The sequence below is a fragment of the Phyllobates terribilis genome, unplaced genomic scaffold (assembly GCF_046119375.1).
Source record: "Phyllobates terribilis strain yellow unplaced genomic scaffold, ASM4611937v1 Scaffold_1__5_contigs__length_1240528914, whole genome shotgun sequence".
Classification (NCBI taxonomy): Eukaryota; Metazoa; Chordata; class Amphibia; order Anura; family Dendrobatidae; genus Phyllobates; species Phyllobates terribilis.
This window is the reverse complement of record NW_027362761.1, coordinates 16,601,905-16,746,083: the sequence shown is the minus strand read 5'-3', so window position 1 is coordinate 16,746,083 and position 144,179 is coordinate 16,601,905. Positions and strand designations below refer to the sequence as shown.

General features: G+C 44.3%; 1 protein-coding gene across 5 annotated transcripts; it reads right to left on the bottom strand.

Annotated features, from left to right (window-relative positions):
- Nucleotides 1–23,047: 23,047 nt before the first annotated feature.
- CUNH19orf44 (chromosome unknown C19orf44 homolog) lies at nt 23,048–142,133 on the bottom strand. Of its 5 annotated transcripts, none has more exons than XR_012252327.1 (13): nt 141,763–142,133; nt 110,901–111,014; nt 109,908–110,221; nt 109,460–109,751; nt 105,619–105,970; nt 98,628–98,698; nt 95,488–95,971; nt 81,305–81,385; nt 62,571–62,737; nt 53,929–54,302; nt 32,026–32,136; nt 25,578–25,812; nt 23,048–25,094 (listed from the first exon to the last, which is right to left on the bottom strand). XR_012252327.1 is itself a non-coding variant. In XM_073655197.1 (10 exons), the coding sequence occupies exons 2-10, from the start codon at nt 111,003–111,005 to the stop codon at nt 54,261–54,263; spliced, it is 1,908 nt and encodes a 635-aa protein (XP_073511298.1). In that variant the 5' UTR covers nt 111,006–111,014; nt 141,763–142,133; the 3' UTR covers nt 53,284–54,260. The 5 variants fall into 5 exon arrangements, 1 of the variants encoding a protein (XP_073511298.1); XR_012252328.1 differs by lacking the exon at nt 32,026–32,136 and having other exon boundaries at nt 23,049–25,094; nt 53,929–54,073; nt 54,191–54,302; XR_012252329.1 differs by lacking the exon at nt 32,026–32,136 and having other exon boundaries at nt 110,901–111,011.
- Between the last annotated feature and the right edge of the window lie 2,046 nt (nt 142,134–144,179).

Sequence of the window (144,179 nt, the reverse complement as noted above, 5' to 3'; positions counted from 1 at the left end):
GAAGACGCCTCGGTCTCCTATGCGTCGTTCGACAGAGCAGTAATGTTAGTATGCGATGCGGGGCCCGGAGCGCTGCTCGCTAAATCCGACATAGAATCCGCCTTTCGCCTACTACCGGTGCACCCAGACTGCTACCACCAGCTGGGATGCCAAGTGGACAATAAATACTTCTACGACACTTGCCTCCCAATGGGTTGTTCAATATCTTGTTATTACCTCGAACTATTCAGTTACTTCCTAGAATGGGTGTTGAGGTACGAAACCGGCAGTAGGTCCATCACACATTACCTAGATGACTTCCTATTCGTCGGACCCAAAGACTCAAATCACTGCCAATCATTACTTAACGAATTCACAAACATCTCTCGACGGTTCGGAGTCCCATTATGCCCTACAAAAACCATAAGCCCCACAACAAAGCTATCGAAATCGACACCACAACAAGGTTGTTCCGCCTCCCAACGGAAAAAATACAAAAAACATTACACCTGATTGAATGATTTTGCGCGGTACGGAAAGTAACACTACAACAGATGCAAGTGTTACTAGGCCTTCTCGTGTTTGCGAGCCGGGTGATGCCAGTCGGAAGGGTTTTTTCTCGTCGTTTATCCCTTGCAACAAAACGTGCATTAAAACCGAGTCATAGAATCAGAATCAGCAGGCAGCTTCGGGCTAACTTAGAGATGTGGAAAAAGTTTTTACAATTATTCAACGGTCACACGTTATTTATGTCAGAGGCGCAGTCCAACATTGAACTAAGATTATTCACCAGGGCGGCAGAAGCGGGCGGATATGCAGCGATACTAGATAACCAGTGGTGCACAGGCTTATGGCCTCCGTATTGGTCTGAACAAGGGTTAACAAAAAAACAGACACTCCTGGAACTCTTCCCAATAGTGGTAGCCATAGAAATATGGGGCACGTACCTAGCGAACAAAAATATACGCTTCATAACAAAAAACACCAGCCTAGCGCACTGCATTAATAAGATGGCATCATTGTCTCTCCCAGTGCTAGGCCTACTACGCCGGCTAGCATTCCTGTGCCTAAAACACAATGTATGGGTCCGCGCTAGCCACAATGTGGAGGGGGGGTCTAACTCTGTTGTTAACGCTTTATCACAATTCAATTGGCAGGTTGTCAGAGAGCTCCTCCCCAACGCCCACCCGTCGGGCACCAGTTGCCCACCCTCCCTATGGGATCTACACTGTGTTCCAAATTATTATGCAAATAATATTTTCTCAGATTTTCCCAAATTACCTATATGAATTGCAGTCATTGTAATTTTCCAGTCAAATAACAATTAGAGTACAATTGAAAGGTTTTTGTACAAACTGCCTATGATAACAGTATATTTTTAAAAAAATAAAATACTCAAACTGCACTCAATGCATGTTCCAAATTATTATGCACAGCAGAGTTTTCAACCTTTTCATTTTAATAAAGAACACAAAAATGGTTATTTTTGAAATTATAAGCATTAGCAGGTTATTACAAACTGAAATCAAACAGTTTTCAACTCAAAACTTTATTCTAGGTGATGTTACATTTGCACATAGGACCGCTTGTTTGAAAGGAGCTTCTGAACTCTCTCGTCCATTGAATTTGTCAGGTTTTGGATGGTTTCTGCTTCAATTGTTTTGCATGAGGACAGAATACCCTCCCAGAGCTGTTACTTAGATGTGAACTGCCTCCCGCCATCATAGACACTCCTTTTGATGATGCTCCAGAGGTTCTCAATGGGGTTGAGGTCTGGGGAGCATGGGTGCCACACCATAAGTTTGTCCCCTTTTATGCCCATAGCAGCCAGAGATGCAGATGTGCTATGTGCAGCATGAGACGGGGCATTATCATGCATGAAAATGATCTTGCTGCGGAATGCACGGTTCTTCTTCTTGAACCATGGCAGGAAGTGCTGTTTGAGAAACTCAACATACATTATAGAGTTCATCTTTACCCCTTCAGGGATCCTAAAAGGGCCGACAATCTCTCTCCCCATGATTCCAGCCCAAAACATTACTCCACCTCCTCCTTGTTAGCGCCGTAGCCGTGTTTGCATGGGGTGTCCATCAACCAGCCATCCTCCACACCATCCATCTGGACCATCAAGATCATTTCATGCATGATAATGCCCCGTCTCATGCTGCACATAACACATCTGCATCTCTGGCTGCTATGGGCATAAAAGGGGACAAACTTATGGTGTGGCACCCATGCTCCCCTGACCTCAACCCCATTGAGAACCTCTGGAGCATCATCAAAAGGAGTGTCTATGATGGCGGGAAGCAGTTCACATCTAAGCAACAGCTCTGGGAGGGTATTCTGTCCTCATGCAAAACAATTAAAGCAGAAACCATCCAAAACCTGACAAATTCAATGGACGAGAGAGTTCAGAAGCTCCTTTCGAACAAGGGGTCCTATGTGCAAATGTAACATCATCTAGAATAAAGTTTTGAGTTGAAAACTGTTTGATTTCAGTTTGTAATAACCTGCTAATGCTTATAATTTCAAAAATGACCATTTTTTTGTTCTTTATTAAAACGAAAAGGTTGAAAACTCTGCTGTGCATAATAATTTGGAACATGCAGTTTGAGTTTTTTTTTGTTTTTTTTTAAATATACTGTTATCATAGGCAGTTTGTACAAAAACCTTTCAATTGTACTCTAATAGTTATTTGACTGGAAAATTACAATGACTGCAATTCATATAGGTAATTTGGGAAAATTTGAGAAAATATTATTTGCATAATAATTTGGAACACAGTGTAGTGGTGAACGGCTGATGCCATTAATCAGAGCGTCAGTCGCCCCGTCAACGTGGAAAGCATACGGTAAGGCATGGGAAGACTGGACCCGATTAGTGGCAGGTAGACAGGTTGACCAATGTGAACAAGCCAGACTAGATGTAACCATAGAATTTTTCCACCAGCTAATGATGAGGGGCATATCAAGGGCGTCAGCGTAGCGGTGGCTGACCGGAGTAGCATTTCATTTCCAACTACTGAATTGGGGAGATGTTTCAAAGAGATTCATCATCAGACAATCCATAAAAGGGTGGAAAAGAGGTCAGCCAAGTCAGGAGTGCAGACGTCCCGTGTCATTAAACCTGCTCTCAAAAATCATATCCCTAACACCATTAACATGCCACTCACAATTTGAAGCAACACTACTGTCTACTGCATTTGCTATCGCCTTTTTCGGGCGCTACGCATAAGCGAATTAGTCCCTCGATCCAAAATCACCACCAGTGGAGGTTTATTACACCAGGACGTAGTCATAGCCAATAATGTAATACGCCTACGCATACGCAAATCCAAAACGGACCCAGCGGGCAGGGGCACTTGGGTGCTTCTAAAACCCACAAACAGTACACTGTCCGGTAACAATAGTAAAAACATATACAGCCATCAGGCCACAAAGTAATTACTTCCTATCACACATTGACGGAACTCCATTATCAAGATACCAGTTCCAATCTATATTTAATAAATGCCTAACATCAGCAGGGAACCACCCCAAAGATTACGGGACACACGCAGTCACGGAAGCAGCTAGAGCAGGACTGTCAAACGGAAGTTCAGAGGATAGGGAGATGGCGATCCACGTGTTTTGCGAAATACATAAGACCGGACTTGTTATCCTAACGTGGTTTGTTTCTTTTACAGGTGACGATAAGCCAACAGTGTGGGTGATAGGCCACTCGTACATATACTGGGCAGAAAAAAGGGCGACAGTCCGCCCGGGCGGAAGGAATATGGGGTTTCATAACACATATTTCAACTGGAGAGGTATTAGAGGCCTGCGATGGCCACAGGTACTAATGGAGGTGATCGAGATAGGTAGAGAAGCGACCAGTCCGGTCATATTAGTGATACACGCTGGGGGAAACGACCTCGGTCATTACAAGAGGGCAGAACTAATGGCAATAATGAAGCTAGACACTGAGCGCTTCAGAGCATTTTTTAGTAAACTAACTATAGTATGGTCAGAGATTGTGCCGAGAGCGGTATGGAGAGGTGTGCGAGACAGCGCGGCCATCGAACGGACAAGGCGGCTAATAAATATTCGGATGGCAAAATTTGTAAAGGAAAGAGGTGGTGTAGTGATACAACACCGAGAACTGGAAGGAGATAAAACAGGCCTCATACGGCCCGATGGTGTTCATTTAACGGATATTGGACTGGACATATTCCTTTTAGGACTCCAGGACGGAGTGGAACAAGCGTTAATGATGATGATGGGTGGGGGTCGGAGTCCTGCCTACGAGTACGCAGGATCCTCCGTGGCCTGAAATAGAAAGGACATGTTGGAAAGTTACTCTTGTTGGCAAACTTGCCGGTGTGGAGACACAGGGCATGCTGCAACAAGCGGAATTATTTTTGGAAATAAAATACCTTTCTAATGGAATGAGTTAAAGAGTTAATAAAGCTGTGACCGATCCTCACCCATCCAGTTGTAAGAGTTACATTATTGTATTGTTAAGGAAGGGCTGGCGGTAGGGGGGCTGAGCGTCTGGGTTTGGTTGGGGGTCCCCACAGTCTGGTAGACTCCATACTAAATAAGGAAGGAGTCACTGACTGTGGTGGCCCCTCCCCGGGCCGTGGCGATTGGTGACCCCCCTTCGCTGCCCCTTACTGACCAGTAATCCTGAAGCCCCCGGAAGGGGCCAATGAAGCGAAAGGGACGGCTGCTACAAGCCGTCCCATGGATACATAAACACCGGGACATCCCACGTTACTTCCTTTCTTTGTTGGCTCCAGAGTCGAACGTCCCACCCACCCTCCCTGATGTGAACACTGCAAGAAGGACAATCATAAACTTTTCAAGTCACAGCGGCCTGAAATAGAAAGGACATGTTGGAAAGTTACTCTTGTTGGAAAACTTGCCGGGGTGGAGACACAGGGCATGCTGCAACAAGCGGAATTATTTTTGGAAATAAAATGCCTTTCTAATGGAATGAGTTAAAGAGTTAATAAAGCTGTGATCCTCACCCATCCAGTTGTAAGAGTTACATTATTGTATTGTTAAGGAAGGTGTGGCGGTAGGGAGGCTGAGCGTCTGGGTTTGGTTGGGGGTCCCCACAGTCATAATAGGATGTGAAGAGGATGAAATAATAGCCAATAAGAGGACTCTATACCAGATCAGAAAGCTTATAGCTGCACATTGGCTGGATCCCTCCCCTCTCAGGTTCCAGGAATTCTTGGATAGAATGCGTCTTTTATTAAGATTAGAAGAGGGAGTGTACAAAAAGCGGAAGGCTATACGGAAATTTGATAAAATCTGGGGTAGATGGAGCATGTTTCATGGTTACCATATTATGTCCATTTTAAATATCAACTGAGTTTGAAATGTTGTGGTCTCTCAGGTTCTACTTAACTAATCACTGTCTATTAGATATTTTGCTCTGCATCCATGGATCAAATTATCAATGCTTTAACAGTTAGATAAGCTATATGATAATATGCGGTCTGTAATTAAATTTGTCTTTGCCATATGGTTTTTGGGCGTGTAATGGGCGGGGGGAAGGGGAACGGGTGGGTTTTGAAGGGCATTGCCAGTTGGGTGATGCCTTAATGTTGTTATGTGTAATGTTAAAAAAGTCTTTTAATAAAAAGTATCTGATTTAAAAAAGAAAAAGGCAGACATGCCATGGTGTGGATGTTTGGATGTACAAAAGAGGCACAGTTTCAGGGACAGGAATAAATGATGTCGGGTGACTGAGGAAACACATCAGTATTGCTGTAAAGAGACTGCAGTGGGGTGTAAGGTGTATTCTGAATATTTTTATGGACAAAAATTGAAGACTATGACTGCTACAGCTCAACCCTTGTATGCCCAGAGACCCAGACAAGACTGATGGACTTGTAAACATTGTGGTCAGAAAAACCCAGACTGGAGAGATTCTTATGTGACATGTGCTACCACCCGACCTAAGCGAGTTGCACTGAATCCTGTTCAGACAAAATCACATGTAGTGACAGAAGACGCTGACACAGAAGTGAGGTCTTTGACTTTTGGGGAGAAAGCTGACAGTAACCCTGAGAGGGAGGAAGGTGTAAAACACCATGTCACCTCTACACAACATCCTGTCACCTCCACCACCAGACAAAAATCCATATCCGGACCGAGAAGGGTGACTAGAGTAAGACAGACGAGTATTATCCCTGGAGCACCTCTGACCACTTAGCTATGCTGAAACAGTTGCCTGATCCTAAGAACCAACCTTTCCCATTTTACAGACAAATACAGAGAATACAACGGACGTATAAGTGCACTTGTGCAGACCTAAAGAGTTTGGTGACTGCAAAGGCAAGTGACGTACTAGGACATATAATTAAGACTCATACAGACGTGACAAAGGATCAAACATGGAGCGTGAGTGATCAATCTGTATGGTCTGGGGAGATGTACTGTGAAGCACAGAGAATGGGCTGCACTGAAACAATCAGAACAGTCTGTACTCCTGACTGACGTGACACAGCAAAAAGGAGAAAGTATAGAGACATACTTTGGATGGTTACAGCTGAAGTGGGCAGACATGGGGTACATTGCCAGGAACACTCTTCATGTTAAAATACTGATATATGCATTAATTGACGGTGTGATGAAAGCCGGCCGGTGGGTGCAGCTCTCTGGCGCCCCCTTACCTCTCAGGTCAGTCAAGGTACTGCACCTAGAGAAAGTAGTGCCAGGAAGCTGCAACCAGCGCAGGGAACACGGTAGTGTGTTATCCCTTCAACGTCACTAAACCGTAACGTCACTACACAGCACAACTCGCTAGCGCCCTCTTAGCCTCAGGTCAGTCAAGGAACTGCACCTAGGATAAGCGGTCGCCAGGGAGACTGTCCTGTAACCTACTGGGTATCGGGGCCCTCTGTAGTGAGGGCGGTATATATATCTTCCTTGGCCGCGCCAGGAATATATATATCTGAACCTCCGACCGTCACTACCAGCCTTCCCCAATCCCCAGTTGGTATGCTGCCACCAGTCCCTATTTTAGATATACGCCCAGTCCGTGAATGGGCCTATATCGGGTCAGGAACCAACCCTGGGTAGCGTTTTTGGCTTGAGCCGAGCTCACACGGACGTGCGTTCGTTATGCAGAATAAAAGGCAGGCCCACAATTACTTGAGGTAATTGATTATAATAATACACTAGATACACGATATACAACTAAATATACACAGGTATAAGGTCAGGCTAAACTATACAACAATGGAATACAACACACAGAATCACCACAGCATATCAGTTACCGGTTTCTTGATTTTCTTGTGACGCAGGGAGAGGATTCTGCGGTCGCAGGCACGGTTCTTTGTTACAGGCTGAGGCCTACCACCGCATGGTCAAACTGCTCCTCCCCTTGGTGGCCTCAGCTGGTGCTCAGATGTTCAGCACACCACTCTTGGGTCAAGACTGACTTGTCTCTTGTCTGTCCTGCTATCTTACCTGCCCTGTCCCGCCCACTGCTGGTGAGGTCAGCTGACTCAGTCTCCACCCTCAGGTCTAACTTCGATCAGAAGCCCAAATTCTAAGGAACCCAATAACTTCTTCTGGGATGGTCTCAGGATACCCACAGGGGTTCCCACGGATTCGGGCCGCCGTAACCGACCTTTTGATATCAATTATGATACCATACGGTCCTCAGGAATGGCTCAGCGCTATATCTTGGCTTCCAGAGCACGTACAAACGTCTACCGCGGAGGCTTGTGTGCGCAATGGCTCCGGGACACCGTGATATTTTTTTATTGGCCCATCCCACGCAACATGCGTGTACTTTTCATGTTTCTATATCTTATGCCTCCATGCTTGTGACAGACAAAGAAACTAGTCCTATGGGACAAATGGTCAGTTACAGATGGACGAAGCACCCCCCCCTGCTGGCTGTGTTTCCTCTCGAAGTCTTTGAAGCTCCTAGCATTCAAGTGTTAAGTAGGCTTCTTATCTTACAGGAGCCTGGATGGGGGGAAACTATCTAGTTGACGTTTTAACAGAAGGTCCCAAGGGTGGGGGCTGCTGAAGTGTGGCCATCCCTGGATATGATTTATCATTACCAAGATGGCGGCTACAGGTTCATCACACCTCCCCCTATACGAGGGCGCGAGGGGGTAGCACATTCCTGTGTTCCCCCGTGCGTCCTTCTGCACCCTCCCCTTGCCGGGATAACCCGTCAGCGTTACCGTGGTCACGGCCTCTTCTGTGGCGAATGGAGAAGTGGTACTGCTGGAGAGCGAGGCTCCAGCGTAGCAACCTGCCATTCGACCCAGAGACCGTGTGTAACCAGCTGAGGGGGTTGTGGTCCGTCTCCACGGTGAAATGGCTCCCGTACAAGTAGGGCTGCAGACGCTGCAGGGCCCATACAATTGCCAGGCATTCTTTTTCCACCGTGGAGTAAGCCACCTCCCGGGGCAGTAGCTTCCTGCTCAGGTACAAGACAGGATGTTCCTGGCCTGTCGTGTTGACCTGACTTAGCACAGCACCGAGGCCAAAGTCACTGGCGTCGGTCTGTACCACAAACGGCCGGTCGAAGTCGGCAGCTTGCAGTACAGGGGAGCTACTTAGGGCGGCCTTGAGTGCCCCGAAAGCTGTCTCGCAGGCGACTGTCCAGTCGACTGCGACGGGCAGCTTCTTCTTGGTGAGGTCCGTCAGGGGCTTGGCCAGGGTGCTATAGTGTGGGACGAACCTCCTATAGTACCCGGCGGTCCCCAAGAAGGACATCACCTGCTTTTTGGTCCTAGGAGTGGGCCAGGATGCGATGGCATCCACTTTCCCCGGTTCTGGCTTCAGAACCCCCCCGCCTACCCGGTGACCCAGGTAGAGGACCTCACTCATGCCCAGCTGGCACTTTTCCGGCTTGATGGTCAAGCCTGCCCGGTGGATCCGACCGAGCACCTGCCGCAGGTGCTCTAGGTGATCCTCCCAAGTGGGACTGAAGACTGCAATATCGTCCAAGTACGCAGCCGCGTACCCTTCAAGTCCCTCAAGCAGCGTATTGACCATCCGCTGAAAAGTGGCAGGGGCATTCTTCATGCCGAATGGCATCACTGTGGACTCGTACAGTCCAAAAGGGGTGATAAAGGCAGAGCGTTCCCTTGCCGCGGGGGTCAGAGGAATCTGCCAGTACCCCCGGCTCAGATCCATGATGGTCAGGTACTTAGCCCCGGCCATCCGATCGAGCAGGTCATCGATGCGTGGTATGGGGAACGCATCGGTGGCCGTTACAGCGTTGAGCCCCCGGTAGTCCACGCAGAACCGTGTAGTTCGGTCCTTCTTTGGTACGAGGACTACAGGCGAGGCCCACGCGCTGCTGGATGCCTGGATCACCCCCAGCTTCAGCATCTCGTCTATCTCTTGGCGCATGTTTCCCTGCACCTCGAAAGAGACCCGATATGCTGAACGCCGGATCGGCGGGTGATCGCCAGTGTCCACGTCGTGGACAGCCATCTCAGTCCTTCCGGGCAGGCTGCTGAACAGCCCCCGGAAGGGGTGCAGGGTGGTCCCCAGCTGGGACCGTTGGTCCTCCGTGAGCTGGTGGCCAACCCCCACATCCTCGATGGACCCACCCGCCTTGGCTTGGGTGAGCAGATCCAGGAGGGTTTCTACCTCTCCTTCCTCGGGAAGGTTGCACACTGGGTGGGCAGTCGCTTCCCGCTCATGATGAGCCTTCATCATGTTCACGTGGAAGGCCTTCCTCCTTCCACGGGCGTGATCCAGGGTGACCAGATAGGTGACGGCATTGAGTTTCTGGTGCACGAAGTAGGGACCTTCCCAGGCTGCCTGAAGCTTGTTCTGTGGTACGGGGACCAGTACCCACACCTTTTGACCCACCTGGTAGGTCCTCTCACAAGCATTCTGGTCGTACCACCGCTTCTGGTCGGCCTGGGCCTGGGCCATATTGTCCTGCACCAGCTTTGCCAAGGCCATCATCCTGTCCCGGTGGCGCACGACATACTCGATGACCGACACCTCGGGGGTGGCCAAATCCCCTTCCCATGCTTCCTTCACCAGAGCCAGGGGGCCCCGTACCCGTCGCCCGTACAGGAGCTCAAAGGGGGAGAACCCCGTTGAGGCCTGCGGAACCTCCCGGTAAGCAAATAGGAGGTGTGGGAGGTAACGCTCCCAGTCTCTCCCGTGGGAGTCGACCAACATCTTAAGCATCTGCTTTAAGGTGCCATTGAACCGCTCACACAGGCCATTAGTCTGTGGGTGATACGGGCTGGCCACCAGATGTTGCACCTGCATTTGCTTACAGAGGGACTCCATCAGCCGCGACATGAACTGGGTCCCTCGGTCGGTGAGCATTTCTTGGGGGAAACCCACTCTGGAGAAGATCTCCAGTAAGGCGGTAGCCACCTTGTCGGCCCGAATGGACGACAAAGCTACCGCTTCCGGGTACCGGGTGGCATAGTCCACTACCGTGAGTATGAAGCATTTCCCGGAGTGGCTGGGAGTGGACAGAGGTCCAATAAGATCCACAGCAACCCTCGAGAAAGGCTCTTCGATGATTGGCAGAGTTACCAGTGGGGCTTTGGGGCGCGGCCCCGCCTTCCCCACCCTCTGACAGGTGTCACACGAACGGCAGTAGGCACCCACCGCGGCTCCCATCCCAGGCCAGTAGAAATGCTGAGCTATCCTGGCCTTGGTTTTAGCGATCCCTAGGTGTCCGGCCATCGGAATCTCGTGTGCGATCCGCAACAATTCCGCCCTGAACGGATAGGGTACCACTAACTGTCGGTCCCTGGGCCACGCCTCCGGTGAACCCTGCTGGACCGTTACCCGGTACAGCCGTCCCTGGTCCCAGACCACCCGCTCGCAGTCTGACTCCATGGGAGGCTGTGCCGCCTGTTCCTTGAGAGCTTTCAGGCTGTCGTCTGCTTCCAACGCAGCCTGAAATTCCTGACTTGATGTGGCCAGAATCGACGAAACTGCCACATCCTCTGTCAGCCCCTCCGGGCATGTCACCTGGCCGCTGTCTGACCCGGCAGACACTTGGTCAGAAGTGGGGAAGCCGTCGGACCTCTGCAAGGCTCCTTGGGCTCCGGCGCTCCCACTCCTGGTGACAGCGGCTATGACCGCTGTGACCGTGGGTAGTGCCTGCTTCCCCTCTGTTTCTGACCAAGCCGCCCGATCAGGCAGGCTTCCTAGGCCTTTGGACATCTCGGATGTGGGGAACTCCTGCCCTGGGGTCTTACCTGGCGGCTCCTCTCTTGGGACACCCCCACCTCCCATGGCCTGTTCCTCCCCCTGCAGTGGGCCTATACTCAGCAGCCTGGATACCCCTGGGAGCCCTACACTGCCGGTAGCTGCCCCCCTCTCCATCCCTGAGCTTCCCTCTACAGAATCCTGCCCGCCCCCTCCCTCACTGGAGGACAAGAGGTCACGGCACGCCGGCTGAGCACCTCTGCGGGCATCCCCACACTCCCCACCTGCTTTCACTAACCCTGTTTGTGTTGTGTCTGTGCAGGTGTTACCCTCAGGTTTCACTCCCTCCTCCTCAGCAGGACACACACTACATACAACATGGTTGGCATTAGCAGCAGACAAATCAATACACTCTTGGGGGGCCGAACTTGGGGGTTCAGAGGGTACATACTGCGATACTAGACGCCCCAAGTCGGTCCCTAATAAAACATTTGCGGGAATATTTGGCGTTACTCCCACCTCCCGCATCCCCCTTCCGGCACCCCAGTCCAAATACACCATGGCAACGGGAAGTGCCGGCTCCACGCCTCCAACCCCGGAGACGGAAAGAGTCTTTCCTGGTACCAAGTCCTGGGGGGACACCACCTCAGGCCGTACCAGTGTTCGTTCAGCGCCCGTGTCCCGCAGTCCCATGACCGCAGAACGGCCTATGGTGACGGGTTGGATGTTGTCCAGGGACCTACCACCACCCCCTCCCACACACAAAACATTGGGCGCTCTCTGGGACTGGGATGGGGTCTTTTGGCGCTGGGGACACTCAGCCCTAAAGTGTCCTGGTTTGTTGCATAGATGACAACGTCTTACGTCTGGTCCTTGCCTGGAGAGGGCAACAGGGGGATACACCCCTTGTGTTCTAGGGGCCGGGGAAACAGGGGCATGACTGGGCTTACCCCCTCTCCAGGTGCTGCTGGCAGACTTCTTCAGCTCAGGCGCCCTGTTATTGGCATACTCGTCTGCCAGGGCGGCTGTAGCAGAAGCCCCTGTTGGTTTTCGGTCACGGAGGAACTGTCGGAGGTCCTCTGGGCAGTTCCACAAAAACTGCTCCGTGACGAACAGTTCCTGGACCTCCTGGCGGGTAGTAAGCGCTAGACCCGAGGTCCAGTGCTCTGCGGCTCTCAACAGCGCCCGCATATGATCGGTCCAGGTGTCCTTGGGGCCACGCAGCAGGCTCCGGAACTTCTGGCGGTACGACTCGGGAGTGAGGTTGTACTGCCGGATCAGGGCCCGCTTGATGCAGTCGTAGTTCTGTACCTCCCCGGCAGGTAAGTCCCCCAAGGCATCCAGGGACTTACCCCTCAAACGGGGGGTCAGGTATCTGGCCCACTGATCCCGGGCCAGATGGTGCTGAAGACAGGTCCGTTCAAATGCCACCAGAAAGGAGTCCAGGTCCCCATCCTTCTCCAGTAGAGGGAAGTCCTCAGCTCGGACTTTGGACGACTTGGTCTCCTGATGGGTTGGTTGCTCTAGCGGAAGCCCCCGCTGGGCCAGGTCCAGTTGGTGCTGGCGCTCCGCAGCTCGCTCTGCACGCTCCGCAGCCTCCCGGCGCTCTGCAGCTTCACGCTCCGCAGCCTCCCGGCGCTCCGCAGCTTCGCGCTCCTCCTCCGCTGCCTTCTCTGATGCTGCCAGGAGGGTTTTGTAGACGGCATCGCCATGAGACTGGAGACTTGCCATAGCCGCTTGTAAAAGGGCTTGTGATCTGGACAGGCTGGGCTGGGTAGGTGGTGGGCAGCCCACTGCGGGACCGTATACTGGGGACTGGCTCCCTGAGGTGCCCGGGCTGGACTCCTCCTCGCCATGAGTAACAATGTCCTCCCCTCCTGCCACACGGACCGTAGCATTAGCCTCCTGCAGGGTCTTGCTCCTGGTGCCGTCTGCCATCTTGGTAACCGACACCGCTGCAACCCTGAGTTTGCACACACCTTGTTATACTTTTAGCCTGACCGTCTAACGTTGGGCTGACCTTAAGACTCCAGCAGTGGAAGTTACCACTGGCAGTCTTTAGTGCCTGGGAGTAGGGGTCCCACAACACTATTATTCTGCAATCCCACCGCTGCCACCAATGTGATGAAAGCCGGCCGGTGGGTGCAGCTCTCTGGCGCCCCCTTACCTCTCAGGTCAGTCAAGGTACTGCACCTAGAGAAAGTAGTGCCAGGAAGCTGCAACCAGCGCAGGGAACACGGTAGTGTGTTATCCCTTCAACGTCACTAAACCGTAACGTCACTACACAGCACAACTCGCTAGCGCCCTCTTAGCCTCAGGTCAGTCAAGGAACTGCACCTAGGATAAGCGGTCGCCAGGGAGACTGTCCTGTAACCTACTGGGTATCGGGGCCCTCTGTAGTGAGGGCGGTATATATATCTTCCTTGGCCGCGCCAGGAATATATATATCTGAACCTCCGACCGTCACTACCAGCCTTCCCCAATCCCCAGTTGGTATGCTGCCACCAGTCCCTATTTTAGATATACGCCCAGTCCGTGAATGGGCCTATATCGGGTCAGGAACCAACCCTGGGTAGCGTTTTTGGCTTGAGCCGAGCTCACACGGACGTGCGTTCGTTATGCAGAATAAAAGGCAGGCCCACAATTACTTGAGGTAATTGATTATAATAATACACTAGATACACGATATACAACTAAATATACACAGGTATAAGGTCAGGCTAAACTATACAACAATGGAATACAACACACAGAATCACCACAGCATATCAGTTACCGGTTTCTTGATTTTCTTGTGACGCAGGGAGAGGATTCTGCGGTCGCAGGCACGGTTCTTTGTTACAGGCTGAGGCCTACCACCGCATGGTCAAACTGCTCCTCCCCTTGGTGGCCTCAGCTGGTGCTCAGATGTTCAGCACACCACTCTTGGGTCAAGACTGACTTGTCTCTTGTCTGTCCTGCTATCTTACCTGCCCTGTCCCGCCCACTGCTGGTGAGGTCAGCTGACTCAGTCTCCACCCTCAGGTCTAACTTCGATCAGAAGCCCAAATTCTAAGGAACCCAATAACTTCTTCTGGGATGGTCTCAGGATACCCACAGGGGTTCCCACGGATTCGGGCCGCCGTAACCGACCTTTTGATATCAATTATGATACCATACGGTCCTCAGGAATGGCTCAGCGCTATATCTTGGCTTCCAGAGCACGTACAAACGTCTACCGCGGAGGCTTGTGTGCGCAATGGCTCCGGGACACCGTGATATTTTTTTATTGGCCCATCCCACGCAACATGCGTGTACTTTTCATGTTTCTATATCTTATGCCTCCATGCTTGTGACAGACAAAGAAACTAGTCCTATGGGACAAATGGTCAGTTACAGATGGACGAAGCACCCCCCCCTGCTGGCTGTGTTTCCTCTCGAAGTCTTTGAAGCTCCTAGCATTCAAGTGTTAAGTAGGCTTCTTATCTTACAGGAGCCTGGATGGGGGGAAACTATCTAGTTGACGTTTTAACAGAAGGTCCCAAGGGTGGGGGCTGCTGAAGTGTGGCCATCCCTGGATATGATTTATCATTACCAAGATGGCGGCTACAGGTTCATACAGACGGTATGAACAAAGGCTTACGTAAGGCAGTACAGACAACAGCCAGACCTGAATGGAGAAATATGGACCCAATATATCTCTTACAAGTCGCTAGAGGAGTTGAACAGGCAAGGACAAAGCGACATTACATCTATGCTAGAGCACAAAGAAAACAGTGGAGACACAGTAGGGAACTAAATGACCTGACAAGAGTGCAGTGCTGGAATTGTGGGGAAGACGGACATTTTTAGGCCACTGTATTGCTGAAGGTACAAGGCAACAAGGCACTTGACTAAAGAGAGGAAACGGGCAGTTCAAAATCTCTCTTTACCCAAGTCGCACTGATAGCTATGTACCTTTTTAGGCTTAGTGTCCTATTGTAGTAGGCCTTGGATAAGGTCTGCTTCCCAAATGATGCAACCACTCTATGACTGTTTAGTATCAAACCCCTTTGATCTCACTTAGGAAGCTATTGATTCATTTCATTCTCTCAAACTGCTCATTGTGCCAGCCCCGGCCTTAGGCATCCCAAATTATCATCAGCCATTTTCTTGTTTTGCACAGAACAGGGAGCTCATGCAGTACTGACACAACAGCATGGTGACAGACAAAGACCAATGGCTTACTACTCAGCACAATTAGACCCAGTGATCAGAGGGTCTCTTTCACGGGTGTGTCAGATGTGACAGTCACCCTGCAGTGGGTTGCAGGAGATCTTTGTTTGGCATTACAGACATCTTCTTAGTTCTGTCTCACTATAGGACCCAGCGGCTACCTTTCTCTTGCTAATTAACACCCTGGGCTGGGTGTATAAATACCTTCACTTTGCAATAGGGAGGTGCCGGTGATATTCACATGACCCCTCCTGAAGGCTTGGAGCAAGTGCAGTTCTTACTTCCTCTCTGGTGCTAAGAGGACGTGTGTGCCATCTCTCTGAAGTTGACTCAAGCTAAGCTACTTCCCCCGTGTGTCTTCCCTTGCTGTCTTTAGTTGTCACTGACAACTAGAGTTGCTTATCCAAATTTTGATAGTCTGGAGTTGGATAAGCAAGGGGTGCATTTGTTGCCAAGTACCAGTTTGTCCTGACAGCTGAGGTGGTGCTAGAGAGCAAAACCGAGAAAATTTCTGTGTTTGTTTACAGTGGAGCCAGAGTCAGCATGGTTGATGCTAAGTTTGCAAAAACTCATGGTTTTGCTTGCTGTACTTTAGCTAAACCTATTTCCATCTTCGCCATCGACTCGGCGCCACTTGCACAGAAAGCATTTACTCAGACTGTACAAATAATCCCTTGCTATGTCCTAAACAGTCTTCCCACCCCGATTGTTTTGGGTCTTCCCTGGCTGGTGAAACATAATCCGTTGGTGGATTGGCAAGCCGGGGAGATTATTGAATGGGGAAATTACTGCCATGAGAACTGTTTAGATATTTCCCGTGCTACTGTCTCTACAGAAATATTACCTGCTTTTCTGTCTGGTTTTGAGGACGTTTTTTCTGAGAAGGGGTGTCGGGAATTGCCTCTTCATCGTGAATATGACTGTCCTATTAACCTGAGCTAAACTATCGAAGTCCAGACTGTATAATCTTTCTAGCCCTGAGAGACAAGCCATGAAAGATTTCATTGCGGAAAGTCTAGAGAAAGGACACATTAGGCTCTCATCTTCACTTGTGGGGGCAGCTTTCTTCTTTGTGAAGAAAAAAGATGGCTGTCTATGTTCCTGTTTAGATTTCCAGGAATTAAATCAAATCACCATCGTAGATCCATACCCTCTTCCTCTGATTCCTGATTTGTTCAGCCAGGTTGTAGGAGCTAAGGTATTCTCCAAGTTGGATTTAAGGGGAGCCTACAATCTGGTTAGAATCAGAGAAGGGGACGAATGGAAAACAGCGTTCAATACCACTGAAGGGCATTTTGAGAGTCTGGTTATGCCTTTTGGTTTGACCAATGCACCAGCGGTATTCCAGCATTTCATAATTTATGTTTTACATCATTTGGTGGGGAGGTTTGTGGTGGTCTATTTGGACAATATTTTGGTTTATTCACCTGATTTTGAGGCACATCGGGGGCATGTTAAACAGGTGCTCCAGATATTAAGGGATAACAAACTCTATACCAGACTGGAAAAATGTGTTTTTGCCGTTCAGGAGGTGAAGTTTTTGGGGTACTTGTTGTCATCTTCAGGTTTTCGGATGGATCTGGAGAAGATCTGTGCAGTCTTTGATTGAGACCTTCCCGAGAACCTGAAGGCTCTGCAACTTTTTCTGGGCTTTACTAACCGAAAATTCATCCAAAATTACTCAGTAATTGTGAAACCCCTTACTGACATGACTAAGGTGTCTGATTTTTCCAAATGGTCGGATGGCTCCCTTTAGGCATTTTATTCCATAAAGAATTATTTTTCCACTGCACCTATACTCAGTCAACCCAATGTTTCCCAGCCCTTTATTGTGGAAGTTGATGTTTTGGATATGGGGGTTGGGGCTGTGTTGTCTCAGGGTTCGTACCCTGGTAAATGGCGTCCATGCGCCTTCTTTTCTAAAAAAAAATTGTCTTCACCTGAGAGAAATTATGACGTGGGTAATGGGGAACTTTTGGCGATCAAATTGGTGTTCGAAGAATGGCGACATTGATTGAGTGGGCTTTCAAACCTATTACTGTTATTACTGACCATAAGAACCTGTCATATCTCCAGTCAGCTAAACGTCTCAACCCTAGGCAAGCCAGATGGTCCCTGTTTTTCACTAGCTTCAATTTTGTTGTCACTTTTCGTCCAGGGGTCAAAAAATGGCAAGGCTGATGCTTTGTCCCGGCGCTTCTCTGGTGGCGGTGACCACGAGAACCCAGCCCCAATACTACAGAAGGGGGTAGTCATTTTGGCATTATATCCTGAACTGCAGGGTGAGGTGTTGGAGGCTCAGGGGGACGCCCCTGCCTCCTGCCCTTCAGGAAGGTTATTTGTACCATCTAATCTGCTCCGCAAAGTAATTGGGGAACATCATAACTCGGTGCTTGCTGGGCATCCAAGTGGTAAGGCAACCGCAGACCTCCTCTCTCGTCGTTTTTGGTGACCGGGGTTCCATTGGGATGTGATTGAACATGTATCTGCTTGTAATATTTGCACGCGTTCTAAGGTTTCGCATTGAAATAGATCACTCTGTTTGTAATGACTATATATGAGTTTCACTTTTTGTATTGAACAACTGAAATAAATTAACTTTTTGATGATATTCTAATTTGGTGAGATGGTGTAAGCCTGGAAAGCGTGGGAGGAGATGCACAGGTGCCTGGAAAGCGTGGGAGGGGATGCACAGGTGCCTGAACGCGCATTTCGCCCAAAAGATGCACCTGTATATGCTGACCATTACTTTTGGCCTGATTTGACTCCATATTGCACCAAACATGTAGGGTGTGTTATGGGCCTATTATAAGATAGCAACTAGCTATTTTTCTGATTGTATTATATCAGACTAATTTATCATGCTCCATTGATTAGTGCAATAGTGGATTGTCACTTCATTATGCCAACTGTATTATGCTTATTTCTTGCACTCTATGCACTTTCTTAATGTCGCTGATTATAGATCGCGATGCGGATATATACATGATCTTTGATGCTCTCTAGTGAACACCAATATGATGTCCTCTTGACTCATTTTTTCATTCTTTTATGTTTCGGGTCTAGTTAAGCATATTTATTGGTCACGTTAATTGCTTAAATAAACTTATTGTACAACATCAGCTCAATGTGTCATGTTTGTTATGAATTCTAAGAATATCCTTATAAGGCTATCACTGCTGGGAGCCTAGATAGGGGAATCTATGTCTCTTATAGGGTTTAAAAACATCTTACCCTGGTTTTAGTTGAGCTTCTCTCCTTTTCCAGTTATTCGTTGTTATAGTATCATGTATTGTAATTTTTTTGAATAAACTGTCAATATTATCATATCCCTAATTTTCCTTGTGTTTTTCTGACTTATTCATTCTTATAGGGGTTTACTAGCATCCCCCTAGTTCAATTAGAAGAACCTTATTTCTTCTTTTTTGGTCATATTGTTCTATACGAATTATCTTCCACATCTTAGTGGTTTTTGGTATAGGTTTTCATACACAGGGGACCTGCCTGATGTTGCGGGTCAAATATACTGACCGTGTGGGCTAGATTTGGCCCACGGGCTAGAGTTTGACATATGTGATTTAGGGGTAACAATAACAATAAACTGACACAACACGCCACAAATAGACATATTTAGAGGTACACAGCATGGATGCCCTTTGTTGCCCCTTCTCTTTAACATTTCAATTGATCCGATACTGTGACATTTCTGAGTGATAGGGGAGGGAGGGAGGGAGGCATTCGCGAATGATAAATTATTAAATTGTAAGGCACCCTAAAAAACACACTCTCCTGGTTGATTGAGGAGATACACACAGTAAGTTCTTTCAGGATATATCCTTAAAAGGATATCTCCTGAAATTTCCTTTCTAATTATATATTTTTACACCTTAACTGGGCAAGTGGGAGCCAGTAAAGGGATCATATAGATTGCTGGACCCAGTCCACAGTAAAAAAGCAGCCATAGTGTGTCCGGGAACCTTCACACAGACTTTTCTTAGCCAGGCCTGCTTCTTGGCAGGGTTGGACGGGCCCACCAGAGAACCGGAGATTCGTCCGGTTGGCCTTGGCTTCTCCTTCAGGAGAGTTCATAGTGCAAACCTTGCAGCTGCTATAGGGCTCTTGAGCGGGGGAGAAAGTTGGTCCCTCAGAATCAAATCCTCTGGTGGGCCCAATGTTTTCAGTCTTACACTGCTTCTGGATGACAGTTGTATTTCAGCTCAGTCATATTCTTTAACTCCGTGAAAGGACTGGTATAGAGGGAAACCGTATCTACTCCGGCTGTCATTTCTCCCAGAAAAGTTCTCTAATGTAGCTTGTTCCATAAGCAATGACAGCCCATCCAACATCAGCTCACATTTCTCGGTGGTGCTTCGACACACAAAGATCTTTCTTTGCGTCTTGAATTTCATGACTACAGAGTTGGCCAATGGCCTGATCTACAATGCGTTTTGAGAAATAACTTGCATAAGCAAAGCCACGGTTTAGGCCACTCAAGGTCATCATTAACCAAAACTCATACAGCTTTCCCACAGACTGAAAGAGAGGTGCCAAGACTTCCCTGTCCTCACCAAGAGAACGACTGTCCATGCTCTCCTCATTATCACCCAATTCGCGTTGAGATGAGATAAGGCTGGGCTGTATAGTTCTTTGCTCCGCCTGCAATGCCTCCTCTTTAATTGTGAGCAGCGAGTGTTTCAGTAGACAGAGAAGCGGGATGGTGACGCTAATTATGGCATCGCCACTCACCATCTTGGTGGAGTCCTCAGTTTTGGAGGACGGCACAGATGTCAGACATCCATGCCCACTCAACAGCTCTTATGTGCAGAGGCTGACCTGAATTCCAATGGGCGCGTTAAAGCTGGTACTCAACTACCCTCTGCTGCTCACAAATCGTTCCCAACATCTTTCTAACATGTGGTGACATCGCACAACAGTCGGTGAGCTGGAATCTGCTGAAGCACTGCCAGGGTGGTGGAAGCTGTAGCTGACTCTCTGAAATGTGTACACAAGCGTTGTCCTTTCACAAGCAGCTCTGGGTAGGTTTTGAGAAACCGCTGAACCACTAAGTTGAGCACATTTAGTGCTCTCTCATTACTAATGGGTACCCCCTGTATGGAGAACAATATCAGCACCAAAGAATTAAAAGATGAAATATAGCCTGCTTTATATACCACAGTACTAAGAAGACCAAATTCGATTATATCATGTGGACCCCGTGACAATAATATCTGCACCGAAGAATTAATTTCACTAGAGTAGAACTAGTATAATGGCGACCGACAACTCTTCCACTACAGCCAACCCAGCAGATGGAGACCCAACCAGGAGTGTTCAGATTTAAAAAAATTAGGGCCTGACACCACTATTTCTGTGGCCAACTAATTGGAGATGGTGGAGTTCAATCTCTTAGCTTTGTCATGTGTAGGAGGAAACAATCTTTTACGTGACCACAACTACGGGACCAAGGGCTGGCTGCATTGCTGAAAGAGGGCGGATTACAGTGAAGTGGACAAACTGCTGGACCATGAGTGAGGTGCAGGCGGAGATGTTACAATGGATTGAGAAACATGTGGTGTCCTCTGTGAAACAAACACAACAGGCATGTCCGCTTCCGTTACAGCTGACAGGCTCTCACTCAGCCTGACTGGAGCGGGTAAAGAACTGAAGGTTCTGCGGTCAGAGACCTGCGCGACAATACTTGGCACGGTAACAGAGGAGAAGGAAGAAGCAGCAGATGCGATTGATGGGGCTGCTGATGGTTGTTGAGATCTGCTGGTCCGCATTTTATCGCAGCAAGATTGCCAGTGTAAAGCATGTTGTTTGCGCATGTGAAGGTTGATGCATGTAATAGTCAAATTATTGCATTTTTTCCCTCTACTGAGTTTTTTCTTGCAAAGTTTGCAGATAACGTGAGTTGGCTCATCCTTTGCGGTCTCAAATAAGGCCCAGGCTAGGCATCCCTTGCCATCCCTGCGAGCTGCAGACCCGCGACCGCTGCTGGCCACAGCCACAGTTGTGGCTAAGGATGGAGTGCTTGTCGCAGTTGCATCGCTCCGTGTGGTCGCCACAGGATGCAACATAACCTCGTCTTCCTCCTCCTCCACCTCCTCAGATGAGCTACTCAGCTGCGTGCATCTGGGTTCAGACCAAGTGGGATCCACAACCTCAAGATCATCCAATGTGTTATCTCATTCCTCGCCCTGACAATGACCCTCCTCCCCTTCTTGCCCTGACAGCACAGTACAGTCCACGTGACCCTCAGGTATGAGTCTCTTCAGGATCACCCCCCCCCACACACACACCCAGGGGTTAATGTCTGGGGATGAGGGTCAGGAAGATGCTCGGACCCAACTTTTTTTTTTTTTTTTCCCCTGTCTGGAGAAAAATCTTTGCCCCAAAAAATGTTAATCTCAGATGTAGTCTGCTTTCTATACTAATTGAGTTTATCATGTCTGTGTACCCCTGTGTGGAGAACAATATCTGCACCAAGGAATTAAAAGATGAAATATAGCTTGTTTTATATTCCACGGTAGAAAGAAAACCAATTTCTACTTTATCATGTATACCCCTGTGAGAACAATATCTACACCAAATAATTATTAACTATTATAATGGGAACCAACACCTATTCCACTACAGACAAACCAGTAGATGGAGACCCAATCAGGATTTTCCACATTTCCAAAAATTAGTGACAGACACCAGCAAAGTGGCATCAATTTCAGTGCAGTAGAAATTGTAGAATTAGGAACGACACCTCTTCCACTACAGCCAACCCAATAGATGGAAACTCAATCAGGAGTGTTCACATTTAAAAAAACCTAGGGCCTAAAACCACCAATATGGCGTCAATTTCACTAGAGTATAAGTAGTATAATGGGAGACCGACACCTCTTCCAGTACAGCTAACCCAGCAAATGGAGACTCAATCAAGAGTGCACTATCCTCTACAGTGGTTCACCACGAGTCACACTTGTACTCTGTTGTGCAGATGCACAAGCTGGTCTAAAAAAAAATGTGTGAAAGGACTCACAGAAATTGCATCTGCCACTTACACTACTGCTGCTGCTAATATTTTGGCATTGACGAATTGACGTGCCAGAGGTTGGAAGTGTAGAGCTGCGATGCACTCCGTGTGCCTCACTGCTGTCTTGGGGAAAACCTATCTTAAAATTGTGTAAAAGCATGTTTCGATACTCCAACATTCGCGGGTCCCTTTCCAGGGCGGGAAGCATTGGGCAAAATTTACTCTTATAACGTGGATGTAACAGAGTGGCAACCCAATAGTAATCATTATTTTGAATCATAACTGTGACAACCCAGCATTTCTTCTTAATTATGCCACACATACTTTCTGATGGCGAAGAGCAATATACCTTTATTTTTATGTTGATTTTTTAACCTGTGTTCTTCTTTGGTTGATTACCACATTATTGTTTGATTAATCCTGAATGTTGAAACTTGAGTTAAGATGTACCTCAACTCATTGTCTGCAAATCTTGCAAGATAGGGTCAGGGAGCATTACTGTTTGATAATATGCTGATTACATGTTATAACAGAATAAATCCTATAATAAGAAGGAAATACCACAATTTTTAGAAAATAAGTCCAGAATACCTCAAACTCAGAATACCACCATATAAAAAAGGCATAAAGGAATAAAACAATACTCAATATTCATCATATATCAATTTTATTAAATTTAGACATAACAAGACAGACCACAAGAAGGTTAAAAACCCTTTAAAAACACAATTCAAATATAGCTCAGGAGAGGTGGATAGGGTAGGGCATACTCAGAATAAATAACAGTGAATATAATAAATTTCCTCTATTTAGACCCCCAAATCAATGAGATTTCCACAAATTTAATTAGCAATGATTGTTCAACTGTTTAAGATATGAGAGATACCAATAGCAGCAATATTTAATAAATAAATATTCCAATATGGTGAAAATACAAAACCTTGAAAATTTAATACAATATAAAGTGCCCGTGCAACAATTTCATATAAATATAAAAAAATATATATTCAAGTGTATTGTATAATATATGAAAATGAATATACCACTATTTTATACTGCTGCCAGAACAAATGGCACCTCCAAAATATTGCAAATTGTCAGGGCTGGTATTTATCATGTAATAACAAGTGAATGCTCACAGCCCTTCTTAAGCAATATAGGGAAATGAAATACAAGCATATATTAGGGGTCCAAAGAGACACATCCCCACATCCCTCCATATATATGCCATATATACACAAATGCAAGAAAGATGCAGCTGTAGATAATAATATAATTACCGGCGTCTTTCTATCGGGCGCCGCAAGTCCCGCGTGAGCCACCACGGATACTTCCGGGCAGCTGACCCGGAGCGCGTCACTGAAGGGCATGTTGCCATTCATGACGCGCCCAGGTCCACAGGCATCCAGAAGACCCGTGGGGCGCACGCGCACTGCGGCGCACAGCGTCGGTAAGAGCCATCTTTAAAAATGCCAATTAGCCATAAATGCAGTCCTTGATAGAACTCAAAATAAGTGGGGATATGGCACATAGCCGTAATTGTAACCATAGATAGAACCTCATACAAAAATGAATGGGAGCATTGGGAAATTAATCACAAAGAAAAACAAAAAATGTAAGGAAAAAAAGAACTGTGATGTTAAAAAAAAAGTATGAAAAATATAAAAAATAATAAAATATGTATGAATGGGGTGCAATAAAAAGTGAATGTGAAAAAGTGTGAGTATAAAATGAAATTGTTGTGAAAAATGAAAAAACCAAATAAACCTTTGTGATGAATATGGAAAAAGGAATAAAGAGATTGCAGAAAGGTGAATAAAAATGTGAAAAAATATAAAAATGTGAAAAATGTGAAGGACAATCTGCACAGTGCAAAGAGCAATATAGAATGAGTGAAAAAAAACAAAACAAATATACATGGATATCTACTAAACCATATACGAATACACATACACATACATACATACATACATACCTACATGTACACATACACGAACAATATAATAATCCTTAACATCCACAAATGTGATACATAAATGCCACAGCACAAATTTTGGCTGCAGACCCATAATACCCAAGCTTCCCACAATACATATACACACACATATAATGCGAAATTCCATCCATGAAACAATGTTCACCGCCATCAATCCCCCACCAAAAGAACGACTGCAAGCATAGAATAACACTGCATGTAAACATAGCACCACTCCCCTGCAAAAGAAAAGAGCCATAAAATATAAGAATACAAAAAAGCACATATAATTAAAAGTCAAAGAACAGTGGTCACAGTGGATATATCAACATCCCTGAACAGGAATAATTCATTTATAGAAAACTTCCAAAACCCCATTGATCATTGAGGCCACTGGGTCTCATACTCTTTAATACGGTAATCCATCTGCATTCCATTTGTAGCAGTCTTTTGGCCAAATCCCCCTTCCTAATGTTGGGGTATAGTCGGTCAATTCCTCTAAATTTCAGCAGATGTTCTTGATGTGGATGACATTCTCGAAAGGGTCTTGCCACCGGTTTCAATTTTGATAGAGTTTCCAAATCTTCTGCTTGTACTTTCATAGCAGATCTGATATCCTTGATATGTTCAAGGATGAAGACTCGCAATTCACATGTCGTCATACCTACATAGTAGAGTCCACAGGGACAGATAGCCAAATATATAACGTATGATGTCTGACAATTGATAAAATGAAGAATCTTGTATTCCCGAGAGCCTGTTGAATCAAAGAATATGTTAGTCCTTTCCAGATGGCTACATGCCTTGCAACTGCCACATTGCCAACAACCCCATTTGGGGCCCTTGGAATCAAATATAAATTTAGAGGGTGATGTTCTATGATGGCTGTGTACCAGTATATCCTTAATTGTTTTTCCACGTTTGGCTGTCAAATTTGGTCTGTCTGAAATAAAAGAGGATAAGGATACATCCTGTTTGAGGATTGGCCAATATTTCGCTACTGACTCTGAAATCTCTTTCCATCTGGAGTTATAATTAGTGATGAGTCTTGTATGACCCTTCACATTTCTCCTTTTGTCCTTGTTTGAGGTCAAGAGGGATTGTCTATTCAATTGTTTAGCACACATATGGGCCTTATTGACATTCAGCCTCTTGTATCCTCATTGGATAAACCTCCTTTCTAAAATCTTAGCCTGTTCTTTTTCCTGACTGCAAATTCTTCTTGCCCTTATGAACTGACCTGTGGGTATTGCTTTAATCACATGTGCCGGATGTGCCGATCTTGCGTGTAGAAATGCATTCACACTTGTGTCCTTTCGATAGATATCCGTAGTGACTGTCCCATTAGTATCAATATTGATGTTGAGATCCAGGAAGTTGATTGATGACGACTGGCTTATTACTGACGATAGTTTAATATTGAGTACATTATTATTCAAATGCACCAAAAAAAGATCCAGAAGTTCACGAGTACCCTGCCAAATAAACAAAATATCGTCTATGAATCGAATCCATAATATGACTGAGCCAGAAAAAATCTCATCATCCTCTTGTATTAGCTCCCTCTCTCACCATCCCAAAAAGAGGTTTGCGTACGATGGGGCACATGCTACCCCCATCGCCACTCCCCTCTTCTGTAAATAATGCCGATCTTTAAATAGAAAATTGTTGTGGGTAAGAACATATTCCATAAGAGTTAGAATAAGATTGGAGAGAGTCTTATCAAGATTTTGGTTTTTCAAGAAAAATTCCAAAGCCCTTAAGCCATATTGACGTTCGATGTTCGTATATAAAGATTCGACATCATATGTTACCAGGAACATATCTGGCTCCATGTGAATGCTGTCTAATCTTTGTAAAACCTCAGTCGAATCCTTTACATAAGAAGGTAGTTCACTCACAATGGGTTTCAAATAGAAGTCCAGAAATTTAGAAATGGGTTCAATTAAACTCCCATTACCTGAGAGAATTGGATGACCCGGTGGATTACTCATATCTTTATGTACTTAAGGTAAAAGGTATAAAAGTTGGAATTTTTAATAGCTAGCAAAAATTAGGCAGACAGCTGGGGGCTGATATTAATAGCCCAGGAAGGGTGCCATGAATATTGGCCCCCTCCCAGGCTAGAAACACCAGCCGTCAGTCTCCCCAGAAATGGCGCATCCATGGGATGCGCCAATTCTGGCACTTAGCCTCGCTCTTCCCACTGCCCTGTAGCGGTGGCAGTGGGGTAATAGGGCTGGGGTTGATGTCAGCTTATAATGCCAGCTGACATCAAGCCCAGGTTAGTAATGGAGAGGCGTCTATAAGACACCCCCATTACTAACCCCATAGTCAAAGTTAAAAAAAAACCCACAAACACCCAGAATAAAGTCCTTTAATTGAAATAAACACACAATTCTTTATTGTTCTAAATTAAACCATACTTACCGTCACGCCCATTCCAGCTGAAGCCAACGATCTCCTGCAATAAAAGTAAAATAATAAAGCAACCTCATCCTTACCTTTCCATGGTTCTCACGACGGCTCCAGCTTTGCTACATTCACATGACATGAAAAGGTAATAATGAGGTTGCTTTATTATATATTAATAAATATTAATTTATTATCATATAGTATATGCTCCTTTCCTAATAACTGTGGATTGGCTGGCATTCCCAGACAGTAGATTTGCTTCCATTGTGTTACAATAGTGTTCAAAATAATAGCAGTGTGTTCAAAAACATGAGTTAAGCACAAAATCTTTATACTAGTTTTTATTTCCATGCATTGGGAACATTGTGCACTGTTTTCTAATTCAAAACATGAAGAGAAATGTATATATTTTAACTACTTTGCAGAAAATAACAAAAAATGAACATTGAGCTGTTCTAAAAAATAGCAGTGTCTGCATTTGTCTTTACAAACTCACTATGTATGTTTTTTGAGGATTTAGCATTCCTGTGAATCATTAACCTAATATTTTAGTTTTATACCCACAGTTTTTTACAACTACTTCACATCCATGTTCCATAGAGTCAACCAACTTCTGGCACCTGTCAAATGTTGTTCCAGCATAGGATGCTTTGACTACATCCCACAATTTTGTTTGCATTTGTTGGCTTTGCCTCAGAAACGGTAATTTTGATCTCACCCCACAAGTGTTCTATCGGATTAAGGTCCGGAGATTGGGTTGGCCACTCCATAACCTCAATTTTGTTGGATTGGAACCAAGATTTTTCTAGTTTACTGGTGTGTTTAGGGTCGTTGTCTTGTTGAAACACTCATTTCAAGTGCATATCCTCTTCAGCGTAAGGCAACATGATCTCTTCAAGTATATCTTCTCAATTTCACTCCCCAAGTTTTCGGTATTTCGATCCTGATTAATATAACTGTAGTCCAGGTGCCCGTAAACTACTTAATCTAGTATAAGTTAAAGGGCGGAAGGAGAAAAATGCAAACATGGTTGCAGAATCATGTGCCCCATGTTCTTGGATAAATTATCATTCCTTCAAAAAAATGTAATGGGCAGAGGCATCATTGTGCAAAATGAAAAAAGTAGAGGCCTTTTTCAAACAAGCAAAAGTTTCATATTGCAATTACTGCAACAAATTCAAACATCAAGGAATATTTTGAGTCACTTTTTGATATCAAGAAACATTGGTAGCCGGAGAGCCCACACTTTGAGGTACTCATCAATTAGGGGTAAATACAAATGTCTGTGCTGGGATCTCCGCAGATTCACCAAAGGCCTCATGGAGAATATAAACAGGTAAATATAGTAACGGTGGCATGGATTAAAGTGGCACGCCATCACCAGAACAGTAAACATGGGGCAAATGAAGGGAAACTATCAAAAATAACAGCCGAGGGGATCAAGCAGATCCCACAGCTGCCACAAATTTGTCAAAGACTACATGCCGCTGCCTCTAACAGTCAGGACAATTACGCAATTGACCGATGAATGATGGACGAGTCTGCGGCTGTCTTAACTACTAGGCCACTCAAAGTGAGCTTACAGTATATACACTTCCAATTATAAGGTATGGGAGATATACAGTCATGGCTGAAAATGCTGGCACTCTAGAAATTGTTCCAGAAAATTAAGTATTTCTCCCATAAAATTTTGCAATTACACATGTTAATTTCCTTTGTGTGTACTTAAACAATACAAAAAAAAGAAAAAAAGGCAAATTGGACATAATTTCACACAAAACCCCAAAAATGGTCTGGACAAAATCGTTGGCACCCTCAATTTAATATTTGTTTGCACCTTTTGGAATAAATAGCTGCAATCAATCGCTTCCTATAACCATCAACAAGCTTCTTACACCTCTCAGCTGGAATTTTGGACCACTCTTCTTTTTCAAACTGCTCCACGTCTCTCATATTTGAAGGGCACCTTCTCCCAACAGCAATTTAAAAAATTTAAAAATCTCTCCACAGGTATTCAATGGGATTTAGATCCAGACCCATTGCTGGCCACTTCAGAGCTCTCCAGCGTTTTTTTTTCCATCCATTTATGGGTGCTTCTTGAAGTATGTTTGGGGTCATTGCTCTGCTGGAAGACCCATGACCTAGGATGCAAACCCAGCTTTCAGACACTGGGCACTACGTTGCGAACCAAAATCCTTTGGTAATCTTCAGAGTTCATGATGCCTTGCACCCAGTCAAGTCACCCAGTGCCAAAGGCAGCAAAACAACCCCAAAACATCTTTGAACCTCCACTATATTTGACTGTAGGTACTGTGTTCTTTTCGAAGGCAGCACACCACCAAGAATTTTTTTTTTTTTTTAAATGAACTTTACTCAGCCCCAATGGCAACCTTTCAGTTCACAGAACCTTTCTCAAGTAAAGTACAAGTGCTACTGATGTGATATACAGCTCTGGCAAAAATTAAGAGACCACTGCAAATTTTTCAGTTTCTCTGATTTATCTCTTTATAGGTATATTTTTGAGTAAAATGTACATTGTTGTTTCAGTCTATAAACTACTGACAACATGTCTCTGAAATTCAAAGCTAAAAATTTTGTATTTATTTGCAGCAAATGATAAAGCTTCAAAATACTAAAAAAGAAACAGTGCTTTCAGACCTCAAATTACTCATGTTTTAACTCAGGAAGAGTTCAGAAATCAATATTTGGTGGAATAACCATGATTTGTAATCACAGTTTTCATGCCTATTGGCATGCTTTCCACCAGTCTTTCCAATAGAAAACTGTTCAGTGGTCTCTTAATTTTTGCCAGAGCTGTATATAATTTCAAAACATGATTCATGTGATTACATCTCATTAAATTCATTCATAATTTTACATACTTTTACAATTATGATACATATATAGATAAGATACCAAACAGTGTAATTATATTATGTGCATTTATATAAAAATATATTTGATATTAGAATGTAAACATTTCTTAGATAAAGTGACTAGTGCATTAAACTAGTAACTTGTAAAATTTTGAATGAATTTAATGAGATGTAATGACATGAATCAGGTTTTGCAACTATATATATCACACCAGTAGCACTTATACTTTGCTTGAGAAAGGTTCTGTGAACCAAAACGTTGCCATTGGGGCTGCATAAAGTCCATTTAAAAAAAAAATAAAAAATTTCTTGGTGGTGTGTGGTTTTCGTTTTTGGATCTATATATGGAACAAATTGGACATTTGGGTGAAGGCTTGGCACCTGTTGTGAGTAACTAAATGATGCTATTCTACTCTTTTTTTGTGAGTGATTTAAGTGTTTAAAGGAAGGTGCACATTTTTTCTGCCATTTCTTTCTTTTTTTTGTTCTAAAATAATTTTTTTGTCTGGTGAATAATGGATAATATAATAATAGACCCTGAAGTTTTTTCATATACTGCTAAGGAGTAGGATAGGTAGGATTCTGGGGGCGTTGGAAGATAATGTAACGTTTTTAAGTACACCATCAGTGACGGATTTGAAACATAAATATGAAAATGACTCCAAAACAATGATAACTTTGCAGTTACATATGACCACATCAGGTCAATATTATAATGCACTAAAAAAATCCAAGGGGCCTGCAGCTCAATATTAGACCGAACCTTTTTATCAATAATGCGATTTTTTGCTCTGGTTTTAGTATGATATCCAATAAATAAGCCATGGATGTTATCCTTCTTAATATTGATTTTTTTTTATTTTTTTTTATCTCCAAGCATTGTGGAAGTGGAAGAAAAATCTAAGTCACAATTGAAAAGTGAGGACTGGGACAATTTTAAGGATTCAATGGCTATTCGGATGCAACGACTCAGTGCAGATCTGGAGGAGGTGAAACGCCAGAAATGGAATCTGGATATGGAAGATTACCAGAATGGTTATATATATATATATTATATATCTGGCAAAAAGATGGGAAAAGCACCTCTTGGAATAGAAAAGGTAATTTCCATAACTATATAAAATATAGGAACAATGATTTCAAACCCCATTCATATGTATGTGATACTGTTATTTTCTCTAGAACCAGACTTGGCACAACAAAGGAAAAACTACGAAAAAGGAGAGGAGGTAAACGACATCGGAGACAACAGAAGAGAAAAACAAGGGAAGAGAAAACCACGTCAAAGACAAATATTGGAGGAGGGACATAAATTAGTGGTAAATCTATCGAATAAGATATTAACAGAACCACAAATGTCACTTCTGAATAAGGGTCTTACATTTAGTCCTACTAAGCATGTAAACTGGTTCCAGCTTGAATTGGATCTTCAGAGATTTTTTAGGAATATTAAATTAAAAAAATGGTTTGCAAATAATACTGTAGCTCCAAAAACATGTGACAGTGAGCTCAGTCTACAGCAGGTGTTAATGGTTAAAAAAGGTACCGTTACACCCCTGGGGAATGTGCCAGTAATTCAGGCATTTATTGAGGTGGTCCAACATGATGTAGAGATGTTAAGGGGACAAACACATACAAAATGAAAAAATCCCAACTTAAAGTCTGAGGAATTAAAAGCATTGCGTGAACTTGTCCATCACATTATTATAAAGCCAGCCAAAAAGGGTGGTGCTGTCGTCATAGACAGGGGATCCTACATAAAAGAGATCAGGAGACAATTGATTGATGGGGAGGCGTACAGGAAGGTGGATAATGATCCCAAATTTGGATTTATGAATATAATGAAAAATATTTTGCTTGAGGCATTACAGAAGAAGATCATTGACAAGGATTTGTTTGATTTTTTTGCGGATGGAACATGCCACCCCGTCCGTACTATATGTGTTGCCCAAAATTCATAAATTCCTTGAGAATCCTCCAGGGCGACCTATAGTGTCGGGTGTGGATTCCTTGACTAGCGAGGTTGGGATATAGCTGGATAAAAGTTTGAATCCTCTAGCCAGGAGCTCATTGTCTTTTGTTTGTGACATTTCTGATTTTATTTCTAAATTGCAAAATGTGGAGATGGTGGGGGAGGTCACGCTAGCTTCTTTTGATGTGATCTCCCTCTATACCTCTATTGATAATGTAAGAGGGATTGAGGCAATAAAACGCAAACTGCTGTCCACTGAGCTTACAAATGAGAGTCAATGTTTTATTGTAAATCTATTGGAGTTTGTACTGTATCATTATTTTTTGTTTGGTATTGATTTTTTTATTCAATTATGTGGTACGGCAATGGGGACAAACATGGCCCAGGCCTATGCAAATATTGTCATGGCAACGCTGGAGGAGTACCTTTGTCTATGTATCCCACTACTTCAGACATGTACTGGTGTGGTGGAGGTAAATAGATGACGTCTTCCTCCTGTGGATGGGTACACAGGCAGGATTGGAAGAGTTTCATGCCTATTTGAATGAGATAGATGACACTATTAAATTGGTCAGCTCTAAAGAAAAAATACAATTCCTGGATGTTCCTTGTTTCACAGGAAAATGGCGAATTAAGAACGTCGTTGTATACTAAACCTACGGATTGTAACAATATGCTTAAATTTGAGAGCCACCATCCTAAACAAATAAGAGCATTGCCATACAGTCAATATCTGACAATTAAAAGAATTGAGAGTAATGCAGACAATTTACAGTCTAGTATGAATATGTTGACAAACAAATTTATGGAGAGGGGTTATCCTCAAAAATTATTGGAAAGTCAGATCAGTAAAACTCAAAAGTTGGATAGGAAAGAGCTCATACAATCTATATAAAAAAAAAAAAAAAAAAAAAAAAAAAGGAGTATGGATAGAGTGCCAATGGTCACAACATATGGAGAGGAGAGTGAACAAGTTGCGAAAATTATTAGAAATCATTGGAAAATGCTGGGAAATTGTTTGACTAAGGTACTTAAGAATCCTCCACTATTTTCCTATAGATGGGCAGAAAATGTTAGGGATAAAATAGTGCATTTGGATATTGGGCCACTGAAAAAAAAAGACACAAACATTACAGGTAGGGGCAAAAAGGGATGTTTCCCATGCCTCTCATGTGTTAATTGTCTACTAATGTTAAAAGGGGAGAAATTTACCCATCCTAAAACTCAGATTGACTATGAAATTAGATACTACCTTACATATGGCTCAGATCATGTGATATATTTATTACAATGTCCTTGTCTACTTTGGTATATTGGAGAAACTACGTATGATTTTAAGACTCGTATAAATCACCATAGGTACACAATAAGAAAAAAAAAGGATGTACCTTCCGGTATCAAAACATTTTATTGAAGCGGGTTACACTGAAAAACAATTAAAATTTAAAATAATAGATATGATCCCTATAACATATGAGGAGGGGATAGAGCTAAATTGTTGAGGAAAAAAAGAATTGGAATGGATCTTTAGATTAAATACTCTCAAACCCAACCCAACACTCAAACCCAATGTGGAATTTAATATAGCAGCGATAATCTAGGGTCCTGACCAAAAACTAAGCATGTTTTTAAGATTTTACTATATAATATATGAGCAACTTTTTTAATTTTATCCTTATTTTTTCTTGTAGATCACCATTTGCACAGGGAAGATTGGAGAGGACGACTCATCCAGTAATGTGTGTGTGTTGGATTTTCTATCAATATATAAATGTACTGCTTTTTGGAGACTTCTTAAAGGAATGGAGTTTGAAATTAATTTTAATCTTAAGATTCCCATAATAAATGTCCAGTGTTATAGTGAGGTTAAGGTGTTAATTTAAAAAAAAAAAAAAAATACAATTACACCTATTGTGTTTCGGTAATGGGACAGGGTCCGAGAGGACTCGGTCTCTGAACTGATCCCCCATTTCTATGGACGTATCCAGTGATGGGGACACCTATGGATCTGTGGTGTGTGTTTTTTTCTGACAAAGAGGAATGAGTAAGAATCCCCCACCTCAAATGCAGAGGGAAGAACTGCCATGGCATTATATTATCTCTAAAAAAAAAAAAAAAAAAAAAAAAAAAAAGACACCAACAGTGTCAAAATGAGATTGAATGTGTGCTGGCATTTGGGAAATAGCTTTCCATACTCCAAGATGGCGACCGCGGCACAAGAGAGTGGAGTGCGCACGTGCGGTCACAATGTCCACATTCCAAGATGGCGACCGCGGCACAAAGGAATGAAGTGCGTAGATGCGGTCATTATGTCAGAAAGGGGAGTCTCCTGATTGGTTCCTGAAGCTGACTGCGTGTGAGTAGACATGCCCAGTGGAACACACAGGACGCCAGGGACAACATGGTGCAGCCATACTGTGTATTATGAATATGTATGTTACTGGGTGAGTCGCCCCTCCAGGATTATAAAATGCACCCGAGTCCAATTATGATTGTTTAATGCACTAGTCACTTTATCTAAGAAATGTTTACATTATATTATCTATAATATAACCGGAGATGTGTCAGACACGCCTGCGCAGTCTGGCTCCAGACAGAATGCATGGAGCAGTTACAGGTAAGAGGAGTGTGTATGGTGCCGGAGATCGCGGTATGTGTAGGCACTGAACGCATACCATGATCTCTGGCGCCATACTTACCTGACCGGGAGGAGTGTTGCCGTGGCGCCTTTCTTCTCGCCGAAGACCAGGGCAGGAGTGAAGGCGTCGGAATCGGGGCATGCGCATAGCGACATTTTACTGGAGACACATTTGCAGTGTGTCTTCAGGAAAATGGCGCCGGACAGTGCGGTATGGGCACACTCGTACTCCGGCGCCGCACTCCTCCCCCGGCCTCCGGCAGAACGGGACACAGCGCTGGAGCACAGGGAAGAAAGGTGAGTATAAGTGTTTATTTTTTTGTATGTGTGCAGCGTGATAGGGATGAGCGTTGCCATACATGCCATGATTGGGGGGTAAGGGGACCAAGCATACATACCAGGATTGGGGGGGGACCATGCATACCAAGATTAGGGCGTGAGGGGGACGACCATGCATACCAGGATTGGGGGGTGAGGGGGGATGACCATTAATTGGGCGGTGAGGGGACCATGCATACCAGGAGAGGAATGAGGGGGTACCATGCATACCAGGATTGGGGGGTGAGGGGTGCCATGCATACCAGGATTAGGGGGGTGAGGGGGGGGACCATGCATACCAGGATTGGTGGGTGAGGGGGGCACCATGCATACCAGGATTGGGGGGGGTGAGGGGACCAAGCATACATACCAGGATTGGGGGGTGAGTGGCCCATGCATACCAGGATTGGGGGGTGAGGGGGGACCATACATACCAGGATTGGGGAGTGAGGGGGGACCATGCATACTAGGATTGGGGAGTGAGGGGGGGACCATGCATACCAGGATTGGTGGTAAGGGGACCATGCATACCAGGATGAGGGGTACCATGCATACTAGGATAAGGCATGGGGTGCCATGCATACCAGGATTGGGGGATGAGGAGTGCCATGCATACCAGGATTGGGGGATGAGGAGTGCCATGCATACCAGGATGAGGGATTGGGTGCCATGCATACCAGGATTGGGGGATGAGGGTGTCATGCATACCAGAATTGGGATGAGGGGTGCCATGTATACCAGGATGAGGGGTACCATACATACCAGAATAGGGATGCGGGGTGCCATGCATATCAGGATGAGGGATGGTGTGCCATGTATACCAGGATGAGGGGTGCCATACATACCAGGATTGGGAATGAGGGGTGCCATGCATACCAGGATTGGGGATGAGGGGTGCCATGCATACCAGGATTGGGGATGAGGGGTGCCATGCATACCAGGATTGGGGATGAGGGGTGCCATGCATACCAGGATTGGGGATGAGGGGTGCCATGCATACCAGGATTGGGGATGAGGGGTGCCATGCATACCAGGATTGGGGATGAGGGGTGCCATGCATACCAGGATTGGGGATGAGGGGTGCCATGCATAACAGGATAGGAATGCGGGGTACCATGCATACCACGATGAGGGGTACTATGCATACCAGGATAGGGATACTACAGTATAAACAATTCCATAAAACAAAAAGGATAAACGAAAACAAATGTATTAAACTTGACCTTGCAGGACTGGCTCTGGCTTTTATGAAGGGGAGCTCTTAGTTTTTGAGGGGCAACGGACAGAACTACAGTAAACTGCATCTCCCACAACTGGGAAAGATTATTATTTGGCAATTGCTATTTATTAACACAAGTTAAGCCCACATACCTTCCCTTCTGGTGACTCTAAACAGGGATGGTGTTCAGAAAACCATAGCATGTGGCTCAGCTTTAGAAAATTATGAGATTCCCAGATTCTACAATATCTTTGCCCCTGGAGGTCCCAGACTGGAGATATTACCATCATATTTCCTACCACGATTTTATCTTTATATAGATAGGAAACATGGCATGGCTAGCATCATCCATTTGTTCGATATTTAATTTGAAAGTGTTATGGTTACCGCCCAGTGACTTAAGACAATGCGCTCCGCTCGCCACATCGTCACAACTATAAATAGGACTTTCATAACTGAAGGATCCTTAGTGTTCATAAAAAACCTCAATATTCATAACTGGAATAGAACAAAGCAGCTTAAGGTAGTTAGCCTCAGGCTTACCAGAAATGGCAGGGAAAGGCCATAAACCTGTCGCCTTCCACATTCCTGTCTTATCTATCAGACCCCAACCTAAATTACCTGTTTGGGGAGGAGGGAGTTAAGATGTTTCTCAGCTGCAGTTAAGGGTCATCTGGGGGCCATAGACATGCTTCAATATTCACTATGAGAACTTATAGATTTGCAATTATATCTAGAACAGAAACTAATAGGAAAAACGAGGAAACACAGAGGTAAGGCCTAATCGGCCAGTAGTTAATTTATGTTCAGACTTAATAGGTAAAAATAGTTGAAAATATAACAACATTTAAGTTGGAGGCAGGGGAGTTGTATGGAAACAATTTGCACTGTGGCAGTTGTTTCTAATGGCTAAAGAGCTAAGAGACAAAAATAACTACATGTACTTTATTCACCCAGCCGTTGAGATAAATGGAAAATGCAAGACAAGGATTTGATTAGTGTACTTTTGTATAACTTGTAATGATGTTCTAAAACATTTTTTTAATAAAAACATACAGATAAAAAAAACAAAACAAACGTCAAATGCTCTGCTGACTCAATTGCAGTTTTCGAAGCCTGCTCTGGCATTAACATCAGCACAAAACTGTATGCTGTGAGCTTCATGACATGGGTTTACATGGCCAAGCAGCGGCATTCAAGCCTAACATCACCAAGCACAATGCCAAGTGTCATCGGACTCTGGAGCAGTGAAGTGACCAATCACACATTTTTTACCTATCATAGACGAAGAGAACAAATGGAGTCCTTGGTTGAACAAATCCGCTTCATCCTGAGGAACTGGCCCTCTGGGACGGCCCGAATGGTAGCAGCTTTATGTGCGGATGAGGCATGGATCAGAGCGATCATAGAGGTCGACTTCCTGAACTCAGTCTGTATTCATGTCTCAGCATCCACCTCAATACTGACGTGCAGGAACTCTAACCTGCTATCCGCCTTATATGTCAACTTGATATTGAAAGGGTTGACATTCAACTGATCCATGAAGTGGTCAAACTGCTCGATCGTTCCCTTCCAAAAATAATAACAGGTCATCAATGTACCTGTACCAGCACTGGATACGGTGCATGGCCTGGCGCCCCCGTCACCAAAAATTGTAATCTCTGTAACCAAAAGGGATCCAATTTAATAATGTGCCTGGCTCTCAATTTTCTACCTATAAGTCCGATGCAGAAGAATGGGTTTGGCAAATGCCATTACAACATTACCTTCTTGACTGCACTGTGTGAACATGATTGCCCCAGTGCATAAAGCAAAGTCCATAAAGTCATGGTTAGATATGTATGGTGCAGAAGAACTGGACATGCCTGGACAAAGTCCTGACTGCAACCTCCTTGAATAACCTTGGACGAAGGATGAATTTAAATGGAGATTGCGAACCAGGCCTTCTCCTTCAACATCAGTGTCTAACCTAACCAACAGTCTTCTTGATGAATAGGCAAAGATTCCCACAGACAAATCCCAGAATTTCTTTCTATTTTTTTTTTTTTAATTGTTTCAATGACAACTGGTAAACGACACATTATGAACAAAGTTGTGACATAGCTTACTTATCTAATCTTGGCTATGTAAACCATATTAAAAGGGGACAAGTTACATAATTCATACTGCCCAAACCACATGCAGCATTAATTGCAGCTAGTTATATGTTTTCTCCGAAACAAAAATATAGTTAGAAGATCCAATCGGGGACCATTTCTAGAGACTAGACTAGTCCGATGCAACCCGCCAGTTGGCAGCGCCAATCCAGGTGATTGTCAGGTATCTCCCATAGTGAGACTTGTCAATTACCTGGACCAGTGTTGGACTAGTCTCATCTATGGCTTTGGTCCCCAGCCAGATCTTCTAAATATACTTTCTCTAAAATGCAGGATGTTTCATAGAAAATGCTGCCAGGAGATTTGGCAGCGTGAATCTTGTGACAGGTTCCCTTTAATGCAGAACAAATACACAAACGGCATACTGTCGTAGAAATGATGGACTTTAAAGGGTCTGTGGACAATTTGCATTTTTTCTGAGTGATTTTGGCACAAAACCTGAAGCATTTCCTAGTAGCAGCATAGTGAATGAGATAATCAGCCCAATTCTCTCGGATGAGATCACCTATGGCAATCTGCATGAGCCCTTAGGGTGCAGTCAGAAGGCCGTATAAATCGGACTGAGATCGAACCGCAATGCTCAGACTGGCCGCTGCATAGAAATATATTGTAGAACTACACTAACATAGTTTTTAAGGTTGAAGGAAGACTAAGTCCATCTAGTTCAACCCATGCCTAACATGTTGATCCAGAGGAAGGCAAAAAAAAACCCATGTGGCAAACACTAAGCTCCACATTGGGGAAAAAAAATTCCTTCCCGACTCCATACGACAATCAGACTAGTTCCCTGGATCAACGCCCTATCAAGGAATCTAGTACATATAACCTGGAATATTATACTTTTCGAGAAAGGCATCCTTGCCCTTCTTAAATTTTAACAGTGAATCACTCATTACAACATCATGCAGCAGAGAGCTCCATAGTCTCACTGCTCTTACAGTAAAGAATCCCCGTCTGTGATTATGATTAAACCTTCTTTCCTCCAGACGTAGAAGAAGCCCCCTTGTTCCCGTCTCAGGCCTCAGAGTAAAAAGATCAGTAGAAAGGTCTTTGTACTGTCCCCTCATATACTTGTACATAGTAATAAGATCACCCCTAAGCCTTCGTTTTTCCACAGTAAATAACCCCAAGTGTAATAACCTGTCTTGGTATTTGAGACCCCCCAGTCCTCTAATAACCTTGGTCACTCTTCTCTGCACCCTCTCTAGTTCAGCTATGTCTTTCTTATACACTGTAGACCAGAACTGAACACAGTATTCTAAGTGTGGTCGAACTAGTGACTTGTATAGAGGTAAAATTATGTTCTCCTCATGAGCATCTATGTCTCTTTTAATGCATCCCATTATTTTATTTGCCTTTGCAGCAGCTGCCTGACACTGGCCACCAAAAATGAGCTTGTCGTCCACCAATACACCCAGGTCTTGTTCAGTGACACTTTTGCCCAGTGTTTTACAATTAAGCATATAATTATACATTTTATTTCCTCTGCCCAAGTGCATTACCTTACATTTATCCCCATTAACCCCTTTCCGAAGTGGTCAGTAATAGTACGCACCACGTCGGAAAAGCAGGTTCAGTGGGGACTCTGGCGCTGAGCCCGCACTGAACTGGGCACCTGTCAGCTGATTATTACAGCTGACATGTGCCCGCAACAGCTGCGGGCGGAATCGCGATCCACCCGCGGCCGTTAACTAGTTAAATGCCGCTGTCAATCTCTGACAGCGGCATTTAACAGCGCCGGAAGCTCGTCACTTACCTCGCCCATCGGTGACCCCGGCACGTGATTGCGGGTCACTGATGGGTGGGCATGACAACCCTGAGTCTGCAGGAGACCCCAGTGGTTGTCATGTAAAGATTGCTATGAGCGCCACCTAGTGGTCAGCGCTCATAGCACAGGAGCATTTCTGCTACATAGAGGTGATCTGCTCATCACCTCTATGTAGCAGAGGCGATCGGACAGTTGCAGCTTCTAGTCTCCTATGGAGATTATAGAAGCAAGCAAAAAGTGTAAAAAAAAATGTTTTTAAAAATATAAAAAAAATAATAATAAAAAAAAAAAAGTTTAAATCCCTCCCCTTTTGCCTCATTCAAAATAAAATAAAAAATAAACCCCACATACACATTTGGTATCGCCGCTTTCAGAATCACCTGATCTATCAATATAAAAAAAGAATTAATCTGTTGGGTAAAAGGCGTAACGAGAAAAAAATTCCAAACAATTGTTTTTTTGGTCGCCGCAACATTGCAATAAAATGCATTAACGGGCGATCAAAACATCGGATCTACCCCAAAATGGTATCAATAAAAAAGTCAGCCTGGCGCGCAAAAAATAAGCCCTCACCCGGCCCCAGATCCCGAAAAATGGAGACGCTATGGGTCTTGGAAAATGGTAAAACTAGTAATGGCGTTTAAAAGTACAACTCGTCCCGCAAAAAATAAGCCCTCACATGGCCATATTGAGTGAAAAATAAAAAGACTATGGCTCTGGGAAGGGAACAAAAAACGAAAACTCAAAATCAGAAAATGCTCCGGTCATGAAGGGGTTAAACATCATTTGCCATTTATCAGCCCAAGCTTCTAGTTTACATAGATCCTCCTGTAATATAAAATTGTCCTCCTCTGTATTGATTACCCTGCCAAGCTTAGTGTCATCTGCAAATATTGAAATACTACTCTGTATGCCCCCTACATTAATAAATGTTAAAAAGTGGGCCTAATACTGACCCCTGTGGTACCCCACTGTTAACGGAGACCCAGTCTGAGTGCTTTCCATTAATAACCACCCTTTGTTTCCTATCACTGAGCCAGTTCTTAACCCACATACATATATTTTCCCCTATCCCCATTGTTCTCATTTTAAGTATCAACCTTTTGTGTGGAACTGTATCAAAAGCTTTTGAAAAGTCCATATACACAACATCCACTGCATTTCCTTGGTCCAGTCCAGAACTTACCTCTTCATAAAAGCTGATCAGATTAGCTTGACAGGAACGGTCCCTTGTAAACCCATGTTGATATTGGGTCATGAGGTTATTCTTCTTCAGATACTCTAGTATAGCATCTCTTAGGAAACCATCTAGGATTTTCCCCACAGTAGAGGTTAAGATTACTGGCCTATAATTTCCAAGTTCGGTTTTTGTCCCCTTTTTAAATATGGGCACCACATTTGCTATACGCCAGTCCTGTGGTACAGACCCTGTTATTATCGAATCTTTAAAGATTAAAAATAATGGCCTATCTAGGACTTTACTTAATTCCTGCAGTACTCGCGGGTGTGTCCCATCCGGGCCCGGGGATTTGTCAACTTTAGTGATTTTTAGACGCCGCAGTACTTCTTGCTGGGTTAAGCAAGAGACATTTAATGGAGAATTTTTGTTATCACTGATCATGTTTTCTGTCATGCGATTTTCTTGTGTAAATACTGTTGAAAAAAAATCATTTTGCATATTGGCTTTTTCCTCATCCTCATCTACCATTTAACCCAGGCTATTTTTAAGGGGGCCAACACTATCATTTTTTTAGTTTCTTACTATTTATGTAGTTAAAGAATATTTTGGGATTATTTTTACTTTCTCTGGCAACAAGTCTCTCTGTCTAAATCTTTGCTGCCTTAATTTGGTTTTTACAGAATTTATTTAATTTTATATATGTATTTAATGCCTCATCACTACCTACTTGCTTTAGTTCTCTAAATGCTTTCCTTTTGTCACTTATTGCACCCCTTACAGCTCTATTTAGCCATAGTGGTTTCCTCCTATTTCTAGCATGTTTATTCCCATAGGGTATATATTGTGCACAGGTCCTATTCAGGATGCTAATAAAGGTCTCCCATTTGCTTTGTGTAGTTTTAGGTCTCAGGATATCGTCCCAGTTTATTGCACTAAGATCATCTCTCAACCGTTGGAAATTTGCCTTCCTGAAGTTTAGTGTCCTTGTAACCCTACATATCTTATTAAAGGATACATGAAAACTTATTATTTTGAGATCACTATTACTCAAGTGACCCCCAACTCGTATATTTGGTATGCGATCTGGCCTTTTGGTTAATATTATGTCTAGTAGTGTCCCCCTTCTTGTTGGGTCCTGAACCAGTTGTGAAAGGTAATTGTCTCTCAGTTGTCAAAAACCTATTACCTTTGCTGGAACTACAAGCTTCTGTTCCCCAATGTATTTCAGGGTAGTTAAAGTCCCATATAATAATGACTTCTCCTTGATTCGCTGCTTCATCCATTTGCTTTACGAGTATATTCTCCGCTGCTTCCATTATTTTTGGAGACTTCTAACAAACCCCTATTAGTAATTTATTATTTTTTCCCCCTCCCCTTATCTCCACCCACAGTGACTCTACATTTTCATTAGATTCACATACAGTACAGACCAAAAGTTTAGACACACCATCTCATTTAAAAAAAATTCTGTATTTTCAGGACTATGAAAATTGTACATTCACACTGAAGGCATCAAAACTATAAATTAACACATGTGGAATTATATACTTAACAAAAAAGTGTGAAACAACTGAAAATATGTCTTATATTCTAGGTTCTTCAAAGTAGCCACCTTTTGCTTTGATGACTGCTTTGCACACTCTTGGCATTCTCTTGATGAGCTTCAAGAGGCAGTCACTGGAAATGGTCTTCCAACAATCTTGAAGGAGTTCCCAGAGACGCTTAGCACTTGTTGGCCCTTTTGCCTTCACTCTGCGGTCCAGCTCACCCCAAACCATCTCGATTGGGTTCAGGTCTGGTGACTGTGGAGGCCAGGTCATCTGGCGTAGCACACCATCACTCTCCTTCTTGGTCAAATAGCCCTTACACAGCCTGGAGGTGTGTTTGGGGTCATTGTCCTGTTGAAAAATAAATGATCGTCCAACTAAACACAAACCGGATGGAATAGCATGCCGCTGCAAGATGCTGTGGTAGCCATGCTGGTTTAGTATGCCTTCAATTTTGAATAAATCCCCAACAGTGTCACCAGCAAAGCGCCCCCACACCATCACACCTCCTCCTCCATGCTTCACAGTGGGAACCAGGCATGTAGAGTCCATCTGTTCACCTTTTCTGCGTCGCACAAAGACACGGTGGTTGGAACCAAAGATCTCAAATTTGGACTCATCAGACCAAAGCACAGATTTCCACTGGTCTAATGTCCATTCCTTGTGTTCTTTAGCCCAAACAAGTCTCTTCTGCTTGTTGCCTGTCCTTAGCAGTGGTTTCCTAGCAACTATTTTACCATGAAGGCCAGCTGCACAAAGTCTCCTCTTAACAGTTGTTGAAGAGATGTGTCTGCTGCTAGAACTCTGCGTGGCATTGACCTGGTCTCTAATCTGAGCTGCTGTTAACCTGCGATTTCTGAGGCTGGTGACTCGGATAAACTTATCCTCAGAAGCAGAAGTGACTCTTGGTCTTACTTTCCAGGGGCGGTCCTCATGTGAGCCAGTTTCTTTGTAGCGCTTGATGGTTTTTGCAACTGCACTTGGGGACACTTTCAAAGTTTGGCCAATTTTTCGGACTGACTGACCTTCATTTCTTAAAGTAATGATGGCCACTCGTTTTTCTTTACTTAGCTGCTTTTTTCTTGCCATAATACAAATTCTAACAGTCTATTCAGTAGGACTATCAGCTGTGTATCCACCAGACTTTTGCACAACACAACTGATGGTCCCAACCCCATTTATAGGGCAAGAAATCCCACTTATTAAACCTGACAGGGCACACCTGTGAAGTGAAAACCATTTCCGGTGACTACTTCTTGAAGCTCATCAAGAGAATGCCAAGAGTGTGCAAAGCAGTCATCAAAGCAAAAAGGTGGCTACTTTGAAGAACCTAGAATATAAGACATATTTTCAGTTGTTTCACACTTTTTTGTTAAGTACAGTCATGGCCAAAAGTATTGAGAATGAGACAAATAGTAATTTTTCCAAAGTTTACTGCTTCATTTTTTGTAATGGCAATTTGCATATACTCCTGAATGTCAAAGAGTGATCAGCTTAACAGCAATTACTGTACTTGCAAAGTCAATATTTGCCCAGAAAATGAACTTTAACCCCCAAAACACATTTCAACATCATAGCAGTCCTGCCTTAAAAGGAGCAGCTAACATCGTTTTAGTGGTTGATCCATTAACACAGGTGTGGGTGTTGATGAGGACAGGGCTGGCGATCAGTCAGTCATGATTAAGTAAGAATGACATCACTGGACACTTTAAAAGGAGGCTGGTTCTTGGTATCATTGTTTCTCTTCAGTTAACCATGGTTATCTCTAAAGAAACACATGCAGCCATCATTGCACTGCACAAAAATGGCCTAACAGGGAAGAGTATCGCAGCTACAAAGATTGCACCTCAGTCAACAATCTATCGCATCATCAAGAACTTCAAGGAGAGAGCTTCCATTGTTGTCAAAAAGGCTCCAGGGCGCCCAAGAAAGACCAGCAAGCGCCAGGACCGTATCTTAAAACTGTTTCAGCTGTGGGATCGGACTACCAGCAGTGCCGAGCTTGTTCAGGAATGGCAGCAGGCTGGTGTGAGTGCTTCTGCACACACTGTGAGGCGGAGACTCTTTGAGCAAGGGCTGGTTTCAAGGAGGGCAGCAAAGAAGCCACTTCTCTCCTGAAAAAACATCAGGGACCGACTGATATTCAGCAAAAGGTACAGGGAGTGGACGGCTGAAGACTGGGGCAAAGTCATTTTCTCTGATGAATCCCCTTTTCGATTGTTTGGGACATCTGGAAAACAGCTTATTCGGAGAAGAAGAGGTGAGCGCTACCACCAGTCTTGTCTCATGCCAACTGTAAAGCATCCTGAAACCATTCATGTGAGGGGTTGCTTCTCAGCCAAGGGAATCGGCTCACTCACAGTCTTGCCTAAAAACACAGCCATGAATAAAGAATGGTACCAGAATGTCCTCCAAGAGCAACTTCTCCCAACCGTCCAAGAGCAGTTTGGCGCCCAAAAATGCCTTTTCCAGCATGATGGAGCACCTTGCCATAAAGCAAAGGTGATAACTAAATGGCTCATGGAACAAAACAGAGATTTTGGGTCCATGGCCTGGAAACTCCCCAGATCTTAATCCCATTGAGAACTTGTGGTCAATCATCAAGAGACGGGTGGACAAACAAAAACCAACAAATTCTGGCAAAATGCAAGCATTGATTATGCAAGAATGGACTGCAATCAGTCAGGATTTGGTCCAAAAGTTGATTGAGAGCATGCCAGGGAGAATTACAGAGGTCTTGAAGAAGAAGGGGCAACACTGCAAATATTGACTTGCTGCATTAACTCATTCTAACTGTCAATATAACCTATTGGTACTCATAATATGATTGCAATTATATTTCTGTATGTGATATAAACATCAGACAAACACTAATAAAAACCAGAGGCCAGTAGATCATGTGAAAATATAATTTTGGTGTCATTCTCAAAACTTTTGGCCATGACTGTATATAATTCCACATGTGTTAATTCATAGTTTTGATGCCTTCAGTGTGAATGTACAATTTTCAAAGTCAAGAAAATACAGAAAAATCTTTAAATGAGAAGGTGTGTCCAAACTTTTGGTCGGTACTGTATATTCTCACGCAAGATGGATTTTAAGGATGAATTTATATATAAACACACACACCACCCCCCTCGCTTGTTTGTACGGTCATTTCTGAACAGACTATAGCCCTGAAAATTAACTGCCCAGTCATGGCTCTCGTCAAGCCATGTCTCAGATATCCCCACCATGTCATAATTATTTTCCAACAAAATTAATTCTAATTCCTCTATTTTGTTGGTGAGGCTTCTGGCATTAGCGTACATGCATTTTATGTATCTCTCTGTACCTCAATTCCTTCTTACTATATTGACTGTTCTAACCCCACCCCCAATTTCTTTATTTGTGCCCAGGTCACTATCTGCACTATCTTCCCCACCTATAAAATGAATACCCTCCCCCCCAATCCCTAGTTTAAACACTCCTCCAACCTTCTAGCCATTTTCTTCCCCAGCACAGCTGCACCCTCCCCATTGAGGTGCAGCTCGTCCCTGACGTAGAACCTGTAGCCAACTGAGAAGTCAGCCCAGTTGTCAGTAACCCAAACCCCTCCTTCCTACACCAATTCCTGAGCCACTTATTTATCTCCCTAATCTCCCGTTGCCTCTTTGGCGTGGCACGTTGTACAGGCAGTATTTCAGAGAATACCACCTTGGAGGTCCTTGCTTTAAGCTTGCAGCCTAATTCCCTGAAATCATCTTTAAGGACCTTCAACCTACCTCTAACTTTGTAATTTGTGCCAATGTGCACCATGACCGCTGGGTCCTCACAAGCCCCTCCCAGCAATCTGTCAACCCTATCAGCGATGTGCCGGACTCGAGCGCCAGGTAGGCAGCACACTGTTCGATGATCCCTGTCTTTGTGACAGATTGCCCTATCTGTTCCCCTAATAATTGAGTCCCCCACTACCAGCACCTGCCTGGCTTGCCCTGCTCTCCTATTACCCCCTTACTGGAGCTGACACTCCTCCGGTTTTCAGAGGACATGCCTTGCTGCAGCAGTGCTACCCCTGGACTGACACCCCCCTCATCTGCCAACTTTGCAAACTTATTGGGGTGTGCCAGGTCAGGACTAGCCTCCCTGGCACTCTTCCCTCTACCCCCCCTTCTGTCACCCAGCTAGCTGCCTCACTGTCCTGCAGCTCCATACTACCACCCTCCCCCACAGCTACCCCAGTGAGCAGCTGCTCAGTGAGCAGCAAACTCCTTTCCATATTGTCTATGGATCTCAGTGTTGCCAGCTGCTCATTTAGATTGAGTACCTGGGCTTCCAAACGCACAACGTGCACACATCTCGCACAGCAGTATGCAAACCCGACCGGCTGTTCAAGGATTGCATACATGTGGGCAAGATGCACACTGGATATCATTGTCAATAATGGAGCTCATTTCCTAATGGGGATTGCACTAGACAGAAATGTTAAGTAAAAAGAAATGTAAAGAATTAATAAAATACAGCCAGCAATTCAATCCAAATTCCTCCCTTCCCAACTCCCTGAATCCAAAGTCACTGAGTCACAAGTTACACACTTACTTACGCTCCAGTCACACTCAGCTCGTTCACAATCGCTAAGGAAGATGATTTAAAGAGATTTTTTTTTTTTGTTTGTTTTTTCCTTTAGCAGCGATCCAACCTACTGCTCAATGCACTTCCAAAGGACTGGAAGCCCCAACCAGCTGCCACTTATAAACCCTTAATTATGACCCCTCACCCTTAATTAACCCCTTGTGAGTATAGCTACACCTCAGGATTTAAGTGCAATGTAGTTAACCCTTAAACACACAGGTAGTAAAATAAGAGACTGTAAAACTGTAGAGAAAATAGGTTTTAAAAAGCCCAATAAAATTAAACCGGTAGAAAAGCACGCAGCAGTTCACAATTCAGCAACTCACAGCTATTCACACACATTTGCTGCAGGATTCACAAATACCTCTTCACTGAATCACAAGTCACACACTTACTTCCGTTTGCACTTACGCTCCAGTCACACTAAGCTCGTTCACACTCGCTAAGGAAGAAGAGCACCAGCGTCTCTGCCTTCTGCCTCCCTCCTCCGGCCGAGTTGCCGACTCACCGCAACAGCCCCCGTCACGCACTTCCTGCTCCGGCTGCTGATGCTTGGGGTGTGTGCACTGCACACAGATCCCCAGGCAATGTGCTTAGGGCACTCGCCTGATGGGAGGTGCTTGTGCAACGTTGTAAGTCTGTTCCTAACACACTTGTCAGTTATCAGATCCCAGTGCTCATATTCCTGTATATCTGCTGGTATATCAGCCGTGTCCACCTGCCTGTCAGTACATCAGTCGTACCCACCAGCACCTGTCAGTCAGTGCATCTGTCACGCCTGCCTGTATAACAGTCGTGCCCAACATTACCAGCCTGCCTGTATATCAGCCGTACCAGTCTGCACCTACCTACCTGGCTACCATTCGTGTCCGCCAGTACCTGCTTGCCTGTGTGTCTGTCATGCCAGTCACTATACTAGCGGTGCCAGCCAGTCTACCATTCCTGGCCGTCTCTGCTTCCTGTCCCTTGGGGGTCAGCTGCCATCCACCCGAGGTCAGTCCCGAAGTAGCACCTGGTCCCGCCTCCCTATCCCTAGTCTCTCCTCGGATCGCGGTATCGTCAGCCGCCGTGCATCCGAGGTTGGACTAGGTGAGGCTCCTAGTCACACCCCTCCGGGCTCTCCTCGGATCATGGCACAGTGGTTCCACCACCCAGTCCGTTACATATATGAAGCTGCATGCTTGGGAGAGCCACCGACCAGTCCGTTAATTATGGTATGATCTCGGTCTGATTTATACAGTGCTGCTCACCATTATTGGCACGCCTTAATTTTTTTCATAGACTGTACAATATCTTCATAAATAAATGGAGATGTACCAAAGTTATATATTCAGGATTTTTTAATTAGTGGTCCAAAGTAATAAAACAATAAAACATTGTTTTTCAAGTTCCATGTTGCAATTTCAAGAAAAAAACAGAATAAACAGCATGTGCAGCAATAAAGGCAACCCTAATTAATACTTGGTTGCACACCTTTTGGCATAGCTGAACGCCTCCAAATGTTTCTTGTAGCCATATATAAAGCTTCTTGCACTTCTCAGCTGGAATTTTCTCCCACTCTTCCTTTGTAGTTTGTTCAAGCTCTTGAATGCTTGCAGGGTTCTTTTTCCCAATGGCAGATGTCAGCTCACCCCAAAGATTTTCAAAGGGATTTAGGTCAGGACTTATTGCTGGCCATTTTAAAACAGTCCATGTTTTCATTTTCAACCATTCCTGTGTACTTTTGATGTGTGCTTTGGGTCATTGTCTTGCTGGAGGACCCATGATCTTCAATTCAAACCGAACTTTTCTTACACTGGGTAGTACATCTCGCTCTACAATCTCTTGATAATTCTCTGATTTTATGATTCCTGTGATATGGTCAAGGCCTCCAGTACCAGACGCAGCAAAGCAACTCCACAGCATTATGGATCCTCCACCATGCTTAACTGTTGGTAAGGTATTCTTTTCCTTATAAGCTTCATTGCACCGCCTGTAAACAAACTGTTTCTTTGCATTGCCAAAAAGATCTATTTTTGTTTCAACTGTCCACAGAACATTTTCCCAGAAGGATTGTGATTTGTCAAGGTTCCTTGGTAAAGATCAGTTGTTCCTTTCTATGTCTTTTCTTCAGCAATGGTTTCTTCCTTTGCCTTCACCCATAAAGCTCTGCTTGGTTTAATATACGACTTATGGTACTTGTTGAAACCATGACCCCAGACTGATCCAGATTGGCCTTCGGGTCTCTGGATGTTTGACGTAGTTTTTTTTCCACCAAACATCGAAGACATCTCTTGTCAATTTTCCTCTTTCCCCCACGTCCAATGAGGTTGTTGACAATTCCATGCTTGGCAAACTTCTTAACAACATTGCGCACTGTTGAAACTGGGATACCAAGGTCTTTGGAGATGGCCTTATACCCTTTGGAAGTCTTGTGTTTGCTAATGGCAGTTCTGATGTCCTCAGGCAGTTCCTCTATCTTACTCATTGTCTCAAAGAAACAGGGCCTACCATGTGACTTTAAAACACTGAAGTCATCATTCATTGGCTAATTCATGTCACATGGGCACCAACAATTACAGGTGAATCTCTTTTGTGATTTACCACAGGCGAGTCAAAATGTGTTTCCATACTAAATTGATGTAAAGGGTGCCAATACCAGTGTCACTGCAAGCTTTAGGTTTTTCTATTTTTCTCTCCCATTGTTTTTTGTTTTAAATTATTGTTTATCATTTGCTCTTTTGTATTTAACAAGAGTGCTCTATACAAAAAAAACTGTTACACTAGATTAATTTTTTTCAGGAGATATTCCACATTATGTACATAAATTCATGGGTGCCAAATAACGATGAGCAGGACTGTATGGTCATCTGACTGCGCCCTAAATCAAACAAATAAAACCTCACTCAAACTCAGTTGCTTGTGTGGAAGAGGAAACGGATTGTCAAATACCGGAGAAGATAACACAAACTGCAATGATTGACCTTATGCTACCCTGGGTGCAATCACAGAGAAGGGATTACTCCATATGTCCCATATGTTTGAGAGGTTTTGCAAGCCGCCTCGATTTTGTAGACATTCTTCTGATAAGCAAATTCAGTTTACCAAGTGAATCCATTCCCATTTTATTGGTGAATGGTCTCCCATCCATTGTAGTGCTATTGTTTTCCTTGCTAAAAAATAAAGTTTCACAGATAAATATTTTGGTGTGATGTTGCTAGGTTGGATTGTCTAGTTGCATGGGAGCACTAGAGAGGTTAGAAAGGATACTATGTCAAACTAAAAGGATTGTATACTAGGGCAAGACCAAATTAAATGCCAAAATTCTCCAGAAACTTGTAGTAAAGAAGCAGCCAGCTCCAGATGAATGGATTTAGAGTGGCATGTCATACACCTGTTAGGTGTAATGTGTAGGTGTCCCAGTAGTTTTGTCCATGTAGTGTCACACTTACTACATGTCATATTGCCTTTTAAGTCCTCTCTTCAGACAGCCTTAGAAACCCCCCTGCATTAATCCATCGCTAACCCTACTACTTTATAAACTAGCACAGATGTAGAAGCTGGTTATGACTACCGTGCACTAGACAGTTTTAGCTAAACAAATATCACTGAGGCATAACCAAGGTCTTCCATGTTTATTTGTCCTTCTAAACTAATTTTTTGATGGACTATACAAATAATACTTTAAATGTGCTCGACTTGACAAGATGGAAAAACACTGCAACAATGCAGCTAAACGTTTTTGTAGCGTTTTATCAGTGTTTTTTTTGTGAAGAAAACTAACTTTATTAAACATGTACTGTAGACAAATCACAGAAGTAATCCGGCTAAAAAAAATAGTGGCAAAAAAACGGCTGTTTTGAATGCAGTGTTTTTACTGCCAAGAGAGCAGGTTTTGGCGGCTGAAAAAAAATGCTGCAAAAACGCAACATGTGAAAATAAACTAACATTTATTTATAGATTATAAATAGCTGTGGACAGGTGCAGAAGTCTCATTGAAAGTTGCAGAAATTATTTGCAGTGATTACCTGATAAGGTTATGCGACAAAATATTACGTTAAAGGAAACCTCATTTTTGTCTGGGCGTAACAGGCCCCCAGAGTTGATGCGCAAGGCCAGATTAGAGGCTTTGTGATGACGGAGCTTGGAGAATCAATAACGCACACACAGATTCCGCTTTAATGAAATGCGGGCAGGGTTTATATACACCCCTGGCAGAAAGGGCTTTATGCCAAGAAGCAAGCAACTGTTTTGTGGGATTTAGAGGTAGATGTGTCTAGGTGTCTGGTTCGAACCAGTTACTCAGGCACTTGGGATATGTAGTGGGGGGTTCTGTGTAAAAGTGCTACATGATAAATTTAGAGCATAAAATGGTGACTGAGAAGACAAAATGGATCCTGATCTCCCACAATAACAGAACATTTATTTTGCTTTACATTCAGCAGTATCACAATCGTCACACGTTATTTGGATGAAATAATCAAGAGTTAACCAGTTTTCCAAACTTACATGTACACTAAGAATTAGGCTAAAAAAAAAGGTAAGGGATACCCCAAAACTAGTCCACAGACCCATACAATGCCTCTGGCTTGAGCCACTTGTCAAACTTTGGCTGACAAAACGCCAAAGGAAATGTTCACACAGGGCATGTTTGCAGCATTGTTCCCAACATGAAAACTACAAGTGTTGTCAGGAAAAATGCTGAGTATATTACAACCCCTGGCAAAAATTATGGAATCACCGAGCTCGGACGATGTTTAAACAACTGAATGATGTTGTTGAAAAAAAGCAGATCACGGACATTGCACAAAACTAAAGTCATTTCAAATGGCAACTTTAGGGCTTTAAGAAACACTAAAAGAAATCAAGATTAAAAATGTGGTACTCAGTAAGGGTATTTTTTTTTTCAGACCAAGTAGAGGGAAAAAAAGTATGGAATCACTCAATTCTGAGGACAAAATTATGGAATCATGAAAAATAAACACACAAAAGAACACTCCAATAACATCACTAGTATTTTGTTGCACCACCTCTGGCTTTAATAACAGCTTGTGTCGCTGAGGCATGGACTTAATGAGTGACAAACAGTACTCTTCATCAATCTGGCTCCAACTTTCTCTGATTGTGGTTGCCAGATCAGCTTTGCAGGTTGGAGCCTTGTCATGGACCATTTTCCTCAACTTCCACCAAAGATTTTCAATTGGATTGAGATCCGGACTATTTGCAGGCCATGACATTGACCTTATGTGTCTTCTTTCAAGGAATGTTTTCACATTATCATCTTGAAAAATGATGTCATCATCCCCAAACATCCTTTCAATTTATGGGATAAGAAAACTGTCCAAAATATCAATGTAAACTTGGGCATTTATTGAAGATGTAATGACAGCCATCTCCCCAGTGCCTTTACCGGACATGCAGCCCCATATCATCAATGACTGTGGAAATTTGCATGCTCTCTTCATTCATCTTTATAAATCTCATTGGAACGGCACCAAACAAAAAAGTTCCAGCATCATCACCTTGCCCAATGCAGATTCGCGATTCATCAGTGAATATGACTTTCATCCAGTCATCCACAGTCCACGATTGCTTTTCCTTAGCCCACTGTAAGCTTGTTTTTTTTCTGTTTAGGTGTTAATGATGGCTTATGTTTAGCTTTTCTGTATGTAAATCCCATTTCCTTTAGGCGGTTTCTTACAGTTCGGTCACAGACATTGACTCCAGTTTCCTCCCATTCGTTCCTCATTTGTTTTGTTGTGCATTTCCTGTTTTGGAGACATATTGCTTTAAGTTTCCAGTCTTGACGCTTTGAGGTCTTCCTTGGTCTACCAGTATGTTTGCCTTCCCATGTTGTTTGTAGTTGGTCCGGATTTTAGACAACTGACTGTGAACAACCAACATCTTTTGCAACATTGCGTGATGATTTACCTTCTTTTAAGAGTTTGATAATCCTCTCCTTTGTTTCAATTGACATCTTTCATGTTGGGGCCATGATTCATGTCAGTCCACTTGGTGCAACAGCTCTCCAAGGTGTGATCACTCCTTTTTAGATGCAGACTAACGAGCAGATCTAATTTGATGCAGGTGTTAGTTTTGGAAATGAAAATTTACAGGGTGATTCCATAATTTTTTCCCTCTGCTTGGTCTGAAAAAAATTACCCTTACTGAGTACCACATTTTTTTTCTTGATTTCTTTTAGTGTTTCTTAAAGCCCTAAAGTTGCTATTTGAAATGACTTTAGTTTTGTGCCATGTCTGTGATCTGCTTTATTTCAACAACATTAAACGACTGAATGAACATCCTCTGAGCCCGGTGATTCCATAATTTCTGCCAGGGGTTGTATGTGGGTTTTTCATGCAGAAAGGCTGCAACTACACAATGTATAAAACATACCCTTAGGCTACGTTTCCACAATGAGCTTTTGGTGAGTTTTTGATATTGAAGATTTTCTGCAAGATTTATGCACCCATTAAGTAAAATAAGTTACTTGCATTTTTTTTTGAAAATAAACGGCATAAAAAAAATTCACAGAAAACTCATTGTGGGAACGTAGCCTAGAAGTCCATTGAGACAAGGTGCTTTCAGACCATAAACAAGCATCAATTAACTATATGCAACTCAATCTGTGCTCATTTATTGGGACAGCTGGAGCCGTTTGCTTATGAGTAGTTGGATAAATAGCTATGGACGCGAGCAGAAGTCTCATTGAGAGTTACAGAAATTATTTGCAGTGATTACCTGAAAAGGTTGTACAACTTATGTAACAAAATATTAAGTTAAGGGAAACATCATGTTTGTCCAGGCAATTTATCTTAGTTTGTATTTTTTATTTTTTCTGCTGAACTACTATTCAATAGTATTGTCTGATTCTCATTAGTTGCAATTTAAATTTACTGAATATCAACTTACTTTTGTCAGTCTCAAAGTGACCATTGTTAGTTTTTCTTACTTTAACATGATGGTACGAAAAATTTTGGCCACATGTGTACGAATCTTCTGTTTGAGACAAAGTGCAGATCAACAACTCTGGTTCCAAAACCAACCCTGCAGAATACTATTAGTATATGAATGGAGAAAAGACAAAATAACTGAAGTCAGTAGAAAAACAATGTCAAAAAAATAGCAGCCAAATTTGTTATCTTATGAGTCACTGTCATTAGAAAAACTTTACATAAAAGGTTATGTTTTGAATTTATCCAAAGATCTCCGGTCCTGGTCTCAATGTAGAGAATGTGATCCACTCAACTCCTCTTTTGGCCTCCCATCCTCTGCTGATGAATGTACTGGAAAAAAAAACAAAAAAAAACATAGAAGAGTGCTGAAGCTTGTTCAGGATCTGCTGCCTAACGCCTTCCCGATGTAGACCATTTTTATTTTTGTGCTCTTTTTTTCATACCCTTCTTCCAAAAGCCAAAACTTCTTAATTGTTTTCGTTCATAACCATATGAAGCCTTAATTTTTTGCAGAATGAGGTGTAGTTTTGAATGGGATCATCTATAATATCCCTCTGTCTGAAGCCTTTATAGACTGCGCAAGCGAGACACGCCTGCGCAGTCCGGCTCCAGACAGCAGAACGCATGGAGCAGTTACAGGTAAGAGGAGTGTGTATGGCGCCGGAAATCGCGGTATGAGTAGGCACTGAATGCATACTGCGATCTCCGGCGCCATACTTATATAGTTACCTGACCGGGAGGAACGTTGCCGCGGCCCCTCTCTTCTCGCCGGAGACCGGGGCAGGAGTGAAGGCGTCGGAATCGGCGCATGCGCATAGCGCTATCCGGCGCCATTTTACTGAAGACACATTTGCAGTGTGTCTTCAGCAAAATGGCGCCGGACAGCACGGTATGGGTAAGCGCGTACTCTGGCGCCACACTCCTCCCCCGGCCTCCAGCAGAACAGGACACAGCAGCGCTGGAGCACAGGGAAGAAAGGCAAGATAAGTGTTTATTTTTTTGTATGCGTGCAGCGTGAAAGGGATGAGGGGGCTGCACACACCAGGATTGGGGGATGAGGGGGCCACGCATACCAGGATTGGAGAATGAGGGGTGCCATGCATACCACAATGAGGGATGGGGTGCCATGCATACCAGGATTGGGGATGAGGGGTGTCATGCATACCAGGATAGGGGGATGAGGGGGCGACACATACCAGGATAGGGGGATGAGGGGGCGACACATACCAGGATAGGGGGGCGACACATACCAGGATAGGGGGATGAGGGGTGCCATGCATACCACAATGAGGGATGGGGTGCCATGCATACCAGGATAAGGATGAGGGGTGCCATGCATACCACAATGAGGGATGAGGGGGCCACACATACCAGGATTGGGGGATGAGGGGGCCACACATACCAGGATTGGGGGATGAGGGGGCCACACATACCAGGATTGGGGGATGAGGGGGCCACACATACCAGGATTGGGGGATGAGGGGGCCACACATACCAGGATTGAGGGGTACCATGCATACCAGGATTGGGGGGTGAGGGGACCATGCATACCAAGATTGGTGGGTGAGGGGGCCATGCATACCAAGATTGGTGGGTGAGGGGGCCATGCATACCAAGATTGATGGGTGAGGGGGCCATGCATACCAAGATTGGGGGATGAGGGGTGCCATGCATACCAGGATAGGGATGAGGGGTGCCATGCATACTAGGATAGGGATGAGGGGTGCCATGCATACCAGAATGAGGGATGAGGGGTGCCATGCATACCAGAATGAGGGATGGGGTGCCATGCATACCAGGATTGGGGATGAGGGGTGCCATGCATACCAGGATTGGGGATGAGGGAGCCATGCATACCAGCATTGGGGATGAGGGAGCCATGCATACCAGCATTGGGGATGAGGGAGCCATGCATACCAGCATTGGGGATGAGGGAGCCATGCATACCAGCATTGGGGATGAGGGAGCCATGCATACCAGCATTGGGGATGAGGGAGCCATGCATACCAGCATTGGGGATGAGGGAGCCATGCATACCAGCATTGGGGATGAGGGGTGCCATGAATACCAGCATTGGGGATGAGGGGTGCCATGCATACCAGGACAGGAATGCAGGGTACCATGCATACCAGGATTGGGGATGAGGGGTGCCATGCATACCAGGATTGGGGATGAGGGTGCCATGCATACCAGGATTGGGGATGAGGGTCCCATGCATACCAGGATTGGGGATGAGGGGTGCCATGCATACCACAATGAGGGATGGGGTGCCATGCATACCAGGATTGGGGATGAGGGGTGCCATGCATACCAGGATTGGGGATCTGGGGGGGCCATGCATACCAGGATTCCGATGAGGGGTACCATGCATACCAGGATTGGGTACCATGCATACCAGGATGAGGTGCGTCATGCATGCCAGGATTGGGATTAGGGGTGCCATGCATACCAGGATTGAGGGTGAGGGGTGCCATGCATACCAGGATTGAGGGTGAGGGGTGCCATGCATACCAGGATTGGGGGTGAGGGGTGCCATGCATACCAGGAATGGGGGTGAGGGGTGCCATGCATGCCAGGATTGAGGGTGAGGGGTGCCATGCATACCAGGATTGGGGGTGAGGGGTGCCATGCATACCAGGATTGGGGGTGAGGGGTGCCATGCATACCAGGATTGAGGGTGAGGGGGTGCCATGCATACCAGGATTGGGGGTGAGGGGGTGCCATGCATACCAGGATTGGGGGTGAGGGCAGCACATATCAGGATGGGGGAACAGGATGGGGACAGCACAAATACCAGGATGGGAGACAATATACCAATAAAAAAGCTTGTCACCTGGGCGTAGAACGGGCTCAATAGCTAGTTTATTTTATAATACAATGTAATGAAAAAGAGGAAAAATTTAAAGTGCAGTGAAATAGTGGAAAAAGTCCAATTCTGACAATGTTTTATTTTTTTTGCAGCGTTCATGTCAGTAGGATTATGGCAATACAAAAAAAAGAAAAAAAAACTATACAGGTTAAGCCTGAGTTCACACGATGCGTTTTTCATGCGTTTCCGCGGCGTTTTTGCAGTTGCGGAAACGCATGAAAAACGCATGGTAGAAGGGCAGCAATGTTCCCCAATTGAAATCCGCATGTGCTGTGCCCATGATGCGGATTTTTCCGCAGCGTAAACGCTGCGCTCAAAAATCCGCAGCATGTCAATTAATTTTGCGGAAACGCTGCTCTTTTACCGCCATTGACTTGCATTAGACCGCATGGAATCCGCATCACTGTATATGTTGATGCGCTTTTCATGCGGTCTAATGTGCGGATGGTACCTGGGTGTGGAGGAGAGGACTCTCATCCAGACCCAGGTACCATTTAAAAAAAAAAGAATAAAATAAAAAAATATATATATGCTCACCTTCTGACGGCCCGCGCAGCGCTCCTGCTTGATTCCCCGCACTTCGCGGTTGAATGAAGAAGGACCTTCGCTGACGTCAGTGTCATGTGACGGGTCACGTGACGCTGACGTCGGAAGGTCCTAAAGTCTTCACTGCCGGCAGCCGGGACCGAGCGAAGCCGGACACCGGGGGCCATCAGAGGGTAAAGTATATATTTATTTTTTATTTTTTGACATTCACACACTATATAAATCCATGCCGGTTGCATGGATTTATATAGTGTGAAGTTGACAAGCACTTTCCAAGTGATGCTAAAATCGCTTGGGAAGCGCTTGTCAACCCGCATGCGGAAATGAAAGTGAAGACCGCTTCATTTCCGCATGTCCCTGGCAGGAAACCGCATGTACAATCCGCATGCGTTTTTTCCTGCCAGAGAGATGCAGAAACGCTCAGGAAAAAATCCTGAGCATTTCTGCATCGTGTGCACATACCCTAACGCTAAACAATGCAGTTGCAATGGAGATTCAATTTAGGGAATGTGCACACGCGGCATACCCGCAAAGCTTCCAAGGAAAATGCCTGTGGTGTTTTTTCACCTCGTTTTTGCAGCGGTTTTGCTGCTGACAGTTTTTGCTTGTAATGTAAACTCTGCCACCCAGAGTATGAACATGCTACGTCTTTTAAATGCTTTCCAAGTCTGAAGCGGTAAAAGAAGTGACAAAAGATGGAACATGTGCACAGCAAGTTGTCTTTACATAACTGTTCAGATGTTCACTCTTTGTAGTAGTTGTTGTTTTGCAGATTTTCTAGGTGGGTTTCAGGTGGAATCTGCCTGAAAAAGACATTGTATGCACATACCCTTATTCTTTCTTTATGGAATTTTGTGTATGGGTTAAATCATTTTGATAAATTGTATTTTTGCACACTTGACAATACAAAATATGATTTTTTTTTCTTTATTTCTATATCGGGAAAAGTCAGGTGATGTTTTCAGTAATTTTTAATGTTTTTAAAAAGATATTTGTTTACTTTTATCTTATTTTTTTCAGTTACCCTAGAACCTTTGATCGTTTGCGATTTTTATTATGTTTTGCAAAACTGAAGTATTGTTGCAGTACATAGTAAAAGCAATCAATCTCCTATTACACCCAGTCATAGACCAGGCTCATAGAAGAACAAACACAATAGCGACACATTGGGAGGGGGGGTGATGGAAGCCGAAACGGATGACCCACTGGCTCTGCGTCACTTAAGAGATTGACAGAGACATTTCAATAGTTAAACAGCAGTGATTTAATTTGGCAGGTATGAAGTGGGGTCAGCGTCTGAGTCCGCTCCATTCACATGCACCCAAAGAGTGACACACATGTAAGTCACATGTCAGGAAGGTATTAAAGTATTTAAAAGGTATAATAATACTATAGCTATTGTCTAAACATACTACAATTGTAAAAGCCCATCAGCTGGAAGTAGTAGTGGGTCTACACAGGGTCAGAGTACCCATCACCAATCTGGGACTGCCTTTTTATTTAATAAAGCAGTGGGCAGCCCAAGATCAGGGGATTTTTCAGATGTAATCCAGTAACAAAACCTTTGAGAAGTAACCCTAATGTCCCATGAAAGAGCCCAACTTTCAAGCAGTCGGACCCAAACATCCGGACTGTGGGATCCCAACATATAGAGCGAACCCACAGCCCTCCACTGCTGCGCTAGCTGTGGAATAGTAAGATCTCGCTCTTTTCAGTAAACCAGCTCTGCCGCAAAACCTTCTTAAGCCGTTACTGAATTGAGAAGTACACACATTAGAGCTGGAGTGGTGGAAAGAGCGAGATATTGCCCTTTCACTGCAAAAGCAGCCGAGGAGGGTAATGAATCCTACTCTGCATGTTGGGATCCCAGAACCTGAATATTCGGGCACGACTTTTCTATAAAGTTGGGAACTTTCGAGGGACATTGGGGTTAGTTCTGAACTGTATTGTTTCTAGATTAGGTTTAGAAAAGTGATAATAAAAAATGCAAGGATGCGCTGCAATGCTACTCATATACAGTACAGACCAAAAGTTTGGACACCTTCTCATTTAAAGATTTTTCTGTATTTTCATGACTATGAAAATTGTACATTCACACTGAAGGCATCAAAACTATGAATTAACACATGTGGAATTATATACTTAACAAAAAAGTGTGAAACAACTGAAAATATGTCTTATATTCTAGGTTCTTCAAAGTAGCCACCTTTTGCTTTGATGACTGCTTTGCACACTCTTGGCATTCTCTTGATGAGCTTCAAGAGGTAGTCACCAGAAATGGTCTTTCAACAATCTTGAAGGAGTTCCCAGAGGCCCTTTTGCCTTCACTCTGCGGTCCAGCTCACCCCAAACCATCTCGATTGGGTTCAGGTCTGGTGACTGTGGAGGCCAGGTCATCTGGCGTAGCACCCTATCACTCTCCTTCTTGGTCAAATAGCCCTTACACAGCCTGGAGGTGTGTTTGGGGTCATTGTTTTGTTGAAAAATAAATGATGGTCCAACTAAACGCAAACCGGATGGAATAGCATGCCGCTGCAAGATGCTGTGGTAGCCATGCTGGTTCAGTAAGCCTTCAATTTTGAATAAATCCTCAACAGTGTCACCAGCAAAGCACCCCCACACCATCACACCTCCTCCTCCATGCTTCACGGTGGGAACCAGGCATGTAGAGTCCATCTGTTCACCTTTTCTGCATCGCACAAAGACACGGTGGTTGGAACCAAAGATCTCAAATTTGGACTCATTAGACCAAAGCACAGATTTCCACTGGTCTAATGTCCATTCCTTGTGTTCTTTAGCCCAAACAAGTCTCTTCTGCTTGTTGCCTGTCCTTAGCAGTGGTTTCCTAGCAGCTATTTTACCATGAAGGCCTGCTGCACAAAGTCTCCTCTTAACAGTTGTTGTAGAGATGTGTCTGCTCTTTGAACTCTGTGTGGCATTGAGCTGGTCTCTAATCTGAGCTGCTGTTAACCTGCGATTTCTGAGGCTGGTGACTCGGATAAACTTATCCTCAGAAGCAGAGGTGACTCTTGGTCTTCCTTTCCTGGGGCGGTCCTCATGTGAGCCAGTTTCTTTGTAGCGCTTGATGGTTTTTGCAACTGCACTTGGGGACACTTTCAAAGTTTTCCCAATTTTTCGGAATGACTGACCTTCATTTCTTAAAGTAATTATGGCCACTCGTTTTTCTTTACTTAGAATTTGTATTATGGCAAGAAAAAAGCAGCTAACAGTCTATTCAGTAGGACTATCAGCTGTGTATCCACCGGACTTCTGCACAACACAACTGATGGTTCCAACCCCATTTATAAGGCAAGAAATCCCACTTATTAAACCTGACAGGGCACACCTGTGAAGTGAAAACCATTTCCGGTGACTACCTCTTGAAGCTCATCAAGAGAATGCCAAGAGTGTACATAGCAGTCATCAAAGCAAAAGGTGGCTACTTTGAAGAACCTAGAATATAAGACATATTTTCAGTTGTTTCACACTTTTTTGTTAAGTATATAATTCCACATGTGTTAATTCATAGTTTTGATGCCTTCAGTGTGAATGTACAATTTTCATAGTCATGAAAATACAGAAAAATCTTTAAATGAGAAGGTGTGTCCAAACTTTTGGTCTGTACTGTATGTGCATTACAGAGTGGGCTGGGGCATGTGGAGAGATCAGGAGCCGAGCCTGCTCCATACATGTTAGGTGGCAACTGTGTTATACAGCTAGCACCTTCTTCCAAGAACAACAATCGAAGCTTGCTGCAATCACTGCTGTTTAAACCTGTTTATGATACTCAGTCACTGACAGAGGCCTTTAAAGGGAATCTGTCACCAGGTTTTTGTTATTCAATCTGAGAGCAGCATAATATTGAGACAGGAGCCCTGAATTCAGCGATGTATCAATTACTGGGCTGCTCGTTGTGTGACTGTATGCCATCTGCCCACTTTGATAAAAATCACAGTTTTATCTACAGGAGATTAACACTAGAGGACTTGTAAACATGTTGCCATGTAGTCCTCCATATTCATGAGCTCTGTATAAACCCGCCTCCACCACTGATAAGCAGCTTTCTGCCTATGCACAGTGTACACAGGGAGCTGCCAATCGGTGGTGTGGGCGAGGTTATACAGAGCTCAGCATTAGAGAACTGGTAGATCAGCAGGTAACAGTGATTTTATCAAAACTGCAACAAGCAGCCCAGTAAGTGACACATCGTTGAAATCAGGGTCTCTGCCTCTACAGTATGCTGCTCTTTGATGGGGTAGCAAAAACCTGGTAACAGATTCCCCTTAAGTCATGACTTCCTGGTGGGAAGTACTTTCCGGCGCCCATTGCCTAGCATAGGTAAAAGGGGTACGTGAAGTGTAAAGACAAAAATAAAGTTTCAAAAATATCTAAAAAAAAAAAAAACAAAGAAAAACATGATTGAAATAGCCCCACTTTTAAAAATAAAGAAATTTTAAAAAATAAGCGCATTTGGTGTTTACGTGTCTGTTAGACCTATGAAAATATAAAATTATTGATTCCAAAAGGTAATTTTATTTATTTTTTTAAGCTACAATCACACCTAGAAAGTCAATGAAAGGCTATAAAAAATAAATACTATTGAAAAACTTCAGCTTGGCATGCAAAAAACAAGCCCTCATAACGCCGTAGACAGAAAAATTAGAACATCATGGATCTTGGAAAACGTTGCCAGAAACCAATTTTTTTTTCTTTAACAAAATTCTTCAGTCTCTAACATAGGAAAAATATGTACAGGTTTGGTATCGCTGTAATCGTAATGACCTGGAGAATGATGCTGCCGGGTCATTTTTCCCACAAAAAGAACACCGTAAAACTGAGACCCAAAAAACAATGTTGGAACCGTGAACGTTTTTCCCCTATTTCACTTCATTTGAAATTATTTTTTACCGTCTTCCAATTCATTGTAAGATAAATGTCTAACCATAATGCTGTCATTCACAACAACTTGTCCCGCAAAAACAAGCCCTCCTACAGCTATGTTGAAGGAGACATAAAAAAGTTACGGTTCTTGGAACGACAGAGAAGGGAAAAAAGAAGAAAGGAGTCAATATCAGAGCAAACACAAAGAAATACATATCTATGATTTTATAGACTGTAAAGCCCGATTACAGTAAATGGCTTTACTGAATAAATAAGTAAAAAGTAAGGTCTATCATTGTTACCTCCTTAGTATTCTCCAGTGTGGTATAGCAATAGGATTCATTCTCTACGGACCTCACAGTGGAGAGATATAGCTGTTCAGCCATGTCTACAAATGACCGTGTGAGGAACAGTTGCTGCTTTAGCATGTCATTCAGCGCCAGGGCCATTGGATTGAATGAGGTCAAAGCTGGTGGATTGCAGAAAAAAAAAAAAGAAATATATTTGTTATGTGATTTAGGTATAATGTCAATAGGCAGAGGATAAGACTAATGAAATTATCCAGTAATCAGGCAAGAACAAAAATAATGGCTGTTTACAGTGACTTAAACACATATTAGCATATATCATAGTAAGGAGATTATATGTATAAATACACCAGATTTGAAAGCATAAATATCTGTGATTAGAAGAATTATGTTGAGAGAATCAAAGTTTATGGGAGCCGCCATCTTGGGATTGGCAGCTCAGTGCCCTGTGTTGTAATGAGACACGCCCCCGGATTCCAGGCTGGTTGTTAGACAGCACCTGAGGCTACAGAGTAAAGCACAGCATGTATTACCCAGATCAGCTTACTCTGTGGTAATCTGTAAACCAGTTTACATGAGAGCAGTCATTTATAAAAGTTCACATTTATAGCAACACAGAAAGTGTATATAAATGGTAAGCTATGTGAAACCTTAAGGATAACACTGTCCAAGTATGATATTTAAATATATATATAGCCATCTTTTGCTTTGATGACTGCTTTGCACACTCTTGGCATTCTCTTGATGAGCTTCAAGAGGTAGTCACCGGAAATGGTCTTCCAACAATCTTGAAGGAGTTCCCAGAGATGCTTAGCACTTGTTGGCCCTTTTGCCTTCACTCTGCGGTCCAGCTCACCCCAAACCATCTCGATTGGGTTCAGGTCTGGTGACTGTGGAGGCCAGGTCATCTGGCGTAGCACCCCATCACTCTCCTTCTTGGTCAGATAGCCCTTACACAGCCTGGAGGTGTGTTTGGGGTCATTGTCCTGTTGAAAAATAAATGATGGTCCAACTAAACACAAACCGGATGGAATAGCATGCCGCTGCAAGATGCTGTAGTAGCCATGCTGGTTCAGTATGCCTTCAATTTTAAATAAATCCCCAACAGTGTCACCAGCAAAGCACCCCCACACCATCACACCTGCTCCTCCATGCTTCACGGTGTGAACCAGGCATGTAGAGTCCATCCGTTCACCTTTTCTGCGTCACACAAAGACACGGTGGTTGGAACCAAAGATCTCAAATTTGGACTCATCAGACCAAAGCACAGATTTCCACTGGTCTAATGTCCATTCTTTTTGTTCTTTAGCCCAAACAAGTCTCTTCTGCTTGTTGCCTGTCCTTAGTAGTAGTTTCCTAGCAGCTATTTTACCATGAAGGCCAGCTGCACAAAGTCTCCTCTTAACAGTTTTTGTAGAGATGTGTCTGCTGCCAGAACTCTGTGTGGCATTGACCTGGTCTCTAATCTGAGCAGCTGTTAAGCTGTGATTTCTGAGGCTGGGACTCAGATAAACTTATCCTCAGAAGGAGAGGTGACTCTTGGTCTTCCTTTCCTGGGGCGGTCCTCATGTGAGCCAGTTACTTTGTAGCGCTTGATTGTTTTTGCAACTGCACTTGGGGACACTATTAAAGTTTTCCCAATTTTTCGGACTGACTGACCTTCATTTCTTAAAGTAATGATGGCCACTCGTTTTTCTTTACTTAGAATTTTTATTATGGCAAGAAAAAAGCAGCTAACAGTCTATTCAGTAGGACTATCAGCTGTGTATCCACCAGACTTCTGCACAACACAACTGATGGTCCCAACCCCATTTATAAGGCAAGAAATCCTACTTATTAACCCTGACAGGGCACACCTGTGAAGTGAAAACCATTTCCGGTGACTACCTCTTGAAGCTCATCAAGAGAATGCCAAGAGTGTGCAAAGCAGTCATCAAAGCAAAAGGTGGCTACTTTGAAGAACCTAGAATATAAGACATATTTTCAGTTGTTTCACACTTTTTTGTTAAGTATATAATTCCACATGTGTTAATTCATAGTTTTGATGCCTTCAGTGTGAATGTACAATTTTCATAGTCCTGAAAATACAGAAAAATCTTTAAATGAGAAGGTGTGTCCAAACTTTTGGTCTGTACTGTGTATATTATATTATATATATTTTATATTAAAAAAAACAAACACGCAGTGTATATATCAAGTACACAAAAGTAGTGCCAATACTGAAGCCCTTTAGTTTTTACCAATAAAGGGCTTATTGCTGGAGACAAAATGTTGCATACTTTGGTACTTTGGCTTGGGATAAATAACTTTTCATTCTATGAAACAAGTGCTCTTTTTTATATTTGACATCCAATGGTCACCAGCATTTTGTAGATTAGTGCTATTTTGCCATTTTTCAGTTTTTATTCTTATACATATACTGTTCACTGAGCAGTTATTTGTAGGGATAGATAGTGTTAGTATCGTCAGCACTATAACTATACTTGATATGCTGAGTAATCACAGTGCCGATCAAGAAGCAAACTGACTGCTCAGCGTTGGGCTTGTAGAGGGAATTGGTTGGTCTGCCTCATGGCTGGCAATGTGCTAATGTAGTATATGCTGAGCACTACTGACAGGAATAAATGGTGTCTACTGCACGGAATAAACGGTTCCATTCCATGGGGCTAGAGACACTAAGGCCGGGGTCCCACGAGCGTGTAACACAGCCGAGTGCAATGTGATAAAACATCACATAGCATTCGGACCAATGTTATTCTATGGGGCAGTGTATATCTGTTCTCTCATACCAAATCTGTACGAAAAATAATCAATCGCATCCTCCCTCGATTGGCAGCATGACTCGGTTTCACACAGACCCATACAAGTCCATGGGTGCGTGTGAAATGTCGGACTGCAATCAGATGTCATCCCAGTGCAGCCCGATATACGCTGAGACAGGCAATGGTGGAGATGGAGAAATTACTTTCTCCATCTCCTCCACATCTGTGTTGCAATTCTCTCATGTGAGAGGATCAGAGCACAGTGCACTGACACTCAGCTAACGCTTGCAGCAGAGCTGGAGTGTCATTCCCTGAGGGAATCTCTCTACCAGTCCAGTGCGGAGTGCTTATCATTGATACAGCAGTCAATCTGCACCCTGGTCGGCACTGTGAGAGTGCTAAAACTGTATATGGTGAGTGCTTCTGACAGAAATAAGTGGTATCTCCAAATTAGAAGGGGCGCTGCCTTCTGATGCAAGGAACTGAGGGCTGTGCTGCTTATTCCTCTGATTAGTGCTCAGCAGTCAATACATTAGTCAGTATGTCCCTATTCCTAGGTAGTGGCGCAGCTTACCCAGTGCAGTAAACACCACTTCTCCCTCACTGAACGTCAGAAGCACTCAGCATATACAGTATTACCAATGTCACAGTGCCAGCCGGAGCTCAGACTGACTGACTGCTGCATCGCTGATCAGTATTCAGCACTGGGCTTGTAAAGGGATTTCTCCATGGAAATCAGTCTACAAGTCCAGAGCTGAGCGCTACTCAGAACCACAAGTAGCAATGCTAGAATGTTAGGGATTTGCCAGGTGAGTAATTTTTTTTTTTTAATCATTTTATATTTTTTCCTGCTACTAGTTTTTTTAAACCCCTTCCCAACATATGATGTACAGTTACTTCATATGTCGGGTCGTTGACTGATGTAGGCTTGCAAGCTGAGCCTGCATCTTTCCCTGCAGATGATGGCTTAATTATTCAGCCATCAACTGCCTCTACCAGCGGTCGGTGGAGCAGAGCTCAGACCACTGCTGTTAACATGTTAAATGCTGCTGTCAATCTCTGACAGCAGCATCTAACATGCGCTGGCAGGTGAACACGTCATTCCATGCGTCCATCGGCATGCCTGTGACATGATCGCTGGGTGCTGGTGGGTTGCCATGATGGTTGGGGGGTCTGCTGAATTCCTCCGTGTGTCATGCTAGGTATGGGAAGGACCAAGCTAACAACGATGGGAAAAGGGGGGGGGGGTCCAGAAAATACGAAAAGGAGTGGAGACCCCTAGGTAGATCTAACACCACCCTGACCCCCATCGTCCCTAGATAGGTTCTTCACCCATCGCGGAGCAGGATACCCAAGCCCTGGCTATTCCTAGAACTGGACCCTAGGTAGGGAGGGGGAGGGGTGAGCACTAGTCAGCCCCACTGCAGCTAAAGACAAACAAGGGAAACATACAAGGGGAAACACTTAGGTTTGAGAAGACACCAGAGAGATCACGACTACTATCCTCAAAGGAACTCCAAGACTAATCTAGCAGACTGCTAGTACACCAGACCTGAACAGAGGAATTTTACTTTATCACTGGCAACTCTCTGGAGACACTGAGGGCTTTTAAAGATCAAGCAAGGGTGTGTTAATTAGCAGCAGAAGGTGGAGATCACCACTGGGTCCTAACGAAAGAAGGATGATGAAAGGATCAAGAAGGTGTCTGCAAAGCTAAGCTCAGCGACCCTCTACAGCTGGATCCAGAACTGTCTGTCAAACCTGATACACCCATGACACTGTGCTTATCAGGACGATTCTCCTGTGAAAGCTGGCATTTATAGGAGACTGTGATTTTGCACAACCATATATAGTACATGTGATTGAATGATGGTAGCTTCAAATCCCCCAATGGGGCTAACAAATACTGCAAAAAAGTGTTTTAACCCCTTCCCTGACATGCACCGTACAAATACTGCTCTGCGGGAGCTGCGTTCCGCAAAGAGCAGCATATGTACGGCGCAATGATCGCTGAGCGCCACCGCGATCACATGCGGGTGTCAGCTCTATGTGAGAGATGACACCCCGACGCACCTCCCACAATCGGTGCTAGCAACAATCACTGGTGTTTAACCCCTGTGATGCCGCTGTCAATTGTGACCGAGACATTGCGGGGCATCGCAGAGTGGGCTCCCTCTCTGCTTTCATCAGCGTTGCAAACGCATTGTGCTGATGGTCTCCATGGTGACTCCCGGTCCCAAGATGGCCGTGGGGACCTTCAAGAAGGACACACTGAAGGCATCAAAACTATGAATTAACACATGTGGAATTATATACTTAACAATAAAGTGTGAAACAACTGAAAATATGTCTTATATTCTAGATTCTTCAAAGTAACCACCTTTTGCTTTGATGACTGCTTTGCACACTCTTGGCATTCTCTTGATGAGCTTCAAGAGGTAGTCACCAGAAATGGTTTTCACTTCACAGGTGTGCCCTGTCAGATTTAATAAGTGGGATTTCTTGCCTTATAAATGGGGTTGTGACCTTCAGTTGTGTTGTGCATAAGACTGGCGGATACACAGCTGATAGTCCTACTGAATAGACTGTTAGAATTTGTATTATGGCAAGAAAAAAGCAGCTAAGTAAAGAAAAACGAGTGGCCATCAGCACTTTAAGAAATGAAGGTCAGTCAGTCCGAAAAATTGGGAAAACTTTGAAAGTGTCCCCAAGTGCAGTTGTAAAAACCATCAAGCGCTACAAAGAAACTGGCTCACATGAGGACCGCCCCAGGAAAGGAAGACCAAGAGTCACCTCTGCTTCTGAGGATAGGTTTATCCGAGTCACCAGCCTCAGAAATTGCAGGTTAACAGCAGCTCAGATTAGAGACCAGCTCAATGCCACACAGAGTTCAAGCAGCAGACACATCTCTTCAACAACTGTTAAGAGGAGACTTTGTGCAGCAGGCCTTCATGGTAAAATAGCTGCTAGAAAACCACTGCTAAGGACAGGCAACAAGCAGAAGAGACTTGTTTGGGCTAAAGAACACAAGGAATGGACATTAGACCAATGGAAATCTCTGCTTTGGTTTGATGAGTCCAAATTTGAGATCTTTGGTTCCAACCACCGTGTCTTTGTGCGACGCAGAAAAGGTGAACAGATGGACTCTACATGCCTGGTTCCCACCGTGAAGCATGGAGGAGGAGGTGTGATGGTGTGGGGGTGCTTTGCTGGTGACACTGTTGGGGATTTATTCAAAATTGAAGGCATACTGAACCAGCATGGCTACCACAGCATATTGCAGCGGCATGCTATTCCATCCGGTTTGCGTTTAGTTGGACCATCATTTATTTTTCAAGAGGACAATGACCCCAAACACACCTCCAGGCAGTGTAAGGGCTATTTGACCAAGGAGGAGAGTGATGGGGTGCTAAGCCAGATGACCTGGCCTTCACAGTCACCAGACCTGAACCCAATCGAGATGGTTTGGGGTGAGCTGGACCGCAGAGTGAAGGCAAAAGGGCCAACAAGTGCTAAGCATTTCTAGGAACTCCTTCAAGATTGTTGGTAAGACCATTTCCGGTGACTACCTCTTGAAGCTCATCAAGAGAATGCCAAGAGTGTCCAAAGTAGTCATCAAAGCAAAAGGTGGCTACTTTGAAGAACCTAGAATATAAGGCATATTTTCAGTTGTTTTACACTTTTTTGTTAAGTATATAATTCCACATGTGTTAATTCATAGTTTTGATGCCTTCAGTGTGAATGTACAATTTTCATAGTCATGAAAATACAGAAAAATCTTTAAATGAGAAGGTGTGTCCAAACTTTTGGTCTGTACGGTATCTCTCTGATTTAAGGGCATACAAAATTAAAAGTTTGAATATTGCAAAATTTTCACAATTTTCACCAAATTTCCAATTTTTTCACAAATAAACACAAGTCCTATCAAATAAATTTTACCACTATCATGAAGTACAATATGTCACGAAAAAACAATCTCAGAATCACCGGGATCCGTTGAAGCGCTCCAGAGTTATTACCTCATAAAATGACACTGGTCAGAATTGTAAAAATTGGCCTGGTCAGGAAGGTGAAAACAGACTTCGGGGTGAAATGGTTAAAAATATGACTAAATGGGGTTGGCTTGGACTTCAGCGATGTGAGACGTGGGAGTCCTGAGCTTCCTGGATACAATCTATAAAGCAACAACTACTTATTGAAAACTTTCTGCTTTATTTCCCTGTTGGGAAAACTTGGGGATCCATCAGGTACATTTTAAGACCTTAACTGTCTTTTTACATGCTGGCACTGCGGAGATATTAAGCCTGAAAGCCAACGGGGAAACAACGCTGCAGTCTGAGGAATTCTCATGACTTGTTTGCTGCATTCAGCGCTGTGAGGTAACAGCTGATCGGAGCCTCGTTCATCTCTCCCTGGCCCTGAAGAGGCCGAAGAACCAGTGGATGTGACACCCGGTCATCTGGAGGTGACATAGTGGTGTTACACTAAGTGTCATAGAAGACCGGTCCGGGCAAGGAGTGGCGGCCCACCAGAGCACTGTTTGTTCAAAGTCAAAGTGCACGCAGTGAACTGCTGATAAGAGAACTGTTCGGTTCTCCCTGGTTTAGAGGAGGACATGCCGGAGACCTATCGCGGATGGAAGACTAGGCAACCGTTATTCTCAACACTGACACAGAGGGGACACACTAGTTGTCACTAAAGACAAGTGAATACGGGGAGTGAACATCTGATTGAGGCTTCGTTCAGCTCACCCCAGCTCAGAAGAGGATGCGACATCAGGTACATTTGAAGTTGATAAAGGGGTGACACACTGTGTGCCACTGAAGATAAGCATATGCAAGGAATGAGTGATTAGTTTGACCTCTGTTCAGCTCTCTTTCTACTGGGGGGGGGGGGGGTCTCATTAAGGAGTCTTTACAAGAAGTGACATCTTGAAGGATTGACTAGGACACTTGGAAAGGCTATCAGTGACATTGTGTGTTTTTGAAGTCAGGTGTTACATATGTTTTTGTTGGAAAAACTGATTTTTCTCTATATGTCTGAGTATAAAGACATAGGTAATTGGTTTCCTAACCGATATAATTCCTTTTTATTCATTCATTCTAGTTATCCCAGTTAGTATCTGAAACTTTTAATTATCTTGCATAAAATGGATAAGAGCTGTACTAAATCCAAAACAAGTACCTCCAATACTATCCCTTTATCTGATTGCAATAGGCCTAGACCACAAAGGGAAAAATATACCTCATCTCAGTCCCACTTTTCTCAAACGGCCTCAGGTGTATCAGAAGAAACTCCTAATCTTTTTAGCCCATCAAATTCTACATCCCCCTTAAAGAGAGATGACAGTAAATTAGAAGAAACAAAGTCTAAGGGCAATATTACATACAGTGGAATTGTGAAAGAGTAGCTCTTACAAAAATCCTTCCTCGGGACTATCCTTCGATAACCTTAATAAATCTCCTCAGTTAAATAGTACTTGCTTTAGAGAGTTATCACACTCGGCTAACTCAGATGAGGATATCATTGAATCCTCATCTAATCTAAGCCCAGATAAAAATGAATCCAGGAAAGATCAAGGCTAAGTCTGTACAATTGATCAGGATGCTAGACCAAAGATTTTCTCTAGAACAGATGACTATCCTTCCTTGGAAAGAAAGGTCTTTGAAGATTTTATGAAAAAAACTAACTAAAGACCTTAATGATAGTATTGAACTTGCCTTTGAGAGACAGATAAAACTACTTGAAACAACTATAAGTTCTTTTATTCAAAAATATGAGGCAAACGACAAAAGGATTGAATCAGCAGAAAAAACGACTGAAACTTTAAAGAAAATCAAGAAATGCATGTAGAAATGGTTAAACTACGATCCAAGCTTTTTGCTATGGAAGATCGGAATCATAGAAATAATACAAAAATGAGAGGAATACCTGAAAGCGTTACCCAAAATAAATTAATTAACGAACTACATTAAAACTTTTTTCAAAAAAACTCTTTCATCCCTATCTGAGCCTGAGTCTACTATTGACAGGATCCATCGTCTGCCCCGCCCATCTACCATTTCAGTAGAATTCCAGAGGGATACCATCTTATCTATTCATTTCAATAACACAAAAAATAAAATAAACAATTCCCTGATCCCTATAGTCACATAAAAATTTTTGCAGACCTCTCTAAGGACACTATCTCCACATGAAAAACATTTAGTGATGTTACCACCACTTTACGGCAAATGGGTATCAATTATAGATGGGGTTTCCCGACTAAACTTTTGATATTCTACAAAGGTAAAACTATACCTATGTTTTCACCAGTGGAAAGATTGAACTTCATATCTTCTATATAAAAGAATATAGATCTAAAGAATAAGCGCTGAATACTTCCTTTTATTGGGCTTTACTATTCTTAACATGATATAGATGTAGCCACTTTGGTAGATCACAATCCAACTGACTACGGTCTTTATGTTTTGACGTTTTAGTCAATATTTTGAATAACTATTTGTCAAATGGTCTTTTTCGGAACTGGGATTTTCGAAGAAGTCAGTTTTTGTATTTTTTTTTTTTATTAAACACCATGTTATGTAAACTTTTGGTTTGTTTCTATTATTACATGATACCTTTTGATCTTTTCAGAGCTTGGGACAAATTTGGAGTTTCTTTTTGGTCTAAGTTTTCTTGAACTTACAGGTTGTGTTCAGGGAACTTTACCCAAATAGGAAGACATCCCACCGGGAACATTTGGATTACATTTAGGCCCCTTTTGGAATAATAATTTATTATGGAAATGCAACTCTTTACTACTACAAACTCCTGAATTCAAAAGCAAACTTCAAAATGCGTTAAAAAATTATTTTACTGAAAACTATTTGGAATCAACATGTCCGTTCATCCTTTGGAACGCCCACAAGGCTGTAAATGAGAGTGAACTTGATGCAACTCTCATCAAGATATAAAAGAAAGAAAAAGAAAAAAGTCCAAAAGCTTCACTCTGAAATTAAAATAAGGGAGGACGCTCAATTAAATCTTACTTCTCCTTCACCTTCTCTACATTTAGAAATATTAAAACTAATGCAAAATCTCAAAAATGAGCTTTTTTCTGATTATGACTCTTCTATTAAAACAGGTAAATCAAAGTGCTATTCTTCACTGAACAAACAGACTAAATATATGGCACAACGCCTAAAACAAATTAGAGTGAAGAATAGAGTTAATAACATAAAAAAACTCTATTGGTGAGATTAAAACCCACCCCAAAGACATAGCAAACTCATTTTGCAGAATTTTATCAGAAACCATATAATATAAAATATAATTCTTCATGTTATCAACCATCTAAAGATGATATTAATAGTTTTCTTTCAGAAATAAAACTTCCAGCAACATCACATGAGGATTTAACTCCTTTAAACGCTCCCTTTTCACTAGAAGAAATCTTAGACACAATAAATAAACTCAAACTTAAAAAATCACCGGGCCCAGATGGCTTTACTAGTGAATATTTTAAAACATACATTTTTATCTTATCCCTTTACTTAGTAAAAATTTTTAATACAGCTTCTAGATCTGGCAACTTTCCGGCAGGAATGCTCCAAGCGACTATTATTCTTCTACCAAAAACTAAAGGACAGATTGACCAGATTAAGAATTATAGACCAATTTCTCTCATCAACACTGACCTCAAAATTTATTCAAAGGCCCTGGCAAATAGTTTGAGTAAAATCCTCCCTAAAATAATAGAAAATGATCAAATGGGCTTTATTCAGGGATGACAGACATCTGATGCAACTGGAAGATCTTTAAATATTATAAACATTATCAGTACATCTTGTCTTCCCTCACTTCTCTTGACTCTTGACGCCCAAAAAGCCTTTGATAGGCTTAATTGGGATTACCTTAAATAGACCCTTCTCAAATTTGGCTTTGGTAATCCGGTTTTATCTTCCATTATGGCTCTTTATTCAAATCCCAGTGCTAGAATATATGTAAATAATCACATGTCCTACATTATCAAAATTTCAAATGAAACAAAACAGGGTTGCCCCCTTTCCCCTTTATTATTCGCTCTGGCCATGGGACCCTTAGCTCAAAAAATTAGAGCTGACCCCAAGAGTAAAGGAATTTAAATCCCGTCCCGACACATTAAAATCAGCTTCTTAGCTGATTATGTTCTACTCTCAATAACCGATCCTCTTAACTCTATTAGAGAAGTCCAAATTATTCTTGACAACTTTTCCAGGATTTCCTATTTCAAGGTGAATATATGGAAAACTTAGATCCTCCAACTAGGTCCATTCTGATTCACATTTTCCTAGTGGTAAAAATTACGATTGCATTTTTTCTGGGAAAAAACAATTTCCCCTGATTTTTCAGATATTTTTGATAGAATTGCTACACATAGGTCTTACGAATTTAGATTTGTTATAGCAAGTGACTTAAAAAATTCCAAAGAAAATGGGAACCTTGGGATCTTATTTCTCCTAAGATAGTATAATAAATGCAAACTGTATAAGTACTGTACTATTACTTTTGTTCATAATACCGTGAAATAGCTGATTTCTGACTACTTTATACTTATTATTAAGAGTTTTGTATTCTCCTCTATGTATCACATTCACTACTGTATTATTTACGACTTTAATCTGAGTTCTCCAATTTCCTTTTCCCTATTTTCTTATTCATTCCTAGTTTTTCCCTTCCTAATAAATATTTACCCCGTCCTTCTTTTTCCTTTATTTCCCCCCCTCCTTTCCCTCCTTTTTGAATGATTCTTAAAAATTAAAAAAAAAATTGAAACACAAAAATATGACAAAAATAAAAATATACAAAAGTTCAAATCAGCCCCCTTTTGCCTCATTAAAAATAAAACTAAAACAATTCCACATATTTGGCATTGCGGTGTTCTTAAAAGTTCGATCAAAATCTAAAATAGATTAAGCCAATCAGTAAATGTGTAACGAGAGAAAAAAATCAACACCGGAATTACGTTTTTTTGGCCACCGCAACATTGCAATAAAATGCAATAGGAAGCGATCAAAACATTGTAGCTACCCCAAAATGGTAATCGTAACAACGTCATTTACAAATTTATTTTTAAATACTTAAATAAAAAAAACTATACATGTTTGGTATCTGCGTACTTGTACTGACCTGGACAATCATATTGCCAGGTTAGTTTTACCGTAAAGTGAACATGGTAAATAAAAAACCCAAGAAACAATTGTGGAATTGCACTTTTTTTTTAGCAATTTCAACACACTTGGATTTTTTTCCAGTGCATTACATGAAAAAATGATGATGTCAATTAAAAGTACAATTTGTCCTGCAAAAAATAAGCCCTCATATGGCTATGAACTAAACTCATATGGACGGAAAACTAAAAACGTTATGGCTCATGGAAGAAGGGGAGGAAAAAAAAGAAAAAACAAACAACAAAACAGAAAATAGCCGTGTCATGAAGGGGTTAAATACTGGGCAACCTCTTTATTAAATAGCACAAATAGTGCAGACATAGAACTAAATGTAAAGTGTATGTTTATTTATAGATTGATAGGCTAACTCAGCATTTATTGCGTTTACGTATAGAGAGAAACATGCACATACATATTATATCTATATGTATATGTGTTTATATAATAATGCAGATGTAATCAATAAATATCTATACACATGACTGTGTACAGTATATGCTATTCTAAAAGTGCACGGCTGTTATTTAGTGCAGCACAGAAGAGGTGGTAGCTTCTGTATTGGTCTGCTCCACTCATTGATCGTCTATCTTGCAGGGACTGCCGCACTCTCCTCCATAGAAGTCCTGCTCCTACAAAACACACACGGCACCCATATAACACATCCTCCTCTACTGAAAACACAAAAAAACATACTTGTTTTATTTAAAAGCATCACTCCACTGTTTTTTTTTTTTGTTTCAGTGCTGGAGTGGTGTTACTAATCTAAGTTTCCTGACTGCAACTTCTGATTGACCACAAGTCAGAGGCTTGGGTGCAATTATTGCTATTGTACCCTCTGCACCGCGCCAGTGCGGGAGGACTCATAGACAACAGCAGCTATTTCAGCTGGATGTGCATCCGAGGACGCACATTCAGCTGAAATGTATTGTGATGCAGAGAACTGTCTGGTCCCTGCATTGCTACACAGGTGGGACATAGCAGTGACACGCTGATGTCAGCTGCCGGCCTCTGTGCCGGCTACAGACCAAGACGCCGCACGACGTGGAGAGAGGAAAGATGGGAATAATGTTATGTTGTTTTTTTCATGCGTTAGAGAATAGTGGCAGAAAAGGAACATGCATACAAGGAAGGAACCCAGGATGGGGGGGGGGTAAATACCAGGATGCAGGACATATATACCAAGAAGTGGCACAGGGTGAGGGCATATATACCAAGAAGGGGCCAAGGATGGGGGAGATATATCTAACTATTAGGCAGGGGCCCAGGATGGGGGGCATATACACTGCTCAAAAAAATAAAGGGAACACTCAAATAACACATCCTAGATCTGAATTAATGAAATATTCTCATTGAATACTTGGTTCTGTACAAAGTTGAATGTGCCGACAACAAAATCACACAAAAATCATCAATGGAAATCAAATTTATTAACCAATGGAGGCCTGGATTTGGAGTCACCCCCAAAATTAAAGTGGAAAAACACACTACAGGCTGATCCAACTTTGATGTAATGTCCTTAAAACAAGTCAAAATGAGGCTCAGTATTGTGTGTGGCCTCCACGTGCCTGTATGACCTCCCTACAATGCCTGGGCATGCTCCTTATGAGGTTGCGGATGGTCTCCTGTGGGATCTCCTCCCAGACCTGGACTAAAACATCCGCCAACTCCTGGACAGTCTGTGGTGCAACGTGACGTTGGTGGATGGAGTGAGACATGATGTCCCAGATGTGCTCAATCGGATTCAGGTCTGGGGAACGGGCGGTCCAGTCCATAGCTTCAATGCCTTCATCTTGCAGGAACTGCTGACACACTCCAGCCACATGAGGTCTGGCATTGTCCTGCATTAGGAGGAACCCAGGGCCAACCGCACCAGCATATGCTCTCACAAGGGGTCTGAGGATCTCATCTCGGTATCTAATGGCAGTCAGGCTACCTCTGGCGAGCACATGGAGGGCTGTGCGACCCTCCAAAGAAATGCCACCCCACACCATTACTGACCCACTGCCAAACCGGTCATGCTGAAGGATGCTGCAGGAAGCAGATCGCTCTCCACGGCATCTCCAGACTCTGTCACGTCTGTCACATGTGCTCAGTGTGAACCTGCTTTCATCTGTGAAGAGCACAGGGCGCCAGTGGCGACTTTGCCAATCCTGGTGTTCTGTGGCAAATGCCAAGCGTCCTGTAAGGTGTTGGGCTGTGAGCACAACCCCCATCTGTGGACGTCGGGCCCTCATACCACCTTAATGGAGTCGGTTTTTAACCGTTTGTGCAGACACATGCACATTTGTGGCCTGCTGGAGGTCATTTTGCAAGGCTCTTGCAGTGCTCCTCCTGTTCCTCCTTGCACAAATCCGGAGGTAGCAGTCCTGCTGCTGGGTTGTTGCCCTCCTACGGCCCCCTCCACGTCTCCTGGTGTACTGGCCTGTCTCCTGGTAGCGCCTCCAGCCTCTGGACACTACGCTGACAGACACAGCAAACCTTCTTGCCACAGCTCGCATTGATGTGCCATCCTGGATGAGCTGCACTACCTCAGCAACTTCTGTGGGTTGTAGAGTCCCGTCTCATGCTACCACGAGTGTGAAAGCACAACCAACATTCAAAAGTGACCAAAACATCAGCCAGAAAGCATTGGTACTGAGATGTGGTCTGTGGTCCCTGGTCCCCACCTGCAGAACCACTCCTTTATTGAGGGTGTCTTGATAATTGCCAATAATTTCCATCTATTGTCTATTCCATTTGCACAACAGCATGTGAAATTGATTGTCAATCAGTGTTGCTTCCTAAGTGGACAGTTTGATTTCACAGAAGTTTGATTTACTTGAAGTTATATTCTGTTGTTTAAGTGTTCCCTTTATTTTTTTGAGCAGTGTATATACCTGGAAGGGACTCAGGATGGGGACATATATACAAAGATGGGTGGCATATATACCTGGAGGGGGCCTAGGATAGGGGACATAAATACCTGGAAGGGGCACAGGATGGGGAACATATATACCTGGAAAGGGCACAAGATGGGGGACATATATACCTGGAAAGGGTCAGGGAAGGGAAACATTGCTACAGAATGGGGGAGGTTGGGGGGGCAACACGCATGTCTTTATAAGATTTAGAACGCTACAAGGGCCCATACATCTGACCAACATGCGGGGTGATGCCACTGGTCAGAGGTACCAGTCACAAGCTCTCAATGCAAGTCTATGAGAGCCTTGTTCTTGCTCTGATAGACTTACATTGAGTAGTGACCTCCGGATCGCCCAGCAAACACTGGAGCGATGTGGCAGGTGACAAACTTTAGAAACGATCGGAGCGACGGTGATAACAGATGAATACAGCGGTTAGTAAATGTGACAGTGCCCCCTCCCCCCCAGCCTGTTTTCATGGACCATAATGGACTCGGGCCTATATTGGCATTTTCTGTCCTGCATCTAGTGGGGGCATGTGTGTCTTTGTTCCTCTCTTTCAGTTAGTTGATGCTGTGCCGTGTGAAGGGCTAGGACCTGTGCTGAGGCCAGATCCTAGTGCCATGGTACGGACTATTGGAGATCCATTGGACTATTGGGATTGGAGATCAGTTGCCAAGTGGGATTGTGATGTTTTGCCACCCTGCTGGATTTGAGGACTTAGTTGTTGCATTGTACTTGGCATGGATTACCGAATGGCGCCCCTTGATTTGGCCCTTTCTGTGCTACTGACTCTAAGGAACCACAGCTACATTTGGTGTTATATTCTCCCAGTCTCAATAAAGGTTGTTCGATTGCTCATCGGCCTGCTGTCTGTGCCTGCTCCGTCTCACACTCCATCACAGTAAACATAATAGTAAGGTCAGGGAACATAAATTTGTAGCACCACTCCAGCACTGCAATAAAAAAAAAAAAAAACACTGGAGTGACGCTTTAAAGCAATCCTCCATAAGCCGACATTCAGACCATGTTCCCAAGAGCGAAAATGCAGCTTTTTTTTTTTTTGCTTCATTTTTCCTGCAGGGGTCCACACCAAAATAAGCAATAGCAATCTGCTCAGATTATTACGTATTCCCTTTTTTGAGGTGTTTGTGCAATTGATCTGACATTACGGTTTTTTTAAGCTCCCAGCGTAGCCTATAGGAAAAAAGGGCACCAAATAAATGATAATTACTTACCAGTAATTTGATTTTTCAGAACCAACGGCAGCACCGTAAGTGAGAGGGGGATCTGCCCCCAAGGACAGGAAACCTACAGATTTAAAAGGGCGAAGCCTCTCCTTCTGCTTCAATGGTTTACAGAGCATGAGAGGCTTCCGTTTAGTTAGTAATACACATATATACATATTATACAAATTTTTTTTTTTTTTTTTTTACTGCTTCCCCCAGTGCACAATTTTTGATATTAGAAAAGAACCCAAAACCATAGTAGGGAAGGGAATAAGAAGGGTGCTGTCGTGGGTTCTGGAAAATCAAATTACCGGTAAGTAATTCGGGTTATCGGGTGCGTCATCAGGCCGGCCACATGCACGGTGAAGAACCCGGAACCGGCCTGCACGAGGCGCAGGGCGGCCGATGCCCGCACCCTGCGGATGTATGCAGGGAAATTCTCTCAACCTCGCCCATGCGACCCATGGCAGCACCACCCGAACCATGGGATCGCAGCATCCTTCCATAGAGAAATACGGTACTTTACAGAAGACAAAAAATTAACATTGGGCTGTTCTAAAAAATAGCAGTGTCTGCATTTGTCTTTACAAACTCACAACAGGTTTTTTTTTTTTGTTTTTTTTTTGAGGATTTAGCATTCCTGTAAATCACCAACCTAATATTTAGTTGTATATCCACAGTTTTTTAGAACTGCTTCACATCTATGTTGCACAGAGTCCGCCAACTTCTAGCACCTGTCAACTGTTATTCCAACCCAGGATGCTTTGACTACATTCAACAATTTTTTGGCATTTGTTGGTTTTGCCTCAAACAGCATTATTGATGTCATACCACAAGTGTTCTATCGGATTAAGGTCCGAGGATTGGGCTGGCCACTCCATAACCTCAATTTTGTTGGACTGGAATCAAGATTTTGCTTGTTTATTGGTGTGTTTAGGGTCTTTGGCTTGTTGAAACACCTATTTCAAGGGCATATCCTCTTCAGCGTAAGGCAACATGACCTATTCAAGTATTTTAATATATGCAAACTGGTCCATGATCCCTGGTATGCGGTAAATAGGCCTGGCATCATAGTAAGAGAAACATGCCCATATCAAGCACAACCATGCTTCACTGTCTTCAGACTGTACTGTGGCTTGAATGCAGAGTTTGGGGGTCATCTGACGAACTGTCTGCGGCCCGTGGACCCAAAAAGAACAATTTTACTTTCATCAGTCCACAAAATGTTTCTCCATTTCTCTTTAGGCCAGTTGATGTTTTCTTTGGCAAATTGTATCCGCTTCAGTACATGTATTTTTTTTTTTTAAACAGTGGGACATTGCAGGGACTTCTTGCTAAGAGATTAGCTTCACACAGGCGTCTTCTGACTGTCACAGTACTCACAGGTAACTTGAGACTGTATTTTAACATCCTGGAGCTGATCCATTGGATGAGCCTTTGCCATTCTTCGATCCATTCGAATGTTAGTCTTCCGTTTTCTTCCACGTCTCTCTGGTTTTGCTTTCCATTTTAAAGCATTGAAGATCATTTTAGGTAAACAGTCTATCATTGTCTGTTTACCCTCTCCAATCAACTTTTTAATCAAAGTACGCCATTCTTCTGAACAATGTCAAGAAAGACCCATATTTCTTAGGCTTACAAGGAGAAATGCATGTACAACATGTATTGGCTTCACCCTTAAATAAGGGCATCCTGATTCACACCTGTTTCTTCACAGAATGATTGCCCTCACTAATGAAACTCCACACTGCTATTATTTTGAACACATCCCCTTTCAATTAATTATTCAAATACACAGACTCAAAAACATGCAGATCATGAATGCTGAGTCAGTTGGTTTACTTAGAATCTACTGCACCAACTGGTAACTTGTTTGACATGTGGTAATATAATTTATACCAAAAACAGTGATTAATCTGGTTAGTTATATTGGACTGCTATTATTTTGAACACTATTGTACAGAAAATATAGTCATATTTAATGTTGGGGGTGACGGGTCCCTTTAATATCCCGAAGTGTTCCACATTTATTAAGAGGTGTGCGCCTCTAAATAAATTTGGTGCAACTCACTCTTGAAATTGTTAGTATTAAGGAGTTCTCCATTACCGAATAACCCTAGCTTAAATTAATTCATGACCCAAATTACATAAAAAAAAGTGTATACTCACCTGTCATAGTGGCACATTACAGTGATGTCGGTGTGGCTGTTCCCAGCAGTGACATGACATTGTTGTGCTATGTCTGTGCAAGTTAAAGCCAATGAGCGGCCATTTGTGACTGCAGCTCATCAATATTCCGTTTATTCTGATAAAATAGTAAAGGGTGCAGTAGATGAGCGGCCGCCCATTGGCTACAGCTAGCACATGACAACAATGTCATGTCACCGACAGGAACAGCTGCACTCACATCGCTGACATGGTGCTGCTGCAGGATGTGAGTATACACGGTTTTAATTTTAATTCAGGTCTTGAATTGATTAAGCTGGGGATATCCTGAAGTGGAGAACCCCTTTAAGACTGTTATATGAAATTATACGCTTAGTAATCGCCACCACACACTTTTACTATGAATACTAGTTCTTAGGGTTAGTTATAGTGCAGTGTTCTGTGACATGCCATATATAAAACTCAACAGTAAGAACTTACCTTCTATTAGATCAGGGCTCACAACACGACCGACCATTGATACTGGATCCATAAAAGGTGCAGCAGAACGTTCAGTACTTGCTGGAAACGAAAAAGGAGCATTAAAATAATATCCCAATACCAGCTACTGGATCATAACCTCTGTAATAATGTACTGTCCTGTATTACTCTGATAATAGCGCAATACTCACTTAAGAACCAAAGTGGTTTTACAAAGGTAGTTGACTCCCTCTGTAAGCCCATCAGCACCCCCACAAACCCCTAGAAGGTGCCGGCAGGTCACTATTGCAGCACTAAGTCCTAAAAGGCTGCCTGTCAGTACTGCAGGGTATTATTAAAGCAGTCATAAGGGAACATGATCAAGTCCCATACAGTGTGCAAAAAAAAAAAAAAAAAAAAAAAAAGAAATCCCAAGTATAGATTAATAAAAACAAAAGTAACCATTTAGGCCCAAAAGGCTCTTAATGTCCAGCCATTTTTATTCTTTTTGGGGTTTTTTGCCTTTTTTTTTTTTTTTTTTTTTTTTTTTTAAATCAGCAGCTATTTTTCCCTGATGCGGCTGTATGTTTGTTTTATGCACGGCAAATTATATTATTGCTTTAGGACTGCTTTGAGGTACAAATAAATTACTGCTTGAATTGTAGAATTTATTTTGCTACAGAAACATTGAAAAGAATGACCTGTGCTTTTTTTTTGTTAATATTATTACCATTCAGTTTCACGCCAAATAACACGTTCAATTAATTTTTTTTGCCTACATTTTCAATATATATGTCAAATGCCAGAATAATGAGAAAATGTTTTAAGGCATTTTTATTACTTACTGCAAAGTCAAAAGATTACATACACTAAGATTACTTTGCCTTTAAACAATACTGGACTGCCCATATGATGTCATGTGTTTGGAAGCTTCTGAGTTAATCTGAGTTAGAGACACACCTGTGGATGTATTTTAATGCACACCTGAAACACACTGCTTCTTTGTGTAGAATCATGGGAAAGTGTAAAGAAATCAGTCAAGATATCAGGAAGAGAATTGTGGACTTGCACAAGTCTGGCTCATCCTGGTTGTACAATTTTAAGATACCTGAAGGTGTCTCGTTCATCTGTACAAACAATTATACACACGTACAAACAAGATGGGGATGTCCAGCCATCATATTGCTCAGAAGAAGACGGGTTCTGTATCCCAGAGATGAATGTGCTTTGGTCCGACATGTGCATATCAACCCAAGGACAAAAGCAAAAGGCCTTGTGAAGATGATGGCGGAAGCTGGTAAGATTGTATCAATATCAACAGTGAAAAGAGTACTGTATCACCATGGGCTGAAAGGCCACTCTGCCAGGAAGAAGCCATTACTCCAAAAGAAAAAAAAAAAAGCCAGATTAATGTTTGCAAATGCACACAGGAACAAAGACCTTAATTTTTGGAGACATGTCCTGTGGTCTGATGAAACTAAAATTGAACTTTTTGGGTATAATGATCGTTACGTTTAGAGGAAAAAGGAAGAAGCTTGGAAGCCTAAAAACACCATACCAACTGTGAAACACGGGGGTGGCAGCATCAGGTTGTTGGGTTGTTTTGTTCCAGGAGGAACTGGTGCACTTCACAAAATAGATGGCATCATGAGAAAAGAAGATTATGTGGCAATACTGAAACAACATCTCAAGACATCAGCCAGGAAGTTAAAGGTTGGTCGGAAACGGGTCTTCCAAATGGACAATGACCCGAAGCACACTGCCAAAATGATAACAAAGTGGCCACATGGTACTCGGCACCTCTTTCTTACTGCCGCTGCAAGTCAAAACCCTTGGCCTATTCACGCTAGGCTGGAACCTCTTTGTGTATGTGCGTTATAAGCTTGCGATATCATGACCCTATAATGCACGTCCCACACCTGGTTGCAGCCAGAAATCCCGATCTATCGTGTAGTTGCCTGGGGTTTCAGCCAGTGGTAAGAAGAGGTGCTGAGGAATGTATGGGGGACAGTGATTCAAAAAGTCCGAGGCACCATGAAGCGTTCTTTTAAAAAGCTTCCATCTTTATTCCAATTTTAAAAACAAACAAACAAAAACCTGACTTAAGACAAAGCGAGGCAACGTTTACACCTGTTTAGGATTGAGAAAGGCCAAATTTGGCTGAAACGCTGCCTCTCTGTCTTCTTACGTCTGTTTTTTTTGTTTTTTTCATATTGGAATAAAGATGGAAACTTTTTAAAAGAACACTTCATGGTACCTCAGATCTTTCTGAATCTTTATCTCTATAGCCTTTGGACCTAGTGGGAGACCCTGCCGAGCAATCACAATATTATGAATGGTGCATGCAGTAGCTACCGGGAGGCAGAGGAGGCGGTGGCCCCAGGGTCTGAGGGGCCCACCTGGAGCTACGCTAGTGTAACTGTATCGGCGTGCACAGCATGTGGATACAGTTACATTTTGGGGCAGAGCAGGGAGAATTGATGTCACTGAACTGCCACGAGGCCGCTAAGGGGACCTTGAGCTGGAGCGCGTGGGGGGCTTAATGAGGCAGGGGGCCTCTCTCATGAGAGAGGGAGAGCGAAGCTCCCTCTCCCATCAGTCCCCCTCTGCGTCTGACGTCACTGACGCAGACACTGACCGGGTGCGATGACTCATCACTTGGTGTCCGCTGTCCTGAGATGAGCAGCGCGGGGAAAGAGGAGGAGAGGCAAGTATTGTATTTATTTTAATGGGGAGTGCATTATACTATATATAGTATAATGCAGCCCTATAGGCTTCTATAGTATAATGCACTCCCCATAGGCAGACTCTATATAGTATAATGCAGCCCCATAGACTTCTAGACTCTGCCTATGGGGTGCATTATACTATAGAGGCCTATGGGGCTGCATTATATATAGTCTGCCTATGGAGAATGCATTACACTATATAGAGTCTGCCTATGGGGAGTGCATTATAGCATTATACTATAGAGAGTCTGCCTATGGGGAGTGCATTATACTATATAGAGTCTGCCTAAGGGGGTGCATTATACTATAGAAGCCTATGGGGGAGCATTATACTATATAGAGTCTGCCTACAAGGGTGCATTATACTATAAAGCGTCTGCCTACGGGGGTGCATTATACTATAGTGGCCTATGGAGAGTGCATTATACTATAGGGGCCTATGGGGAGTGCATTATAGTATATTGAGGACTAACTGGTGCATTATACTATATGGAGGCTATTTATGGGGCCATCATACAGTTTTGGATTACAGTGAGGGATATCACACAGTGTGGGAGATAATGTGTGGTCTTTTAACAGTGTGGGGGCCATCATACAGTGTTGGAGCCGTCAGTTTCGGGGCTACTAAGGGGTCAGTATACTGGGTGGGGGGATACTATGCAGTGAGGGGCATTATACTATGCATAAGAGAGCATCATACTGTGTAGAGGGGAGCAGTACATGGGGGGAGACTCAGAACATTATTGAATTTTAAGTGGGCACTTATTGTTATAGGGGAACTCAGGTTATTGTGACTGTCAAAGGAGCACACAGAGGGTATTATTACTTCCTAGGGGGCAAAATGGAGGCACTGTTTTCTAGGGCATTTGCACAGGGCAGTCATATATTCTAAAGGTATGTTTAACCATCTAGAGGGCACAGAGTAAATGCAGTAATAGGGACACATACGGCGGCAGCGGCTGAGTATTGGGGTATCAGCAGGATGAGAATAGATTGGGACGGTGCCTGAAATGTAAGGAGTCAAATGCATCTTTGTTATCTCGGTAGACGAGTCATGGATGGAGAAGTTGTCGTGTTGGTCTGTGCCAGATGGAAAGGATGGAAAATATGAACGATGTCATCTGTAACTGTGCTGTAATCTCTTATATGTTCTGCAGAACCGGTATCTGCCAATATATGGTCACCATATGGCAGTAATGTCAGTGTTGGTATTTTTATAGCGATTATTTTCAGTAACAGTGCGGTCAACTGCTGAGGTTCTCCTACATCCACTATTGTGGTGCGCCACCATAGCTGTAATCAGAGTTACCTGGTTAGGGGCCCACTCAGAAGTTTTGCCCGCCCCCCTAAACCAAAACCCTAGCTACGCCTCTGCATGGGAACAACACATCAGACTGTACGAGGGACAGCGAGCAGAGGGGTTGACCAGAGAAATGGCAGTGAGGTGAGTACTTGTTTTTTTGATTTTTTATTTACACCTTATATTTATTATAGACCGCAAAACAAAGTACATTCAATTTGAGGAAAATAAATTAGCTGCGAACTGATTTTCCCAGTAAAATCCGCAAAATTTGGCAAATTCAAATCTCCTCAGATCCACTTATCTCTAATTTTGTATGCTGCCTGTGCTGATGTAGTAGAAATACTACAATGTATCCTTAAATCGACGCAAGTAGAATTTGGGCTATAAATTTAAAAGAAAAAAAATATGATTTTGGGTCCTCACTGTAACCATGGATGTATGCTGCTGCCACTAGGAGGCTGACACTAGGGAAAAAAATGAACTCCTTTTCAGTAGGATACACCCATCAACTGGAAGCAAGCTAATCAGTTAGTGAGAAAGCAGTAGGAGAAGAAACAAGAAAGGAAAAGAAAAACTTCAAAACTGGCCCAACATAGGCACTAACAAGGGTGGATTCTGTGTCCCCCAATGAAGGCTCTGAGAATGAGATTTTACCCTGAGTACACAAAATCTTTTCTCTATCGTTTTATTGAGGGACACAGGAAACCATGGGGCGTCCTAAATCAGTCCCAAGGGTGGGAAGAAGGAAGAAGCCATACCTAGGTCTGAGCCCAGGCTATTGCCACTTACAGAACCTTCCTGCCTTAGCTCGCACCTGCCGAGGCGTATGTGTACACTCTGTAAAGCTTGGAAAAGGTATCATCAGAGGACCAGGTAGCCGCCTTGCAGAGGGCTGATGACGAACCGCCCAAGAAGCCCCTACTGCACAGGTGGAGTGAACCATGACCCCGGGTGGGGGCGGTCTATTCTTTTTACTTGATACGCTTCCAGGATGGCAGAGCAGATCCAACTGGCGAACGTGGCCTTGCAGGCGGGAAACCCCCAAGGTGACCATCTGGATTCACAAACAATTAATGGGAGAGTCTGGAAGATGCGGTCCTGGAAAGATAGAGACGAAGGGCTCTGACAAGATTTAATTTGTGTACAGACCGCTCCAGAGGATGACAGGGAGACGGACAAAACAAAGGAAGGATGATATCCTCATTGAGGTGGAAAGGGGAAACCACCTTAGGGAGAAAGGCTGGAACGGGTCGCAAGACCACCTTGTCCTGGTGGAGAACAAGGAAGGGAGAATGACAGGGTAGAGCTACAAGCTCTGAGACTCACCTGATGGAGGTGACTGTAGAGGAAGACACCCCTCAATGGTTCAAAAGAGGGACCCTGAAGAACATTTAGTACCAAATTGAGGTCCCAAAGATCTACTGTAGGCCGATAGAGGGGTACTGAATGGGCGACTCCCTGCATGAAGGTCCTGATCTGAGACTGGGAAACAAGATTCCTCTGGAAAAGGATCGAAGGGGAGGAGACCTGACCCTTAAGAGAGCCGAGTGACAAACCAGACTCCAGGCCCAAAGGGAGAGAGCAGAACATGGGGCGATCTGATTAGCTTTGCACCAGCGAAAGAAGGCTTTCCATGTGCAATGATAGATGCGAGAGGAAGAGGCTTCTGTGCCTTGATCATGGTTTGGATAACCTGGTCAGAGAAACCTGCATCCCTTAACATTGCGGCTTCAACAGCCATGCTGTTAAATTGAGAGACTGTGAATTTTGATGAAAGAGAGGACCCAGGGAAAGCAGGTCTGGACGATAAGGAAGCTTTCAGAGGGCGTCCGTGAGAAAGTTGATTACTTTGGCATATCAAGCTCTTCTGGGCCAGTCTGGAGCATCGAGGATGACTGGCACTTCTGCCTTGATCTTCTTGATGAGCCTGGGAATTCGAGGGGTGGAGGGGGTGCAGATAAAGAATGTTGAACTGAGACTAGGAGATCATAGGGTATTGGAGTCAACTGCTAGGAGATCGCAGGACCTGGACACGAACTGAGGAACCTTGTTCATTCTGGATGCCATCAAATCTACATCGGGTGAGCCCCACCTTAGGCAAATCTGTCTGAAGACTGTTGGGTTTAGAGACCACTCGCTCGCAGAAAGGCCCTCACGTCTTGGGAAATCGGCTTCCTAGTTGTCCTCTCCAGGGATGTGCGCTACCGACATCGCCAGAAAGTTCTGTTCGGACCAAGACAGGATGAGAGATACCTCAGATATAACTGGCCTGCTTAGAGTTCCACCCTGCTGATTAATGTATGCCAAGGCTGTGGCATTGTCGCATTTAATGTGGACCGGGCAGCCCGACAGAAGATCCTGCCAATGAAGGAGGGAGAGATTAATGGCTTTGAGTTCTAGAAGCTTGATGGGGAGGGAGGATTCCTGAGCCTTCCAGCAGCCCTGAATCGTGAAATGTTGAAGTACTGCTCCCCAACCAAAGCTGGCTGGCGTCCGTCGTCACAATCTCCCAGTGTAACGGTAGAAATGATCTTCCGTGGCGAATGAGGGGAGAGTGTCGCCACAAGGCCAGAGACTCCTACCTGTGGGGAAACGAAGATGGGTCGGTCCAGAGAAGAATCCATCGTATCCCAATGGGGAGAGCGATTTGCAGACTCTCGCAGAATGCCGGGTAGGATGGGGCTTTGAACAGGAGGTCATATAGACAAGGGATAACTAGAATCTCCCTGTATTGAAAAATGGCCATGTGTCACAAATAATTTGGGGATTTGTGGCAGCTCTAGGTATACTGTAATTTAAATGTAGTTTTTTTCCTTTGGTCCAGCAAGGGTTAATGTTAGTCTCTTGCTGGCAGCCTTCTGAGGACTGTCAGCTGATGTTGGTTGGTGCCACTCCTACCTCCCTTTAAATAGCCACATGATCCATCAGCTGACCGCCGGTTATAGTTCATTCCATGCTGACCTCTTTGAAGGAGCCAGTCTCTGGAGAAGCTGTGTTGTTTGTTGCTGTTGCAGCAGTGAAGTTTCCGGTTGGAGAGCTAAGTGTATTCTAGGTTTTTGTTTCCCCATTGTTTGTGTTACCTTCCTCGTGTTAGGGCCAGTGAGGGCTTAGGCACGTGATCATGCATGGGGAGGTGGGGGGGGAGGGGCATCTAGGGACAATAGGGGAGCTTAGGGACAGACACAGGTTGGTGTCAGGAGGTGTCCCTTCCCTCGTCCCCTACCGTTAGGGCCTTCCTATCACCCCTTTGCATCTGTGAGTTGTGCTGTCTGCCGGACATCACCTCCCCAGAGAAGTAGTCAATTGGGGCAAATTTTGTGAGAACAGTTGCTTGGCTACTACTATCTCTGCTGTCTTGGTGAAACCTACTTCTCCTTCTCCGGTGGAGGTAGCTAAGGGGCTACCGGAGAATAGGGGTGAGACTCTACCCATACCCCAGGTTAACACTAGACCTCAGTGTCCTGTTGGGAGGATTGGTCTAAGGAAGTGGGGGTGGTGCATGTTACCACTGAGTCTCCTAAGTGTAGGAGTTTTGTGACATGGTGGGATACAAGGAGAGTACCATCTGGTTCCAAATGTACAGTGGGTACGGAAAGTATTCAGACCCCTTTAAATTTTTCACTCTTTGCTTCATTGCAGCCATTTGGTAAATTCTAAAAAGTTCATTTTTTTCTCTCATTAAAGTACACTCTGCACCCCATCTTGACTGAAAAACAGAAATGTAGAAATTTTTGCAAATTTATTAAAAAAGAAAAACTGAAATATCACATGGTCATAAGTATTCAGACCCTTAGCTCAGGCACTCATATTTAAGTCACATGCTGTCCATTTCCTTGTGATCCTCCTTGAGATGGTTCTACTCCTTCATTGGAGTCCAGCTGTGTTTAATTAAACGGATAGGACCGGATTTAGAAAGGCACACACCTGTCTATATAAGGCCTCACAGCTCACAGTGCATGTCAGACCAAATGAGAATCATGAGCTCAAAAGGAACTGCCCAAGGAGCTCAGAGACAGGATTGTGGCAAGGCACAGATCTGGCCAAGGTTACAAAAGAATTTCTGCATCACTCAAGATTCCTAAGAGCACAGTGGCCTCCATAATCCTTAAATGGAAGAAGTCTGGGACCATCAGAAGTCTTCCTAGACCTGGCCGTCCAGCCAAACTGAGCAATCGTGGGAGAAGAGCCTTGGTGAGAGGTAAAGAAGAACCCCAAGATCACTGTGGCTGAGCTCCAGAGATGCAGTAGGGAGATGGGAGAAAGTTCCACGAAGTCAACTATCACTGCAGCCCTTCACCAGTCGGGCCTTTATGGCAGAGAGGCCCGACGGAAGGCTCTCCTCAGTGCAAGACATCTAAAAGCCAGCATAGTTTGCTCAAAAACACATGAAGGACTCCCACACTATGAAAAATAAGATTCTCTGGTCTGATGACACACAGATAGAACTTTTTGGTGAAAATTCTAAGCGGTATGTGTAGAGAAAACCAGGCACTGCTCATCACCTGCCCAATACAATCCCAACAGTGAAACATGGTGGTGGCAGCATCATGCTATGGGGGTGTTTTTCAGCTGCAGGGACAGGACGACTGGTTGCAATTGAAGGAAACATGAATGTGGCCAAGTACAGAGATATCCTGGATGAAAACCTCTTCCAGAGTGCTCTGGACCTCAGACTTGGCCGAAGGTTCACCTTCCAACAAGACAATGACCCTAAGCACACAGCTAAAATAACAAAGGAGTGGCTTCAGAACAACTCTGTGACTATTCTTGACTGGGCCAGCCAGAGGCCTGACCTAAACCCAATTGAGCATCTCTGGAGAGACCTGAAAATGGCTGTCCACCAACGTTCACCATCCAACCTGACGGAACTGGAGAGGATCTGCAAGGAAGAATGGCAGAGGATCCCCAAATCCAGGTGTGAAAAACTTGTTGCATCATTCCCAAGAAGACTCATGGCTGTACTAGCTCAAAAGGGTGCTTCTACTCAATACTGAGCAAAGGGTCTGAATACATATGACCATGTGATATTTCAGTTTTTGTTTTTTAATAAATTTACAAAAATTTCTACATTTATGTTTTTCAGTCAAGATGGGGTACAGAGTGTACATTAATGAGAAAAAAAATGAACTTTTTAGAATTTACCAAATGGCTGCAATGAAGCAAAGAGTGAAAAATTTAAAGGGGTCTGAATACTTTCTGTACCCACTGTACGTGTGGTTTATTACCACGTTCAGGTCCGGACCTGTGTGTGAATGAGTATGTGTGGGTGTCCACTAAAAACATCAGGTGGAAGTACGCTTCGGGGACTCTGGGTTCTACGGTGATGGCTTGGTATAGGGTTACGTCAGTCCTCAGCCCTACAACCTTCCAGTTGGAGTTACCCCCAGTGAGGAGTTTCCTTAACGTATTCCACAGGTCGCCGATTAGGCTCCGGAGGCGCTACAAATCTCCTAAGTCATTAACATCACAGTCAGTCTGCGTTGGCTGAAACCTTGAGGACCAAGGGTCTACGGAGGTGAATACGGTTTCGTGGTGTTCCTGCCGTATGTCATTTCCGGACAAGTCCGGTCTTGAGCGTCCTGAGGCCCCTCGTAGAAAAAGGGGTACTGTCACAAATAATTTGGGGATTCGTGGCACCTCTGGGTATGCTGTAATTTAAATGTATTTTTTTCCTTTGTTCCAGCAAGGGTTAATGTTAGTCTCCTGATGGCAGCCTTTGATGACAATCAGCTGATGTTGGTTGGTGCCACTCCCACTTCCCTTTAAATAGCCACATGATCCATCAGCTGACCGCCGGTTATAGTTCATTCTATGCTGACCTCTTTGAAGGAGCCAGTCTCTGGAGAAGCTGTGCTGTTCGTTGCTGTTGCAGCAGTGAAGTTTCCTTTAGGAGAGCGAAGTGTATTCTATGTCTTCTCATTGTTTGACTCCTTCCTTGTGTTGTCTTATTGTAGTGGTGAGACTAGTGTCTCACTGGCCTGCGCACTAGCCAGGTTAAGTCCAGGGCCAGCAAGGGCCATCGTGCATGGGGTGGGTGGGTTTTGGGGAAGAACCTGTCTGGGTAGGATAGGGGAGTTTTGGGACAGACACAGGTTGGTGTCAGGAGGTGTCCCTTTCCTCGTCCCATACCGTTGCATCCGTGAGTTGTGCTGTCCGCCGGACATCCCCTTGTCCGTCCGTGACACCATGACAGCCTCCATGATCTTCGTGAACACCCTGGAAGCGGTGGCTAGGCCAAAGAGAAGAGCCGTCAACTGGAAATGGGAATTTCGGACTACGAAATTAATCTTTGGTGAGATGCACAAATGGGAATGTGGAAGTAGGCATCCTGGATGTCTAAAAAACAAAAAGAAACTCTACAGGCTATATGAAGGCTATCACTGAACGGAGAGACTTGTTCCTGAAGTGGCGAAGACGAAACTGCTTGTTCGCGAGCTTGAGGTTCAGGATGAGACAGTTGGACCCGTTCTTCTTGGGGACTACAAAAAGGTTTGAATAAAAACTTGAGAAGCATTCCTGAAGGGGAATGGGAATGAAGACGCTTGCTTGGCAGAGAACGGAGATAGCCTGGAAAAAAAACCTGGAACAAGGGAGGGTGTCAGGGGGATACCGCAACAAATTAGGGTCAGACGATCGCAGCGTCTGGTGAAACATACACCTGCGGTAGTTAAAATGGCTTGATCATCATATTAGCAGTTCTGGCTTTCTTTGCTCTAGTCCTGTAGGGGTAAAACTGCTTAGTTGGACTCCTGGAGTTCAAGGTTTTGGGTTGTATCAGATGTTCTGGGTTCCTTACTAGTGATGAGCGAGCATGCTCGTTACTCGAGATTTACGAGTATGCTCGGGTGTTTTCAGAGTATCTTCAGTATGCTCGGGTGTTATGTTTCAGTCACGCCATGCGCATGATTTGCGACTGTTTGACAGCTTTAATACATGTGAGGAATGCCTGTTTCTTAGGCATTCCTCACATGTATTAAAGCTGTCAAACAGTCGCAAATCATGAGCACAGCGTAACTAAAACATAACACCCGAGCATACTGAAGATACTCGGCGAGAACCCGAGCATGCTTGCCGAAAGGGTTAACAGAACATGCTTGCTCATCACTATTCCTTACTCCCAGCATGTATAAGAACCCTCCTCCTTGTTTCTGACCTTGCCAGTGATAGTTTGACTTCCTGGTTCGTGGTGAAGGAGAAAGTTCAATGTTTGGCGTTGGCGGTTGGAGAGTTTTTTGGAGATTGTGGCGTGGAGTTGGTTTGCGTGTTTTTCCTTATGCTTTCATATTTGGTTTTCCCTTCCTATACCTCCTCTGTTTCCCACTCTGTTTTGTGAGTGTATTTGCATGATTGTAGATTTCTTTTATCCCTGTCTGTTAACTCTGTCTGGTTAGTGTTAGCCCATACACTTCGGCCTCACACCTCCCTGGTTGGGGAAGGGAACGGATAAGATAGGAGCATAGCAAGGTAAGAGACTCCGGTGCCTTCACCATCAGAAGTAATCCAGCGGACAGGGAAAGCCTAGGGTTCCCCTAGTTTGAGGGATCGGGTAGGTGCTCACAGTCCCTAGTCATTATGTGACAGAGGGGATCCTTTGGCTCAGAAATCGAAGAAGCAATAAGGAAGGAGGGAGAAAAACTATTTATAACCAGAGAAAATTACCTCTCTGACCTAGGAGTCGTCGACTACGGAAAGCCACGTCCCAAAAAAGAAGGAAACGGCCACCCAGAGAGGATTTCCAGGTGGGAGCGACCCATCATGCAGAGGAGAAAATGTTAGATCTAGTTCTGGAAGATCTGCTCAACTGACTACGTGATCACCAGGAAGTAGCTGGTTTAAAGGAAGGCCTTCTCTTCTCTTGTTTAACAGGAGGAGATTTATCCCGTCGTTTGGAGCCAACAGTAGACGAACATTGACAAAAGGAACTTGGGCAGGGGAAGAAAAGCTTTTCTTGTCAGTAGCGTCAGCAGTTATCTGATCCAATTGGAATCTGTACGAAAAGATGCGACCCCTGGAAGGGGAGGCTAGAGAGATTTTTTGGATGCGGAGTCTGCATTCCATGCCTTTAGCCATAGGACCAGAAGTAAGGCTACAATCTTGCTGGACTCCATGGCAGAGCACTTGGTAGCATCAAGGAACGCAGTGAGAAGATATTTTCCTGCGTGGACAATCTGACCTGCCAGGTCCGCTAACACAGAAGGCGCAGCACCAGAGAGGATGCTTTGATGTAGGAATTTCGCCCAGGCAGAGACAGAATTAGAGACCCAGTTAGATGTGAAGGCAGGGCAGAGCTAAATCCGCAGCTTTGAAGGCAGACTTGGCCAAGGACTCGACGTGTCTATCAGTGGGATCCTTGCGAAAGGCTCCATCAGAGAGAGGAAGGATCGTGTCGGTGGATAGCCGGGACAACAGAGGATCCAAATTGGAGGCTCAGCCCATGTCTTGAGGAGGCCAGAGGGGAAGGGGTACAAAATATCTATACATATCCTTGTCTAAAAAACGCTTTTCCGGATGTTGCCAATCCCTAGAAAAAACCCTGCCAAACTCCTTGTCATTGGAGAACACCCGTGGTAGGAGCTTAACTTTTTTAAACAGTCTCCTTGACATGTAAGGTCCGATTAACAGCCAGAATTAGACTATCCATTATGTCACGGAGCTTGGAGACCTGGTCAGAGTTGAGATCAGAGTCCGACTCAGAACGGAGGTTTGATTGCTGTGATGGGAAATGGGGGCTAACCTGGAGGAGGTGGAATTAGGAAACCCAGAAGAGGAGCTGGTACGCGTCCGCTTTTTGGACCTCTTGTGCGATCTGCCATGGTGGAGTGGATTGACGGGTGAGTCTGATTCGCCTTAAGAGACAATCTGAGCACCAGTGATGACTGATGGGATAGGCAGACGCTCTAAGTCTAAGACCAAAGACTGAGATACCTTGGTTAGGTCAGGGAGAGACTATGATAGAGCTGCGGCCTACTCAGGAGGAGGGGGAGGCGTGCTCTCATCGTGGGCAGAAGGGGCTCCAGTGGGTCCGGCGTAATGGGGGCTGCAATCTGAGCAAAGAGCTGTTTGCTGACCAGAGGACAGCCTTTTATTGCAGGAAGAGCAGACAGAATGCAAGACTATTAGGGAGAAGGGTGGGAGAAATTCTCCCTGAGATTATAGGCATGAAAAGGAAAAAGGAATGTTGAAGTAATGGTAGTTGGAGAGCTAGTGTAGCAAGTAGACCGCACGCATCCAAATGGCTGAGCAGAGGCGGGGTGGGCGGAGCCTAGAAGGACAAGTGACGGGAAGGCCTCTAGGACCCGGCACAGGGCGGAAAGGATGCAGAAGACCCTACAAGCCCAACACGTTCGGGAACTTTGACCTAGGAGCCCCCACCACCAAAACCTGGAAGGAGTTGAGAGTACCCGATTCTAAAGAAGTGTCCTGACTTCTTCTTTAAAGTCATCAAAAGGCCTGGGTAGGAGAGTCACTGGGATAAAGGTACGTCTTCCCTCCATGTACGAATCTCCCTAGCGTGCCAGAGTTGGGTGGCGAAGACCGCACGCATGGATACCCCAAATGCTCTTGATGTGTGTTGGGGTCCTGCCGCTTAGACCAGAGAGGATACGATGTAGATCAGACCACACTGCTCTCTCAGTTTCTATGTGGGATGACAGAGTGGCATTTCCACTTTGTTGCCCAAAATCACATGCTGTATCTGAAAGAAAAAGAAAAACAAACCTATAAAAGGTAGAAAAGGGTCTGGAAACGGAACAGTGTCTGCATCCTACGGACAGTGAGCTAAAACTGATTAGCTTGGTATAAGTTAGTGGGTGTATGCTAATGAGAAGGCGTTCACTTTTTTGCCTAGTGTAAGCCTTAGGCCACAGCCCCACTATCACTATTTGGTCAGTATTTTTTCTCAGGAGTGGGAGCCAAAACCAGGTGAGGAACAATCAGAGAAAAGGTATAATAGAAACAAGCCACCAATTCTGCATTTATCACCCACTCCTGGTCTTGGCTCCCACTACGGAGAAAAAATACTGACTAAATACTGATAGTGGGGCCGTGGCCTTAGTTGCAGCATGATACACCCATGGCTTCCTGTGTCTCCCAATGAAGCAATAGAGAAAAAAAGTTTGCAGCTAATCAGAGCTAATATTAATTTAGCCTAATTCACATGAAATAATACTTACAATGTGGCCAATGATAAGTGAATCCAGCATCACTGGTCTGCACAGCAATTTCCTTTACTGTTACTCTCTGTATGTTCTCAGCCATTTTTTTCCACGGTCCTGCTTTGTTGGATGGAGTATAGGAATGATGTGAGAAGACGACAGATTTTTTTGCAGATAAAGATTTAGAGTATAAATATGAATCAGATTTTGAATTATGTTCAGTCTCAGTAAGCACAGAGCCTTCAAAATCCTCTGAATACACAGAATTAACGGTGGATTCATCTGCGGGTTCTGGAATGTAATGCTCAGAAGACCTGGAGTCAACTCTGTGTCGCTGGGTTAAAATTTCAAAATCTTCATTTGTCTCAGATTGTACTTCTGCAACAGATTCCCCTTCTGAGGTAGACAGTCTCGTGAATGACTTTACATCTCTACTAAAGGCATATCCTTTGTCATGAGCAAGTGAGGGATGCATAAAAACCTTTGGCTTTTCCCTAATTATCTGGGGTAGGAAAAAGCTTAGTTATCAAAATGAAAACAAAGGTTGGTTCCATAACACTATTTTGTAATATTCATTTTAGAAAATTGGTTAAGTCAATAAAAATACATATGTTTCAAAATTTTATTGCTTAGAAGTTAACCCCATTCACGACTTTGGACATATACAGTACAGACCAAAAGTTTGGACACACCTTCTCATTTAAAGATTTTTCTGAATTTTAATGACTATGAAAATTGTACATTCACACTGAAGGCATCAAAACTATGAATTAACACAGGTGGAATTATATACTTAACAAAAAAGTGTGAAACAACTGAAAATATGTCTTATATTCTAGGTTCTTCAAAGTAGCCACCTTTTGCTTTGATGACTGCTTTGCACACTCTTGGCATTCTCTTGATGAGCTTCAAGAGGTAGTCACCGGAAATGGTTTTCACTTCACAGGTGTGCCCTGTCAGGTTTAATAAGTGGGATTTATTGCCTTATAAATGGGGTTGGGACCATCAATTGTGTTGTGCAGAAGTCTGGTGGATACACAGCTGATAGTCCTACTGAATAGACTGTTAGAATTTGTATTATGGCAAGAAAAAAGCAGCTAAGTAAAGAAAAGTAAGTGGCCATCATTACTTTAAGAAATGAAGGTCAGTCAGTCTGAAAAATTGGGAAAACTTTGAAAGCGTCCCCAAGTGCAGTTGCAAAAACCATCAAGCGCTACAAAGAAACTGGCTCACATGAGGACCTCCCCAGAAAAGGAAGACCAAGAGTCACCTCTGCTTTTGAGGATAAGTTTATCCAAGTCACCAGCCTCAGAAATCGCAGGTTAACAGCAGCTCAGATTAGAGACCAGGTCAATGCCACACAGAGTTCTAGCAGCAGACACATCTCTTCAACAACTGTTAAGAGGAGACTTTGTGCAGCAGGCCTTCATGGTAAAATAGCTGCTAGGAAACCACTGCTAAGGACAGGCAACAAGCAGAAGAGACTTGTTTGGGCTAAAGAACACAAGGAATGGACATTAGACCAGTGGAAATCTGTGCTTTGGTCTGATGAGTCCAAATTTGAGATCTTTGGTTCCAACCACTGTGTCTTTGTGTGACACAGAAAAGGTGAACGGATGGACTCTACATGCCTGGTTCCCACCGTGAAGCATGGAGGAGGAGGTGTGATGGTGTGGGGGTGCTTTGCTGGTGACACTGTTGCGGATTTATTCAAAATTGATGGCATACTGAACCACTATGGCTACTACAGCTTCTTGCAGCGGCATGCTCTTCCATCCGGTTTGCGTTTAGTTGGACCATCATTTATTTTTCAACAGGACACTGACCCCAAACACACCTCCAGGCTGTGTAAGGGCTATTTGACCAAGAAAGAGTGATGGGGTGCTAAGCCAGATGACTTGGCCTCCACAGTCACCAGACCGGAGCCCAATTGAGATGGTTTGGGGTGAGCTGGACCGCAGAGTGAAGGGAAAAGGGCCAACAAGTGCTAAGCATCTCTGGGAACTCCTATAAGATTGTTGGAAGACCATTTCCGGTGACTACCTCTTGAAGCTCATTAAGAGAATGCCAAGAGTGTGCAAAGCAGTCATCAAAGCAAAAGGTGGCTACTTTGAAGAACCTAGAATATAAGACATATTTTCAGTTGTTTCACACTTTTTTGTTAAGTATATAATTCCACATGTGTTAATTCATAGTTTTGATGCCTTCAGTGTGAATGTACAATTTTCATAGTCATGAAAATACAGAAAAATCTTTAAATGAGAAGGTGTGTCCAAACTTTCGGTCTGTACTGTAGGTACGTCCAAGGTAGTGTCCCTGCATTTGATATTATTATTATTATTTGATGCGGGCTCCGGAGCTGAGCCCACATCTGTCCCTGCATGACAGCTGATCTAATCAGTTGTCATGTGCCTCTAACAGCACCCCTCCACCCGCGGCTGTTAGCCAGTTAAATGCGACTGTCAATCTTTCACAGCGGCATTTAACACACGCCGATGGGTTGTCATGACAGTCGGGAGTCAGAAGAAGACCCCCGTGCCTGTCATTGTAAATCTCCTATGAACGCCGGCCATCATGATTTATGCTACACATAGCAGGGTTTCAGTCCTGCTATGTGTAGCACATGCGGTTGGATGATCGCAGCTTCAAGTCTCCTCAGGGGATTATTGCAGCCAGTAAAAAGTTTTAAAAAATATCTAAAAAAAAAAAGTTCAAATCACCCCCCTTTTGCCCCATTCCAAATAAAAACCATAAAAAATACACATTTGGTATTGCTGGGTTCAGAAATGTCCAATCTATAAAAATATGAAGTAAATTAATCCGATTGTTAAAAAGCGCAATGAGAAACATGGAGATTTTTTTTTTTTTTTTTTTACAAATTTCTGATTTTTTTTCACGACTTATAACCTTTACATGTTTGGAATCTGCGCACTCGTACGGACCTGGAGAATCATAGTGGCAGGTCAGTTTTAGCATTTAGTGAACATTGTAAATACAAACCCCAAAAACAATTGTGGAATTGCACTTTTTTGAAATTGGAAAGGAGGGGGAGGAAAAAAAAACAAAACAAAACAAAAAAAAAAAACAGAAAATCACAAGGTGGTGAAGGGGATAATACTAGTTTATTTTACAAAAATTGAGAAAAAGGAATACCTAACCTTCACTTTTGTCTCCTTTGCGTCTATAGGGAGTGCCAGGTCATCCAAACTTAGAATATTCAGTTTAAAATCTAAAAAGTAAAGTAAAGTAAACGATAAAACTATACAGTAAAAATAGATACTAGTCAGAATATGACAAAATGCAAAGCAATCATATCAATGAAAGATGCCATCTTCTTAAGAATAGGGACTGGTTGCCACCCTCATAACATGTCAAGTATATCAATTTGTAAAAATAAGCAAGAACCCAATTAATGATCACATTTCTGTAAACATATAGGTAGAAGTGTAATAAAAAAAAACAAAGAAAAAAATCCAAACTTTTGGAGAGTCAGGCTGTGTGCCCACTATGAGTTTTTCAAGCTTTTTTGCTGCAGACTTTCCGCAGCGAAAACGCTTAAAAAAAGCTTGGTAATACGTGCCCCATGGTCCCCAATGATAATCCGCATGTGTTGTGCACATGCTGCGGAAATTTCCGCTGCAGATTATCATTGCGGAAAAATACGCGGCATGTCCATTATTTTTGCGGACACACAGCGTAATCGCCACCATTGACTTGCATTGAAACGCTTGATATCTGCGTCACTACATGTGCACATGTGGATATTAAGCGATTCAATGTGCGGATGGTACCTGGGTCTGGAGAAGAGGAGACTCTCCTCCGGACCCGGGTACCATAGAACCTGTTAAAAAAAAGAATTTAAAATAAAAAATAAACATTATATTCACCTTCTGATGGCCCCCGGTCTCCTGTACGGCTCGCGATGGTCTAAAAGGACCTTCCATGACGTCATGACCTGTCACATGACTAAATGACGTAATGAAAGGTCCTTTTAGACCATCGCGAGCCATACAAGAGACCGGGGGCCATCGGAAGGTAAGTACAATGTTTATTTTTAACATTTTTATTCTTTCTTTTAACTATTACTTGGTCACACTATATAGATTCATGCCGGTTGCGTGGATTTATATAGTGTGACCAAGTTGACAAGCACTTTCCAAGTGATGCTAAAATCGCTTGGAAAGCGCTTGTCAACCCGCATGCGGAAATGCATGTGAAGAACGCTTCACAAACGCTTCTACCTGACAGGAAAAACGCATGTAAAATCCGCATGTGTTTTTCCTGCCAGGAAGATGCGGAAAAAATCTGCATCGTGGGCACTTAGCCTTAGGGCACAGTCAAACGGCCGTATAAATCGGACAGAAATGGGAACCCAGTGCATAGACTGGCCGGCGGCTCTCCTGACCCGCGCATAACAGCTTCATGCATTTCTATGCAGCTGTCACTCTCTGCTCAGGAGAGCCGCTGGACAGCCTGTGCACTCTGGTCCGATCTCTGTCCTCCGATTTATACAGCTGTCTGACTGCGCCTTTATAAAGCTACACTGGGAGCACAGGAAAAAAAAACCCACACCAGTTATAGAATCATAGAATGGTAGAGTTGGAAGGGACCTCCTGGGTCATCTGGTCCAACCCCCTGCTCAAAGCAGGATTCACTAAATCATCTCAGACAGATATCTGTCCAGCCTCTGTTTGAAGACGTCCATTGAAGGGGAACTCACCACCTCTCGTGGCAGCCTGTTCCACTCATTAATCACCCTAACTGTCAAAAAGTTTTTTCTAATATCTAATCTGTGTCTCCTCCCATTTAGTTTCATCCCATTGCTTCTAGTCTTTTCTTGTGCAAATGAGAATAAAGATGATCCTTCTACAATGTGACAGCCCTTGACATATTTGTAGACAGCTATTAAGTCTCCTCTCAGTCTTCTTTTTTGCAAGCTAAACATTCCCAAATCCTGTAACCGTTCCTCATAGGACATGGTTTGCAGACCAGTCACCATTCTGGTCGCTCTTCTCTGAACTTGCTCCAGCTTGTCTATGTCTTTTTTAAAATGTGGTGCCCAAAACTGTACACAGTATTCCAGATGAGGTCTGACCAAAGAGGAGTAAAGACCGATAATGACTTCACGTGATCTAGACTGTATGCTTCTGTTAATACATCCCAGAATTGTATTTGCCTTTTTTGCTGCTGCATCACACTGTTGACTCATGTTCAGTCTATGATCTATTAGTATACCTAAGTCTTTTTCACATGTACTGTTGCTTAGCTCTATTCCTCCCATTCTGTATATGCTTTTTTCATTTTTATTGCCCAGATGTAGTACTTTGCATTTTTCCCTGTTAAAAACCATTCTGTTGGTTGCTGCCCACTGCTCCAGTTTATTTAGGTCTTTTTGAATCCTCTCTCTCTCTTCTCTAGTATTAGCTAGAGAAGTTCTCACCTCCCAGACCAGCTACTGATTATATAAAAGCATCGTTGATCTGGGAGTTGAGAGTTGCTCTTGTGCCTTTTGTAATGATCTTCTAAGGTCAGCAGATATAAATTTAGTACATTTTTAACCCCTTAACGACAGCCGATACACCTTTTCACAGCGGCAGCTAAGGGTACTTACTCCTCAGCGCCGTGAAAATGCGTCGTTGAGGAATAAGGCTGTAGCGCCCCCCAGAGTTGGAAATTATATTATAATTATATATATTATTTACATGTCAGAGGAGAGAAAAATGAAGCCTACCGAGCTCTCCCGGTACCTCCACCGTCCCCACGGATCTCCTGATCCATCCCCTGGCCCTCCGTCATCTGTCTGTAGAAAAATAATGGCGGGCGCATGCTCCCCACCGAGATCTGCTGGCTGGTGCCCGGCAACAATAGGGAATTTTCCCTATTGGTTCCTTTTGATCACTGTGATAAATCCTATCACAGTGATCAAAAGAAAAAAAATAATAAATTAAAGTCCCCTTTGTCCCCCCCTTAGTTAGATAAAAAAGATACAGTAAAAAAAAAAAATATTTATTTTTCCATTCTTTGCAGTTAGGGTTAGGTTAGGGTTAGAGTTGTGTAAGGGTTAGAGTTGTGTTAGGCTTACGGTTAGGATTAGGGTTAGGTTAGGGTCAGGATTAGGGTTAGGGTTGTATTAAGGTAAGGGCTCATACCCATATGTGAGAAAAAAAAACGTCCGATTTCTGGACCGAAAAAAAAGGACGAGTGTCATGCAAGCATCATGCGATTTTCATGAAAGGACAGGGCGATTTTTCACACCTAGCATCAGTATGAAATCCGTATATAATGCATTTTTTTTCTCTGCAACTATTATTCTACAATCATTTACAGGACCATTTACAGTGTTCTATGCTACACAATGGTAAAGTAGCCATAAAAATCGGATGACATACGGATGGTCCGTGTGCCGTCCGTTTTTTTTTTCTAGCACCCATTGACTTGCATTGGCGAGTCTCGTCCGATATACAGTGCTGGCCAAAAGTATTGGCACCCCTGCAATTCTGTCAGATAATACTCAGTTTCTTCCTGAAAATGATTGCAATCACAAATTATTTGGTATTATTCTCTTCATTTAATTTGCTTGCAAGGAAAAAGCACAAAAGAGAATGAAGCAAAAATCAAATCATTGATCATTTCACACAAAACTCCAAAAATGGGCCAGACAAAAGTATTGGCACCTTCAGCCTAATACTTGGTTGCACAACCTTTAGCCAAAATAACTGCGAACAACCGCTTCCGGTAACCATCAATGAGTTTCTTACAATGCTCTGCTGGAATTGTAGACCATTCTTCTTTGGCAAACTGCTCCAGGTCCCTGATATTTGAAGGGTGCCTTCTCCAAACTGCCATTTTGAGATCTCTCCACAGGTGTTCTATGGGATTCAGGTCTGGACTCATTGCTGGCCACCTTAGAAGTCTCCAGTGCTTTCTCTCAAACCATTTTATAGTGCTTTTGGAAGTGTGTTTTGGGTCATTGTCCTGCTGGAAGACCCATGACCTCTGAGGCAGACCCAGCTTTCTCACACTGGGCCCTACATTATGCTGCAAAATTTGTTGGTAGTCTTCAGACTTCATAATGCCATGCACACGGTCAAGCAGTCCAGTGCCAGAGGCAGCAAAGCAACCCCAAAACATCAGGGAACCTCCACCATGTTTGACTGTAGGGACCATGTTCTTTTCTTTGAATGCCTTTTTTTTTCCTGTACACTCTATGTTGATGCTTTTTCCCAAAAAGCTCTACTTTTGTCTCATCTGATCAGAGAACATTCTTCCAAAACGTTTTAGGCTTTCTCAGGTAAGTTTTGGCAAACTCCAGACTGGCTTTTTTTTAAGAAGTGGGGTCTTCCTGGGTATCCTACCATACAGTCCCTTTTCATTCAGACGCCGACAGATAGTACGGGTTGACACTGTTGTACCCTCGGACTGCAGGGCAGCTTGAACTTGTTTGGATGTTAGTCGAGGTTCTTTATCCACCATCCGCACAATCTTGCGTTGAAATCTCTCGTCAATTTTTCTTTTCCGTCCACATCTAGGGAGGTTAGCCACAGTGCCTTGGGCTTTAAACTTCTTGATGACACTGCGCACGGAAGACACAGGAACATTCAGGTCTGTGGAGTTTGACTTGTAGCCTTGAGATTGCTCATGCTTCCTCACAATTTGGTTTCTCAAGTCCTCTGACAGTTCTTTGGTCTTCTTTCTTTTCTCCATGCTCAATGTGGTACACACAAGGACACAGGACAGAGGTTGAGTCAACTTTAATCCATGTTAACTGGCTGCAAGTGTGATTTAGTTATTGCCAACACCTGTTAGGTGCCCTAGGTAAGTTAGAGGTGCTGTTAATTACACGAATTAGAGAAGCATCACATGATTTTTCAAACGGTGCCAATACTTTTGTCCACCCCCTTTTTTAGGCTTGGTGTGGAATTATATCCAATTTGGCTTTAGGACAATTCTTTTTGTGTTTTATTCATTAAAGACAAATTAAATGAAGAGAATAATACCAAAGAATTTGTGATTGCAATAATTTTCAGGAAGAAACTGAGTATTATCTGACAGAATTGCAGGGGTGCCAATACTTTTGGCCAGCACTGTACATGGCAATATGCAGCATGCTGCGATTTTTTTCTCATCCAGATTCCAGCTGAGAAAAAAAATTGTGGATGAACAGGGACTCATAGATTAACATTGGTCAGAGTGCAATCCGATTTTTTATCGGATTGCACTCGTCCGTTTTTCACGCAGATGAGTATGAGCCCTTTAGGGTTAGGATTTTTTCAAAAGTAAAGAAAAAAAAATGATGACGATATGGCGACTAGTGTTGAGTGCAAGTGCTCGCTACTTGAGTTTGTACCGAGTATAGCGGGTGCTCAAGTGACATGCTCGAGTCTCTGCCCCGCATGTTTCGCGGCTGTTATACAGCCAAAAAAAAAACACGTGGGGATTGCCTGCCATACACAAACAATCACCGCATGTTTTTTTGGGTGTCTAACAATCGTGAAACATGCTGGACGGGGACTCGAGCACTCGCGATACTTGGTGCATACCAGAGTTCCCGATACAAACTCAAGTAGCGAGTACTTGTGCTTAAGACTAATGAAAACATATTCAATATGATGACCTAATGTTATCAAATTCTGTGTCGTACCTCTGAGTTCAAAATGTTCACCTTGATAAAATCCTTGAGAGGTGTAGTTTCCAAAATGGGGTCACTTGTGGGGGGTTTCCACTATTTAGACACAACAGAGGCTCTCCAAACGCGACATGGCGTCCGTTCTAGATTCCAGCCAATTTAGCGTTCAAAAAGTCAAACAGTGCTCCTTCCCTTCCGAGCCCTGCCGTGCACCCAAGCAGTGGTTTTCCCTCACATATGGGGCATAGGCGTGCTCAGGAGAAATTGCACGACAAATTGTTTTCCATTTTTTCTTGTTACCCTTGTGAAAATAAAAAAAATTGGGTCTGAAGTAAAATTTTTGTGAAAAAAAGTTAAATGTTCATTTTTTCCTTTCACGTTGCTTCAGTTCCTGTGAAGCACGTGAAGGGTTAATAAACGTCTTCAATGTGGTTTTGAGCACCTTGAGGGGTGAAGTGTTTAGAATGGTGTCAATTTTGGGTATTTTATGTCATATAGACCCCTCAAAGTCACTTCACATGTGATGTGGTCCCTTAAAAAAAAATGGTTTTGTAAATTTTGCTGGGAAAATGAGAAATCGCTGGTCAACTTTTAACCCTTATAACTTCCTAACAAAGAAAAAATGATGCTTCAAGAATTGTGCTGATGTAAAGTAGACATGTGGGAAATGTTATTTATTAACTATTTTGTGTGACATATCTTTCTTTTCAAGGGCATAACAATTCAAAGTTTGAAAATTGCTAAATTTTCGCCAGATTTGCATTTTTTTCACAAATAAATGCAAGTGATATTGAAGAAATTTTACCACTATCATGAAGTACAATATGTCACGAAAAAACAGTCTCAGAATCAGGGGAATACGTTGAAGGGTTCCAGAGTAATTACCTCATAAAGTGACACTGGTCAGAATTGTAAAATTTGGCCTGGTCATTAAGGACCTAATTGGCTCGGTTACTAAGGGGTTAAACATTTTATCTTGGACTGCAACCAATGATGTGGTCCAGGCACTGACAAGTTTTAAATGGTGGTGCAACGGTAACGGGAAAAAAAAAAAAAAGAAGCCAAGATGCATCTTTTCTGGAATGCTCGGTGAGTGTACCTACATTCATTAGGATAAATGTGATTACCTGAATTTAGGCTGTTGTGACAGGTTCTCTTCTGGCAAACTTACATTGTCATTATTGCTATAGTTTACAGTTCCCTTAGTACCACCTAGATGACCAATTCAAATAACCTCAAAGATCCCTCATTCACAATCTCAACAATATTAACATGGGTCTAGAGGAGAGGGTGTTCTGATTGCTGTATCCAAACATCCCCATCAGATGCACATTTATAGAAAATATCCGTATGAAAACTACTGGTAGGACGGGCCTTTCATCTGTGAAATTTTCAACTCGCAACTGTCAAACAATTGTCAAGACAAAGACACGTAGTTTAACAATTTTTCAGAATTTGTTTTAACTTGTGTACCTAAATATCATTACAATGCAACTTATGCCAGTAAGAAAACTGAACCTTACCATTGGAGCTTGCACTGCTATCATCCTCAGGTCTGGAGAAGAGCTCATCGAGGGATTTCATGGTACTCCTTTGGGACACAGGTGTTCGACTTCGTCTCCCCAGCCTTGTCCTTGAAGATGGACTGCTCAATGAGCTTCTTACAGATGGTGACGGAGATCGAGATCTGAACCGAGTTAAGGAATGTGTTCTTCTTGGAAACCTAGGGCTTCCATAGCTAGGGGGTGATGGTGTTCTAGAATTTAAGCGGGAAGGGGAGCGGCGAGGAGAAACAAATGCCATAGTAGAGGGACTATGACGAAGATTTCTGCGAGGGGTTGATTTGCTGGGAGGCGAGGGTGTCCTAGGTGGTTTCTAACGTAAAGGAAATAAAACATTCATACAGAATATTACAAATTGAAATATCCAAAACTATAAGGAATTAAATAGTATAATTTTGATACAATACATCTATAATATAACTGTACATGCATCCCTCTGTCCGAAGCCTCTATAGACTGCGCGTGCGCAGTCTGGCTCCAGACAGAAGACCGCATCCAGCCGGTACAGGTAAGAGGAGTTTATGGCGCCGGAGATCGCGGTATGCGTAGGCACTGAATGCATACTGCGATCTCCGGCGCCATAAGGACATACTTACCCGACCCGGAGGAGTGTTGCTGCGGCGCCTCTGTTCTGGCCGGAAGCTGGGGGCGGACTGCGGCGTCGGAATCGATGCCATTTTACTGAAGACACATTTGCAGTGCGGCTTCAACAAAATATCGCCGGACAGCGCGGTAAGGGCACGCGTGTACTCCGGCGCCACACTCCTCCCCCGGCCTCTGGCAGAACGGGACGCAGCGCTGGAGCACAGAGAAGAAAGGTAAGTAGAAGTGCTTGTTTTTTTTGTGTGTGTGCAGCATGATGGGGAGGAGGAGTACGATACGTACCAGGATTGGGGAATTAGGGGTACCATGCTTACCAGGATACGGATGAGGGTTAACATACATACCAGGATTGGGGGATGAGGGGGGCCATACATACCAGGATTGGAGGATGAGGGGGGCCATACATACCAGGATTGGGGGATGAGGGGTACCATGCATACCAGGATAGGGATGAGGGGGTACCATGCATACCAGGATAGGGATGAGGGGCAATACACATACCAGGATAGGGATGAGGGGCAATACACATACCAGGATAGGGATGAGGGGGGCCATACATATACCAGGATTGAGGATGAGGGGGGCCATACATATACCAGGATTGAGGATGAGGGGGGCCATACATATACCAGGATTGAGGATGAGGGGGGCCATACATATACCAGGACTGAGGATGAGGGGGGCCATACATATGCCAGGATTGAGGATGAGGGGGGCCATACATATGCCAGGATTGAGGATGAGGGGGGCCATACATATGCCAGGATTGAGGATGAGGGGGGCCATACATATGCCAGGATTGAGGATGAGGGGGGCCATACATACCAGGATTGAGGATGAGGGGGGCCATACATACCAGGATTGAGGATGAGGGGGGCCATACATACCAGGAAAAGCGGTGCCATGCATACCAGGATAAGGATGAGGGGTGCCATCCATACCAGGATAAGGATGAGGGGTGCCATGCATACCAGGATAAGGATGAGGGGTGCCATGCATACAGAGATGGAGGGGTGCCATGCATACCGGGTAAGAGAAGTATATGGCGCCGGAGATCATGGTATGCGTAGGCACTGAATGCATACCGCGAGCTCCGGCGCCAGAAGTACATACCTGACCCGAAGGAATGTTGGCGTGGCACCTCTGTTTTGGTCCGAGTCTGGGGAAGGAGTGCGCGGTCGGAATAGGCGCATGTGCATAGCGCGCTATCTGGCGCTATTTTAGTGAAGACACATTGGCGCCGGACAGCGCGGTATGGGCACACTCTGGCGCCACACTCCTCCCCCGGCCTCCGGATGGGGGCTGCACATAACAGGCTGGGGGTGGCACGTAGCAGGCTGGGGGCGCATTATACCAATAAAAATGCTCGCCACCCGGGCAATAGCTAGTGTTATATATATGTTGCAGCCAGAACTTTGAAAGTGAAGATTTTAAGCTCTACTCTTATATTCTAGTTGCAGCGAGAGTTAATAGTATAAGTATAATATCTGTCCTTAGCAAGAATTACAGCTAATTTATATTGGTTGTTCATGTCTTAGGCTCAATTCAAACCATGTTCAGAAGAACTGTATGAAATGGTCCAGCTGAAAGTACAGCAAGACGTATATAAATACAGTTACACACATGTGCCACTACCTGCCTAAATGTGTATTGAAAGGCAAAGTCAACATACCTTTGGCATAGCTTTAGGCATTAAAGGAAATCCGTATGTAAGATCAATCCCCCAAACTGCATATATGGGCATGCAGGTCTCTTAAAGGGAACCAGTTACTTTATGAAAAAAAAAATAAAAAAAATTGCTATTTACCTGCAGACATGCAGTTAATCTGCCAGCCTTAATGCTGAGCCGCTGTCAGTCAGTACCAGGGGCGCGGATACAGCTGCAGGTCTCTATTCACAAAGCGGTGACTGAACCCGTGCCAGCGTTACCCCCATTATGACTGGAACCTGGATGCTGCCCGGGTGGGAATAAAGTTAATTTCCTCCTGGCAGCGTGGGTCCAAATACTGCCACCCGGTAGGTTCACAATGCTATTAACCTGTATATTAACCCTATATCTGCAGGTTGGTAGCATTTTTTTTTTCTTGACTGGTTCTCTGTAAATGCAAATTGATTCACACTTTTAGATTTACTTTTCTGTTGCTGCATTCTTAAGATATTAGCATTTTCATTCATATGCAAATGAGGTGTTAAGTGTTCTGAGCATAACAAAGTATTATGGAGCCACTGCCTCTCTAGGTTGTTTCTCTGTCCAGCACCAGCCTCTTTCAAGTGCCAGGCAAAGAATAAAGACAGTGAGCTTAAGAGGCGGGTACTAGGCGGAGAAACAACCTAGGGAGGCAGAGGATCATTACATGCTGTTACATCCAGAGAACTTAGAGGTTGTCCACTACTTTTTCACTGATGACCCATCATTAGGATGGGTCATTCATATATGATCGGTCAGGGTCCGGCGCCCGGCCGATCATCTGTTCACAATGTCTACGGCCAGAACTGCTCGATTGCGGAACTGCTCAGTCTTCTGATAGTGGCAGTGGCATGGTACTGCACATCCGCCTCAAATTCAAATCAATAGAAGGCGGATATGTAGTAGCCTGCTGCTGCCGCCACTATCAGAAGATTGAAAAAACCTGGGAGTCTGAACCTTTGGTTTTTTTATCAGAAGATTGAGCAGCTCCACAATTGAGCAGTTCAGGCCAGACGCCGCTGATACTGAGAACAGATGATCAGCGGGGGTGCCAGACTCCAACGGATCAGACATTGATAACCTATCCTGAGGATAGGTCATCAATAAAAAAGTAGTGGATAACCTCTTTCAACGTATCATTTGCATAAGAATAAAAACACTAAATTCTCTGGAATGCAGCAACAGATAGCAGTTCTGAACAAGAAGGTAACAATGCATTTACATTTCAAAGACATGCATTCCCATTTAGGCGGTATGGGGGTTGATCTTACTGATACCCATCAGTGCATGACATATGTGGATTAAGCTAGATCCACACTGCCTTTAGTCTGGGTGTTCAAGATCCAGATGGAGTCCCTGACTGTGCCTCATAATATTCTGTGGCTCTAAGATTTCAGTTTTCCAACAAATTTAGCCTCCTTTCTTGTGGTGTCCATTTTTTTTTAGCCAAAAACAAAAGCAATAGGAAAAAGTATTGCAAAAAAAATAAAATAAACAAGAAACCAAACTCACTGGAAGCTTCCACCATCTTTCATCATTTTCTGAAAATTCCACTGAGCTGCCAACAAGATGAAGCATTTCTTCCTCCTCGCTTTCCAAAGGTCCTGGCTTACTATTCACTGGTTTGTTCCTAACACCATGCCTGTTGTTCTGTCTTACAGGCTGTGGCTCCATTATGTTAACTTTCTTTTTCAGAAATTTATTTTCACGACTGCTGAAATCACTACTTGATCTATTAGAGAAAGGTCTTTCTTCAGATGTCCTTATTTCAGAGTCGTTCTCAGAAACGTCAATGTCTAATTTTCTGTAAAAGTAAAGCCATGACATGTCAAAATGCTGCACATAAACCAGATGAAAAGAAAAGCAATAAAATCTCTCAGGTTTTCTATTTCTCTTTTTTATAGCACTCCAAAGGAAAAAGGAAGAGCCAAAAGATAATAGTAAAGCAAAGCAACCTTACCTGAATCGATGTCTGCTCTCAATTTCTGCCAACCTCCTCAGGGCTGCACTGGTTGGCATCTTCGACTGGACAGGCTGGGGATTGGCAGGCTTTTTGGCCTCAATTGTGATAACTGCACTGCTCTTTAGGTCATTTCTAGATGGTGTTTTCTTCTTTAGAAACCTACTCTGGGTCCCTGATACCGGCTGAGGACTAGCAAAAGCTCTGTACTTTTCGCTCTCCTGTTCTTCGGTTGACATGTCGCTCAGGTCAGCATCTGATGGCTGGGAGAGTTTTAAAGCATTGGTCTTCTTGTTAAGTGCAAGCATATATTCCTACAAATGCAAAACAAATAAATTAATTATCTAAACCCTAAGTGAAACCCAAAGTGGAAGTAATTCTTACCTATAGATTACTCTAAGGGCTCACTTACTTGTCAGTTTTTCGCCTATGAGTGCTATCCATGCTCTTCATGGATAATGGATAACACTCACACCTATGATAGTCTACGGGGCTATTCACATGTCTGGGATTTTTTGCTGACAAAGTGGTCCGTGCACAATTGGGAAGATATGTCTGATTTTGATCTGAGTGCTGTCCGAGCGCTGTCCGTTTTTAATGGACTGATAGATTGGAGAACCTTTTTGTCCTTCCTCATCAGAGAAAAACTAATGAAACTCAGGCACTGAGACCGATGTTCTTGTAAGTAGATGTTCACATTCTTATATTGAATTTTGTCATTCTGATTCCTCAAAGCAACAGAAAAATGGAATCCAAGCTGTGACTGATCAGTCATATGAGATCCGTCAGGTTTCATCATCTTACAAGAAAAAAAATAATACTGCATGCTACACTATTTTTTTGTCAAATGTGAAGGAGACTGCAACAAATGCTCCTAAAAACGAAACCATCATTGTGAACACATACTTACTCTCAACTTTTTACCACAGTTCGCATCTATCCCTCATCACCTGGACTAATAAAAAACAAATAAAGCACTTGCAGAACAGAGACCTGTAGTTCATCTGCGGGAGCCTTGGGTTTTACCGGAACTCTCTGACCAGAAAGCTGGGCCTGTGCTCGAGCCAGGGCTGAACTCCTCATTCCACTTTGGGCCATTTTGTCCTGCTGAAGAAGAATAATCCCAAAATATAGATCATTAACAGTTCCTTGACATTTGTACTGTAATAGCGCTGTGTGCAAACCATCTTAAAGGGCCACTTTATCTTTAGTATAACTGATGTGTTGGGGATATATTTACCATATATATTAGTAAGTGGCCAAAATTACACACATTCTCCTCTTGTGCCTGTGTTGCAGTCTTCTTCACACAGTCGTGTCCATAAAATGGTCGATGAAGGAGTTTCATGTGACCAGACCTGGCCATCATTCTCCTCCCATTGAAAAAACAGCTTTATCATGTGCAGTGTTTTCAATGGGAGACTGACAGACAGGACTGGTCACCTGCTCATCCATCAGCTGCCATTTTTAGAAAAGGAGATATGTGCAGTCTACAATTGCATGAGAAGAACCTATAATACATATATATTAGAAAGTGACACACAATCATGTCCCCAACACATCTGTTAACATCATAATAAGGTGTCAACCCCTTTAAATATGGAGCATAGATACCAAATGAATGAGAGCAAACACCTTTGGCTGCACCATATCATGTGAACAGTGAGGAAGTCAAATACACTCCATCATTACAAGCCATACATAGCCATACACCAATATAACTGCACAAAGGAAAAACGGGAAGTTGTGTTTTGACCAAGTCAAGATGCTACCTTCAAGGAAATAAGTTGCCTTATGATACAAGAATGTTAAACCTTTTGCTGCCAGTCTGGTACTGGATATTTTGCATGAAGCTTCTCCAAATGTCTGACTAAAAGGTTGACTCAGACAGTTTATCCACAAAAGAGATTCCAAAAGTTCAAGTTGTATGAAGTTCACACTTTGGCCCTTATTCATCAAAGCAATTGAAAGGAATCTGTCAGTAAAATTAACTCTTTTAAGCCATCTATATTCAGGTCTTATGATGCTGAATAAAATGATATCTTGATATAGGAGATCCAATGTGAACTTTGTCTCATTACAAAACACATTTGCAGGTGTCTTCTCATAGTGCTTCAGCTTCCATCTAACAGGCAGTCAGTGTTTGTGTTTAAGGGGGAGAGGAAGTACAGCAGAAGACAAAACTATGAAAGAACTGAAAATGTGTTTGTAATGAGACAAAGTTCACTTCTGCTGTACTGTGTTATTGTGATCTCACTGCAGATTTTGTGATTTTATGAGAGCAAAGTGTCGGCCATTACATGTCTCACACTCGTAAAGCCCCCTTTCATGTAAAATAAGTCTGGAAGCAGATTCTCATGCACATCAGTGCTGGCCTACAGATAATAACTCATTTAAATATCAGAAAAACATGGATTTCTCTAGAATAAGACATTGGATTGCAGTTACCAAGGTATTCGTTTATTCAGCTTCCTACGACCTGCGTGCCTTTATATAGGGCTTAGGAGGGTTAGTCCTACTCACAGAATCCATTCAAGGGCCTGTGCACACGTTGCAGATTTTCGAGTTTTTGACGCATTTTTTTATTCTGCAAAAAAGGGCAACAGTATTTACCCTCTGTGCTTAGCTCCTCCTCCTGGCCAGGACAGCTTCCCGCTCTCTGTCTGCTCCTGTTTTCAGCCTCTGCAGATTGAAGTCTGTACACACTGTGCTCGGAGCTCCTGCAGCTTCTCACTTAGGGTATGTGCACATGATGCGGTTTTTATGTGTTTCCGCAGCGGAAAAACCGCCGCGGAAACACATTAAAACCGCATGTTAATAGGTCTGCCATGTATAGCAATGGTAATCCACATGTGCTGTGCACATGATGCGGAAATTTCTACTCCGGATTACCATTGCGGCAAAAAACCACAGCAGGACCATTTATTGCGCGATTCCGCCGCAAATTCGCTCCCATTGACTTGCATTGAATCGCAGCAAACCCGCATGTATAATATCTATACATGCGGATTAGCTGAGTTTCAATGAAAATCAATAGCGCAAAATCGTGCCGAAATCGCGCTGCGGGTGGTACCCAGGTCGGGAGAGGAGGCTGCTACTCCTCTCATCTGACCGCTACTCTGGCTGATAACAGCGAGAGCAGCGTGGATAGGAGTTGCTGTTCCCAGTCCGCGTAAAAAAAAAAAGTAAAAATAAAAAAATAAACCTGTATACTCACCTGTCCCAGTGGCCACCGGTGTCCTCCTGGTCCCCGGCGGCGATGTCTTCAGTCCGGCGGCCAGCAGTACACTGCTGGGAGAGGGCTCGCTGCCAGGACCTGCGCTGACGTCACTGATCACCTGATCGGTGACTTCAGCGATCACCTGATGGTCACGCGAACATCAGCTGATTGCCAACCCCAGTGACCTACTGCAGCAATGTACACTGGTGGATGATTTTACACCCGGTCAGTGTACATTGCCGTCTTCTACAGCAGTGACATCAGTGATGGCTGATGTCCCTGCTGTAGAAGTGACCCAGATCGCCATGGGACACTCGTCGGCGGTACGTGAACTGCGTCATTGAAGGCGGACAGGTGAGGGATATGTTTGGTTTTTTACGTTTTTTTCAGGAGATCGAGGGCTTTGCAGAGGCGTGTAATAAAAAAAAATAAATTGTAGAACAGTGTCAGTTTTATTTCATCAAAATAATTTATTCTGGCTGTGTCTTTTATTGAAAAAGCGCCAACTATTTTACTACGCGGTTAGTAATGGGGCGTCTTATAGACGCCCTCCATTACTAACCTGGGCTTCACGTCAGCCGCCAATACAAGGCTAAAGTGAACCCCAACCCCACTGCCACCACTACAGGGCAGGGGGAAGAGAGAGGCTAAGTGCCAGATTTGGCGCATCTTATGGATGCGCAATTTCTGGGACTGCTGAGGGGTGATATTAATTGCCGCGGAGGGGCTAGTATCCATGGTCCTTCCCTGGCTATTAATATCAGCCCGCAGCTGTCTAGTTTAGCCTTTGCTGGTTAGATTTTATAGGGGGAACCCATGTCAATTTTTTTCTGGGGTCCACCTGTAATCTAGCCACTAAAGGCTAAACAAACAGCTGTGGGCTGATATTAATAGCCAGGGAACATTGTTGGCTAATGGCCCCTTCCCCGGCTACTAATATCAGCCCCCAGCGGTCGGCTTTCCCTCTGCTGGTTATAAAAATGACGCAGGAGCCCACGGCATTTTTATTTTCAATTTTAGGCTCTGTGCCTACGATCCGGACATAGCAGCGCTTTGGACGCAATTTTTTCTGCGTCCAAGACATTGCATTCTATTGAAAGCAGGTAAATCCAGATGTGTTCACTGAACCATGCGGATTTACCACATTCAATACTTTCTAGTGGTCAAATTTCTGTTGCGCACACTAGCGACTCCACAAGAGAATTTGACATGCTGTGGTCCTGAAAGACGCGCTGCATATCAGTGTCCACGGGTGATTCGCAGCCTCTGATGCACGCATAGTGGACATGGGATTTCTAGAGATCCCATCCACTATGCTGTAACTGGACGCTGAGGTTTTGACGCTGTATAGACACGCAGCGTCAAACCGGCAGCGGCTCCTGACTGTGGCCACGTACCCAAACTCACCCACAGCATGTCAATTTCTGTAGCGGACACGCTAGTCTCCGCTGCAGATTTTGACCAGTTGAAGTGACATTATATGCAGTGGATTCACATGCACCAACCACAAAAGTGCGGCATTAGAACACGGCATTTTGGACGAAACAAATACATTGTGTCCAAAGCGCTGCTGAGTGGCTAACGAACCAGCTGTGAAGTGTTAATTATGGCCAGGGAAAATGTTTGCCTAATGGCACCTTCCCAGGCTAAAATTAACAGCTCACAGCAGTCGCATAAATTACATGAATAGAAATGCTAATGAAGATTGGGTGAATGGGACTAGCTGACATCTAGCTCTTTTGTTTGGTTATGTCAAGGTGTCAGACCTTTTCATGACCAAACTTAAAGTAAAGAGTTAAATAAACACAGACACATGTAAACACTTTATTTGAATTACAGCAGACGCATTCTTTAATCATTTAAATGAATCAATATACTCACCCCAGTTCTATGGTAATCCAAGGGTTTAAGCAATGTCCCACCAAATAACTTTATTTAGCTTCAAAAAGCATTCATTGATGTACAAAAACGCTTCAAAAAACGCATGTAAAAAACGCATGCGTTTTTTCTGCCAGGGAGAGGCAAAAATGCTCAGGAAATTTCTGCTTCAAATACCCTTAAAGTAAGTGCACAAGGTGCAGATTTGCTGCGGTTTTGACGCTGCGTTTTTATAATGCGTCAAAACTGCAGCGGCCAGATGATACAGCACAGTGAATGGGATTTCTATAAATTCCATGCCCACTATGCATTTTTGTGCACCTGCAGATCACCTGAGGAAACTAACAGGAGGTGCATTTTTCAGATCTACAGCATGTCTATTTCTCTTGCGGAAACTAATGCGGATTTTCCCCATAGACTTGCATTAGATGAGGAAAATCCGCATGCGTAAAAATCGCATGTGTGTTTTGTGTGCGTTTCTGCAGCAGAAACGCACACAAAAATGCTACATGATGATCAATAAAGTTTGTTTAAAAAAAAAAAATATTCTTTAATTTCAATAAGAAGACATGAAAAACGCATGCATAAAAAAAAAAGCATAAAAAAAACACACCAAAAACCGCAAGTAACCTAATTTGCATATTAGGGGCGGAAATGGTACAGAAATTCTGCAGCATCAAAACCGCAGCAAATCCGCACCGTGTGCACATACCCTTAAAAGAGCAGGTGAGCCCTGGTCAGAAATTCTGCTTTACTTCCCACAGCAGCAATAACAGGTAGCGCTGTCAGAGAGCAGTCATTTAATCACTGTGATGTTAGAGCTCCGTGTTGATCGCTGCAGGATCAGGTTTCAGCCACAAACAGCACCGACCACAGTCACTAATCACTGCTTGTAATCTGACAGTGCGACCTCCTGTCACTACTGTCTGGATGACACAAAACAGGCATATTGTCTGCTGACCAGTGTATTCATTATATAGAAATAAATTCCTATGTGAAATAATAAAAGACTATACACATATACTAAAGGTGTATATATACCCTTTTTTGTTTATATACAGGTGCATCTCACTAAATTAGAATATCAAGAAAAAGTTAATTTATTTCAATTCTTCAATACAAAAAGTAAAACTCATATATTATATAGAGTCATTACAAACAGAGTGATCTATTTCAAGTGTTTATTTCTGTTAATGTTGATGATTATGGCTTACAGCCAATGAAAACACAAAAGTCATTACCGTATTATTTGGACTATAAGACGCACTTTTTTCCTCCAAAATTTTGGAGGAAAGTGGGGGATGTGTCCAGGGCCGGCGTCACCAACCGGGCAAGTGCCGGGGCCCTGGACTGCGGAAGGGGGCCCACTCATCTTGATTGGCTGCTATGTGAGCGCTGGCGCTGCGGTGCTACCCGCGGCATCCTGGGTTACCGCTGGCCTGCAGATCCTCTTCTGGACAGTGGGGGGCCCGCACTCACCTTGGTTGCTATGTGAGCGCTCCCGCCGTGTCCTGGGTTATTGCCGGCCGAGCCGCAGATGCATCCTTAGCCACCCGATGCCGCTGAGCGCATGCGCCGGCAGCGCAGACATCCAGTCAGATGATGGCACCATCTATTCTCAACTGTCTACAGCGCATGCGCTGCCTTCAGCCTTGGTCCCTCCTCCAAGCTCAACCTCCTCCGTATTCAAGCGCCAGCCAGCAAGCACCGACCACTGGTAACTGTATCTGACTGTCAGAGACTGCATTTGTAATGTAATGTCTTTCTATACCGTATTTGCTGGACTATAAGACGACTTTTTTTGCCCTGAAAAACATGCCTCCAAGTGGGGGGGTCGTCTTATACGCCAGGTGCACTTCAGTTGGGATGCGCCGGGTAGATGCCGGGGCCCTGAGCAGGCGCGGGGGGGGGGGCCCACTTGCGGTCGGGCACCCCGCCGGGCCATGGGGGGAGGAGAGCGGTGTCAGCGCCCGCCCTTCCCCCCGCTTGGTCAGGGCCCCGGCAGGCGGATACTTACCTCTCCCCGTGCCTCTGCAGATCCGCTGTCTTCCTGCTCTGCGCTCCCTGTGACGTCTCAGGTCAGAGGGTGCGGTGACGTCTTTACACCGCGCCCTCCCCTGAGCCGTCACAGGCAGCACAGAGCGGGATGAGGCCGGCGACGCTGGAGTCCAGACCAGAGTAGAGCAGCGGCAGCAGGTGAGGAGAAGTGAGGTGAGTATTGGATTTTTTTTTTAATGTATGGAGGCATGGGGCATAATATGGGGGGTGACATCCTGCATGGGGTATTATATGGGAGTATATAACAAACTCTATATTTTGAGTGGAAATGTTGGGGGGTCGTCTTATACGCCGGCAAATAAGGTATATAGATACAGTGACAGTCACATGCATCATCATGTACAGTATCTATATATAGATAGACATATATATTATATATAGTCAGCACAGCACTGTCTGCAGTCTGTCTGCAGCATCTTACAGGAAATCCTGGCCTGACCTGTCTGACTGTGTGGAATGGCAGAGAAGGAAGTGGCAGGCTGGCAGGGGCAGGGATGTTGGTGACAGGCTTCTCCGCTATAGGAGGGCTATACTGTAATGGTATGTGACCCTTTCTCCTGGCACTGTCTGACTACCTGGTGCCCATCTCTCCACTATGTGGGGGTCACTGGGTGAGTTACTGCCATGGCTCCTGTCAGGACTGTGTGGGGTCCATTAATCTGTATGGAGGACTATGTGGGGCCATTATACTGTATGGAAGACTATGTGGGGCCATTATACTGTATGGAGGACCTAGTGGTGCCCGTAATACTGTATGGAGGACTGCCCGGTCTGCACCGTGCGCTCTGTGGATTTGCCAGTTTCTGAGAATTTAGATATCACTCATGTAATGTAAGAAGTGAAATCTTTGGCATTGTTATAATATATAAATATATATATATATATATATATATATATATATATATATATATATATATATATATATATATATATATATATATATATATTATATTTTTCTGCCGTATCCGTGCATCATGAATCGTGGTATGTGTCAAAGGGGCCCACTGAGACTCTTTCGCCCGGGGCCCATGAAAACTTGGAGCCGGCCCTGGGTGCGTCTTACAGTCCGCACATATATTAATAATAATAATAATAATAATAATATTTATTTTTACATAGCACTAACATATTCCACAGCGCTTTACATACATTATCGTCGCTGTCCCCATCGGGGCTCACAATCTAGATTCCCTATCAGTATGTCTTTAAAGTGTGGGAGGAAACCGGAGAAGCCGGAGGAAACCCACGCAAACACGGGGAGAACATACAAACTCCTTGCAGATGTTGTCCTTGGTGGGATTTGAACCCAGGACCCCAGCGCTGCAAGGCTGCAGTACTAACCACTGCGCCACAGTGCCGCCCATATGTTCTGTGGGTGGTGGGGGGAGCGGCAGCAAGGGATGAGCGGGGCACAGGAGGCAGCAGACGCCTGCTGCATCCTACGCTGTGCCCGCTGCTAAAGAAAATGAATATTCCCTGCTCCCCACGGCCATGGGCATGGAGAGCAATGAATATTCATTTTCCTTAATAGCGCGCACACTGTACCCGCAGTGCAGCTCCTGCTGCCGCTCTGCGGTCTATGTGCCCGCTATTAAAGTCTATGAAAATTCACTACAACGCACTCCCATGGGTTGTAGTGAATATTCATGGTCTTTAGTAGCGGGCACACTGACCGCCGAGCGCAGCAGGAGCCGCGCTGTGGCTACAGTGTGCGCGCTATTGAAGAGAGTGAATGGTCACTGCTCCCCACGCACACAGTCCCGGCATGGGGAGCAGTGACTATTCCGGCACAGCACTTCACTGTGTGAGGTCGCATGGCAGGGACACCAATGCGCGCCTTGCCATGCGCGGCTCACACAGTGAGTGTCGGCAGCAGAGCGGGATGCAGAACTGGAGGAGAGAGGAGGAGAGTATGATTTTTTATTTTTTTTTGGGCAGCGTGATGGGGGATCATGGGGTGCCATCCCACGTACACCAGGATGGGGGAAGAGGGCCACGTACACCAGGATGGGGGAAGAGGGCCACGTACACCAGGATGGGGGAAGAGGGCCACGTACACCAGGATGGGGGAAGAGGGCCACGTACACCAGGATGGGAATGAGGGCCACGTACACCAGGATGGGAATGAGGGCCACGTACACCAGGATGGGAATGAGGGCCACGTACACCAGGATGGGAATGAGGGCCACATACACCAGGATGGGAATGAGGGCCACGTACACCAGGATGGGAATGAGGGCCACGTACACCAGGATGGGAATGAGGGCCACGTACACCAGGATGGGAATGATGGGCCATACATACCAGGATGGGGGATATTAACAGAATTTGGGGACATTACCCCAATACCAGTGTCAGTAGCAGAACCCCTCCCCTATAGCAGTGCATCATGACCACATTTTTGCTTACATTTTTTTTCTATTTTCCTCCTCTAAAACCTAGGTGCGTCTTCTGGTCCGAAAAATACGGTATCTCAGTAAATTAGAATAATTAACAAAAAACACCTGCAAAGCATTTAAAAAGGTCCATTAGTCTGTTTCAGTAGGCTCCATGGGGAAGACTGCTGACTTGACAGATGTCCAGAAGCCAGTCATTGACAGTAAGTAAATGCAAAGTAAATTTTGCATTTCATTTGGAAATCAAGGTCCCAGAGTCTGGAGGAAGAGTGGAGAGGCCACAATCCAAACTGCTTGAGGTCTAGTGTGAAGTTTCCACAATTAGTGATGGTTTGGGGAGCCATGTCATCTGCTGGTGTAGGTCCACTGTGTTTTATCAAGACCAAAGTCGGCGCAGCAGTCTACCAGGAGATTTTAGAGCACTTCATGCTTCCCTCTGCCGACAAGCTTTATGGAGGTGGAAATTTCATTCTCCAGCAGGACTTGGCACCTGTCCACACTGCCAAAAGTACCAATACCTGGTTTAAAAACTACAGTATCACTGTGCTTGATTGGCCAGAAAACCCGCTTGACCTTAACCCCATAGAGAATCTATGGGGTATTGTCAAGAGAAAGAGGAGAGACACCAGACCCAACAATGCAGACGAGCTGAAAGCTGCTATCAAAGCAACCTGGGCTTCCATAACACCTCAGCAGTGCCACAGGCTGATCGCCTCCATGCCACGCCGCATTGATGCAAAAGGAGCCCCGACCAAGTATTGAGTGCATTTACTGAACATACATTTCAGTAGACCAACATTTCAGATTTTAAAATAATTTTTAAAGCCACAGCCCTGGTAAAAATGATACCGTCGTTACATTGTCTGACAATTTTTATATGGCGGTTTTTCAGAAAAGTTTGGCTCTGTTTTAGAGCTTCACAAACTGCGCTTAATTCCTTGTAATTTGAGGTCTGGGGTTGGATTTCTAGAGACCAGACTCCTTGAAAAAAAATTTCCCTTCTAGATTGGCTCCCCATCCTTTCCTGCTTGGGTTGGTGAGAATTGTGACACAGAGAGACAATATCCATGGAACTCCTAACTGAAGATTCTTGGAAATGGCCCACCTTTCTAGAGATCTTACTGTTAGAGATAAACGCATCTCTCTGTCCAGAGTTACTTGCCGCCTGTCCTAAGAAGATAGAATCGCCCTCGGGAGATCCCTTGTGTGGAACTGACACCATCGGACACACGGATACAGGCTGTTAGGGTGCCTAGAACCTTCAATCGCCATCCTTATTGAACACTGGCTTTTTAGGACCAGGCGGATCTTGTTTTTTAACGTCTTCTGTTTTTCTGTTGGTAAAAATGAGACTCTCAATTTGGAGTCTAGAAGAACGCCCAGAAATATCTTTCTGGTTCCCGGAACTAGGTCTGACTTTTCTGAATTTATGATCCAACCCAGACTCTCTAGTGTTGAGATAGATATCCTCAGATGATCCTGTAATTCCTCTACAGAGTTGTCTATCAACAAAAAATCATTTAGGTAGGGAACTATAATTACGTCCCTTTCCCTTAAGTAGGCTACATTCTCTGCGATTAATTTTGTGAAGACTTGAGGGGCCGATGCCAAGCCGAAAGGAAGACAATGAAATTGGAAGTGGCAGTTCTGTTTTTTGTGTTTTATTCTAAAATGTAGGAACTTTTGACAGCGAGGGTGAATCGGAACGTGGCAATACATGTTTTTTAGATCTATCATGCATACAGTGGGTACGGAAAGTATTTAGACCCCTTTAAATTTTTCACTCTTTGTTTCATTGCAGCCATTTGGTAAATTCTAAAAAGTTCATTTTTTTTTCTCATTAAAGTACACTCTGCACCCCATCTTGGCTGAAAAACAGAAATGTAGAAATTTTAGCAAATTTATTAAAAAAGAAAAACTGAAATATCACATGGTATAAGTATTCAGACCCTTTGCTCGGTATTGAGTAGAAGCACCCTTTTGAGTTAGTACAGTTATGAGTCTTCTTGGGAATGATGCAACAAGTTTTTCACACCTGGATTTGGGGATCCTCTGCCATTCTTCCTTGCAGATCCTCTCCAGTTCCGTCAGGTTGGATGGTGAACGTTGGTGGACAGCCATTTTCAGGTCTCTCCAGAGATGCTCAATTGGGTTTAGGTCAGGCCTCTGGCTGGGCCAGTCAAGAATGGTCACAGAGTTGTTCTGAAGCCACATACCGCTTAGAATTTTCACCAAAAAGTTCTACCTTGGTCTCATCAGACCAGAGAATCTTATTTCTCAGTCTGGGAGTTCTTCATGTGTTTTTGAGCAAACTCTATGCAGGCTTTCAGATGTCTTGAACTGAGGAGAGGCTTCCCTCGGGCCACTCTGCCATAAAGGCCCGACTGGTGGAGGGCTGCTTGACTTTGTGGAACTTTCTCCCATCTCCCTACTGCATCTCTGGAGCTCAGCCACAGTGATCTTGGGGTTCTTCTTTACCTCTCTCACCAAGGCACGATTGCTCAGTTTGGCTGGACAGCCAGGTCTGGGAAGACTTCTGGTGGTCCCAAACTTCTTTCATTTAAGGATTATGCAGGCCATTGTGCTCTTAGGAACCTTGAGTACTGCAGAAATTCTTTTGTAACCTTGGCCAGATCTGTGCCATGCCACAATTCTGTCTCTGAGATCCTTGGGCAGTTCCTTTGAGCTCATGATTCTCATTTGGTCTGACATACACTGTGAGCTGTGAGGCCTTATATAGACAGGTGTGTGCCTTTCCAAATCAAGTCCTATCAGTTTAATTAAACACAGCTGGACTCCAATGAAGGAGTAGAACCATCTCAAGGAGGATCACAAGGAAATGGACAGCATGTGACTTAAATATGAGTGTCTGAAAACTTATGACCATGTGATATTTCAGTTTTTCTTTTTTAATAAATTTGCTAAAATTTGTACATTTCTGTTTTTTTCAGTCAAGATGGGGTGCAGAGTGTACTTTAATGAGAGAAAAAAAATGAACTTTTTAGAATTTACCAAATGGCTGCAAAGAAGCAAAGAGTGAAAAATTTAAAAGGGGTCTGAATACTTTCAGTACCCACTGTACGTTTGGAACCAGATGGTACTCTCCTTGTATCCCACAGTGTCACAACTCTTACACTTAGGAGACTCAGTGGTAACATGCACCCCCCCCCCCCCCTACCAATCCTCCCGAGAGGCCACTGAAGTCTAGTGAGGTTCCTTGTGTGGAACCTTGGGGGGACGTGTTCCGTCCTAAGGTTCGACTGGGTCCCGGCTTCCACTATATTAACCCAGTGTGCCGTCAGCGAGATGTACCGTTCCTGCCCACAAGCACTTGTTCACGTGTCTGTGGTTAGGTGGACTTTCCCAGCAACTGAGCTGTTGAGGGCACGGCTAATGTTGTGAGACACGTGCTCATGTAATGTGGGGACGGCACACCGGGAGAAATAGTGGCGGCTGGGGACCGAGTACCGAGGGACGGCCGCCGCCATCAGGTTGCGGAAAGCTTCCATCTCCACGAGCCTAAAAAGCAACATTTTGAGCGCAAGCAGTCTCGAAATGTGTGAATTTAGTAGTGTGGCGTTGGCTGCGTATTTGCGCTTGCGTTCCAGGGACTGGGGTAGGGACAACTGAACTCTGCGCTGGGACAAGGAAGTGGACGAGCTTGCTGATGGTGCTAGTTGAGAGTGTGCACCGATACGTACAGAGTGGGAGGCATCGTCGCATGCGCCATGGATAGGGGATTGGTGTGCACACACACAACAGCGAAGAAGCAGTGGTATCACCCGCAGACACTGTTTCTGTACCCTGGTGTTCGGCCCACTTAGTCGGGTGCTTTGCTGCCATGTGCCTGATCATGCGGCTAGTTTTACTACCCCTGCTGGTGCTGGCCTGGCAGGTGGTGCAAATGGCCTTTTTGGGGTTATCTGCAGAGTCTTTAAAAAACAACCGGACTTGGGAAGACCTAACAGTTGTACTGGCAACTTCCGTCGTGTTGGCATTACGAGGAACACTTTCCCGCCTTGTGTCTGCGGCCACCACACTGCTTCTTCCTGCCTGTTGTGGTGCTACGCCTCCCTCCCCCTGTACGTCCCCCTGCCAGGTTGGGTCAGTTACTATATCATCCACCACCTCGTCTTCCGCACCCTGGTCCTCCTCCTGACTTTCTGGCAATTGTGTCTCATCATTATCATCCACCTCTTGCGACAGTAATTGCACTTTCCCACCGTTGCCTTTGTGTAACCGTAGCTGCTCGAATATTTGGGCGTCGCTACATGTGTTCTCCTCTTGACTTGCTTGAAGCTGGCTGGGCGCGAGGCCCAAATCTACAAATGGAAAAGTGAACAGCTCTTCTGAGTGTCCAAGTGTGGGATAAGTTGTCTCCGGGCACTCGGCATGGTGGGAGGAAGGATGATCAGGGTGAGGAATATGCGGTCCAGACTCACGGCTACTGAGACTTGACCGCGTGGAAGACAGGGTGGTGGTGGCAGCAGCAAAGTGACTGGAAGCATTATCTGCTATCCAACCAACAACCTTTTGACACTGCTCTTGGTTCAATAGTGGTGTAGTGGTCCCCTAGTAATTGGGACAAGAAGGTCGAGCGACAAGATTTGGGTGTTTGTTGTGGCACAATTTCAGCTTGCCCACGGTCACGTCCTCGGCCTCTGCATGCACCATTATCATCAAATCCACTTTCCCATCCCTTGCCACGCACCTTGCCCATTTAAAATGGAGGACAATATTTTCCACGTTCACGAGAAATGGCTGATTTTGGAATGCAGTTGAATGTGATATGTCTGACAGAGAACCATGGTTTTAAATAGCAGGCCTGTAATTTACTAATAGTATTCTTCACAGGTACCTAGTGTGAATAGCTTGACCGACACACTGCAACAGAATGGAAAAAGAGGCCAATATTTTCCACGTTCAGTTCAAATTTCTGGATTTTTATCGCTGAAATATGGAACAGATCTGGCTTTATTCTGCAGTGAGAACAAGCAAAAAGAGCAGAAAAATGGTGTACTCTGGACTGCTTTTTAAGCAAATAACCAGGATTAAGATAAAGAAAAAAAAAATTTGCCTTGGCCCCTAATATCTGGGGCCATGCCTACAAATATCTGTAATTATTACACCAGCAGAATACAGGACGTTCAATGGACCCTCTTGCGCTATATGCACTGCAGTCTGCCGCATACACTGCCAGCCTGCCTAACTCCTGCTATCACCTTCACCACTGAAAATATGCACCTGGATTAGTCCTCAGAAAAACTGTTAGTTCAGATGGACATATACACTGCTCAAAAAAATAAAGGGAACACTTAAACAACAGAATATAACTCCAAGTAAATCAAACTTCTGTGAAATCAAACTGTCCGCTTAGGAAGCAACACTGACTGACAATCAATTTCACATGCTGTTGTGCAAATGGAATAGACAATAGATGGAAATTATTGGCAATTATCAAGACACCCTCAATAAAGGAGTGGTTCTGCAGGTGGGGACCACAGACCACATCTCAGTACCAATGCTTTCTGGCTGATGTTTTGGTCACTTTTGAATGTTGGTTGTGCTTTCACACTCGTGGTAGCATGAGACGGGACTCTACAACCCACAGAAGTTGCTGAGGTAGTGCAGCTCATCCAGGACGGCACATCAATGCGAGCTGTGGCAAGAAGGTTTGCTGTGTCTGTCAGCGTAGTGTCCAGAGGCTGGAGGCGCTACCAGGAGACAGGCCAGTATACCAGGAGACGTGGAGGGGGCCGTAGGAGGGCAACAACCCAGCAGCAGGACCGCTACCTCCGCCTTTGTGCAAGGAGGATCAGGAGGAACACTGCCAGAGCTGTGCAAATGACCTCCAGCGGGCCACAAATGTGCATGTGTCTGCACAAACGGTTAGAAACCAACTCCATGAGGGTGGTATGAGGGCCCGACGTCCACAGATGGGGGTTGTGCTCATAGCCCAACACCGTGCAAGACGCTTGACATTTGCCACAGAACACCAGGATTTGCAAAGTCGCCACTGGCGTCATGTGCTCTTCACAGATGAAAGCAGGTTCACACTGAGCATATGTGACAGACGTGACAGAGTCTGGAGATGCCGTGGAGAGCGATCTGCTTCCTGCAACATCCTTCAGCATGACCAGTTTGGATGTGGGTCAGTAATGGTGTGGGGTGGCATTTCTTTGGAGGGTCGCACAGCCCTCCATGTGCTCGCTAGAGGTAGACTGACTGCCATTAGGTACAGAGATGAGATCCTCAGACCCCTTGTGCTGGTGCGGTTGGCCCTGGGTTCCTCCTAATGCAGGACAATGCCAGACCTCATGTGGCTGGTGTGTGTCAGAAGTTCCTACAAGATGAAGGCATTGAAGATATGGACTGGCCTGCCCGTTCCCCAGACCTGAATCCGATTGAGCACATCTGGGACATCACGTCTCGCTCCATCCACAGACTGTCAAGAAGTTGGCGAATGCTTTAGTCCCGGTCTGGGAGGAGATCCCACAGGAGACCATCCGCAACCTCATCAGGAGCATGCCCAGGCGTTGTAGGGAGGTCATACAGGCACGTGGAGCCACACACAATACTGAGCCTCATTTTGACTTGTTTAAGGACATTACATCAAAGTTGGATCAGCCTGTAGTGTGTTTTTCCACTTTAATTCTGGGGGAGACTCCAAATCCAGGCCTCCATTGGTTAATAAATTTGATTTCCATTGATGATTTCTGTGTTATTTTGTTGTCAGCACATTCAACTTTGTTCTGTACAAAGTATTCAATGAGAATATTTCATTCATTCAGATCTAGAATGTGTTATTTGAGTGTTCCCTTTATTTTTTTGGAGCAGTATATATATGTTGTGGAATACCTATACTAACTCTAAATAAGCAAATCTCTTCCTACTCTGCCTGATTCCGGGGTAGACTGTGACGAGCATAGCGACGCCAGGTCTTATATAGACCTGATGACGCTGTGCGGCCAGCCAATCACTGTAATGCCCACAACCAATATGGCTACGGCATTACAGTGCGTGGCAAGCAATCCCTGCATGTTCATTGGCTCTCTAAAGAGCGCCAAACATGCAGGGACGTGACCAGAGTTCCCGCCCGAGTAACCCGGAAATACTCGCCGAGCTTGTCGAGCACAGTGATGCTCGGCCGTGTACCGAGCAGTGGCGAGCACGTTCGCTCATCACTACTTACTATTAGGGTTGAGCGAGTATGTTCTGTCCGAGTATGCTCGGGCCGAGATCAGAGTATTTACAGCTGCTCGGTGATCAGGTTAAATCGCTCCCGTGTGCATGATTTGCAACTGTTTGACAGCTTTATTACATGTGAGGAATGTGTAAGAAATAGACATTCCTCACATGTAATAAAGCTGTCAAACAGTTGCAAATCATGCACAATGGAGCGATTTAACCTTATCACCGAGCAGCTGTAAATACTCGGAGCTCGGCCCGAGCATACTCGGTGAAAGGGGTTAATAGAACATACTCGCTCAACACTATTTTCTATACATCATGTTCACTAACCACATCATTATTATTGTTGTTAAATATTGACTATACATATTATATCCACTCTATATCATTTACAGGGCGTAGTTAGAAATCATGGGGCCCCATAGCAGAAGTTCTACTTGGGGGCCCCCCCCCTCCACACCACAAAAAAAAATAAATAATTTTCAGGGTCACAGAAGAGCATATCTCAACTTTCCAGCCTTTACATAGTAATTTTCCTCCTCCTGAAGTCCTAGATTCCTCTTTCATTGCCCAATAAAGTATGATGCCAACAAAAGTGCCCCCCAAACACAGTATGCTACACCCATGGTGAATTCCTCTACATGCACAGTATAATGACCCTACTGTACCCCACCTCAGCTCCCAAGGCAAAGTATGGTGATCCCAACAGTATGATTCCCCAACTGTGACCCCCACACAGCCCTCCATGCAGTATAATGGGCCTACATACAGTATAATTGCCCCACACCTCTCCACACTGTACACACTGTATAATGGCCCGCTCACAGCATGATGGACACCACACAAACTTTCACACTGTATAATAATAATCTTTTTATTTATATAGCGCCAATATATTCCGCAGCACTTTACAATTCAGACACACATCATCAGCACTGTCCCTATTGGGGCTCACAATCTAGATTCCCTATTAGTAGGTCTTTGGAATGTGGGAGGAAACCAGAGAACCCAGAGGAAACCCACGCAAACACGAGGAGAACATACAAACTCCTTGCAGATGTTGTCCTTGGTGGGATTTGAACCCAGGACCCCAGCTCTGCAATGCTAGCCACTGAACCACCATGCTGCCCCTATAATTGCTTGCATAAAATATAATGCCCCCCCCATAGCCCTTAAAACATTATAATGGTCCCATATAGCCTTCCATATAGTATAATGAGCCACATATAATTCAATGCGCTCGCCATGGTCCTCCATACAATATAATGCGCTCGCCATGGTCCTCCATACAATATAATGCGCTCGCCATGGTCCTCCATACAATATAATGCGCTCGCCATGGTCCTCCATACAATATAATGCGCTCGCCATGGTCCTCCATACAATATAATGCGCTCGCCATGGTCCTCCATACAATATAATGCGCTCGCCATGGTCCTCCATACAATATAATGCGCTCGCCATGGTCCTCCATACAATATAATGCGCTCGCCATGGTCCTCCGTACAATATAATGCGCTCGCCATGGTCCTCCATACAATATAATGCGCTCGCCATGGTCCTCCATACAATATAATGCGCTCGCCATGGTCCTCCATACAATATAATGCGCTCGCCATGGTCCTCCATACAATATAATGCGCTCGCCATGGTCCTCCATACAATATAATGCGCTCGCCATGGTCCTCCATACAATAGAATGCGCTCGCCATGGTCCTCCATATAATATAATGCACCCCCCATGGTCCTCCATACAATACAATGCACCCCCACAGTTCTCCATACTCTAATATGGCCACCAGTCACTGATTTAAGAAACAAAATACAATATTTCCACCCGATGCTCTGGTCTGCTGAGCGTGTGGTGTGAGGCGCCGCACATCTCAGAACATCGGGCGCGCTGTAATGATGTCATCTCCGAGGCAGAATGATGGAGGTAGAAGCGTCTGCTGATGCCCCCCCACTCCATCATCATTGCTCGTGCTGACGGGCTGACTGCGGGCGCTGACACCAAGCCCCCCCCGGCTCACGTGCCCCATAGCAGTCGCGGTATACCACTGATCATTTACTATATATTCGCATACTGACTGTACATATATTTAATACACATCATATTTACTATATATTTGCATATTACTATACATACATCCTATTTACGATTCCTATTATAGTCACTCTACATTATCATATTTACTATCCACATTAGATTTATTATATATTCTCATATTGCTATACGTATTATAATCATTGTATATCATATTTACTATCCACATTAGATTTACTATATATTCGCATTATTCCAGTGTCTGTCTGGGGCCGGTGTCTGTCTGTGAGCGGCGTGGCAGAGTGGCGTGCGCTGCTTTCCGGTGGCTGCGGCCATCTTCCTGAAGCTGTGATCTACAGCAAAAAGGCCGCCCGAGCTCCCAATCTGTGCATGCGCCGGAGGCCATTTTCCTGTAGATCACGGCTTCAGGAAGATGGCCGCACCGAAAAGCTGCGCATGCCGCTCTGCCTCACCGCCAACAGCCAGACACTGGCCCCGCAGCATCTCACCTCTTCTTCTGCTGCCGGGTTCCCGAAGGAGGGAGGGAACTTGCGATTCTGCTCCACCATCACCGTAACTACGTTCAGACCACAAGACGCACCCCCCCCATTTTCCTCCCAAATTTGGGGGGAAAAAAGTGCATCTTATGGTCTGAGAAATATGGTATTATGGTCAATGCACATTATCATATTTACTATTCACATTAGATTTACTATATATTCGCATATTACTATTGTTATGGTAAATGTTTATACTTTGCTTTGATTATTATTTAGACCATTAAATATACACATATATCTTTTATAATTTTGTATTTTAATATTAGCTTTAGAAGGGTTTTTCATAAAAGAAAACAACATAAGGTGTATCTAATACAGAGCTGTTTTAGTATTAAAGCCTTCCTTTGTTTCTGAAAGTATAGTAAAACTAGATATAACCAGATCCTAAGGAATGCAGCAGAATACATAATCTACGACTTTGTTTTTCCCAACTTATCTTCCTTTTTAGGTAACATAATGTAAGCCACTCCCACTTTCCTTGTCTTTGTGGTTTGTAATAAAAACTTGTAACCAGGCATCTGAGGGCAGACAAGTCTGGGACACAGACAGAATTGGTTGTGTGTTCGCTTGTCTTTGATCGATCGACTCCCTGATTTGATCAAAACTGGCAAACGTGTGAAACCTCTTGCGTTTCTTCTTAACTTTCCATATAGGCTTCTCCATCATTACATTTTGCCGAAAACCCGGGATTGTCAGAACTGGACCTCTTTTGGACCCGACTGCAAGGATATTTCTCTCGGAACACTTAATGATGTGAGTAACCCATTGTGTTACTAAAAATCCAGTGTTACCTAGAGGGCTCCAAGACGGGTAATTGGTGGTCCGAACAAGACAATCTCTGTTGAACCTTTGCTGGTATTTTAATTTTGTATGTATATTTTGTGGTCTGTCATATGTTTCAATGTGTCTTTAGATGTATAACTGATGATTGAATGACGGTTGAATGAACATTGAATGAAGCGACAAGTAGCCAACCTTGCCCAACGATTCTGCTCAGGCACCTTTGCAATTCTGCCTGTATATTTCAGGAGTCGGAGGATTGTTATATGTTGTCCTCATTGCTTATGTAATTGTAAAGTCTGTAGTAATATTGTTGTAAACTATGAGGATCCTTGAATATGGGACTGAATGATTTTTGAGTGACCAATAAGGGACTACGGTCTCTGATTGATAAGGGATCCCATTAGGAGTGTTCCTTCACATGTGGTGAAGAGAAAAATTGGTCCTTAACAGGATCAGGGAAGTGTGACTGTTCATAACAGAGGAATCCTTCCTGGTAAGGTAGTACTCGGAGGGTATTAATTGTCCCCTGTAAATTGATAAGGGCACTCTCTTGAAATAGGTGCTGAATGCAGCCTTAGCCCGAATATAGCAGGAGGATTTTATACCAGTGATTGTGGAGTGTGGATTGAGTGACTGACATATTGTAAAATTGTGTTGATGAATCATAATTGTTGTCCTTAGTGCCTGTGCAGTTTTATGTGAACTAGTTCTGATGATCATCATCCTTGGTATCCGTGCTGTGTGAACTCAAGAGAGAAAATGTGATAGGAGTAGTAGTCCATCCAGTCAGTATACCCAGAGACGGGAGACCTAACACAGATTTCTTTGTCAAGCTGTGCCCCCTGCAGGATGTTGAAGGGAACGCATTGTTCGGGGTACTTAAAACCTGCCATTATGCTTTGATTTAAGTAACCCATCCTCTTTTGTCCTAGATGTAATCTGTCTGAATCAGAGGAGGTGGACAAAGGTTTTGTAGAAAAAGAACTTATTCTCCCATGACATGTTATTTTGACTAGTGGAAGTAATTGCAATAACTATTGGTAGTATAGTTTTTGGATTGTTATTTGTTTGGTTATGTATCAAAGTTGCATGGGTACATAGAGCTGGTTACCGGATGTTGATATTTCCTAAAATTTTTCTTTTTCGAGAACATTTTAGTTCTGGGAGTTGAATTCCTTCTCTTGCGAGCTAATTGGAAGCTGGGAGAAGAGTAGAGTCTTCTACGGTTAAGACTCTATGGGACCATTCATTTCTTCGGTTAACTGCGGGCATTAAAGATGCGGTCATGAGGACTGGCAACTGAAAGGAAGCAATCTGAGAGGTACCACCTTTGTCCATGTATGTGATATAGTGAAAAGACTAAGAAGGAATGGGAAATTCATAAGTTACTTACCGATAACGGGATTTTTCGGAGACCATGACAGCACCACGAGAGAAGGGATCCGCCCACCAAGGACAGGAAACCTACAGGCTTAAAAGGGGCGGCCCTCTCTCTCGCCTCAGTTTGGATTACAGAGCATTGAGAGGACCACCAGGTTAGTAGACATAGCAAACAACCTTAAACAACATTTTTATATAGCACCAACTAAGTGTGAAATTTCTAATTAATAAACAAGGAGTGCTCCCACAATGTGAAGAGAGGGAATATAAGGGTGCTGTCATGGTCTCTGAAAAATCTCATTACCGGTAAGTAACTTGGGACTTTATCGGTCAACCATGACAGCACCACGAGAGAATTGCAGAGATGAAGAAGTCTAGGGAGGGACCACAGCCTGGAACACCCAGGAAACTCTGCCTCTTTCTGGTTACTCGGATTAGGACAGAAAGAGGGAAGGATTATTTCTTGGAGTCTATGGAAACGGGAAGCTACCTTAGGGAGATAAGTGGGATCAGGTTTAAGAATTATTCTATCATCCAAGATCTGAGTGAAAGGTGAAGCCGAAGACAGTGCCTGGATATCACCGATCCTCCTAGCTGATTGTTAGAGCTATTAGAAGGGCTGTTTTAAGGGAGAGGGACTTAAGGGTTGCTAATTCAATTGGCTCAAAGGGCAAGCTAGTCAGGGCTTTTAGAACTAAATTTAGATCCCAGGGTACTAATTTGCTTTTGATGACGGGCCTGGATCTAAATACGGCTTTGATAAAGCGAGAAACCCAATAATTTCCCGCTAAGTCACAGTTATATAGGGCACCTAAGGCATAGACTTGAACTTTTAGGGTACTTGTTGCCAACCCCAACTCAAGGCCCTTTTGTAAAAACTCAAAAATTTTACCTATTGGTGCCCCCTCACCAATTGTAAAACCGGAACAACACAAAAATTTCTTCCAAGTTCTAGCATAAATTCTAGTAGTGATAGGTTTTCTGCTACGCATTAGTGTAGCTACTAGGTCCCGAGAGAACCCTTTACGTTCTAACAGCGACATTTCAAGTTCCACACCATCAAGTGGAGGCCAGAAGCTTGAGGATGGACTATTGGACCCTGGAAGAGGAGATCCGGAACCTCGGGCAGGACCCAAGAAAAGGAGATGGACACGTTCCTCAGGCATGAGAACCAGGACCTCCTGGGCCAAAAGGGTGTGACCAGAAGAACCCTCGCCTTGTCCTTTCTGATCTTTCTTAAGACCATGGGAAGAAGATTCAATGGGGGAAAGGCATAGGCCAGGCTGAAATCCCAAGGTACTTGGAGGGAGTCCACTGCCAGGAGATTTTCTCTGGGATTTAGGGAACAAAAGAGCCTGGTCTTTCGATTTAGTCTCGAGGCAAAGAGGTCTACCACCGGTGGCCCCCCATCTTCGAATTACTTGGGAGAAAATGTCCTATTTTAGTTCCCATTCTCCCTGCCTCAGAGGATAGCGGCTAAAGTAGTCTGCTTTTATATTTTCTTTTCCTTTGATGTGAAGGGCCGTTAAGGAAAGGAGAGGACATTCTGAAATCTGAAAAAGATGATCTGTCACTCTCATCAGCGATCTTGAACGAGCACGCAAGCTACCGCAATCCTATTATCTGAAAGGATCTTAACGTTTTTATCATGGAGGAAAAACAAGAAATGATTAATCGTTTTATCTACTGATAGCAGTTCTTTAGCGTTGGAAGAAAGACCCTTTTCAGTGTTCGACAAGGACCCCTGGGCTACCATATCTCCCAGATGGGCTCCCCACCCACAGGGACTTGCATCGATGGTAATTATCCTAGTGACTCTAAGTACCCAGGTAACCCCTCGAGATAGGTTCGCCTCGTTGATCCACCGTTGATCCACCACTGCAGGGACTCAACTGACCGGGGTGACAAGGATATTGGTCCTTCTAAGTGTCCATTCAACAAAACTTCATTATGTAGCACGTCCCACTGTAGAACCCTGGAGTGGTATTGTGCCCACAGAACCCCGGGAAAACAAGATGTCAGGGTACCCAACAAGGACATTGCTGCTCTAAGGGACATGACCGGGTTTGATATTGCCTTTTTTACCAGAATTTTAACCTTTTGTTTCCTGGCTTCCGGGAGGTAACATACTTAAAAATCTGAATCCAGCATAATACCTAAAAACTGCTGAATTTTCGAAGGCACTACACTAGATTTTTCCAGATTTAGAATCCAGCCCAGATTCTCTAAAATGGAGGCTACTTGTTTCAGGTGTTTATCACATTGGGAGGCCAAGTCCCCAACTATCAAGAAATCATCCAGATAAGGGATAATTAAAATATCATGTTCCCTGACATGAACCATGACCTCCGCTATAACCTTAGTAAATACCTGGGGTGCTATGGCCAGGCCGAACGGCAGGGCCCTAAACTGGAAATGCTTAATTTCCCCATCCATGATCAAAGCCACCCTAAGGTATTTCTGGTAATCCTTATGGATAGGTACATGGTAATAGGAGTCTTTTAAATCTAACACTACCATGTAACAGCCTGAAAAAAGCAACTTTATTGTTGATTTCACAGATTCCATCTTAAAGGTGGGGACTATCAAAAACTTATTAAGGGCTTTCAAGTTAATGATACACCTAAATGAACCATCAGGCTTAGAAACCAGAAAGAGAGGCTAGTAGAATCCTAGCCCCCTTTCCGATGCCAGGACTTCCACCAGGACTGCGTTACGAACCAAGTCCAGGACTTCCTTTTGTAGAGCCACCTGCTCTAACACTGAGGAACGGACCGGGTCAAGATGAATCTCCCATGAGGAATCGCCTGGAACTCAAACCTCAGACCCGAACCTACCAGATCAAGGATCCAATTACTGGCAGAAATTTTTGTTCAGGCAGGTAAGAAGCCCAACAGCCTCCCCCCTACCAGGGCTACGAGTCACTGACTCGGCTTCCGGGGCCCCCGAGTGGAAGAGGAGACGAATAGGAGCCCTCTACCTTTCGGCCTGCGGTCTTCCCACTTATCCTGACCCTTCTGCGGTCTTTTTCATAGAACTCTTCTTCTATGGAAAGGACTTTTATAATTGGGAACGGATAGGCTAGGGAACCCCTTCTTCTTGTCACTAGCTTTATTCAAGATTTTGTACAGAACAGGCCCAAAAAGATGTTCCCCTTTACACGGTATAGTACAGAGTCTCGTTCTCGCCTGAACATCACCTGGCCAACATTTAAGCCACAAGGCTCTACAGGCTGCGTTAGGTTGGCAGCAAGATCGGCCGCCATGTCCAACTGAATCTGCGGAGGCATCTTCCAGGAAAGCTGTTGCCCCCTGTAAGAGTGAAATATCTGATAATATCTCTTTTCTGGGTGTGTTATTTTTCAGGTGGGATTCAAGCTGGTCCAGCCATATCATTAGGGACCTGGCCGTACAGGTTGCGGCAACCGCCGGTTTTAAAGCCCCAGCAGTCGTTTCCCAGGTCCCTTTGAGAAAGGTGTCAGCTTTCCTGTCCAAAGGGTCCTTAAGGGCCCCCATATCATCAAATGGAAGAGATGATCGCCTAGATGTGTTATAGCTATGGCCACATCTAGCTTTGGGGCCTTCTCCCAGGAGGAAGAGGCAGAGACCTCAAAGGGGTACTTTCTCTTAAAGAAAGGAGGGAGAGAACCCTTTCTCTCCGGTCTTTTCCATTCTCTATATAGCAGATCCTGAAGTTTAATCATTAATTGGAAAACTTCTTTTCCTTTGCCCCAGTCCGCTGAACATTACATCCTGGACGGATTTCTCTGGTCTGGCATCTGTAATGCCCATAGTTGAAAGAACCGCTTTAACCAAACCATCAATCTCGTTAAGAGGGAAACAATGCTGATCCGCACCACTTTCTGAGGATGTGGAAGATGAAGAGGCTGGGTTGTCAGAGTCCACCTCATAAGCCGACGACAGGGAGTCATCAGGGGCTGGGGAGATCTCTGTCTGTATCCACCTTCCTCTTAGCTTTCTTAGAGAGGATTTTACTGATTTCAGATTTAACTAGGGTTTTCAATCCTGAGGCAAAACTAGGGGTCTCATCCGCTAGAGTCTGATTGATACAGGATTGGCACAATTTTTTGGGATACGAGTCTGGAAGGATGGTGTTACACAATGCATATTCAATATGCTTGGACTTGGAGGCACACTTCTTCCCCTATGAAAAATAGAAGAGGAAAAGGGATACTCCATTACTAGATGAACTTTCTCGAAAATCACTCACCCAGGAGGCTAAAGGGCTGGTACTGGTTTGGAGGAAGGACCTTTCTCAGCCGGGTGATCGTCCCAGGAGGCTGCAGATTCATCCATCCTGCTAAAGCTATGATGACTGGACCTGGACGCAGATTCTCGCTTTCCTGAGGACCGGGTATTACCAGTAGCTCGAGGGTGATATGCCTTTTGAAGCTTCCCAAACAGCCGCTGAGATGGTGAAGATGGCGGCTGCTGCTCACTTTCTGTCTCCATGATAGAGAGAAGTGAAGTTGGGAAGTCCGGAACAACGGTCCTTGGGCAGTTAAATAGCAGCACCTGTTCCATCTCCTCCTTTAATTTTAATTACATGTCCCCCCCCCCCCCCTTTTTTTTTCTCTACAGGGACGCCACTGCGGTTAGTACTTCACTACTTCAGCGTCCGGGTGCACGTGACCGGAACTTCCGGGTCCGGTCACGTGACTGCCAAGGGGTGTGCGGTGACGTCATCAAGCCGCAGCCTACACAGGAGAAGGCCGGAAGTGCGAGCCCGCGCGAGCACAGAGAACGCCGAGACGCTCCAGCCACCGCTCCAGGTAGGGGTCTCTTCTCCGGAGGCATGACAAGGCTGCCACCCAGAATCAGGGCGCAGCACCACCGCTGAACCAATGGGGCTGCCACCCCAGACAGGGACGCAGCTCACCTCCAGAACATCTAGGACGCCATCCTCTGCAGGGTGTCGATGGGAATGCCACCCCACGCAGCCCTGCCATCATCTGCGCAGAGTGTTGGTGGGGCTGTAACCCGAGACAGGGGCGCAGTTCCCACTGCGGTCCGGAGCAGCCCAGGGGCAGCTCACCCCAGGTAGGGGCGCAGGACATCCTGACTGTAGCAAGAAATGATAGGGTTGCCACCCCAGATAGGGGCGCAGCTCCCACTGCTATCCGGTGCTAAAAAAGATGCTGGGCATTCCCCAGATAGGGGTGCCCTCGCATAGCCGACACTGGAGCTGCCGATCCCAGATAGGGGCGCTGCTCAACAGTAGTCGTCCAAATCCAGAGCTTCATCCGGAGTTCTTCCACGAGAAAGCCTGCTATAGGTTCCCTCCATCAAGGACAGGAAATCAAACTGAGGCGAGAGAGAGGGCCGCCCCTTTTAAGCCTGTAGGTTTCCTGTCCTTGGTGGGCGGATCCCCTCTCTCGTGGTGCTGTCATGGTCGACCGATAAAAATAGACATAGAACTGGGTATGTAATGCATGATAGTATGAAAACACAGAGATCCCTGTAGTCTCTGTACTTGATGTAAAACTTGCATCCTTTGCGACACCCCTGCCTTATGCAGGAATTGCAGATATTGTGTACAGAATCCCTGTGGGGTTAATTACTGTGTTCTGTATGTACCCATGTCCATGGATGTCCAAGGTGCCTCTGTCCCCATGAGGACCACGAGTCATGTACACTTTCTACCTATTAGGATAGAAAATAAACTGCTGGTACATGATCCACCATAGGTTCAGCCAATAGAATAACAATGGCCCTGGTTCCCCAGTGAAGCATAACGCTCTTTGTACCCAGCTCCTGGACCCCCTAACATTTATAATGCTTCTCCATGGTGTTGAAGAGGTATATTGGGCCACATGGGATGATCTAGTTTCAGTCATTTTAAAGTTATTATTGCTGCAGTGTTCCATGAACGGCCGTAGACCTATAGTCAACACCGCAGTACGCACTAGTCGCCCGGAGTGGCGCAATAGGTTGATCTGAAGAAAATAGCCCAGGGTGCTGAAGTAGAAAGCATGTCAAAGGAAGAGTTAATTACCCTGCAGTAAGAAAGGCAAGAGGGAGGGGGAGAAGGGGAAGAAATCATCTAGAAATAGAGACTGCAGCAAAAGTACATGTTGGTGTTGTGGGAAAGAAAGAAAAAAAAAAAAGGACTTTATGGCCAAATGTCCTACAAGATCACCAGCTACTATCCTGAACCCCTCCCTGTGCCCCGTTGTCACCCCTCAGGAATCCACACTCACTGTCCCCATTTCTCTGGGGAGGGACAAACAATTACTTTCATGATACTGGAGCAGCCAGTACAGTATTAATGCAAGAAGCCATCTCAGAAGCCTTAAGGTCCCCGAATATGTCACTTATGAAGGGGTAGAGGGACGAGCTACTAAATTACAAATGACTCAACCCCTCTGACTGAATTCGCATGATTCAATTTCAATTGTGATCCAGGTTTTAGTTTCCCCTGATGTATCTTTTGATTTATTAGGGACAGACGTGTTGCAGCAAATTGGAGCCTACATAGGCTGCAAATGGCCCCAAGATGACTACCCCCATAGATGAAGGTCCACTGTGTAGTCTCTTGTCCTTGACACTTCCTACAGCCCTGGACAGTACACTCTCTGAACCCCATTCCCTAAATACTTGGTTTGAGAACATACCCAGCCAGCTGTGGGCATGTTACAAACGTGACTTGGGAGAACCAGGGTTGTGGAGTCGGTAAGCCAAACTTCCGACTTCAACTCAGACTCCTCAATTTCCATGACACCGACTCCCTCATACATGGCTCATGTTTGAGTGATAAATTTACTGTAGCACAGATTCATCTCAGCTAAAAGTCTAGACCCTTAGATCAGGAATAGGACATTTCATAACTTTCCCAAATTCTTATGAAAAAAATATTCCCCACAAACTGCATTGAACTACTGTACCCAATTTATCATATATTTTAGGAATTGGAGTCGGTCCATTTTATACCAACTCCACAAAAATGGACACCGACTCCGACTCCACAGCCCTGGGGAGAAATACCAATTCCCCGGTGACAGTAAAAATTAAACCAGGTGTCCATCACTCTGTATAAAGTAGCACCCTGTAAGTACTGTGGAGAATGAGGTGATACATAATAATGCCAGAGAGCTCCAGAGAGGAGGTCCTATTGTCCCTATAACCTCCCCGTCTACTTTCTCCCCTTATAGCTATCAAACACTGTAATGTTCTAAATCCAGCTACGTTATAACTTATTACCAGTGGATTTAGAAAAGGGAGGAGAATATCAGGGTGGGAAAGAGGGAGGGACTGTGAGCCAAAACCTGCCCCTGTAAACTAGCAGATGATAAAGCTCAGTGTGACACTGACACATGAACATGACTGTCAGGCATTGATGGATGCAGAAACATAGGGCTTGTTATATATCACTGATGTAACCTCACTAATCCCTCTGCTGAGTATTTTGTAGATGGTTCCAGAGCTTGGGACAGTGATCAAGGACGGTTCATCACGGGGTATGCAGTTGTCCACAATTGTAAGGCAGTAATACATGAACCACTCACCTCCAGCTGCTTTGCGCCACAGGCTGAGCTGATGGCGCTCGCGGCAGCATGCAATCTGGGAAAATGTAAAGAGATTTATGTATTTTTGGACTCGAGACATGTTTTAACCCCTTACTGGCCTGGGGCGTATTAGTACGCCCCAGGCCATCACCCCCGGTTCAGTGAGGGCTCCGGCGGTGAGCCCGCACTGATCCAAGCACATGTCAGCTGATTCTTACAGCTGACATGTGCCCGCAACAGCCGCGGGTGGAATCGCGATCCACCCGCGGCTGTTAACATGTTAAATGCCGCTGTCAATCTCTGAAGCGCGGAGCCTAAGGATATGTGCCCACAAAGCAGAAATGCTCCGGATTTTCTCCTGAGCGTTTCTGCATCTCCCTGGCAGAAAAAACGCATGCGGATTGTACATGTGGATTGTACATGCGTTTTTCCTGCCAGGGACAAGCGGATGTGAAGCGTTCTTCACATGCATTTCCGCATGCGGGTTGTCAAGCGCTTTCCAAGTGATTTTAGCATCACTTGGAAAGTGCTTGACAACTTGGTCACACTATATAAATCCATGCAAACGGCATGGATTTATATAGTGTGACCGAAAGAATGTTAAAAAATAAATCTATACTTAACTTCTGATGGCCCCCGGAGTCCTTCTCTGTGCTTGCTGGCAGCTCGTGGTGGATTTAAGGACCTGCCGACGTCAGCGGTCGCGTGACCCGTCACATGACTAAATGATGTCAGCGCAGGTCTTTCAGTCCACCGTGAGCTGCCGGCAAGCACAGACAAGGACTCCAGGGGCCTGAAGGTAAGTATAATGTATGTATCTATGTATGCATGTAATATATATATATATATATATATATATATATATATATATATATATATATATATATATATATATATATATATATATATATATATATATATATTTTTTTTTTTACAGGTTCTATGGTACCTGGGTCTGGAGGAGAGCCTCCTCTTCTCCAGACTCGGGTACCATCCGCACATTGAAACGCATGGACTCCGCATGTACTGATGCAGTGATGCGGAATCCATGCGTTCCAATGCAAGTCAATGGTGGCGAAAAAGCAGCGCTTCCGCAAAATAATTGGTAGTGCAGTGTTTTTTTTCTGCAATGATAATCCGCAGCGGAAGTTTCCGCAGCATGTGCACAGCACATGCGGATTATCATTGGGAGAACATGGCAGACCTTCTACCAAGCGTTTTTTAAGCGTTTCTGCAGCGGAATTGCCGCTGCGGAAACGCTTAAAAAACGCATAGTAGGCACACAGCCTAAGACAGAGTTGTATCTCCCGCAGCAGCTGCCGATCTACTACAGTTCCCTCACTGAATATGTCTTGGAGTTGCACAAACATTTTGACTGTTACTCATAACAGTGTTCTTTCCTCCATCCCAGACCCCGACTGTATAAGCGGCAGACACATTGGTACCAGGAGACTGGGTCGTTGTCAAGAGACATATGAGGAGACCACTGGACCAAGATACAGTGAGCCATTTCTGTCAACCTCCAAGGCAAAGACACATGGATCCACGCCAGCCACTGAAAAAGGTCCGGATCCCCAGCAGCAGCAAAGATGATGGTTTTGCCCCTTTTGGACAATTCTGGGACAACAAACTGATAAGTATCACCAATTCATGCTGCGAGACATAGTTTCTAAAGACATTCCTAAGAACTGCTGGATATGCACCCATAGCCCGATAACACAATAGTCATTAACTCAGTAAATTAGAATTATTAACAAAAGTCACCTGCAAAGGCTTCCTAAGCATTTAAAAAAGGTCCCTTAGTCTGTTTCAGTAGGCTCCACAATCATGGGGAAGACTGCTGACTTGACAGATGCCATGTTATCTGCTGGTGTAGGTCCACTGTGTTTTATCAAGACCAAAGTCAGCGCAGCGTCTACCAGGAAATTATAGAGCACTTCATGCTTCCCTCTGCCGACAAGCTTTTTGGAGATGGAAATTTCATTCTCCAGCAGGACTTGGCACCTGTCCACACTGCCAAAAGTACCAATACCTGGTTTACAAACAACAGTATCAGTGTGCTTGATTGGCAGCAAACTCACCTGACCTTAACCCCATAGAGAATCTATTATAGAGAATCTATGGGGTATTGTCAAGAGAAAGAGGAGAGACACCAGACCCAACAATGCAGACGAGCTGAAGGCTGCTATCTCAGCAACCTGGGCTTCCATAACACCTCAGCAGTGCCACAGGCTGATCGCCTCCATGCCACGCCGCATTGATGCAGTAATTGATGCAAAAGGAGCCCCGACCAAGTATTGAGTGCATTTACTGAACATACATTTCAGTAGGCCAACATTTCAGATTGTAAAAACATTTTTCAAGCTGTTGTTATAGAGTATTCTAATTTACTGAGATAATGACTTTTGTGTTTTTATTGGCTGTAAGCCATAATCATCAACATTAACAGAAATATACACTTGAAATAGATCACTCTGTGTGTAATGACTATATAATATGAGTTTCACTTTCTGTATTGAAGAACTTAAATAAATTTATTTTTTGATGATATTCTAATTTTGTGAGATGCACCTGTATTATCCTATTGACGATACATTTTATAGTCACGCTACATTATCACATTTACTATCCACATTAGATTTCCTATATATTCGCATATTACTATACATATTATCCACGTTATATTATATAATTGTCATATTTACTATCCACATTACATTTCCTATATAGCCGCATACTATTATACAAATATCCTACTTACTATATAACCAGCATTCACCTCAGATAAAATGTAACCTAATGCAGGAATAAATTCCATACCACGTTCGGTGTCTGGAAAGCCCGTAGTCCTGTCCCGAGCAGCGGACACCCGAGGGTTACCTGTGGACCGACATTAGATTCCCGCACGACGCCATGCTACCAGCTGCCATGGAAACCGGCGCAGCCGCAGTCAACCGTCGCTTACTTATTGGACGGAGCTATTGCTTGTGTTTGCAATCCAAGCCTCGTTTTCATAAGGTAGGCGTGGCTTTAACAGCGCCGATAAATTGAGATTGGCAATATGCTGATCTGTGGCGGACAAGTGCTCACGTCCCACGAGGCACAATGACAGTCATTGATGGACTAAGCACATAAAGACGATCACCATGGTAAGAATGGTAGCGTCTAGATTGGAGTGGCTCCTGCGAGGTGACGATATCACCGGAAGAGGCGGGGCCTCCTCAATTTCAGCGCCGACCCGATAGCATGAAGCATCGTTGTGCGGAGATTGACTCTGGATTGGAGTGGCTCCTGTGAGGGCCTCCTTCCAGTAACTCCACTCTAGGCGGCTCACTAGAGGACAAGCATAGTGTGGCTGTAGTGAGGGTCTCACCGTAGCCATCCCAATCTTGACGGTTCAGTATTGATGTGACTAGAATGGAGTTGCTGGAGCAATGTCCTCACCATAGCCACTCCAATCTGGAGTTGATTTTTTGAGGGAATGATGTTACCGGAGTGCAGAGGACTGAGGGGCTGCACAATGGAACTGTGTGCAGATGGAAATGACGACACAACACTCTATGTGAGTGGTTTGATGATGTAGTTTGGGGACAAAGAAGTATGGATAATGTTACTATATGGGGGCTGCATGTTGGAGGGTTGCACAGGGAAATAACTGCTGCTACTTTTATGGGGCTGCTTATTGAGGGGCTTTCTCAGGAAAAGGGTTCATGTTACTTGAGTGGGGCTGCATGGGGAAGGTGATTATGAGGGGCTGTGTGGAGAAGGGAATGATGGGCTGTGGAGAAAGCGGGGACGATGATGAGGGGCTGTGTGCAGAAGGGGGGATGATGATGAGGACTGTGTGGAGAAGGGAATGATGAGGGTCTGTGTGGAGAAGGGGGGATGCTGATGAAGGGCTGTGTGCCAAAGGGGGTGATGATGGGGGCTGTGTGGAGAAGGGGGGTGATGATGGGGGCTGTGTGGAGAAGGGGGGTGATGATGGGGGCTGTGTGGAGAAGGGGGGTGATGATGGGGACTGTGTGGAGAAGGGGGGTGATGATGGGGACTGTGTGGAGAAGGGGGGTGATGATGGGGGACTGTGTGGAGAAGGGGGGTGATGATGGGGGGCTGTGTGGAGAAGGGGGGTGATGATGGGGGGCTGTGTGGAGAAGGGGGGTGATGATGGGGGGCTGTGTGGAGAAGGGGGGTGATGATGGGGGGCTGTGTGGAGAAGGGGGGTGATGATGGGGGGCTGTGTGGAGAAGGGGGGTGATGATGGGGGGCTGTGTGGAGAAGGGGGGTGATGATGGGGGGCTGTGTGGAGAAGGGGGGTGATGATGAGGGGCTGTGTGGAGAAGGGGATGATAATGCTGATGGGCTGTGTGGAGAAGGGGGGATGATAATGATGAGGGGCTGTGTGGAGAAGGGGGGATAATGATGAGGGACTGTGTGGAGAAGGGGGGATAATGAGGGACTGTGGAGAAGGGATAATGAAGAGGGGCTGTGTGGAGAAGGGGGGTGATGAAGAGGGGCTGTGTGGAGAAGGGATGATGAAGAGGGGCTGTGTGGAGAAGGGATGATGATGATGAGGGGTGTGTAACGCTACTCGGACAACGCAGGGTGAGGGTAGAACAGTGCAGCCATATTTTATTGAACCACAAAGCGGACAATAAACATGCAGAACAGTCCCAGCAAATACCCGAGATGGTACAACATTATACAGTCTCACCCTTCGTTCTCCGCCCGCCTGGGGTAGAACAGCTGTGACTTTGGAGACTTCCAGGGCCAACTTCCTCAGTCAGTGGCCTCTTGCTTCTGGCGGGCCCCCACAGAGAGGAGATAGCGGCAAGCTTAAGAAGCTAGCAGTCCATCAAGGTACAAGGCCAGGAGACCCGAGGGTCCCAACCTGGCCTCCAAGAGTTTCCATGGGGCCAGATGACCGGTGGGTCCCAATCTGGCTTCTCCAAATGTCTCCGTGGGTTGCAGGCGACCGGTGGATCCCTCCTGACAACCCCAAACAGCATATCCATAGTCTCTCTGATGGTCAATGGAGCAGATCCGTATCTTTCCAGTCAGGGCCGGTACCCTTAGACTAGAATCATGTAGAATACAAATCTGTGTCCCTTTGAATGCCATGCAATCCATCTACCTTCCTGAACGATGTCTCTCATTCTCCTTGTAAAGTCTTTCTGATTCTCTGTCCCAAGTCTGACTGCTACAAAAAACACATGTCCCTTCTGCTTCTCCACATTTCA

What these genes read in the sequence shown, in the direction of transcription:
- CUNH19orf44 (XM_073655197.1), bottom strand. Translation starts at nt 111,005, where the DNA reads ATGGCCCAAAGTGGAATGAGGAGTTCAGCCCTGGCTCGAGCACAGGCC. An exon ending in GAGAGCAGACATCGATTCAG is followed by an intron (nt 109,752 to 109,907) that starts GTAAGGTTGCTT and finishes TTACTTTTACAG; the next exon opens with AAAATTAGACATTGACGTTT. An exon ending in GAGCCCTGATCTAATAGAAG is followed by an intron (nt 62,738 to 81,304) that starts GTAAGTTCTTAC and finishes GCAATCCACCAG; the next exon opens with CTTTGACCTCATTCAATCCA.